Raw genomic sequence first — 144,179 nt, forward strand, 5'->3', positions numbered from 1 at the left:
CTAGCAATGCCCTAGCAACCACCTAAAACACCCTAGCAACTGCCTAGCATTAAAAACATTCATATCAACTGCCTGAACACAATAGCAACACCCTAGCAATGATTAGCACTTCTTATTAGCATGCTTAGATGGAAGACAGTGATCGAGACTCAATTCATGCTGTTCTTACAGGTATGACATGGTTGAGCCCAAACACCCCCATGTCAGACTCTGTGGTGTCTTCCACCTCCACCTGTTCCTCAACACCACACTGAGCTGCAGGTCGTACCAGCTCACCTCCTGCAGGGACACACACATACAGAAAGAAGAGAGTTGTTTTGAATTTTTACTCTTATCTCCTTATGTGCCTATTTCCTTGTGTGTCTGAATGACATTTGTTTAGATATTTAGATGCTTATTGATGTTTGTTTTAAAACTCTTACCTAAGCTTTGGTGTGTAACTCATGTTGTGTACTACGGAAAATTGAATACCACAAATCATGTCTTGTTAAAGAGAGGTGTGCTATTATGTTAAAGGATGATTTTTAAATGTAGATATTTTACATAGACCAGAATACAAAAAAAGGCTAGTAATCAGCACCAGCCAGAACAATTACAGCGCACTAAAAACACCCTTAGAAACTACTGTGAGTTCTACTTGCTTTGTCATCAGAAAATGTAAAAAGGTTCAATTAAAGTTATTATGGAATAAAGAAAGCAAGAAAGCAAAAAACAAGAAATCGCCTAACTCTAATGGGAAAGAAATTGTTTGTTATAAAATTAAGTTCTAATAGTTTGTGCTTTGTTTCTTCATTGTGTGTGTGAGCGAGTGAAATATTTCTGGCTGGGTCTGATCCTCTCAGTTTTGTACTCCAAAACCAGATGGGTGGAACAGATCTGAGCCAAAACGACACAGAACCCCCAGGGCAGAACAAATCCACACACATATCGCAATACAATAACACAATCACTAACCGAACCGCTTGAGACCCACAAACACTCAAATAAACAGTCAGTCAGTCAGTCGGTACATTTGTATCTCTCTCATTATTCAGTGTTTTGGAAAAAATCTGTGAATATAAGTGTGTGCATGTATGAGAAGAGTGGGTTAAAACTGTGGGGTGGCTGAGTTCAGTTGTATCAACGCAGACACGCAAGACGCAAAACCAATGACCTGAAAATCGCATAAGGTCAAATATCCTTCATTCTGTGTGTATAATTCTACATTGAAAGGCGCATGATCTACGACTTCCCAATCTGCAATAAATCTATCTGAAAGGATCCAGAGGTAGCTGGGAAATTTTCCCTTTTTCTGTTCTTATCCTGGGGTGATGAATTAATATTTCCGATAAAATATTTGTTAGATATTTGCTGATGTTTTTTGCAATCGTATTTGGTGCAACTAGTAAATTTCACACTTCTTCAATTAGTTTATTGTCCAGTAATTTATGGTCCCATGGTCATATGCTAACTTTCATTTGAATAATTAAAATCATGGCAAAGATAGATGGATTCTATATTTTGTATATTTTGTATGTGTCCAATTCACAGGAAAATAGACTATATTTTAGATATGTTTGGAAATCTAATCTAAAATTGTTCAGACCTAGTCATAAAAGATTTTTTTAACCAGTTTTTCTAAAGGCATAGTGAAAATTATCAAAATGTTGTTTCGTTCTGCAAAGGCATTGCCAACATATAATTTCAGCTTCAGTGCTTGGCCCCTAATTAGTACAGCAGACGAAGTACAAGGTTTAAGAAGTGTTTGACTGAACATACAACATTATCTCACAGAAATAATATTTACAAACTGTGAAAACTCTTTAACATGCATCTCACACACTGAGAATAATAAATACCACATGATGAGAATTCTTGACTTGATAAACACACTTCTAATGCTTTCAGAAAGTGTTCTTGTATACGTGGTTTATGAGGACACAAATGTGTATAATGACATGGGTATTACAACATAAACATGGTTTATGAGGACACTTCCTGTGTCCTCATAAACCATGATGGGTAGGTTTAGGGGTAGGGGTAGTGTAGGGGGATATAATATACAGTTTGTACAGTATAAAAACCATTACGCCTATGGAGAGTCCCTGTAAACCACATATACAAGTGTGTGTGTGTGTGTGTGTGTGTGTGTGTGCACACACACGCTTTCATGTTTTATGGGGACATTCCATAGATAATGATTTTTATATTGTACTGTAACTGTATATTTTATCCCCTACCCCTAAACCTACACATCATGGAAAACATGGAAAACATTTCAAAAAACATCACTTAGTATGATTTATAAGCTGTTTTCCTCATGGGGACAAAAAAGTTCCCACAAAGACAAGAATTTCAGATATTGCCATCTTTGTGGGGACGTTTTATCTCTATAACATAGGGTTTACCTGAACTACACACACAGAGAGAGACACAAAAACATTGAAAGAATGCATCACACACTATAAAAAGCACATTCCTCACACACTTAGATCACTTTAGCACACACATTGCACATGTAATGGGGAATACCATAGCACAAACACACATTTCACATAACACACATTTCTCACACAATATGGTCTTTGTTCTGCAACACACGTCACACACTAAGATTTGTTTTTAGATTTTGTTACACAAGCGCACACCACACTCAATTATACAAAAAAGCAAAACAAAAAAACATTACAATTTAACGATTAAAAGTTGCAAATACCACTGCATGTTCAATCCTAGTTATGAGTTGCCGTGTCTTTGAAGAGATTAAATATGAATGAACTAGTTAGTTTTGGTTGCCTTCTGAGCTCATAATTCAAAGGTTGAAGGTTTAATTGCATGTTTGGGTTCCCATGAGGTTGTGCTCAACCAGAACCATTTGACAGAATTAATTTACTGTATACTTCCATTCACTTGTTGTAATTATAAAGATGAATTTAGGAATGGTGGTATCCTGAGTGTTAAGGCGGTGTGTTGATTCTCTGTGAAAGACTGACCTACACACTGACATACTTTGAACATTTATGTGAGCCAACAAAAACAAGAGGAATCAAAATGTCAGTTACCTGCAAGACAAGCCGTCACGCTGTCATCTTTGACTTCAAATACCTCCCCCTGGAAAAAAAATTGAAGAGACAGTCCTTTTACTGCCAATGCTTCAAAAAGAGGTTATGGCATCTGGAAAAGCCTTGAAAAGAAAGTGTGTATGTGTGTGTAGGTCATTTAAAGTGCCTCCGTATCTCATTGGTAGTTCACTATAACTCAGAGCAATGTGACAGAAAACACATCCACAATCTTAAAAGCCCCTCAGAGGAGCATTTGTCATTGATATTTATTTTCCAGTGTGTTTTATTGAGCAGAATAATGCATGTTGGTTGAAATATTATTGGTGAGATCATGGGCATTCACATATAAGAATCTACTTTACAGCATTGAATGTGCAGCACAACACAAATTTAAAGGTTTAACATTCGCATCTTCATTTTCAAAATGCACCAACCTGCACATGTGCATCCATTGTTTAAATCCTTGTTCGCAGAAATCCAGTCTTAATCACTGAACAATGCCAGAGAAAGACAGATGTGTGTTTATGTGTGTTATAGTTTGGGATTGTTGAATTAAACATACAGGTACTGCCAAAAGAACATCTGAATGTTCCAGCCTGTGTTTCTCTTTCTCTTTCTATTGTGTATAATCAATGCTTTCAATCGTGTGAGTGTGTGCAATGTTCATATCCAGTTTGGTTCCCTTCAGCTTTATATATATTCATCATGAAGCTGAAGGTAAACAGTGGGAAGAAAAAACAAACAAACAAACAAACAAACAAAAAACATTGACAGAATGGAAAAAGATGGAACAATAGATAGATAGAACGATAGACAATGAACAAGATGGATGGAACAGATAGAACATAGATAGCTAAAATGATAGATAGATAGATAGATAGATAGATAGATAGATAATGAACAAGATATAGATTGATAGATAGATAATGAACAAGAAGATAGATAGATAGATAGATAGATAGATAGATAGATAGATAGATAGATAGACAGATAGATAGATAGATAGATAATGAACAAAAGGTAGACAGATAATGAACAAGAGATAGATCGATAGATAGATAGATAGATAGATAGATAGATAGATAGATAGATAGATAGATAATGAACAAGAGATAGATAGATAGATAGATAGATAGATAGATAGATAATGAACAAGAGATGATAGATAGATAGATAGATAGATAGATAGATAATGAACAAGAGATTAGATAGATAGATAGATAGATAGATAGATAATGAACAAGAGATAGATAGATAGATAGATAGATAGATAATGAACAAGAGATAGATAGATAGATAGATAGATAGATAGATAGATAGATAGATAGATAGATAGATAATGAACAAGAGATAGATAGATAATGAACAAAATATAGATAGATAGATAATGAACAGGAGATAGATAGATAGATAGATAGATAGATAGATAGATAGATAGATAGATAGATAGATAGATAATAAGCAAGAGATAGATAGATAGATAGATAGATAGATAGATAGATAGATAGACAGACAAGAGATAGATAGATAGATAATAAGCAAGAGATAGATAGATAGATAGATAGATAGATAGATAGATAGATAATGAACAAGAGATAGATAGATAGATAGATAGATAATAAGCAAGAGATAGATAGATAGACAGATAGATAGATAGATAATAAACAAGAGATAGATAGATAGATAGATAGATAGATAATGAGCAAGAGATAGATAGATACATAGATAGATAGATACATAGATAGATAGATAGATAGATAGATAGATGGATAGATAATGAACAAGAGATAGATAGATAGATAATGAGCAAGAGATAGATAGATAGATAGATAGATAGATAGATAGATAGATAATGAGCAAGAGATAGATAGATAGATAGATAGATAGATAGATAGATAGATAGATAGATAATGAGCAAGAGATAGATAGATAGATAGATAGATAGATAGATAGATAGATAGATGGATAGATAATGAACAAGATAGATAGATAGAATGATAGAATCGATTGATAGATTGAACAAGATGAATGGAACAGATAGCTAGAACGATAGAATGATAGATAGTTGAGGAAAACATAAGCCTGGCAATCCTGAATGAAACAGCCATCAATACTACAGTTTCCTGAAAAACAAGGAGTCACAGTCCCCCTCTGTGACTACATTTGGTTCAGATGATTTAAAATCAGCACTGTAAAATGGGCTAGTAGCATTTTAATCACTTGGCAAGGTTTACTGCGGTGGCATGGATGTTCATTAAGAACGTCTAATTCGGCGCACTTCAGACATCAGTTCCCTCGGGGCGTCCACTCTCCTAAAGAAAGCTGCTTTTAGCATCAGGAAACCAAACTTCTGACTCGTCTCTCATGCCTGCTGGAGAAACATTGTCTGTTATTAATCTGTTTTCACATATAAAGCGTTACATTGTGGTGAGGCCTTAATAGTTTCCAGTGTGTTTGCAGCTGAAGTCGTGGGGTTGTTAGTGGGTCGTAAAGATGAGTGAGATCATGTGGTTTTGGCATTAGTGATCTAGCACACGAACAGCCATGGTGACACAGAAACAGCTCAGCGCACTGAGTAAACTTCGAAAACCACATCGAACCACACCAGACCTTCTAGAGTTCAGCTTTACGTGATGGTCATTAGAGAACCTGGAACAAATCCTACAGGAAAAGGACGAACGTGAGGGAGACTGAGCTCTATCAGGTCCAGAGTTGGGTGATGAGGTGTTAAAACAATGAAATGTCATTTGGTTTGGCAGTGGGGTCTAAATGTCTGAGGTCATATTAAAAATCTGAAAACAAACATTTTAAAAATGTTTACATTTAAAACAAATACAAGATATGATGTAAAAGAAGAATGTGAACTATTTATAATTCACAAATCAAATATCTCTGTATAGGCAGCCAGATATTCTTGCCTCCACTGAAGCTCAAGATGCAGTTTTGTACATCTCAATTTAAGCTGGAGAATATGATCATTATGTCAAGTCATCTTCATTTATTAGCGTAATGACAAACAGAGACATAATTAATTAATAACATTAACAAGATGACTCGTTGAATTCATTTTGGGAGTGACGACTGAATGTATTTTTAGTCAAATGTCTGTATATAAGTGAAATATTGACAAAGTTCAGAGGCTGTCATATATGTGAATCAACTTACTTTGTTGTGTATTTTCAATATGAAAAATAACTTTTATATTGATGGATTAAATGCATTTTGAAAAAAATAAAAAACATGTCATGGATTTATTGCATTTTGGGGAAAAAATAATCCATTTTTATAATAAACCTTTGAAAATCAAAATTTAGATTTGAATTTTTAATGTTTTTATAACCAAACAATGCTATGTGAAAGTTTGAAACAGAAAATAGTAGTTTTCATCTTGCCACTTTCTTGGTAAAGAAAACACATTTTTACTCAAATTAATCAAAATGGATTTATTGCATTTTTGGAACCAAACTCTTCATTTGCACTAACTGTTAAAAACTAATACTGTATGTAACAAACACCGCTGTTTACAATTTTTGTTAAGTATGGCAAAAATATTTTAGTGATGAAATTTGAAGTAAATGAGAAATAATGAAAAGGAAAGTAAATTTTCAGAAATTTTGCGCTTTCTTTGTGCTTGAATGTTAAAATGGCCCTCCTATGAGGTGTCAATCACAGCAACGGCCCCCAGCCAATTTGAGTTTGAGACCCCTGGCTTAAAGAATTAGTTCACTTTAAAATGAAAATTAGCCCAATCTTTACTCACCCTCAAGCCATCCTATATGACTTTTTTCTTTCTGATGAACACAATCGGAGGTATATTAATACATTTTGGGACCAATGAGCATGAAGTTCAAGAAAGTGCATCCATCCATCATAAACACACTCCACACGGCTCCACAAGACCGCCTTCCATATTCAACTTATGAAATTTTTTTTTGTAAGATGAATAGGGAAGGCGTTAGGATATAGCGTAAGCTTTTTGAACTGTGAGAGGCATTACATTTTCTGCGTAAGTTGAATACAAAAGGATACGTTTTGAAAATGCCAGTCACAATTGACTTAACTCTTTCCCCGCCAGTTTTTATACTGTATATACAACAGTGAAAACATGGATTACCAGAAAATTCCATCAATGGCGGGGAAGCGTTGTGTCACAAATAGGCTGACTAGACGTCCCATTTTCCCTTGGACAGTCCCGTATTTTTACAGTCCCGTATTTTTAGTGTCCCGACTTATTATAAAAAAATCATGTTTTGTCCCGTATTTCTTCTTTCCTAAATTGTTTTTGCTAGGTGATCATAAAAGCAAGTAGCAGTCTTCTGTCACATGAGAATGGTCTAATCAAAGGTAACAAATCTCATCATAGTTTATTTTGGAGAACAAGTTTACCATCCAATCACAATTTGTTATCAATTAACTTGCAGTAAGTGAAGGCAGGATATTAGATAGTGCGGAGGAGATCAAGTCAGATGCAAAGATGGTGCATATAACGAGAATCTTCAAAAAGAGTTTATCAAGTTATTATGCACACAAAAGAACTCGATGTGTTATCGCGCTGAATGACACCAGAAGCGCTCTCTGAGACAGCAGGCGATCCCGGATTCAGTTCTCTTTATTTAGACACAGTTGTCAAAATGGTATCTCACACACTGTAAAAGGTAATATGCTGTATCTACTCAATAAAATTGTGGCAACAGATTACAAGCAATATTATTAATTAAATTCAACATATAAGAATTGAGTTAGAATTAACCAAATTAATTCCTTAAAAATCAACCATTTAAAATGTGTAAAATTAGCAAACACCATTATAAAAACCACAAACTGACATAAAAAGCAATGAGTCAAACTGCCCAACTAAATGAAACACTGATCACCATAATAGTGACCAAATATTTTCAATAAAATCAACATCAACATCTAAACCTCTGTTAATTCTTGTGTTTCTCTTTCCTTCAGTGATTCTACTTGCTATCATCAGGTGTCTTCAATGTTGACAAAATAAATAAATAAATAAATAAATAAATAAATAAAGAGTTCTTAATTTATCTTTGACGTCTGTCTGTTATTCAGATATTTTTGTTTAAATTTTACTTAAATTTTACTTGTTTTAAATGGTTGACATTTAAGGAATTAATTTGATTAATTCTAACTCAATTCTATTTGTTGAATTTAATTAATAATATTGCTTGTAATTAGTTGCCATAGTAGATATAGCGTATTACTTTTTACAGTGCATGAATACAATCAATTATGGCTTCAGTGAACGTAAAAACCTCGGTGACAACCGTATATGAGTCTGTATCTAAACATTCGGTCTTAAAATGACAGTAGCCTAAAATACCAGTCTGTGGAAATCAGGTGGAAATGACAGGGAAAAAAATTTAAAGTCATCTCTGCATATTATGTTGACATATGAATATTTTTTTATTTTAAATACAAAATTAGCAATTTTTACCAGTGGGGCTAATGCTTTTGGACTCCACTGTATGTCTGCAAGACAGAAACAAGCAGAAAGAGCAAGAGAAAGAGCATTAACTTACACAAATTCATCAAATACAAAATGTCCTCCAGCAGCTTCTTCTCTTTCTTTACAGTCCATCATGTCTCTTCACTGACAAACATAATGGGGAGGAATCTGTCATACTTTCATTCTGTCTTTGATCTCGCTCTTTTCTTCTGCTTCACCCCTACTGGTTTCATTCTTTACATTATCTGCGTGTCCAATGTGATCCAGGCCGTAGTGTGCTTGTGTGTAACTGAACTTGATTAACATGAGTAGACTAAAGTCACGTGAAAACTCCCTGACATACTCCTTCACCTCCCCCACACCTTCAGATCCATGCTGAACTTCTCCATCATCCTGAAAGATGTTAAAATGCATTTGCGTTATTCTCGTGATATGACAATACAATCAAGCACTCTGATGTAGACTCACCTCTGTTATTGGATCACTGGAAAACTTGAAAGGACAAAGTGAAGTGAAACCACAAACCAGCTGATTTTTTTGGCTGAACTTCGTAAGAACATTCTATGAAATTGAAGTCATTTTATGAGCTTTGTACTTTATGATTTCAGCGTATAAAAGGAGCAATTTTGGAAATTATTTGCACAGGCCTACCTGTGGAGCTCAAACATGCTCCAAAATTAACATTCAGCAAGTGGAATTGGCTTTGCCGAGTATAAATAAATTGGCCTTTACTTTTAAAAACTTAAGTAGCTTAAGTCTAATTACAGCGTTTACTTCAGTAAAAAACTTTAGTACCATTATATATTATCTATGATACCAAATGTTTCTTTTCTCTAGAAATTAATGTGGTGACATTTTGTAGAAAACTCCTCACATTAAGCCACCAAAATGAAAATAAGGTGCCTTAAAGGGTTCACCCACAAATGAAATTTCTGTCATTAATTGCTCACCCTCATGTCATTCCACACCCGTAAGACCTTCATTCATCTTCAGAAAACAAATTAAGATATTTTTGATGAAATCCGAGAGGTATATGACTCCTCCATAGACACTGTTAAAACAGTTGACGTGACTACAGTGGTTCAACCTTAATGTTATGAAACGACAAGAATTTTGTTTTGTTTTTGCACACAAAAAGAGATAACGACTTTATTCAACAATATCTTTTCTTCTGAAGATGATGATACACGGGAAAACTTTTTAAAGCAAAGTTGCTTGGGCACTTTCCCATTGAGAATGAGCAACAAAATTCGTTCTGGATACTTTAGATTGGCCGTGGGCAATTTTTTGAGATCCTACAATCAGAATGCTAGCAGCCGATCACGTGACCAGCTTGGAGATTTCAGAAACAATTCTAACAAGATGGCAGCCTATCAGGCAGTGGAGTGAAGAAAAGGAGCATGAACTTATATCTTTTTACGCTGGTAAGTTGTCATGTGTCAACCCAAAACAGGGAATTTACCTAATTTAATGCTTAAAATACCAACAGATGTCCAATTTAATGTACCTAGGCTGTAATTTAGCCATTGAATATTTTCAGTTAAAAGCTAAAAAGATGTGTTCCCCATAACATCTGCAGTGGCGTAGGCCGTAGGGCGTGTGAAATAGCTTCTGATGCGATTGACCCGGGTTTGAATCTGCCTTTTGCCAAACTTGCTCTTCTCCCTTTTCCCATCACAAATCAGATCGGAAAGGAATTAATATTTAATAAAAATGAAGAAAATGTTTGAAACCATGAAATAAAGTGCCTAACAAGTGTTTAATAGTAAAGTATTTATTGGGTTGGCAATAGATTTGCTCCTCTCTGATTGATTGCTGCCAACTGTCCATTGCCCTAATTAGTTGCCCTGTATCTCACCAGGTTGCCCGTTGACGGCAACATTGCCCAGCAGCATTGTTCAAAAAGTTGCCTGTGTATCATCACCTTGAGTCATTCTCCTACGCTGTTTACGTACAGCACTTCCAGGTTCTACGTCAGAATGCCGGTTCAGTATTGGCCGATGGTGTTCATGTGACCAATAATGTTAGAGAAGATATTGTTGAATAAAGTCTTTTTTTTTTTTTGCACACAAAAAGTATTCTCGTCACTTTATAAAATTAAGGTTGAACCACTGCAGTCACATGGACTATTTTAACAATGTTTTTACTACTTTTCTGAACCTTGAAAGTGGTGGTTAAATTGCTGTCTATGGAGGAGTCAAAGAGCTCTCGGATTTCATCAAAAATATCTTAATTTGCGTTACGAAGATGAACGAAGGTCTTACGGATGTGGAACAACATGAGGGTGAGTAATTAATGACAGAATTTTCATTTTTGGGTGAACTAACCCTTTAATCTTCATGTTTTTGTGCAGTTTCACAGAGAAATGGAGACTGGCTAATCTCATTTATGATGCTGTGACAATGTCACAAAATGCAAGAAAAAAAAAAAACATGAATAACCTTATTGTCATAAGGATTAAAATATTTTTTTAATAAAAAGTGGTTTAACGGTCAGTAAACATCTCTCTTCAGCTCTCCTGTAACAAGGTCTGTTTAGAGTATAATCAGTGATGTTGGACAGTATGAAAAATGAAGAACACTTTGTCAGAGTGTTAGGTGACACAGATACACACACATACAGATGACCTTTGACCTCCAGCTGTGATCCACTATCAACAGGAAACTGCAAAGGTCTTGGCTCTTAAATGAGGTCTTTCATCAGACGGCAGTATTCACGTGTCTGAAGCAGTTGAACTTTTGAATTGAGGAAGATGGTGTGGATTTTTCATGAGCTTGCATCTTGCTTTGTTTCTGCATTCAATTTCACTGCATCTGCAACGGAGAACATGTCAGTTATGCTTGTTAATTATCTGCATCTTGTAAGACAGATGATCACAGGGAAAATGAAAAAAGTTACATATGAAATCTGGAGTAAAAATTTGTGTGTGAACAAGAGAAAAGGGGTACATGTGGTCGTCTCATTTGAGACTGAGCCAAATGGTTTTCGTTAATTGGCCGTGCAATATCACACAGCTGGGACTGATTAAAACTCTATACCGTGAAGAAAGAGAGAAATTAGGAGAGGAAAGAAAGAGTGAGAGAGATGAGGAGAAGAAAGAGCCAGAGAGGGTCCCGACATGTGCTACGCTTGTGTACATACTGTACTACGGGATGAGTGAGTTTAGTTGATCGCTGGCCTTAATATTTATATCAACGAAAGCTACAGAATCAAAAAATGATGTTTCAAATGTCAGAATGAATATTATAAAAACATGTACAGGCCACATTTCAAACCCAAAATCAAAAGAAAAAAAATGCTTACAGAAAATTAAGCCTGTTTTAGAGACATCAATACTTTTTTTTTTTTTGCAATGTGATATTTTCATGGCATTTCCCCCATTTAATTGTCATTATTTACATTATTCTCATTACTAAAAATACAGTAAAAATAATACATTACAGTACAATGATTTTTAAAATTTAAATCCACATAACTTTTTGTACTTAAATGAGCATAGCATTTTTGTCGGTTACAGTAATGAGCATTGGAAGGAATAATGTGCTTAATTGTTATTAAAATTAAATCAAATTGTTAAACAACTCTTAATGGTCCTAGAAATAGCTTTCATAACTTTAAGCAAAACAATAATTCCTTCTTTTAAATTTGGGGTGAAATATGTTCCAGACACGCAGACTCGTCATGCCAGAAACTGACCAATTTATTTTAAAGTGTTTCATTTGTAGTTTTATTCAGGGTCTGATCAAGAACTTTGACACTGATCAAAGCATTTTGAGCAGTCTTACCAAAAAAGGCAACAAGGATTCTGAACAGCTGGTTCATATAATAGTCCATATTTGTGTTGCATTTGGTGCTAAATATCTTCCCTGTGTCCTGCTACGCTGCCCTCAAGCGGTCACACAACTCACAGAGATCTGCTGTGGTCACCGGCGCTCTCGCGTCCTGCAACCTGACGGCTCTTACGCTAAATGTCAAATCTCTACTGCGCAATAACTGACCACACTTTTTCGTGCAATAGCAAAAATACCAAGGGAAATTCCCTGGATCTATTCTCTGTCTTCCCATCTCAGTCTGCTTCTGGAATGTGATGGTCCTTCTTCCTAAATCCTTCCCTCTCATGTCATTTACATACTACTCCTTAATCTTCCCAAATCCCTCTCTCACGAAAGGCAGTCGGGAATTTTTCCAGAAGGAGGAGGAAAAGCTGTCTCGACTGATATTTTATTACTCTGAGGGAATTATGGAGGGATTAGAGAGGAAATTGATGAGGAACACCACTCTGCAATGTCTTTCTCTCACTCTCACACTCTCTGGAAGTACACCAGTGGTTTGTGTTCATAGATATTTTGATTACGTGGACATGAAAATATGTTTTGAAGACATTTAAGAAGGCTGAGGAATTCATAAACAGTCAATATTCATAAGCAGACCCAGCTGTGCTTATCTATTCACATCTAGCCAGACAACCAGCATTAGAACCGCCCATTTCGATATCATGTAAAGTCACTGACCAGAAGTTTATACTTATTTATACTTATTTATAAGTATTACTATTCTAAAAATATATTTATAAAGACTCATTAAGACCTATACTGCATTATAAGAACAGTTAAAATTACATTTATATTATTTTCAGAATTACTTATAAGCCATGCATTTGCTTTTTCATGTGCATGTTCACAATCCATTATACACTGATTTATAAATGATCAAATATAAAACAGTTCCAGATACACTTGTTTGCTGTACCAGTTAGTTATTAATAATTATGTCTTTAACAGCTAATGTTTGCATGGTAATTTTGGTTTGTTAAAATCTATATCTCCTCAGCCATATGGTATTTTGGAATTATACTTTAAAAATATATTGTCGCAGTGTTTTCCTAGTATGTAACATTAAAAAAAGATTTATTTTCAGCTGATTGTATTGATTTCTGTTTTTTCCCCCCATTATTTTATTACAAAAATTATTGTTTATTAGTTACACTTAAAAATAAACAACTTAAAATGTATAATGAGCACATCTTCATGATTTCTTAACATTTTCTTTAGGAAAATTGCATCCTGTGTTTTCACTTTACTTAAAGCCATCAATGATGCATTTCTAGAGATTAGTAACTGTATTATTACTCATAATAAGCATTTATAAGAACACAACACGGCTATTAATAACAATATATTCAATTATTTGACAGAAATAAATCTGAAGTACTAAAAAGTCATTGTAACTATAACATAATAACATTATAGCAATGCAAGTTGCATTTTTATGAATACATTCATGGAACCATACGACTGACTAATTAATACTTATAAATTACTATATAACGGATTATGAACATGCGCATTAAAAAAGAAAATGTATGACTTATAAGTACTTATAAAAATAATATAAATGTAACTATAACTGTTCTCATAATGCATTATAGGTCTTAATGAGTGTTTATAAATAAGTTTATGAAATAATACTTAATTATAAATAAGTATAAATGGTGCTATAATTCATTATAAGCATGGTCTTCATAGAAAGTGTTACCGTCTTTCTTTCTTCAGTCGAAAATAAATGAAGGTTTTTGAGGAAAACATTCCAGGATTTTTTTTCCATATAGTGGACTTCACTGGGGTTCAACGGGTTGAAGGTCCAAATTGCAGTTTCAGTGCAGCTTCAAAGGACTCTACACGATCCCAGACGAGGAATAAGGGTTTTATCTAGTGAAATGATCTGTCATTTTCTAAAAAAAAAAAAAAAATTTAACCACAAATGCTCATCTTGCACTGTGATGCGACGCACCACGCATGTTGGAAAGGTCACGCGTGACGTAGGCAGAAGTATCGATCCAGTGTCTACAAAGCGAACGTGCAAAAACTAAGCCAAATGCCCTTTACAAAAAAAAGGTAAAACAACGATGTCGGACGATTTTGAAGTTGGAGGAGAGGAGTTTTTTCCGTCATGAGTGACCTTTCTAACGTAATGCTCGGCGGATCGCAGAGCAGTGCAAGATGAGTATTTGTGGTTAAAAAGTATAATTTTTTTTTTTTTTTTAGAAAATGACCAATCGTTTCACTAGATAAGACCCTTATTCCTCGCCTGGGATTGTGTATAGTCCTTTGAAGCTGCACTGAAACTGCAATTTGGACCTTCAACCCGTTGAACCCCAGTGAAGTCCACTATATGGAGAAAAATCCTGGAATGTTTTCCTCAAAAACCTTAATTTCTTTTCAACTGAAGAAAGAAAGATATAAACATCTTGGATGACATGGGGGTGAGTAAATTATCAGGAAATTTTAATTCTGAAGTAAACTATTCCTTTAAGTGTCTAAATACACCTTAAGCTTTGGTACAATGGTACAAACTTTTGATTAAACCATCAACGAGCTCTCCCTTGATGTAATTGAAGCGCTCTAGTACCGTTTAAAACCAATTGAAAAGTGCACTTCAACTTTCGGAAAATAGGTAAGGCTCCAATCATTTTTTGGAACTCATGGTTATGGGAGAACTCTTGCCATTTTTGTGTTGCACCAGACACTCAATGGGTTTGCCGTCTGAGGCTTCTAGTACTTACCTGGCTGTGACATAAAAGATGAAAAGAACATTCACCATACAGACAGGATGTTTTCCTCTTCACATTAAGTTCTTACACTTAAAAGTTTCTTTGGAATGTCAAAGGTCAGTCTGCTCACTCGGTCAGGACCGAGACTGAGATATTTGAGGAGAGAGATTATAAGAGCCAGAACCAGAAATAAAGTAACCGAATTCTGTTGAAAGTTGGAGTGAACAACATATGTGCCAAGAACTCAAAATAGAGAGATGATCACAGCTGTCTCCACTGAGATTAAATCGAGTCCAGCTCTGAAACAGTGATTCAGTTTTTCACAATAAAGCCAAAGACAACACAGAGTAGTGTGTATCACAGTGGTATATCTGGCATTCTCCTCTCTTCTCTAATCAACACATTTTGCATGTGACCACTGAAAGCCAGCAGGTTGTACAGGACACAACAGAGCAGACAAGTTGTGTGTGTGTGTGTGTGTTTAAAAACAATGCACATCTATATCTACAGTAGAGTTTGCCTATATGCCTTCCACAAAATCAGAAAAACATGTTTCTGCTCTTAATGTGGATGATTCCCCATTCAATCCATTTCTGATGGATAAAATCACAAAACATCCTGTTTTGCTCAGAAAAATGTCAACGGAAGTAAAATGAGCTGCAAATGCTGTTTAATGTTGACTATAAAGTCACAAGGCCTACAGAATGAACAGCAACAAAAGGTCATCAATCCTATAAATCCCACCATTACAAAGATTAATTCAAGATCATTTCCTGTTCTGGCAGTGAAGATGCTCGTTTATTTGTTATTTGTCTATGGATTGTTTGGTGTTACAAAAGTTGAACTGACATTCTGCTGGAGTAAATGTGGAAAAAATACAGCTCTTAGCCAGCACACACTAACAGTGGACGGCAGTATATCAGCTCACACATACACAAATACAGTCACTCATTTTGGCTGCACTCTTTATTTGTAATGAATGCACCCGCTGTTCCTCGCATTTATGGATTATGCAAATGTTTATCAAACTGACTGTTTTAAAAAACAGAAAAATCAAATACTCAACCACCTGATCTCTCCTTGTCACGGCACATTCCAGTACGCCTGGCTGCTCGTTGGTTCTAACAGGATTATGGTTCTGCAGGGGAGAACCGCAGGGCGCTGCAGTGACCTGTGGAGAGATGAAATATGAGTGTGACGTGTTTCAGGAGGATGTCTCAAAGTGCACAAATGTTTCTTCTTAATTTGGGTTTTGAAAGAGGTTTATAAATTATACTTTAAGGACGAAGCCTGAAGCTATCATTTAAGACACATTTTATAGCTGTATAAATATTTGCTTAAAATCCTAATAAAATATTATAAATGGCTGTAATTGAATTATGAAAAATATAACTGTAAATGAATTTTTTTTTTTTTTTTTTGCGCAGTGAAAACATTTGTTACCCTTATCTGGAAATCTACATATTCATGACACCCTTGCCTTACTAGAAGCTTATTTGCATTAAAATGCGGGAAATTCTGAGAGAATTATTACATCATTGAGATGATCTCATGCCTTTGTCACCAAGATGATGAATATGGACATCTGAAGAAAACAGCGCAATAAACATCTTTATGAGCCCCAACTGATGTGTAAAATTCAAATGAGCATCATAGTCAAATAACCAGAAAATTGAATTACTGTAATTGTCTGTAATTCATAAAACTAGACAGAATGGAAAATACAACAGACATATGCATACTGTAAAGGTGATACATAAACAGTCAAAAACACATGTTTGAAGCTTGGGAGAGAGCCCATTCAGCCGATCTCTGGGTCTGGCGGTACCACCTTTAGCATAGCTTAGCATAGTTCATTGAATCTGATTAGACCGTTAGCATCTCGCTTAAAAATGACCAAAGAGTTTCGATATTTTTCCTATTTAAAACTTGACTCTTCTGTAGTTACATTGTGTACTAAGACCGACGGAAAATGAAAAGTTGCGTTTTTCTAGGCCGATATGGCTAGGAACTATACTCTCATTCCGGCGTAATAATCAAGGAACTTTGCTGCCATACCTTGGCTGCAGCAGGCGCAATGATATTACGCAGCGCCTGTGACCCCCTGCTTGCACAGGGAGCGTACCTTGCAACCATGGAGACATTTGTGAGAGACGCTGCGCAATATCATTTGCAGCAAAGTTCCTTGATTATTACGCCGGAATGAGAGTATAGTTCCTAGCCATATCGGCCTAGAAAATCGCAACTTTTCATTTTCTGTCGGTCTTAGTACACAATGTAACTTCAGTAGAGTCAAGTTTTAAATAGGAAAAATATCGAAACTCTTTGGTCATTTTTGAGCGAGATGCTAATGGTCTAATCAGATTCAATGAACTATGCTAAGCTATGCTAAAAGTGGTACCGCCAGACCCGGAGATCGGCTGAATGGATTTGAAAACGGTAAAACTAAACTATTTAACTCTAGGGGAGTTGGAAAATGAGCCTATTTTCAAAAAAAGTGGAGTGTTCCTTTAACAATCATTATCATTATCAAACAAGTAACGTTAGCCTATTACATCAACATATTCAAAACATATTTTCCCCAGTTTTATTACAACAGTATCGAGATATAATGAGTTTAAACTTATTTGTTAACGATGTAAAAGTATGTGTGTTTATGTAGTCTACGTTTCATACAAAGACCATAGTCTTCGGTTTCATACCTGAACAAACAGCTGTAATGGCTTCAAACGTGTTTATGGAGTTCGAAACTTTCTGAGGTAAAATCTACTAAAGAGTTTCATACATGAAAGCAGCTTCCTCAAGAGCAACAGTACTATGAATTATGAAGGATTTTTTTAAGCGAAACACTGCTGTGCAATAACTATCACAACAACAAATGCCTTATCGGACATTAGCGTCATTAAAGGTGGAAATCCACTGTTTTGGAAGTTAGTCGGCCGATACCAACAAAAAACATATAACCAATCAGCATTAGGGGGAGTATGATGGTCAAGGAGAGAGAATGAGCGAGATTTGAAAATAACAAAAAAACTGCAGAACGAGAAATGGGACACAATACAAAAGAGCTCAAAAGAATATTACTGGAATGAAGGTTTGTGACTGCGCTAAACACTTTAGGACCCGCGATTATATTAGAAAAGCTTTCCAGTGCTGGAGAGAGCTAAGTGGGAAGGCCTGAAAACAGACGCAGAGGCTGCTTTGATCCCGCTATTCATGTGAGTACACTGGGTTTGAATGTCTGGAGCTGCTGTGCTGTTTGCGACTAACAACGAACACTTTGTATTTACTCTTGTGTACTATACGTTCATTTTTTGTGCTTCCTTGTCATTCGTTCATCAACTGTGCTTTATTTTTCGTGAAGCATTTTGTTGCGTGTCAGCAGTACACAAGAGTAAATACAAAGTGTTCGTTGTTGTTAGTCACAAACACTTTTACATTGCATGTCAAGTCAAGTCAAGTCACCTTTATTTATATAGCGCTTTTTACAATGTAGATTGTGTCAAAGCAGCTTTACATTGATAACTGGTACATTGTTTGGCTGCACAGCAGCTCTTAAAGAATAGTGTCAATGCAGGCAGATCAAAGCACTGTTGAAATCAAATGTCAAGTCAAGTGTCCCCAACTAAGCAAGCCAGAGGCGACAGCGGCAAGGAACCCAAACTCCATCAGGTGACATGTGTAACAGTGGCCAGATAGTGAGAGTTTTGCAGTTAAACTACTGGTGTTTAGCGTCATTGTTAGTGCATTCGCCTTGCATGCCAGCAGCGATCAGGCTGGGGATCGAGACTGACTCGGAGCAGGGTGGTTAGGATTGGAGTGTGAGTTTTGGAGGCGGAGCAATGAAGAGAGGGGTGGGTTTGTTTGGGTTTATTTCAAATATCAACAATGTCCAATAGCATAGTTCAAGATCTACTTACAGCACCTTTAATATGGTAAACTCCAGTGAAGAGTTTTGCGCACCACAAACATCCTGCAAACGCAACACAGCACCACCAGTGCTCGCAGGTGGAATTTCGACACAATATTTACACAAGATTAAAAAGATCAAAACATTTATCAAATTTATCAAAACAACACACAGTGACTAAGCAGTGTCTGAAAATTCACATTATAAGTATTCACCCTTTATCTAGATCTTAAAGTACTCTTATTGAAGTGTGGCTGATTATCTTTTGATGATATAAAATCTGTCTAGAGTTTCATGAGCAAATTTGTTTTTCTGTCTAAGCTTTGTTTGTAAAACAATGAATGTTCAGACAAAATAATACAACTTTTCAACATTCAAAATAGCTCATGAACCCTCCTCTCTCCGGTTTAAGAGGGCTGAATCACAAACCTGTCAGTTTCATAGAAGATTTAGCTCCACATTCACAAAGCAGGTAAGCAGTGAGAAAACAGAAAACATAATCATTCTGTAGTTTCATGAGACATTGAGTGAAATCCAGAGCACAAACTGCACAATCTGAGAGAAGGACATTTGATAGATTACATTAGACAGGATCAATCCTTTTGAGTTAAAGATTAGCCTAAAGACTGAAATACATTTGACACTATCTAATTTGAATTTTTTCAGTTATATTATTTTTTAGAATATATTTGAAAGTTTAAGTGTTATAAAAAGCAAAGTCTAAGCTTCCACTGCAATTACATATTAATTTATCATCACAAAATGTGGGTATTTATGTTTAGTCAGCCGAAGAGTCAAGTCCTTGCACAGCCTCAAAGTATGTGAAATATATAACTAAACCAGGAAGTATACTTTAACCACAACTTATAATCTAGCCATAACTAATAAAGCCATTGGCCCTCTTAATATATTCTGAGTGAAAGCGATATTGAATTACTTTGAACCGTGAAGATTGTGTTGTTGACAGTGTTCAGCAGGAGAGATCACAATCACCTGATCCCAGTGTTTGGTCCCTGAAAAGTGACAAGTGGATGAAAATGCCAATTCAGTTCAAAGATGGAGATTTTCTATTTTATCAAAGGTAAATCTATTTATCTGTATGTTTGCACATGGCATAGCTGTGTCTGTTTGATCAAAGGTACAGTATATGTTTTATGTGACATAACACACATTACCTATGGTTTCGGAGCTATTGTGAAGTAGACAAAACTAAAAAATTGCTTGCAAATGATTTTTCTTAATAAATATTGATGGCATTGAGATGTTTGCTAGAAATAATTATCATTTTAAACTATGGTGAAATGGAATATTTTTTCCCCCAGTTCTGACAAAAGATCACATTCACCCGATCCCAGTGTTTTGTCCCTGAAAAGTGACAAGCCGATGAAAATGCCAATTCAGTTCAAAGATGGAGATTTTCTGTTTGATCAAAGGTAAATCTATTTAACTGTATGTTTGCACATGGCATAGCTGTGATAATTGTGTCCATATATCAATAAATAACACTTTGTTGAAGTTTTTCCTCAAATTTATTACACAGTAATTCAAAGTTCAAAGTTGGAGATTGTCTATTTGATCAAATGTACAGTATATGTTTTATGTGACATAACATACATTACCTGTGGTTTTGGTGCTATTGTGAAGTAAACAAAACTAAAAAAAAAAATTGCTTGCAAATGATTTTTCTTAATAAATCTTGATGGCATTAAGACGTTTGCTAGAAATAATTATCATTTTAAACTATGGTGAATTGGAGTATTTTTTTCCCCCCAGTTCTGACAAAAGTTCACATTCACCTGATCCCAGTGTTTTGTCCCTGAAAAGTGACAAGTCGATGAAAATGCCAATTCAGTTCAAAGATGGAGATTTTCTGTTAAGGTAAATCTATTTACCTGTATGTTTGCACATGGCATAGCTGTGATAATTGTGTCCATATAGCAATGAATAACATTTTGTTGAAGTTTTTCCTCAATTTATTACACACTAGAACTGATTCTATGGATCTCAAACCAGTACTTCAGATTTTAAAGACACATTTCAAAACTACATATTCTTCACCATGTTTTTTTATTCCTTCTGCAGAACTCCACACAGACATTTATTCATTAAGCACAGGTTTAACCACATTCTCTTCCAGGAAAAAAATAGCACACTGTATATGAACATAACAACATGAACTCAAATAACACATTATCCACTAAGTAGCAAAACTATTTTGTGAAAATCAGGCCTAAGTTTGGTTTTGATAGAAGAAAATGTTTTTGAGTGAAGCACTTGGTTTTGACTTGTTTTTATTGTTTACAAAATGGTGTACTTTTGAGAATGTGTTTATCATTTTGAGTGATGGAGTGTAAATTGCAATAAATCTGAGGATTTGTTTTGTCTTTTTCAGTTCCCTGGAGAAATCACATTCATCTGATCCCAGTGCAATACAAATCCCAATTCATTCGAGAGATGAAACAAATCTACCACACCAAAGGTCTGGTTTCACAGCACATCAGTTCACCTGTTAGTGTTGAGAAGTTTACTTACTGTGCTTCCTAGTTCAGAGAGGGGAATCTTGTGACTCACCATGTCAATCGCAGTGAATAAAGATGATTGCAGATGATTTGCTGTTAACTCACAGCTGCAGGGTTTCAGAAATGAAAGCATTGAAAGCAAGTCGGAGAAGAAGAGCAACTTCCTCAATGTTCAGAAACAAGTTGCCTTCATGCTGATTTTCAGAAACTGAGAAATAACATAAAAAACAACAGTGAAAACTGGAAAAAAAGTTAATCCAAATCTTTTGAATATATTTGTCTAAGGAACAAACTAAAATTTAGGTTAATATTCAATTAATATAATGTCTATGACATTCATCTTAATTTTCAATGTAACTTGAAATATATGTTGTAACAAATACACTGTGACAAAATATAGTTCAATTCAATTCAATTCACATTTATTTGTATAGCGCTTTTCACGATACATATCGTTTCAAAGCAGCTTTACAGAGAATGCATGTCAACATTACAATTTGGAGACTGCAGTTAGCTAATAATGTAATAATTTAGGCGATTAACATACAATCACTGTTAGCAATGTAATTGGAGGTAGAAGCAAAGAGCTCCTGGAAAAATGAATTACATATTAACAATAATTAGGATTTATAGAATGTGAATGTGCGTGTTGATCCAGATGTTGCATCTTCTGAAGTCATCGCAGGAGTTGGCGCCGTCTCTTCCAAAGTTTTAGTCATCTGAGGTCTTCTTAAGAGGCTGGATCCAAACTGAAACTGATGTACTCTCTAGTCACCTCGGGACGGGCGTCCCGAGGTAAAACAGAAAAGCAAATGGAGAATAATTAGCATAGCTGCTGTTCATAACATTAAGCAAAGATAGTCATGTGCAATTGATCTGATATGAGATGGATTATGTGAATGCTTGGCTGAAGAGATGTGTCTTTAATCTAGATTTAAACTGGGTGAGCGAGTCTGAGCCCCGAACATTATCAGGAAGGCTATTCCAGAGTTTAGGAGCCAAATGTGAAAACGCTCTCCCTCCTTTAGAGGACTTAGCTATCCTAGGTACAACCAGAAGTCCAGAGTTTTGTGATCTTAAAGAGCGTGAAGGATTGTAGGGCGATAAAAGGTCGGTTAAGTACACAGGAGCTAAACCACTTAGAGCCTTATAGGTCATTAGCAGTACTTTATAATCGATACGGAACTTAATAGGTAACCAGTGAAGAGATGATAAAATTGGTGTTATATGATCATATTTTCTTGACCTGGTAAGAACTCTAGCAGCTGCATTTTGTACTAATTGTAGCTTGTTTATTGAGGAAGCAGGACAACCAGCTAGTAATGCATTACAGTAATCTAGTCTAGACGTCATGAAAGCATGAACTAACTTTTCTGCATCTGAAACAGATAACATATTCCGTATCTTAGCAATGTTTCTGAGGTGGAAGAAGGCTGTTTTTGTAACATATGAAATATGATTTTCAAAGGACAAGTTGCTGTCTAATATAACACCCAGGTCTTTAACTGTCGAGGATGGAGTAACAGTACATCCTTCTAAATGCAAATTGTAGTCTGAGAGATTCTGTGTACAGGTTTTTGGCCCAATAAGTAATACTTCAGTCTTATCTGAATTTAATAGAAGAAAATTACTAGTCATCCAATGTTTTACTTCTTTAACACACTCTGTCAGATTGGATAATTTAGAGTTTTCATCTGGTTGTGTTGAAATATATAATCATAATAATATCATCGGCATAGCAGTGGAAACTAATTCCATGTCTTCTTATAATATTACCAAGTGGCAGCATGTATATTGAAAATAGCAGAGGGCCTAACACAGATCCTTGAGGCACTCCATAATTTACTATTGTTATCTTAGATTTTTCCCCGTTTAAATAAACAAAATTGTGACGGTCTGATAGATACGACCTAAACCACCGTAATGCCTGTCCCTGGATACCAATGTAATTCTGTAGTCGATCTAGGAGTATTTTATGATCTATAGTGTCGAACGCAGCACTGAGATCAAGTAACACTAGTATTGAGATACAGCCTTGGTCAGAAGCTAGAAGTAAGTCATTTGTAATTTTAACGAGCGCAGTTTCTGTGCTATGATGAGACCTGAATCCTGACTGAAAATTTTTCATAGATAGCATTTTTTTGCAGGAAGGAGCACAATTGGACCGACACCACTTTTTCTAATATTTTCGATATAAATGGAAGATTTGAAATGGGTCTGTAATTTGCCAATACATTTGGATCTAATTGTGGTTTCTTAATGAGAGGCTTAATAACTGCTAACTTGAACGGTCTTGGAACGTGACCTAGAGATAAAGACGAGTTAATAATATTGAGAAGAGGCTCTTCTGCTACAGGTAACAATTCTTTCAGTAGTTTAGTGGGTATTGGATCTAATAAACATGTTGTTGGTTTAGACGCTGTGATAAGTTTATTTAGCTCTTCCTGTCCTATAGTTGTAAAGCACTGCAACTGTTCTTGAGGGACGATAATTGAGGCTGAATCATAAAACTCTGTCAAGGGTTGTACATTTACAACCGTATTTCTGATGCTTTCGATTTTTTCAGTAAAGAAATTCATAAAGTCATCGCTACTAAACTGTAATGAAATGTTTTGTTCTGGTGATGTCTGTTTTTGTGTTATTCTAGCCACTGTACTAAATAAGAACCTTGGATTGTTTTGGTTATTTTCTATGAGTTTGCGGAGATGCTCGGCCCTGGCTGCTTTTAGAGTCTTTCTATAACGGGACGAGCTGTCTTTCCACGCGATTCTAAAGACCTCTAAACGAGTTTGTCTCCATTTGCGTTCTAGATTACGAGTTTCTCTTTTGATAGCGTGAGTAATATTGTTGTACCATGGTACAGTATTTTTCTCTCTAACCTTTTTTAATCTCATCAGTGCAACAGTATCTAATGTACTAGTGAAAGTGGTGCACATACTGCTAGTAATTTTCTCAAGATCATTTGTGTGTTTGGGTACAATGAGCAGGTGAGACAGATCAGGCAGTTTATTTGTGAATTTATCTTTAGTTGTCGGAAGAATTGTTCTACCTAGTCGATATCGTGGCGCAATTTGACAAATATCCGCAGTATGCAGTACGCATGTTACAAGGTAATGATCAGTGATATCATCACTTTGCGGTAGAATTTCTATATCAGTAGGATTGATTCCATGTGATATAATTAAATCTAGTGTATGATTAAGACGGTGAGTGGGTCCAGTGACGTTTTGTTTGACCCCAAACGAGTTTAGTAAATCTGTAAACGCAGCCCCTAACGCATCATTTGTATTATCTACATGAATGTTAAAATCTCCAACAATCAGCGCTTTATCAACGTTGACCAATAGGTCTGAGAGAAAGTCTGCAAACTCTTTTAGGAAATCAACATAAGGCCCTGGAGGTCTATAAACAGTAGCCAAAGCAAGAGATAGTAGCGACTTTTTATTTATATCTGAGAGTGTAACGTCTAGCACGAGAATTTCAAATGAGTTAAACCTGTAGTTTGTTTTCTGGGTAACGTTAAGAATCTCTCTATAGATTGTTGCAACACCACCGCCACGGCCAACCGGACGGCATTTATTTTTATAACAGTAGCCAGGTGGACAAGACTCATTAAGACCGAAATAATCATTTGGTTTAAGCCATGTTTCAGTAAGGCAAATTACATCAAGACTATTATCTGTGATCATTTCATTTATAATAACCGCCTTAGGTGTCAGTGATCTAATGTTTAGTAGCCCTAGCTTTAGAAATTGTTTTTGTTCGGTAATTTTGCGAATTTCTGGTTTGATCACGATCAGATTTTTTCTAGATCCTTTATTTTTATAGTTGAACCTCACTATTCGGGGAATAGACAGTTTCTATAGACTGTATTACACTCACATTTCTATCAATTAAGTGGGTAGAACACAGACTGTGATTTGAGGTTTGACTTACTAGTCATACGGTGCGAAGCGTCTTGGAGATGTTCTCCGACAGAAGATCAGCTCCGATTTTGCTGGGGTGCAGGCCATCAGCACGGAAGAGCCTAGGTCGCTCCCAGAAAAGATTCCAATTATTTATAAAGAGCAGCTTCTGTTCAGTACACCAAGACATTAACCATTCATTTAAAGCAAATAATCTACTGAACCTTTCATGTCCACGTCGGTACGTCGGAAGCGGTCCGGACACGATGATCCTCGTCGCGGGCGATGTGGCTCGTACCGTCTCGATCAGGCTCCTGAAGTCCTGCTTCAGCACCTCCGTCTGCCGCAGCCTGGTGTCGTTCACCCCCGCGTGCAGAACAACAGCTCCGATGCTCTCAGCGCCATTCAGGATCGCGGGAACCTGCGCAGAGACATCGAGGACACGAGCACCAGGAAAACAGTGACTGCGCACCTTACCTTTGGTTGTGGTAGCGTGGACGTGACGGACGATGGAGTCTCCGATGACCACGGCGTCTCGTTCTGCCTCGCGAAGAGGGGAGAAGCGGTTCCTCGTCGAGACCTCGAAGACCGGGGGCGGCGGAGGGGGAGAGGTCCTGGTCCGAGGCCTGGCTCGCGCCTTCCGTTGCTGAAGAACCCAAGGTCCCTGGTGTGACGGCGCCGGAGTGAACGAGGGCTGGGATGAACGCGTTCTGGGTTCTCGGGCCCTGTGCAGAGAAGTACACGGCGTAGAGGAAGCAGGAATGTTAATATCGCGCTGCAAACTTACCGAGGATTGGTGAGCGTTAGCACGGGATGTTTCCAGCGCTGTTCGCCGCTCCCGTAGCTCGGCCTGTTTCTCCAGAAGGGTCCGGATCTGTCGTTCCACGGCCTCCAGCTCCAACTGCACCGCATGCAGCTCGAACGTGTCCTCACCTGCACTCAAAGATAGAGACACATTCGGTACGCCCGCCATTAGTATTGATGAACAATAATATTGTGAGTGAGAAGAGTACAAACGCTAGTGTGACCACGCCGCTATTGCTAACGGGCTAAAGCTAGTAGCGAATGTTCGAGAAGTCGGATAAAACTAGCGATATCAAGGCAATCCGAGTGTTTTTTATATAAAATAGTGTCGGGGATGTGTTCCCCCGCCGTAAAAGAGAGAATGGTAGGTTATAAATTTGATTTTAAGAAAAAAACAAGCAATTAGGAATCAACTCGACGGAGCTCTAACTCAAACAGCGCGGCAGCAACAAACAAGAAGTGACGATATGTGGCTTGGAATTAGCCCGCTCACATATCTCACAGCTATGTCTGTTGTGCTTTCCAAATGAAATCAACAAAGTCATAAAATAAACTGAGGAGTTTTGAGTCTCTTCTTGTTTTTGCGTATCCATATAGCCACAGCCTTCATTATTTGATAAGCAATAAATAACTCAATATTCCTTAAATATAAGCGTCAAGTTTACACTTAACTATATACAGAACACATGCATTGTCTAACAATGAAAAAGTCTTTGTGATTTTATTATTTGCTTATGAAAAGATTTTATCTTTACAGACATGACCCGCAAACACATGATCCAGAGATCCACCAAAGATTAAAATCTTACATTAAAATGAAGCATCAGTATGTTTTTGAGGGATTGGGAAAGCAGATAAACCCAACACTCCTGAATGAGATCTACACAGACCTCTACATCATAGAGGGAGAAACTGGGGAGATCAGTAATAAACATGAGCTTACAAGGATAGAAAAAACATTAAAGACTACAGCAGAAGTAACAATACCAATCAAATGCAATGACATCTTTAGACCTTTACCTGGACAAGACAAACCCATCAGAACTGTGCTGACAAAGGGAGTCGCTGGCATTGGAAAAACAGTCTCTGTGCAGAAGTTCATCCTGGACTGGGCTGAAGGGAAAGAGAATCAGGACGTCCATTTCATATTTCCACTTCCTTTCAGAGAGATCAATTTGATGAAGGACAAAACACTCAGTCTTTCAGATCTTCTTCATGTCTTTTTCCCTGAAACAAAAGAAATGGAAATATCCAGTGACACATATAAAGTGTTGTTCATCTTTGATGGTCTGGACGAGTGTCGTCTGTCTCTGGATTTTCAGAGTGATGTGAGGTTGTGTGATGTAAGTGAATCAGCCTCAGTGGACGTGCTGCTGACAAACCTCATTGTGGGGAATCTGCTTCCCTCTGCTCTCATCTGGATCACCTCCAGACCAGCAGCAGCTGATCTCGTCCCCTCTGAGTGTGTCCATCGAGTGACAGAGGTACGAGGCTTCAATGAGCCACAGAAGGAGGAATACTTCAGGAAGAGAATCAGTGATCAGAGTCTGGCCAATACAATCATCTCACACCTGAAGTCATCAAGGAGCCTCTACATCATGTGCCACATCCCAGTGTTCTGCTGGATCTCAGCTACTGTTCTAGAGAAGATGTTGAGCGAAGCAGAGAGTGGAGAGATTCCCAAGACTCTCACTCAAATGTATACACACTTCCTGATGGCACAGATTAGCATCAAAAACACAAAGTATACTGAGAAGGAGGACAAAGATAAAGAAATTATTTTCAAACTAGGGAAACTGGCATACGAGCAACTGGAAAGAGGCAATGTGATCTTCTATGAGGAAGACCTGAGAGAGTGTGGCATTGATGTGACAGAAGCATCAGTGTACTCAGGATTGTGCACTCAGATCTTCAGAGAGGAGTTTGGTTGGTATCAGGGGAAAGTCTTCTGCTTTGTTCATCTGAGCATTCAGGAACATCTAGCAGCTCTATATGTGCATCTCTCCTTCCACAACAGTGGCAAAAATGTGCTTGAAGAACATCAATCTGGAACGAAAGAGACAATGTTCAGCTTACACAAGTGTGATGTCAAAAAAGCCTTAGAGAGTAGGAATGGACATCTCGATCTTTTCCTTCACTTCCTCATGGGACTTTCATTAGAGTCAAATCACAGACTTCTAGAAGGGCTTTTTTTTTTTTTAAAAAGATGGACAGCTCTCTGGAAAGAGAGAAATCTATTGAGTATCTTAAGCAAGAAACCAAAAAACAGTTTTGTCCAAACGATTGTTTTGTTCTGTTCCACTGTTTAAATGAACTTAATGATCATTCTCTGATTAATGAAATCCAAAGCTACATGACCTGTGGAAAACAAAACATGCCCCCAGATCTCTGGCCAGCTCTGACGTATATTTTAGTGACATCAGATGAAAGAACTGAAGAATTCACACTTCAGAAATATGGCAGATCAGATGACACCATAGAACGACTGCATCCTGTGATCAAGTTATCCACTAAGGCCAGGTGAGCACTTTTTGGAATTTTATTGAATGTATGCCTGTACAGAATTATTCATATACAAGGAAACAAACAAACAAACAATGTATATATATATATTTGTATTTTGACAGGTTGAATGACTGTAATATCACAGATAAAGGTTGTGCACTTCTGACTGCAGTTCTTACATCACAATCCAATGTGAGAGAGATGGACCTGAGAAACAACAGTCTGCAGGACTCAGGAGTAGAAATTCTCTGCCTTGGAGTTAACAGAGCACCCCAAGGACTATCACTGTAGGCTTAGGTTAATTAAAGGGAAATATTGTAACATTATTACCTTACAAGTTTTACTGTGTTTACATTATTTAATCAATTGTTTCTCATATCAGAATAAAGGAAATTGAAAGAAAGAAGCACAAGACAGTTTTAGCACCAAGATTTGGTTCACATAGCCTGCATAAACATGGGAACAAAGAATATGACTTTCATTTGACTCACAGAACTGCTGGACTACAGGACACAGAGTGCAGCCTGGAATCTCTGAAGTAAGTTCTCTGTGGCCGGTTGTATAATGCTTAGACTAGTCTTACAAGTAGACTAAGGCATCTTTTTTTTTTTTCTTCTTTATAGATTTTTTCATAATATTTTTATAGCAGTTACATAAAAATGTAGATCAGTTCTAATTTGAAAAGGCTATCGCTTGGCTAACTGCTTGTTAGTCAGTACTGTAGAAATTAAAATCCACAATTTTTATTTTTTCATGGAATATTGCAGTATTTATTATAAATGATTTATCCATACACATCATTATTTCATTAAAAATCATATGCCCTCATAATCTTCAATTAAAATAACTCCCCCTCCCTCTTGTAACGACATCTCTTCTCTTCTCTGATGATGTGTTTACTGGTGTGAGGGTGGTTCAGCCTGTCACTCACATGAGATTGACCAATAGCAAACCACAACCATCCAAAATATCCAGTAAATTTCCAATGGACAAAACTAAGTCCTGTCCTACATTCTGATTCAAAGATAAATATTCACAACATATTTTTTTTATGATGTTTGCGTCTGAAAACTGGCAGCTGACTTATTGCCTTGCTGCCTTATCAGGCAATGACTTTGTAGGCAGAGTTTGAGCATTAGAGTGAGCTTTGGTAATACCTAAGCGAACATTTAATTACTATAATAGTAATTTCAAGCTAGAAATGACATCAGAAGTGGAAAACGTTGGTCAAAAACATAAATTTACACAAAAATGCCATCTTATTTTTTGTGGGAAGGATTGTGGATTGTGGTATATTAAAGGCAGCTAAGCTTTTTTCAATCCGGCATTAATTTTTTTTTACAAAGCAGAGTGACATTTATATTTACAATAAAAAATATTACAACTAAGCTTCCTAGTAATTTTTTTTTTTAGTCTGGAGACCCGTCAGATTTGTTCTTGCAAATTTACAAATGAAAAATAAAAGTAAATTGTATGTGTAATGTCTTGAGGCATCAAATGTATTACCTCTCTTCTCACCATAGTCTGAAGAACTGTGGTGTAACAGAAGCAGGCTGTGTTTTCCTGAGCTCAGCTCTGAGTTTAAATCCTTCTCATCTGAAAGTGCTGGACCTGAGCTGGAACAACATAGGAGATTCAGGAGTGAAACATCTCTGTGATTCTCTGGAGAAAGTTCAATGTACACTGGAAATACTGAAGTGAGTTATAACACAATTTTTATCTAAACAGTTCATAGCATGTGTCATCCAAATGGCATTGTCTGGAATATAGTCAATATAAAACATGCAATTATATTTAAAAACATTTTCAATTTAAATTTTCAATTTTGTTACTCTCAGGTTGGACAAATGTGGAATGAAAGAGAAAAGTTGCGCTGCTCTGGCTTCAGCTCTCACCTCAAAGACCTCCAATCTGACAGATCTGGATCTGAGTATTAATGATCTACAAGACTCAGGTGTGAAGAAACTCTGCGTTGGACTGCAGAATCCTCACTGTAAACTAGAGAAGCTGAGGTAAAAGTCAAATTCAAACCTGACTCAATCAACTGTTAAACTAAAACATAATAGCAAACTACCTGACCTGTGCTTACAAATCCACGCTACTCTCTTCAGGTTGTCCAACTGTAATGTTACACATAAAGATGTGACGTCACTGACTGAAGCTCTGAAATCAATTCCATCCCACCTGAAAGAGCTTGATCTGCTTGAGAATGATCTGGAAGAGTCAGACTTGAATGTGCTTTCCATGAGTCATCATAAGTCATCATAAAAACAGAAGAAAAAAAAAACACTAACACAAATATTTAAGACACCTCTAGAAAGCACATTTAAGCTTTGATAGTTTGGATAAGTTGCATTCTGAATTATATACACATGGTAAATAAATTTTTTTTTTTTTTTAATAAACATGAAATATACCACAAACCATTAGTTAAATTTTATGATCTAGATACAAAAGACACCTAAAGGGGTAGTAGAAACTGTGAAGAAAAAAATAACTCATTTACCTGTTTTTATGTGCTGCTACTTACAACGGAAAAGAGATTGACAGATCTGACTGGACTGCTCTCAATAGGGTTTTCACACTAGGTTAACTAGGTAAACCTAGGTTAAACCTGACACTATGTGGACTCGTCCTTGTGGAACCCGGTTTTTGAGGCATGTGTACAAACACGCCACATAATGCCTGACGCAGTGCATCGACATCATGCCCCAGCGTATAAGAAGGGTACCTCAGAACATGTAATCAGATTCTTTGTCTTCAGGAAGCCACTTGTTTGAGCACTGTGTGAAGATAGTGTGTAAACGAAATATAGAAGGTAAGCAGGATAATGGCGAGCAGACAATTCAAGCACTGTGTTCCTCCTTGCCTGCATTTCTTAATGGCTGGCGATGGTCACAAGCTGTGTGCTATTTGTATAGGAGCATGCACGTTCAGCACAGAAGGGGGCTGGATGCATTCATTGTGATGAATTCTCATTGAGAAAACTCCGCTCCGGACTGGCTGAGCCCCACAGCTTTAGCTCTGCATTTGCGGAGGCAGCGCACACGCTATTATCTATTAATAGAGGAGCGTGAGGGAGTTCCCCTTACCTCTCCCACTGGCTCTGTTGTCTTTGTACCAAAAGCAGAAGCCCATCAGTGGTTTCTTCCATGGAAAGTGAGGACTCATTGCTCAGTTGTGATTCTGATATAATAAACTGGTGAAACTTATGACTCGTGCCACAGCCAGACTGAGTTTATTCTGATCCAGCTCAAAGCTCGTGTGGAAGGTTGTTTAGATGAAGAATATCTCCGGAGACAGTGTGCAGCTTTGGTGAGCCTTCTCTTTCTCTCAGACCTGCACACTGAAGTGTCAGGTGCATGGAGATGTCCGTACTCTGCTTGCGTGTTCCATTCGGCTTCGAGTTATTTGAATGTAGAGGCACTGAGTGAGCAGGTTTATGGGTAGATGCCTCAGGTGGAAAGGAATGTAGCGAATTACCTTTCCCCGGGCACAACCTCATCACTGGCATTGAGGTTGGTGGGCAGAGCATATACTGTGGCTGGGCAGACTGGTGGAGCTCTGCACACTATGGCAGTACTGCAAGCTTGCCAGGCATATCTACTCAAAGACCTGGATCAGGGGGAGGGTTTATCTAATGAGGCGGACTCTGAACTGCGTATGGCTACAGATCTAGCTCTCCGTGCCACCAAGCAGGTGGCCTGCTTTATAGGCCAGTCCATGGCTCCTATGGTAGTGACAGAGAAACATCTCTGGCTTAACTTGTCAGGGATCAAGGTGTCAGACAAATGACTTGTGGCTGCCGCTTGGCACAGGGCTGTTTGGCACTGCCGTTGAGACAGTGGTGGACAGGTTAAAGAGGGGCAAGAAAGCAGTCGGCTGCCTTTGGGATGTATATCCCTCACCGGGTTCAGTTCCCTCCTAAGTCATTTCTGTACTTTCCAGGAACGAGTTTCTGGGGAGAAGAGCAGAAGACGAGTACAGCTGCCCAGCCTCCCCCTCCAAGGAGTGGGGGGCAAAGGCGGTGCAGTAGGAGAAAGCCGTACACAGATTGGGGAGCTGTGGATATGGCGAAGAAAGGGGAAAATGGTTTAGCATTTTAGGTTTCAGCTCCACATAAATCATCGGTGCCCTTTCCAGGATTGATTGGCTGAAGCTAACTCTCCTTCTGAGGAACAGGGGGCAAAGCGAAACTGTATTTAAAAAACACACATCTGGGTGCTTGTAAAAAAAAGAAAAAGAAAAAGGGAGTGATCGATTGGGGCCACTGCTGAAGCTCTACTAAAACTAGCTCTCTTTCTGAGGAATTAGGGTTGAAGTGAATCTAGTCACACACAGATGTGGGTGCTGAAAAAAAAAGAAGAGGGTGACCGAGCAGGGACGCAGTCTGAGGGCCGTTTACAGAAGAACACATTTTTCCAATCCAATGCGGTACTTTTCCATTGTTTTTCTATGTAAACATTGCGCGCACGTCTTGCATCTTTTGCAGCATCTTGCGCATGACACAGTGTTCTAAAAATGTGCCGCTCAAGTTAAAATCAGTTCAGCTTTTAAAAAACGTGTCTTGAGGCCTTGCATTTTCTCCTCATTCTATTGTCCGTGTCTAGCGTTTTTCAAAGCAAAAACATGTTCTATGTGAACGAGCCCTAAGCCTGCCCCTTTTTCATTCTTTTCCTTCTTTCTTTCTTCTAGTCCCCAACCCCTCCTCTTCCTCCCCCTCTGAGGATAGTATTGGGGTGCAAAAGGTAGGCTCTTGTGGTTATTAGTAGGACTGGGGTGGTCTAAACTAAGGTAAGGCCCACTCCTCACCTGAAGAGTGAGCTATAATGCTTACTGTAGGCCAAGAAAGCCTGCTATGTTTGCAAGGCTGAGGTCTCTGAGTTTTGGTACTTAGATTGTTAGTTCGAGAACAACAAGCAGGCATTGGTCAGAAAGCCGTATTTGGTATGGCATCCCCATAGCTTCAGCAGTGTAGAAGTTCCAGTGAAAGGGAATGTCTATGGTTATGTATGTAACCCCGGTTTCCTGAGAAAAGAAACGAAATGCTGCGTTGTGCTGCCATGCTTTGAGCATTCCCGAGTGTCTTCTTTCAGACAACACAAATCTGATGACGTGTTCTCAAGTGCCCTTCTTATACGATCGGGTACACCTTGCAACGTCATCACACTGCATCAGTCATTGTATGGCATGTTTGTACACATGCCTCGGAGACCTGGGCCCGTATGTATAAAACTTCTCAGAAATGCTCTTAAGAATAGTCTTAAGTTTTGACTTAAGTGTCAAAAAATTCTTAGTAAAGAGTAGGACTTTTCTAAGAGCAGGAGGCTTTTATAAAGAAGCTAAAAGCAACTTTTAGTAAAGTGTAAGACTTTTTCTTTAATGCTGACTAAGGTGACACTTAAGTGTTGTGAACTAAGGACTACAATAATGTCAACGCAAAATGGCCGCCCTCAACCTCCGAATCAGCCAATAGTGAGCCTGCAAGGGTGACGTCACAGCAGCATGACACAGTTCATTCATGATTTAAATAAGACATTACAATTATTTTAATATTTAAATTTGAGAAATAATTTTTGCATTGTGTGCAAAAATATTACAAGTAAGTACTTTTATTCTGCACAGTTTTAATTATGAGTTTCAACACATTAATTAAATGGACAAATGTGATGCCATTTAAGTAATTAAGCTGATGAATCGCATCATTATAAATTGCTTTCACAGTTGTATATAAAGGAAAGACCAAAGTTGCAAACTGTTAAAAATGGATTCAAAAAGAAAGCCAAACTGGTCCAAGGAAGAAAATGTTCTTCTTGTGCAGTCAGTCCTTAAATGGAATGAGGTAATAAGAGGGAAATCCAGTCCAACTTTAACTAGTAAGGACAAAAAAAAAAAAAAAAACAGATTGCAATGACTATAAATGCAGCATTTTCTTGTACAAGACGATCAGCAGAGGATTGTGAGAAAAGGTGGTACAATATTTTGCCAACAGCACGCAAGGAAATTGCAGCATACAAAGAGAGCATGCGAGCCACTGGTACATTTTATTTTATATTAATATTTATGTTAATACTTTTATATTAAATGATTGTTTCAGTGTGGTCAGCAGCTGAGTTGTTGTCAAATAGGTGGAGGTCCTCCATGTAAACCTCTGACTGAGATAGCCGAGATAGTAGAGGAGATATTTGGAATGGCCAATCCTTCCATTTGTGGTATCGCAGAATCCCCAGACCCTGCTCTAGTCAAATTGAAGGAGTTACAAAGATGGTAAGAAGAAAATGATACGTGTAATAATGTGTTTGCCTTTTTTTTATAAATTTGTATTAGTTACTTATGAAAAAAAAAACAAAAAAAACAAACCACAACACATCGGATTGAATAAACATGTTTGCATTGTTTAATATTTTCTGCATGTGAATGTAGTGTGGATGATGCTGGAGCTGGTCCATCTGATGCACCTTCTCCTGTATCTCAGGACATCTCACTGTGTCCTCCAGATGAGCCTGCCTCACAAGACACAGGGTTCACACAGGGACCAGCCCCTGAGGATGACATTTAGTCTCTTAAAAGAAAAAAGCTCAAATTAGAAATTAAGTTGCTGGAAATTCAAAATGAATATTATGCGTTAAAACTGAAAAGATTAAAGAATACTCAATGATTGTACATATGCTTTGTGCAAATAAAATTGTGTGATGACAGATCTGTTGTTACTTATTGTTTACAAGTTTTGCTTACCCAAAATGTAAGTTAGCAAAGCAGTCCCTTATTGATGCTCTCCCTGAAATGTTTTGTAATGTGTGGTCAGTGGTATTGTCATCATTCTCATCATAATCATGATCACTGTTGTCGTCATCATGATCATTATCGGCTTCATCGGCAGCATCATCATCATCAAGCAGTGGGAGGTTCTGAGCTTTGCAAATATTGTGCAAAATGCCACAAGCCATAATAATGCGACTAGCACGCTCAGGGCACTGTCGAATTTCTCAATGAAAGACATGGAATCTCCTTTTCAGCTGTCCAATTCCTCTCTCGACCACAGCTCTTGTTACTTTGTGTGCTCTTCATGGCGCAAAAACAATAAAAGAACATAGCTCAGATAAATCAAGAATGCACTCATTGAACAAAATTGGTATCTTGTCTACAGTTCAGTCCAGTACACCTGTTATAATTGAGCTGCTGTTCCCCTTGTGGTCTTCTGTAAGAGGTGAGAAGCCAGCATTTTAAAGGGTAACCCAAGTCACCTAGCAAATGACATCCAGGGCGAACATAATTTTGTTCGAATAACAATAACAGGCCACTCTGGGAAAGAACCCGAGCATCATGTGTTGACCCTGGCCATTTTGGCACGAGATCGAGAATCTTGTAATTGGCATCAAATACAACTTGAACATTGATGCTGTGGAATCCTTTTCGGTTGACGTATGTTTCCCCATTTACAATTGGAGCAATGATGTGAACATGGGTGACATTGATGGCTCCAACAACTCCAGGGAAGCCCGCAATCCTCATAAAATCTGCTTGCTTTTGCCGTATAGTTTGAAGGTCAGTTGGGAAGTCAATGAACTGCCTTACTATGTCTGGTGTGGTTAGTGCTACAACAGTGGTATTTAAGACCCTGCTAACTGTGGACTGTGATGGCCCCAAGTCATCACTGGTGCATTGCTGCATTTTTCCAGTCGCCAAGAAACGCAGAGTCATTATTACTTTCATTTCTCCAGTTAAAGCATTGTTTCGTAGAGTGGGAGAAGTTATTGAATTTCTGACTAAGTCAGTAACAAAAACAATACCTTGACGATCAAGCCAGTTTCGTTTTATCAACTCCCTATCATCATATAATTCCAATACATTTCTTCGTCGTTGGAAAGTGCGCGGCCGCCTCCTCTCTGCTGCCATCTTGTTACTCTTAACTAGGTTAAGAGACCTCTTCAGCTCTCTTAAATAATTTGGGAGCTGAGACCTAGTCTTAACACTTAGGAACTTTTATGAATCATACTTATTCTTAAGTCTAAGAATTAGAGTAAAATTACGTCATTAGAATTTTGACACACTTAAGACTAAAATTTTACTCTGAGCGGCTTTATACATGCGGGCCCAGGTTCTTTCTCTCTGGTTTAGAGGGCAGGAAATGGGATGAAAGGTATCAAGTCATTAAAATTACACAAACACAGTAAAAATAAATCTGTTTTCAAATTAAGAGAACAAACAAATCAAAAACATCAAAAACATTTAAAAAATAAATCAAAAACCAAAAGCATTTAAAAAATAAATCAAATAGAATCATCAATTCAATTCACACTTATTTGCATAGCGCTCTTCACAATACACATCGTTTCAAAGCAGCTTTACAGAAAATTGGTGAATGTTGATACATAGTTTGCATCATCTGAGGTCCTCGCAGGAGTTGACGTCATCTCTTCACAGGTGTTGGGGCATCTGGAATCTTTGTAAAAGGCTGGATCCAATGTACTCTCAAGTTACCTTGGGATGGGCATCCTGAGATAAAAACAGAAAAGCAAATGGAAAACAATAAGCGTAGCTGCTGTTCATAACATTAAGCAAAGATAATCATTAATTTGATCTGATATAACTGGAGTACAAGGATAAAGAGGGTAAAGAGATCTGTGAAAAAGCTGTCCCTCCTTTGGTGGACTTAACCTTTTGAGCGGTACGATCCCACATATGGGATTATTATTTCTGTGCTCCTGAGAGTACAGTCCAACATATGAGATTGTTCAGTGACGTCACATAACTGCCAGATTCAAACTTTGGCTGTGAGACAGACGTGCTCAGCTCTTGTCATATATCACAACTATGCAGTGTTTTCAGCCACATAATGTTTTTTTTAAGGTTTCAGACATTTAAATACACATAAGCTCCAGTAAAACAAATCATTTAGAGTTTGTAATATACAGGTGCTGGTCATATAATTAGAATATCATCAAAAAGTTGATTTATTTCACTAATTCCATTCAAAAAGTGAAACTTGTATATTATATTCATTCATTACACACAGACTGATATATTTCAAATGTTTATTTCTTTTAATTTTGATGATTAACTGACAACTAAGGAAAATCCCAAATTCATTATCTCAGAAAATTAGAATATTACTTAAGATACAAAGAAAGGATTTTTAGAAATCTTGGCCAACTGAAAAGTATGAACATGAAAAGTATGAGCATGTACAGCACTTAATACTTAGTTGGGGCTCCTTTTGCCTGAATTACTGCAGCAATGCGGCGTGGCATGGAGTCGATCAGTCTGTGGCACTGCTCAGGTGTTATAAGAGCCCAGGTTGCTCTGATAGTGGCCTTCAGCTCTTCTGCATTGTTGGGTCTGGCATATCGCATCTTCCTCTTCACAATACCCCATAGATTTTCTATGGGGTTAAGGTCAGGCGAGTTTGCTGGCCAATTAAGAACAGGGATCCCATGGTCCTTAAACCAGGTACTGGTAGCTTTGGCACTTTGTGCAGGTGCCAAGTCCTATTGGAAAATGAAATCTGCATCTCCATAAAGTTGGTCAGCAGCAGGAAGCATGAAGTGCTCTAAAACTTCCTGGTATACGGCTGCGTAGACCTTGGACCTCAGAAAACACAGTGGACCAACACCAGCAGATGACATGGCACCCCAAACCATCACTGACTGTGGAAACTTTACACTGGACCTCAAGCAACGTGGATTGTGTGCCTCTCCTCTCTTCCTCCAGACTCTGGGACCCTGATTTCCAAAGGAAATGCAAAATTTACTTTCATCGGAGAACATAACTTTGGACCACTCAGCAGCAGTCCAGTCCTTTTTGTCTTTAGCCCAGGCGAGACGCTTCTGACGCTGTCTGTTGTTCAAGAGTGGCTTGACACAAGGAATGCGACAGCTGAAACCCATGTCTTGCATACGTCTGTGCGTAGTGGTTCTTGAAGCACTGACTCCAGCTGCAGTCCACTCTTTGTGAATCTCCCACACTTTTTTGAATGGGTTTTGTTTCACAATCCTCTCCAGGGTGCGGTTATCCCTATTGCTTGTACACTTTTTTCTACCACATCTTTTCCTTCCCTTCGCCTCTCTATTAATGTGCTTGGACACAGAGCCTCTTTTGCAATGACCTTTTGTGTCTTGCCCTCCTTGTGCAAGGTGTCAATGGTCGTCTTTTGGACAACTGTCAAGTCAGCAGTCTTCCCCATGATTGTGTAGCCTAACTAGACTGAGAGACCATTTAAAGGCCTTTGCAGGTGTTTTGAGTTAATTAGCTGATTAGGCACCAGGTGTCTTCAATATTGAACATTTTCACAATATTCAATTCAATTCAATTCACATTTATTTGTATAGCGCTTTTCACAATACATATCGTTTCAAAGCAGCTTTACAGAGAGTGCATGTCAACATTACAATTTGGAGAATGCAGTTAGCTAACAATGTAATAGTTTAGGCAATTAATATACAATCACTGTTAGCAATTTAATTGAAGGTAGAAGCAAAGAGCTCCTGGAAAAATGAATTACATATTAACAATAATTAGGATATATAGAAATTTGCGAATGTGCGTGTTGATCCAAATGTTGCATCTTCTGAAGTCCTCGCAGGAGTTGGCGCCGTCTCTTCCAAAGTTTTAGTCATCTGAGGTCTTCCTAAGAGGCTGGATCCAAACTGAAACTGATGTACTCTAAACGGGCGTCCCGAGGTAAAACGGAAAAGCAAATGGAGAATAATTAGCATAGCTGCTGTTCATAACATTAAGCAAAGATAGTCATGTGCAATTGATCTGATATGAGATTCATTATGTGAACGCCTGGCTAAAGAGATGTGTCTTTAATCTAGATTTAAACTGGGTGAGCGAGTCTGAGCCCCGAACATTATCAGGAAGGCTATTCCAGAGTTTAGGAGCCAAATGTGAAAACGCTCTCCCTCCTTTAGAGGACTTAGCTATCCAAGGTACAACCAGAAGTCCAGAGTTTTGTGATCTTAAAGAGCGTGAAGGATTGTAGGGCGATAGAAGATCGGTTAAGTACACAGGAGCTAAACCATTTAGAGCCTTATAGGTCATTAGCAGTACTTTATAATCGATACGGAACTTAATAGGTAACCAGTGTAGAGATGATAAAACTGGTGTTATATGATCATATTTTCTTGACCTGGTAAGAACTCTAGCAGCTGCATTTTGTACTAACTGTAGCTTGTTTATTGAGGAAGCAGGACAACCAGCTAGTAATGCATTACAGTAATCTAGTCTAGACATCATGAAAGCATGAACTAACTTTTCTGCATCAGAAACAGATAACATATTCCGTATCTTAGCAATGTTTCTGAGGTGGAAGAAGGCTGTTTTTGTAACATATGAAATATGATTTTCAAAGGACAAGTTGCTGTCTAATATAACACCCAGGTCTTTAACTGTCGAGGATGGAGTAACAGTACATCCTTCTAAATGCAGATTGTAGTCTGAGAGATTCTGTGTACAGGTTTTTGGCCCAATAAGTAATACTTCAGTCTTATCTGAATTTAATAGAAGAAAATTACTAGTCATCCAATGTTTTACTTCTTTAACACACTCTGTCAGATTGGATAATTTAGAGTTTTCATCTGGTTGTGTTGAAATATATAACTGAGTATCATCGGCATAGCAGTGGAAACTAATTCCATGTCTTCTTATAATATTACCAAGGGGCAGCATGTATATTGAAAATAGCAGAGGGCCTAACACAGATCCTTGAGGCACTCCATAATTTACTATCGTTATCTTAGATTTTTCCCCGTTTAAATAAACAAAATTGTGACGGTCTGATAGATACGACCTAAACCACCGTAATGCCTGTCCCTGGATACCAGTGTAATTCTGTAGTCGATCTAGAAGTATTTTATGATCTATAGTGTCGAACGCAGCACTGAGATCAAGTAACACTAGTATTGAGATACAGCCTTGGTCAGAAGCTAGAAGTAAGTCATTTGTAATTTTAACGAGCGCAGTTTCTGTGCTATGATGAGGCCTGAATCCTGACTGAAATTTTTCATAGATAGCATTTTTTTGCAAGAAGGAGCACAATTGGACCGACACCACTTTTTCTAGTATTTTAGATATAAATGAAAGATTTGAAATGGGTCTGTAATTTGCCAATACATTTGGATCTAATTGTGGTTTCTTAATGAGAGGCTTAATAACTGCTAACTTGAACGGTCTTGGAACATGACCTAGAGATAAAGACGAGTTAATAATATTGAGAAGAGGCTCTTCTGCTACAGGTAACAATTCTTTCAGTAGTTTAGTGGGTATTGGATCTAATAAACATGTTGTTGGTTTAGACGCAGTGATAAGTTTATTTAGCTCTTCCTGTCCTATAGTTGTAAAGCACTGCAACTGTTCTTGAGGGACGATAATTGAGGCTGAATCATAAAACTCTGTCAAGGGTTGTACATTTACAATTGTATTTCTGATGCTTTCGATTTTTTCAGTAAAGAAATTCATAAAGTCATCGCTACTAAACTGTAATGAAATGTTTTGTTCTGGTGATGTCTGTTTATTTGTTAATCTAGCCACTGTACTAAACAAGAACCTTGGATTGTTTTGGTTATTTTCTATGAGTATTTTCTATAATATTCTAATTTTCTGAGATACTGAATTTGGGATTTTCCTTAGTTGTCAGTTATAATCATCAAGATTAAAAGAAATAAACATTTGAAATATATCAGTCTGTGTGTAATGAATGAATATAATATACAAGTTTCACTTTTTGAATGGAATTAGTGAAATAAATCAACTTTTTGATGATATTCTAATTATATGACCAGCACCTGTACACAGTGATGTCAGGAATCAGTGGAAGCAGCAATAACAATCCAATCAAATATAATTTGCTGACGTTTATTCATATCAGACACATTAGTGGGCCTAAGAAACTATACAGTTTACTCTATTATTCTTCCAGTTCACCAGCCACTTGTATGTATTTCAGGAGAAACTGATGAATTCACGAGCTGTAAATCCGACTGACAGGACTTAAAGGGTTAAATATCCTAGGTACAACCAGAAGCCCAGAGTTTTGTGAACTTAAAGAGCATGATGGATTGTGGGCATTTAGGGCCTTATAGGTCAGTAGCAATACTTTATAATCAATATGGAACTTAATAGGTAGCCAGTGTAGAGATGATAAATTGGTGTTATATGATCATATTTCCTTGACCTGGTAGGAACTCTAACAGCTACATTTTGGACTAATTGTAGCTTGTTTATTGAGGATGCAGGACAACCAGTTAGTAATGCATTACAGTAATCTTTAGGTCATGAATGCATGAACTAACTTTTCTGCATCAGAAACAGATAGCATGTTCAGTAGCTTAGCGATGTTTCTGAGGTGGAAGAAGGCTGTTTTTGTATCATAGGAAAAATGATTTTCAAAAGACAAGTTGATTTAAAATATAACATTCTGGTATTTAACTGTAGACAATGAAGTAACAGTACATCCTTCCACATCAGTAGATGAACAACAAAAAACAAAAAAATCGCTTAATAAACTAATTTAATACTGCAGTCCCTACAGCATTATTGCTTTAATGTTTTATAGCAGTGGTTCTCAATCAAACTATATTTTGGTACATATTCATCTGTCACTTGGTAATGTGGTTCATATCTATACAGTTGCCCAGTATCTGCTTCATCTGTTAGGCTGATGAATCACAAACCTGTCAGTTTCATAGAAGATTTAGCTCCGCCTTCACAGAGCAGGTAAGCAGTGAGAAAAAGAAAACACAATCATTCTGTTGGTTCATGAGGAGACAGAGTGAAATCCAGAGCACACATGGTAAGTACAACTACACAGACTGAGAGAAGAATGTTGGATAGATTACATTAGGCAAGATAAATCATTTTGAGTTAAAGAGTAAAGACTAAAATACATTTGAAACTGTCTAATCTGAAGATTTTCAGTTATATTATTTGCAGAATGCATTCAAGTTTATGCATTACAAAAAGCACAAAATAAACACTATGCTTCCACTACAACAATCTAATTTTAATGATCACAAAATTTGTGTATTTATGTTTAGTCAGACATTGTGAAACAATCAAAGCCTTGCACAACCTGAACGTATGTGAACTATATAACTAAACCAGGAAATATCTTTACAGGCAACTCATAAACCTGTCAAACCGGATTCTGTTTTATTTGTGTCTCTCATTGCTTTTCTTCCTCATTCCCTGTCATTTGATTTCATAAAGTCTTTGAGAGAATAAAATAATGTTTGTTTATTTATTTATTTGTCTTTATTTGATTATGATGGACACAGACAGAATTAATTTGTTCAGCAGTTAGGAAAACACAAACACCATAATGAATGCTGAAGAAGACACTGATTATCACAACGCTTGCAATGGAGAGAAAAGGTGAGAGAAATGTTTTTTTTTTTGTCCATGTATCATATTTATATAGATATAAATCAAATATAAATTAATATTTTAAAGAAGCATATTCTTTATATTTATGTGTAAGTGACAGATCAAAGAAATTCAGTTCAAAACAACTCAGTTTAAAATTGGAGATTAAATCATACTGATATAACCTAGCACAGCTAATTATATTTTATTGCAAAATGCATTGACAATCTTAATATAATCTAAATGAAAGTGATGTTGAATTGCTCTGAACTATAAAGACTTGTGTTGTATCTGACAGTGTTCAGCGGGAAAGATCACATTCACCTGTCAGTGTTTTATCCATGAAGAGTGACAAATCAATGAAAATACCAATTCAGTTAAAAAATGGAGATTCTCTGTTTAAGCAAAGGTAAATCCAATACCATTTATGTTTACATATGGCTTAGCATACCTGTGTTGCTTTTCATCCTATAGCAAGATGAAAATAATGTTTTCTTTGCAAATAACCTTTCATTAATAAAGATTAATGAAACCAACTTTTTAAATTTACTTGGACAATCTTTAACTTTCGAGAAAAAGGTTGTTGTTTTTCAGGTCTCTGGAGAGATCAGATTCAGCTGTCCCCAGTGTTTTGTCCATGAAGAGTGACAAATCAATGAAAATACCAATTCAGTTAAAAAATGGAGATTCTCTGTTTGATCAGAGGTACAATTTTATGTGATGTAGCTTTGATGGTTTTGGCAATATTGTGAGAAAAAACTAACATTTTGCTTTCAAATGATACAGTATTGTCCTTAACAAATGTTGACGACATCAACTTTTACTTGGAAGCACATAATCGTTGTTGTTCAATGGTGAGATGGATTATGTTGCCTTTTGCAGTTCTTTGGAGAGATCACATTCATCTGATCCCAGTATTTGGTCCCTGAAAAGTGACAAATCAATGAAAATACCAATTCAGTTAAAGGATGGAGATCTAATAAATGATGGAAGGTGAATATAGTATAACTGTGTTTTAAATGATCTATGGTTTTGGTGTTATTGTGACATAGAAAAAACTAAAAGTTTGCTTGCAAATTCTATTTTTCTTAAAAATCTTTGACATTCTCTTTTATACGCTAGAAAGTAATAATTTTGAACTACGCTGAGATGGATTATGTTGTTTTTTCAGTTCTGAGAAAGTGTCACATTCATCTAAACCCAGTGTTTTGTCCCTGAAAAGTGACAAATCAATGAAAATACCAATTCAGTTAAAAAATGGATATTCTCTGTTTGACCAAAGGTAAATCTATTTATCTTTTATTAGCATGTAGTATATCTGTGATAATTGTAGTCCTAAATCTATAAATAACACTGTTTGTGAATGTTTAAAAAGTTTTTCTCAATCCCTTACACACTAAATTGTATTCTATTATTTTCAAACCATTCATTTATTTCTGAAATCAAAGATGCATTTCTCAATTCTATAAATATTTTTAACCTATTTTCACTAATTTTTCAAACTGCTAAATGTTCTGCAGAACTACACACAGAACTATCTTCATTAGGCACAGGTTTAACCACAGTCTCATTCAGGCTGAATAAGCAATGGATATAACAACCCAAACTCAAACAACACATTCTCCACAAACTAAGTAATTGTTCATTGGTTTCTGTGAAACTGAGGCCAAAGTTTTGATAGAACAGAATGTGTTTTTTTAAAACATTTTGAGAATGTTTTGAAATATATTTTGTGTGTATATATATATATATCAGTGGCGAGCGGTGATTTTTTTAACCGGGTATGCTAGGTGGTGCGTCATGTAAAAATAAAATGTGACCGATGCAGTTTGAATGGGTTTATAGATAATATGCGAGATGCTCGCATTCTCATGACAAATAGCAAAACAGTGAAAAGTATTTCTAATATGTTGGACCTTTTATTGAGAGTAGCCTATATTTACCTGAGATGTGCCTTCACAAGCAACCGTAAGAGCTTTTGTGATGTTTGAGTCGACGGAGGCGCAACATGCGAAAGGTGCGTTTGCAAAATATGCTGTATTTTTGTAATCCGCTACTGTCACACAAGCAACATACTTCACCTTTAAACGTATCAGTTTAACAAATAAAAAACACCATGGCGTCAATTTAAATGTATACCAGAAGTACTTTTTAAATGAATAGTTAAAAATAAGTATAACATAATTAGTATTAGCAGCCTATTATAAATAAAAAATAAAATGTAATTATAATAAATATAAGTAGGCTATAATAAATAAAAATATATGTATTTTTTAAAAATAAGTTGAAATTATGCAAACTGATGACTTTAACAAACGCAAAGACTATTGATTAACATCCTCTAAAAGGCCTAGTAGGACTGTTTTAAACAATTTATAAGTTTTCATTAAAAAAAAATCAGTATGGAGAAAATGAAATACTATGAAAATAGTTTTAGTTATGATTTTTCTCCCCATTTGGTTAAGTCTAGTTCGTTTTGTATCAAATACAATGTGATTTTCGGTGATCGAGATCTTGGCTCAGCTCATTTTTCCTCTTGGGCGAGCGACTCGATCACAGCTTATCCTGCCCATGAAATCCACCATAGGCCAGCAAACCAATGAAACACGGGACGATGACAACGTTTCATAACAAAAGCGCCAAGGCGCATAAGTTGCTGTAGATCAGCTTACCCGGAAGTCTCCGTAACTGGCAGATTTAAAGAAAATTACCGTCGTTTGGCAAATTAATAAATTACGGACAGTTACATATGCATTACCAATCATGTAGGCTTTATGGTACACCTCAAACAAGGGATTTAATAGTAAATTATAATGTTAATAGCCGAGGTCACGAATTGCTTGGGTATGCAGAGCATTCGCAGCTTATATGGACTGCACGCCACTGATTATATATATATATATATATATATATATATAGTTGTTCTGTCTATATTTTGAAATGCATCTAAGCAATGGAGAGAAAAATCAAATCAATCTGAATTTTATTTCTATTAATAGTTCATTCTTCAGTTCCCTAGAGATATCAAATTCACCGTATCACAGTGCAACACAAAAGACAAATTACTGGAGAGATGAAACAAATCTACCCCATCAGAGGTATTGTTTCATTCTTATAACCTGTTGATGTTCATTCACGCTAAAGGGTGCTCTTATGTGCTTCCCAGGTCAAAGAGTTTACCACAAGAGTTTCAGGGGGGTCTGATGACTCACCATGTCAATCGCAGTGAATAAGGATGAGTACAGATGATTTGCTGTTAACTCACAGCTGCAGGGTTTAAGAAATGAATAGCAGGGCATCTCTGACTTCCTCATTGTTCAGCTGCCATCATGCTGATCTCTCACATGATCTGTTTTTGAAAACTGAGAAATAACACATAGTTAAACAAAATTTAAGTCATTATTCAATTAATACTGTATCTCACTTATGAGAATCAACAATCTTGTATTTTTAGCAATTTGTTCAAATAGAGAAGTAATAATCTTCATTAGTAGAAAAAGCAATCTAATTAAATTAATCACAAAAAAGTATCGCAGATATTATAAAAGAGGAAATACTACATGATATTGTGTTTAAAATATTTATCTGCTATAAAACAATTGGTATTGTTTGAATATCATGAAAAAGGGTTTCAAGTTTACATAACTATATATGCAGCCTATACAGACAATATATATTTTTCTTATTTGATTCTGAAAAGATTATGTTTTTACAGACATGATGCTCCTCATCCTGAGATCCACCAAAAATTTAAATCTGACATGAAAATGAAGCATCGCTACATTTTTGAAGGCCTGGCAAAGCAGGGAAACCCAACACTCCTGAATGAGATCTACACCGATCTCTACATCACAGAGGGTGGGAATGCAGAGATCAGTAATGAACATGAAATTAAAAGGATTGAAAAAATATTAAAGACTGCAGCAGAAATAACAGTACCAATCAAATGCAACAACATCTTTAGGCCTTTACCTGAACAAGACAAACCCATCAGAACTGTGCTGACAAAGGGAGTCGCTGGCATTGGAAAAACAGTCTCTGTGCAGAAGTTCATCCTGGACTGGGCTGAAGGGAAAGAGAATCAGGATGTCCAGCTCATATTTCCACTTCCTTTCAGAGAGCTCAACTTGATGAAGGACAAAAGATTCAGTTTAGTTGGTCTTCTTCAAACCTTCTTTATGAGAGAGACAAGTTTACATCTGATTCAAAACTCCTCTGTCGTTTTCATCTTTGATGGTCTGGATGAGTGCCGTCTTCCCTTAAACTTTCACAGCAATGAGACTCTACGGGATGCGACTAAAGAGACATCAGTGGACGTGTTGCTGACGAACCTCATTGTGGGGAATCTGCTTCCCTCTGCTCTCATCTGGATCACCTCCAGACCAGCAGCAGCTGATCTCGTCCCCTCTGAGTGTGTCCATCGAGTGACAGAGGTACGAGGCTTCAATGAGCCACAGAAGGAGGAATACTTCAGGAAGAGAATCAGTGATCAGAGTCTGGCCAATACAATCATCTCACACCTGAAGTCATCAAGGAGCCTCTACATCATGTGCCACATCCCAGTGTTCTGCTGGATCTCAGCCACTGTTCTAGAGAAGATGTTGAGTGAAGCAGAGAGTGGAGAGATTCCCAAGACTCTCACTCAAATGTACACACACTTCCTGATGGCACAGATTAGCATCAAAGATACAAAGTATACTGAGGAGGAGGACAAAGATAAAGAGATGATTTTCAAACTGGGAAAACTGGCATACGAGCAACTGGAAAGAGGCAATGTGATCTTCTATGAGGAAGACCTGAGAGAGTGTGGCATTGATGTGACAGAAGCATCAGTGTACTCAGGATTGTGCACTCAGATCTTCAGAGAGGAGTTTGGCTGGTATCAGGGGAAAGTCTTCTGCTTTGTTCATCTGAGCATTCAGGAACATCTAGCAGCTCTATATGTGCATCTCTCCTTCCACAACACCGGCAAAAATGTGCTTGTAGAAGGCGAAGCAAAGGAATCAACAATTAATGTGACAGTGCCAATTATACTCAAATGTGCAGTTGATAAATCTTTAGAAAGTAAGAATGGACATCTCGATCTCTTTCTTCGCTTTCTCATGGGACTTTCAATGGAGTCAAATCGGGGCCTCCTAGAAAGGCATTTTAAGAAAAGAACAATCATCCCCCAGGACATTACTGAGATTACTGAGTATCTCAAGGAAAAGATAAAAACCTGTTGTCCAGAAACGGGTATCCTTATGTTCCACTGTCTAAATGAACTCAATGATCATTCTCTAATTAATGAAATCCAAAAGTACATAACCTCAGGAAAAGTTAAAGACATCCAGTCCCAAGAACTTGGTTTTGCTCTATTGTTCATTTTAATGACATCAGATGAGAAGTTTGATGAGTTTGAACTACGTCAATATGGTAGATCAGACGTATTCTTTAACTGGCTGGAACCTGTGATCAGGCTGTCTACAAAGGCCCGGTGAGAAATTTTTGTGAAAGGGCGAAAAAAACAAACAAACAAAAAAATCTTGACAATCTTTCTTACTCTTCTAGGTTGCATGACTGTAATATCACAGAAAGTGCCTGCGTAATGCTGACTAAAATTCTTTCATCACAATCCAATGTGAGAGAGCTGGATCTGAGCCACAACAACCTGCAGGATTCAGGAGTAGAAATACTCAGTGTTGGATTAAAGAAATCATGCTACGCCCCAGCAATGTACGCTTCTATAGAATAAAGTTAAATATGACAACATTATATTACTAATACACTATTTACATATGAAGATATTTAATGAAATGTTTCTGTGTCACTTCAGAATGATGGAATGGTTCAACAGTAGGCCAAATGTTCCAAACCAAAAGCTTTTGTATGAAGCTTTTATATCTGTCACTGCTGGACTACAGGACACAGAGTGCAGACTGGAATCTTTGAAGTAGGTTGTCATCTCTTAAAAAGACATGAATGAGTCCTTATCATGCAAATTGTGCAACATGGATTGTTGCCGTTAGATTGAGACTAAATATTAAAGATGCACTGATACTATTTTGCAATTTCTCCACCAATACAGATTATTCAGTGATATCTCCCGATAACGATACAAATAGTTTGGGGGTTCTGCCTTTATACCTTCTTTTAAATTAATGATAATTTCATTATAATTAATAATTTATCATTATATATTTAATTATTATATTTTGAAAGAAATGCAAATAAAAATTGTATTCTCTCCATTTCATCAACTTGTTTCAGAGTAACTGGTATCAGTTATAAACAAATACATAACGCATTAATATTAACACACATTAACTAGATTCTGGTGATTAAATGAACATTTTTTAACTTTCTGAATGTTATTAATTGACAATTACTATAAATATTGAACATCAAACTAGTTTCTTAGCATTTTCTTTACACAAAGCCCAAATGCAGTTCATTTTCCTGCCCTCTTTTGATTGACAGGATATATCGGCCCTGACTATGGGTTGTTTTTAAACTATCGGTCGATAGCCGACAGTGTGAAAATTTGCTTTTATTGGCCAATACCGATTATTGACCGATATATCAGTGCATCTCTACTAAATATATTTTCTTTTCTCTGTAGTCTAAAGAACTGTAAAGTAACAGAAGCAGGCTGTGTTTTCCTGAGCTCAGCTTTAAGTTTAAACCCTTCTCATCTGAGAGTGCTGGACCTGAGCTGGAACAACATAGGAGACTCTGGAGTGAAACATCTCTGTGCTTCTCTGGAGAAAGTTCAGTGTGCACTGGAAATACTGAAGTGAGTTATAGCACAACATAATATACTGAATTGTGAAATTATTTGAAATTAATAATGACTAAAGAGCCTTTAATTGCTTCATTAACAAATTAAATAAACATTATTTCATCCCATTAAAAACAATCTTTATTCATTTAAAAAGCAATATTTCCCACCAATAACAGAGCCCTACAGAGACATTGCAAGTATAACAAAAACCTGACTAAAAAATGATATACTGATAAAGACTGTGAGAGAAACGTACCTATGTTTGAACCACATTCCACTGAGGTCAGAATGATTTCTCAGGTTGGACAAATGTGGAATGACTGAGAAAAGTTGCAGTTCTCTGGCTTCAGCTCTCAGCTCAAAGACCTCCAGTCTGACAGATCTGGATCTGAGTATTAATGATCTACAAGACTCAGGTGTGACGAAGCTCTGTGTCGCACTGCAGAATCCTCACTGCAAACTAGAGAAGCTGAGGTAAATGTCTGGAAAAATCTTATGTAGTGCAATATTAGATCCAAAGCCATTCAAATCTGATTAAGCAACTGTTAAACTAAGTAGTAACAGCAAACCACTGACCTGTGCTTACAAATCCACTCTGCTCTCTTCAGGCTGTCCAACTGTAATGTTACACATGAAGGTGTGGCGGCACTGACCGAAGCTCTGAAATCAAATCCATCCCACCTGAAAGAGCTTGATCTGCTTGAGAATGATCTGGAAGAGTCAGACTTGAATGTGCTCTCCATGATCCTGGACAAGTCATCATAAAAACAGAAAAAACAACACTAACACAAATCTTTAGAAAGACACCTCTAGAAAGCAATATTTAATCTTTGATAGTCTGGATAGGTTGTTTTCGGAAATATATACACATGTATATACTGTATATATATATACAATTTGTTTAATAAACATCAAGTATACCACATACAAACCAGTTGTTAAAGTTTATTATCTAGATACAAAACACAATCATTTATGATCATACACAAATCACCAAAAGAAGTAATAGAAACTGTGAAAATGAAAGAACTCATTTACCTGTTTTATTGTTTTTTTATGTTCTACTGCTTACAATGAGACTGACGGATCTGAGTGGACCGCACTCAACAGGGCTTTTCACACTTGTAAAATTTAACCCTGGGTCATTCTGAACCCTAGGGTAAACAGTATCCTGGGTTATCTGCTTCACCTTTCACACCGCTCATAATTTACCCAGGGTTAAAAATTAATCATGATATTCATAAGCTGACATTTCACACTGAACATTCCTAAACCTTGGGTTAACGTACTTTGCGTGTTTGCAGTGTCAGTGTTATTGATTGGATGATTGCAGTATGCGTCATGTTTACAAAAAGGCTCTTACATTACCCATCTTCACATTATATATTGCCAACTGTACTATTAAGTTTATACTGAATGAATTTTATCAGACTATAAAGGTAAGAATGAAACGACTATGCTTACTGGTGATAACCTGGGGCAAATTGCATAGAATGTCAACGAAGGGACAGAAATTTGTGTTCCGAAGATGAATGAAAGTCTTACAGGTTTGGAACAACATGAAGATGAGTAAATTATGACAGAATTTTTATTTTTGGGTGAACTATCCCTTTAAGTGCAATGTGAAAAGCCCTAAGTTGCATCTAAAATCGAATACTTCCCTACTATACAGCATGCTGCGAAAAACAGTATGTGACAAAAGAAAGTACCCACAAAGAGTACCTGGATGACCTACTATTTCCGACGACATTCTGAAGTGTGCATACGATGGATACTTTACTATCCCATTTGGCCATGGGAGCGGATTATAGAATGGCAGATTACATGATAATGACAGCATTCATTTAGTAAATCCTGACAGTAGTTTTTTAATGCCAGAGGAGTGTTTGCGCTGGTGCAAGCTGTTAAATCTGGCCCTAAGAAAGTAAAATATATGCATGAAATTATCAACACAACACACTGTGCCTACAGTTTTCTCTGAAGATTCACTTGATAAGTATTCACAGAAGTCTACTTTTTATCTAGAATTTAAAAATACAAACAAGCAAGCCCAGCCCAGATGAGAAAACTAACGCAAAAGTAACATAACGCATTACTTCCACAAAAAGTAACTAATTAACACAATTAGTTACTTTTTTAGGGAGTAACACAATATTGTAACGCATTACTTTTAAAAGTAACTTTCCCCAACACTATTTACAGCAATGGTTTTCAATTAAACCTCACAGTATTTTCATCTGTCACTTGGTAATGTGGTTCATATTTATACTGTAGCCCAGTATTTATCTGTGCATCACAAACCTGTCAGTTTCATAGATTTAGATCCACCTTCACAGAGCAGGTAAGCAGTGAGAAAACAGAAAACACAATCATTCTGTTGTTTAATGAAGACAGTGAGTGGAATCCAGAGCACACATGGTAAGTACAACTACACAGACTGAGAGAAGAATGTTGGAGAGATTATATTAGGCAGGATATATCATTTTGAGTTAAAGAGTAAAGACTAAAATACATTTGACATTGTCTAATCTGAAGATTTTCAGTTATTTGCAGAATGCATTCAAGTTTAAGTGCTATAAAAATCACAAAATAAATGCTATGCTTCCACTACAACAACCTAATTTTATGATCACAAAATGTGTGTCTTTTTGTTTAATCAGACACTGTGAAACAATCAAAGCCTTACACAACATGAAAGTATGTGAACTATATAAATAAACCAGGAAAGAACTTTCCAGACAACTCATAAACCAGTCAAACCAGATTCTGTTTTTTTGTGTCTTTCATTGCTTTTCTTTCTCATTCCCATTCGTTTGATTTTATAAAGTCTTTGAGAGAGTAAACTGTTCATTCATTTATTTATTTTTTTTATTTGTCTTTATTTGATTATGATGGACACAGACAGAACTAATTTGTTCAGAAGTTAGGAAAACACAAACACCATAATGAATGCTGAAGAAGACACTGATTATCACATCGCTTGCAATGGAGAGAAAGGGTGAGAGAAATGTTTTTTTGTCAATGTATCATATTTATATAGATATAAATCAAATATAAATTAATATTTTAAAGAAGCATATTCTTTATATCTATGTATAAGTGACAGATCAAATAAATTCAGTTCAAACCAACTCAGTTTAAAATTGAAGATTAAATCATACTGATATAACCTAGCACAGCTAATTATATTTTATTACAAAAGGCATTGACAAACTTAATATAATCTAAATGAAAGTGATGTTGAATTGCTCTGAACTATGAAGATGTATTGTGTTGTATCTGACAGTGTTCAGCAGGAAAGATCACATTCACCTGTCAGTGTTTTATCCATGAAGAGTGACAAATCAATGAAAATACCAATTCAGTTAAAAAATGAAGATTCTGAGTTTAACCAAAGGTAAATCCAATTATATTTATGTTTGCATGTGGTGTAGTATACCTGTGTTGCTTTTGATCCTATTAGCAAGATGAAAATAATGTTTTCTTTGCAAATAACCTTTTATTAATTAATGAAACCAACTTTTTAATTTACTTGAACATAATATTCAACTTTAGAGAGATATAGATTAATGAAATGAAATATTTTGTTGACAAGAACATAATCTTTAACTTTCGAGAAAAAGATTGTTGTTTTTCAGGTCTCTGGAGAGATCAGATTCAGCTGTCCCCAGTGTTTTGTCCATGAAAAGTGACAAATCAATGAAAACACCAATTCAGTTAAAAAATAGAGATTCTCTGTTTGATCAGAGCTAAATAGAACTATTTTTATGTGACATAACTTTGATGGTTTTGGCAATATTGTGAGATAAAACTAACATTTTGCTTTCAAATGATACAGTATTGTCCTTAACAAATCTTGATGACATCAACTTTTACTTGGAAGCACATAATCGTTGTTGTTCAATGGTGAGATGGATTATGTTGCCTTTTGCAGTTCTTTGGAGAGATCACATTCATCTGATCCCAGTATTTGGTCCCTGAAAAGTGACAAATCAATGAAAACACCAATTCAGTTAAAGGATGGAGATCTTATAAATGATGGGAGGTGAATACAGTATAACTCCGTTTTAAATTACCTATAGTTTTGGTGCTATTGTGAGATAGACAAAGCTAAGTTTGCTTGCAAATATATCAATGAATGACACAGTTTTGGTGCTCATGGTGTGTGCATTAATGTGTGAAAAATACCTGCTAATTATGTTGCTTATTCCGATCACTTATAATGGACACTTTTTTTGCATTTAAATGGGCTTATTCTGACTGTTGACACTGAAAATGATGCATGTGTTTTTCTGACGGTATCGGGCAATTCTTGATTGCCGTTTTGACACAGTCTACCTGGACATTTTAAGTCATATTTGGTAATTCTCTTTAATGTATTTGCCCTGATTTGATTCATTTTCCTGGGAAACTGATCTTTTTTTTTTTTTTAATTATTATTATTTTGTCATCATTATTTTGTTTTAACAAGTTAAAAATGGTCCATATCAACCTTGATTGACATGGCAATAAAATTCTATCCCATTATTTTGACAGTTAAAGTTTTGGGCAGTTGGAGTTAGAGTGGGCGGGTTTTTGTGAGATTTTTGGGCTGGAAATCGTCCACCCAATCTGTCAGCCCTGGATGGGAGGAAAAAATATTTTTCAAAGCTTTTGCTTTCTCTTCAAAACTTGTTGTGAGCTCGGACAAACACTTCCTGTTTAATGTCCTTCTGGCAGTGTTTCAGACAGATCCATACATTAACAATGGAATGGTTCATAAAGTTTTATCTTGAACTTGGCCTTAAGTTTAAAGAAATATGGTTAGTGCTTAGTTCAAGGAGTTCAGTAAAGTCGGCAATATATTCACAGATTCAAACTTCCTGGATCAATAACTCATGAAATAAACGTTGTTAAAACACAAATAACACCTCTTTCCAAACATAGTAACGTAGACAATGAGCTGCAACCACATTTTCCACAAAATGAATTAACTTCATTAACTCATCCTCATCAACTTAAATGTTACACACTGTAGTGTCACCAAATTCAGTTTAAACATCAATGCTTTCTTGCTGGTTATTATACAACAATTAGTTTGATAAAATGTGCTTTTGCATCATTTTTTATGATTTTAATGATGAAAAAAGCACATAATTGTTGTTGTTCAATGGTGAGATGTATTATGTTGTCTTTTGCAGTTCTGAGGAAAGATCACATTCACCTGATCCCAGTGTTTTGTCCCTGAAAAGTGACAAATCAATGAAAACACCAATTCAGTTAAAAAATGGATATTCTCTGTTCAACCAAAGGTAAATCTATTTATCTTTTATTTGCTTGTGCTATAGCTGTGATAAGTGTATCTCTACAGCTATAAATGTCACAAATGTGCTTAAAAAGTTTTTCTTCAATCCCTTATACATACTAAATCTGATTCTATTATTTTCAAACTATTACTTTATTTCTGAAATCAAAGATACATTTCTCAAATCTATAAATATACTACACATATTTTAACTAATTTTCCAAATTGCCTAATGTTCCACTGAACTGTCTTTTTGAAGCACAGGTTTTATAACCCAAACTAAAATAACATTCTTCACATTTTTTTGAGAATGTTTATAGTTTTGACCAAATATTTTTTAAGAAATACATCTAAGCAATAAAGAGAAAATGCAAATCAATCTGAATTTAATTTCTTTTAATAATGTCTTTTTCAGTTCCCTAGAAATATCAAATTCACCTGATCCCAGTGCAATACAAATGAAAGATGAATCAAATATACCACACCAGAGGTATTGTTTCATTCTGATCACTTTTTTAAGTGTTCATTCAGTGTTCGCACTAGAAAGGTGCGCTTCCTGTGCTTCCAAGGTCAGAGAGGGTAAAATGGGGGTTGGATGACTCACCATGTCGAATGCAGGCAATAAGATTGAGTATAGATGATTTGCCGAACTCTTGCCAGCTGCAGGGTTTAAATGAACAGCAGGGCATCTCCAACTTCCTCACTGTTCAGTTGCCATCATGCTGATCTCTCACATGTTTTTGAAAAATGAGAAATAACACATAGTAAAACAAAATGTAAGTGATTATTCAATTAATACTGTATCTAGAATCAACACTTGCATTTTTAGCCATTTTCTAACAGTCTTTATTTGTAAAAAAGGCAATCTAATTAAATTGAATTTTACAAAAAATATTATACAAAAAATATTACAGATTATAAAATGGGAAATACATGATATAGTGCTATAAATCAATTAGTATTGTTTGAATATTATGAAAAAAAATGTTTTTTAAGTTTACACAACTATATATCCTACATATTATTTCATTCTGAAAAGATTATGTTTTTACAGACATGATGCTCCTCATCCAGAGATCCACCAAAATTTAAAATCTGACATGAAAATGAAGCATCAGCACATTTTTGAAGGCCTATCAAAGCAGGGAAACCCAACTCTCCTGAATGAGATCTACACCGATCTCTACATCACAGAGGGTGGGAATGCAGAGATCAGTAATGAGCATGAAATTAAAAGGATTGAAAAAATATTAAAGACTGCAGCAGAAATAACAGTACCAATCAAATGCAACGATATCTTTAGACCTTTACCTGAACAAGATAAACCCATCAGAACTGTGATGACAAAGGGAGTCGCTGGCATTGGAAAAACAGTCTCTGTGCAGAAGTTCATCCTGGACTGGGCTGAAGGGAAAGAGAATCAGGACGTCCAGCTTATATTTCCACTTCCTTTCAGAGAGCTCAATTTGATGAAGGACAAAACATTCAGTTTAGTTGGTCTTCTTCAAACCTTCTTTATGAGAGAGACAAGTTTACATCTGATTCAAAATTCCTCTGTCATTTTCATCTTTGATGGTCTGGATGAGTGCCGTCTTCCCTTAAACTTTCACAGCAATGATACTCTACGGGATGCAACTAAAGAGACATCAGTGGACGTGTTGCTGACAAACCTCATTGCGGGGAATCTGCTTCCCTCTGCTCTCATCTGGATCACCTCCAGACCAGCAGCAGCTGATCACGTCCCCTCTGAGTGTGTCCATCGAGTGACAGAGGTACGAGGCTTCAATGAGCCACAGAAGGAGGAATACTTCAGGAAGAGAATCAGTGATCAGAGTCTGGCCAATACAATCATCACACACCTGAAGTCATCAAGGAGCCTCTACATCATGTGCCACATCCCAGTGTTCTGCTGGATCTCAGCCACTGTTCTAGAGAAGATGTTGAGTGAAGCAGAGAGTGGAGAGATTCCCAAGACTCTCACTCAAATGTACACACACTTCCTGATGGCACAGATTAGCCTCAAAAACACTAAGTATATTGAGGAGGAGGACAAAGATAAAAATATGATTTTCAAACTGGGGAAACTGGCATACGAGCAACTAGAAAGAGGCAATGTGATCTTCTATGAGGAAGACCTGAGAGAGTGTGGCATTGATGTGACAGAAGCATCAGTGTACTCAGGACTGTGCACTCAGATCTTCAGAGAGGAGTTTGGCTGGTATCAGGGGAAAGTCTTCTGCTTTGTTCATCTGAGCATTCAGGAACATCTAGCAGCTCTATATGTGCATCTCTCCTTCACAACTCCGGCAAAAATGTGCTTGTAGAAGGCGAAGTAAAAGAATCAGAAATTAATGTGACAGTGCCAATGATACTCAAATGTGCAGTTAATAAATCTTTAGAAAGTAAGAATGGACATCTTGATCTCTTTCTTCGGTTTCTCATGGGACTTTCGATGGAGTCAAATCAGGCCCTCCTACAAAGAGTTTTTAAGAAAAGAACAATCATCCCCCAGGACATTACTGAGATTACTGAGTAAATCAAGGAAAAGATAAAAACCCGTTGTCCAGAAACGGGTCTCCTTATGCTCCACTGTCTAAATGAACTCAATGATCATTCCCTAAAAGATGAAATAGAAAAGTACATAACCTCGGGAAAAGTTAAAGACATCCAGTCCCAAGAACTTGGTTTTGCTCTAATGTTTATTTTAATGACATCAGATGAGAAGTTTGATGAGTTTGAATTAAGTAAATATGGTAGATCTGAAGTAATGCTTACCTGGCTAAATCCTGTGCTCAGGCTGTCTACAAAGGCCCGGTGAGCACTTTTCGTAACTTATTATATGTGTGAGTGCAACAAATTGTTCATATATAATAATAAAAAAAGCATGACAATCTTTCTTACTCTTCCAGGTTGCATGACTGTAATATCACAGAAATAGGCTGTATAAAGCTGTCTACACTTCTTTCATCACAATCCAATGTGAGAGAGCTGGATCTGAGCCACAACAACCTGCAGGATTCAGGGGTAGAAATACTCTGTGTCGGAGTAAAGAAATCATGCTATGCCCCGTTGATGTATGCTTCTAAATAGAGTAAAGTTAAATATTAAAACATTATACTAATGGGTCATTCCATGTCACATCAACCAAATTTGGGAAACTTCCCCAGCTCAAATTTTTGATTTTGTTAATTTTTTTTTTTTTCAAGAAAGAAAAAAATAAATAGTAATTAAAGCCAAAATATTAAATATCATGGATGCATTTTTACTGAGTAAGCCACTATTTTGTAGAGGGGGTCAAAAATACACTTGTTTTGTTTTTGTTTTTTTGCCCCAAGTTTGCAGGCCTGTATCTCAAGAAGTATTAAAGATATCTTATATTTTGGTTTTTAACAAACATTTTTTTTATCTTCATTTTAAAGGTTCTCTATGGTTCAGTCCCAGAGATATGGAGAGGTTAATGTTGCTTCATGAGTAAATTGGTCAATTGTACACATTTTCAGTGGTCAAAAACCAAATGTGGGTCACATTTTATACTTTTTTCATTTAAAGAGAAATTGAAACTAGAAATGTATCTCATTTTTTTTCTATCAACACAAATTCATAGAATATACCTGAGTGCCATAAATATTGTTTTTCAAGGCCCTGTATGGTTCAGTTCCATAGATATGGGGATCTCAATGCAGCTCAGTTCAGTTTGTTGTATATTACCCATTTTCAATAGTCAAAAACAAAATGTGGTTCACTTTGCACACAGCTGATACTTATTGCACTTAAAGGGGGATGTCTGAAGAATAAGTAATGTTGAAACTAAAAATGTATGTCATTTTTGACCATTTCAGTGGAATTTTAGCACTCAGAGAGGGATGTTGTATGCAATTATTTTGATAGAAGGGAACAAAATACAATTCTAGTTTCAGTATTATTTGTTCTTCAGACATTCCTCTTTAAACAAAATAAGTATCAGCTGTTTAAAAAGTTTCCTATATTTGGTTTTTGACCATTGAAAATGGATAAAATTCAACAATTTGAACATGGAGTTACATTGGGATCCCCAAATCTATGTGATTGAACCATATAGGACCTTAAAAATGAAGATAGCAAAAGAAATGTTTGCTAAGAACCAAAATCTAAAAAGATATTAAGGTATCCTTAATAATTCTTTAGTTACAGGTATGCAAACTTGGGGGAAAAAAAACACAAGTGCTTTTTCCCATTTTAAAACTTTCAATACTGGCATACAATGCAACAAAAATAGCTAAAGTCAACAGATTTTACTAAGAGACCTATCAATCTCTGTTTAAAAATAAAATAATGATGCCGCCATCTTTCTAAAGTCATTTTTACCCCCTGTAAATTGGCTCCAAATCTCAGTTGAAAATTGTCATTTTGATACAAAATAGTGGATTACTTAGTATACATTCATGACATGTAATATATTGGCCTTCTTCTTTTATGTATTTTTTTTTTTTTTCACCAGACAAAAAAATAATCAAAATTAAAAAAAATTTAGCCAGGGACCTCTGACTGAGTTGACACAGAATGACCCTAATACACTTTTTAGAAATGAAGATATTTAATAAAATGTTTCTGTGTTACTTCAGGATTCAGGAATGGTTCAACAGTAGGCCAAATAATCCAAACAATCAAATTCTTTATGATGCTTTTATACGGCTCACTGCTGGACTACAGGACACAGAGTGCAGACTGGAATCTTTGAAGTAGGTTGTTATATCTTAAAAAAGATATAAATGAGTCCTTATCAAGCAAAGTGTGCTACATGGATTTTTGCCAATAGATTGAGACAACACATGTATATTCTCTTCTCTGTAGTCTGAAGAACTGTGGAGTAACAGAACCAGGCTGTGTTTTCCTGAGCTCAGCTTTAAGTTTAAATCCTTCTCATCTGAGAGTGCTGGACCTGAGCTGGAATGACATAGGAGATTCAGGAGTGAAACATCTCTGTGCTTCTCTGGAGAAAGTTCAGTGTGCACTGGAAATACTGAAGTGAGTTATAGCACAACATAAGCACATATACTGAATTGTGAAGTGATTTGAAGTTAATAATGACTAAAGAGCCTTTAACTGCTTTATTAACAGGTTAAATAACTGTAATATAACACACAGAAGTTGTGCAGCATTGGCTTCAGTACTACAAACAGATTCAAACCTGAAAGAACTCTCTCTGAGCAAGAATGAGCTCCAGGACTCTGGTGTGATGTTGTTCTCTGTTGGACTGCATCATCCTCACTGTAAATTGGAGATCCTGAGGCAAGATGGTTCTCAATACTTGTAGATTCACCATTAATGAATATTGCTCCATGGGCAATTTGTGATTTGTCAATAAATTATAGCTTATGTAAAAATGTATAAATAACAGGGACATAAACTTCACAGAAATTTGAAAACAAGCAAACAAAAAACAAACAACACACAACTCATTACAAAACTGCTTTCCCTTGGAAGTTTCTTGGTGTGACTAAATTTACTGTTTACAGCCTTGTTGGACAATTAACACCTATATGATTGTATAAAGTCAATCAAATATACTGGAATTTCTAGAGTTAAGAATGTTTGTACTTTCTTTCAATAGGCTTTCATGTTGCAAATTTAAAACAGAAGGCTGTGGATCGCTTACTTCAGCTCTGAGATCAAATGCTCATCTGAGAGAACTAGACCTGGGCAACAACAGACCTGGAGATCAGGGAGTGGAGCTGCTGTCTGCAGCTCTTCGTGATCCAAACAGCAGACTGAAAACACTGAGGTTAAGATATAGAAATCAGTGAACATATTTATATTTGATTAAGTTGGAACAGTGTATATTAAAATAAATTTCTTTCTCAGGTTGGACAAATGTGGAATGACAGAGAAAAGTTGTACTTCTCTAGCTTCAGCTTTTAGCTCAAAGACCTCCAGTCTGACAGATCTGGATCTGAGTATTAATGATCTACAAGACTCGGGTGTGAAGAAGCTCTGTGTTGGACTGCAGAATCCTGACTGTAAACTAGAGAAGCTGAGGTAAATATCTGGAAAAATCGTATTTAGTGCAATATCAAATCCAAAGCCATTCAAATCTGGTTAAGCAACTGTTAAACTAAGAAGTAACAGCAAACCACTGACCTGTGTTAACAAATCCACTCTGCTCTCTTCAGGCTGTCCAACTGTAATGTTACACATGAAGGTATGGTGGCACTGACCGAAGCTCTGAAATCAAATCCATCCCACCTGAAAGAGCTTGATCTGCTTGAGAATGATCTGGAAGAGTCAGACCTGAATGTTTTCTCCGTGATCCTGGACAAGTCATAATAAAAAAAAAAAAAAAAAAAAAAAAAATCCTTAAGATAACTCTAGAAATAAGCACGTAAGGTTTGAACATTGAGTAGTAATCACACTATTTTTTTTTTAAAATATCAAATGTACTATATATTGAAAAAATGTATTAAGAAGGTTTTGCAAATCAAATCATGATATAATCTAACTTAAGGTAAAGAGACAAATCACATTTTGTATGAACTAAAAGTGGATAGTATGGTTTTATATTCTGTATTTAAAGTACATATTTCCAGTAACAATTTACAATAAGGTTTCAATTGTTAAAATTAGTTAACATAAACTAACAATGTTAATTGCAACATTTATTAATAGATTATTAAAATCAATAGTTGTATCTGTTAATATTATTTAATGGACCTGAGCAAACATGAACTAAGAATGAACAGTTGTATTTTTAATAACTAATTACAAAGATTAATAATACTATAACAAAATAGCTCATTGTTAGTTAATGCATTAACTAATTGTAACGGGTTACCACTTTTGTAAAGGTTTATACATATACTGTATGCAATAAATATAATAATTGTACAGTATACACACATAAACCTTTATTCTTCATGTCTGAGAATTTTACCCTTGCTGTGAAAAGTACATTTAGGAACTCACAAGGTTGGTGATTCAAGAGTAGAGGTCTGAAAGACAAGGGGTCAAGAGAAAATCTGATACTGTAATCAAAAGGCAGAAAGTCAAAGCCAGGAAGAGAAATACAATTAGAAAGAATACAAATAAACCAGACTAGAAGAGAAAGCTACATCTAGGGCATGCAGGTTCACTGAACCAACTACAGCCCCCAATCAGGTTTAAGGTGACATGACGTTGAGTAGATGATGGCAATATATATATATATATATATATATATATATATGATAAATAGATAGATAGATAGATAGATATTATGTGTGTGTGTGTGTTGAACTGTTTTAAGTATTGAGATATGTATATAATAATGGTGGGTTCAAATAATGGTAATTCACAGAATATCCTTCAAAGATTTGAGTAACTAACCTTTCAAAGTTTGCCAAATCCACTAATTATTTCATCCTCAAAAGATGGTACCTTGTAATCATGACTGCGCAAAACCAGCCAGTTAGATTAGAAATTGTTATATTGAGAAGCTGCTTGTGCTTTCCATTTTTACGTGCAATTAGCATCAGGCAGTTAGTGGGAGTAACACCCAAGACTGAGACTATAGGCCGTTCCAACTTCCTTGATGCCACAACATGGTTGTATGTGGAAGAGCAGGTTATTCATGACACAACAAAAAAACATCATTCAGTTCGACTGATTCACGAGGACCAGCAGGTTGTATTCAGAAGATACTGTACATGGTAAGTACCACTGCAGCATTTGATAGATCACAGGCAACATGAATCATTTTGAGTTAGAGCTAAAATACGCCTGATACGCCTCACAAACTATATTTGTATACATATGTTTAGGCAAATATTGTCAGGTAACTGACCTATGTTACACTTCAGACTCAACTGCATGAAAAAAAGCAAAACAAGTAAAACCAGTTCTTAAAAGACTGCTTGCATGCATAACAAATGTTTCTTTCACTTTTCCAGCATTCTATGTTGAAAAAACTTTAAACATAAAAAGCCTTCTTTTCTCCCGATTATGTTATAAAAAAACAAACGTGAGACATACGGACAAACAGCATGTCTCTAATAAATGCTAAAGATGGCACTGATTCCTGCACATCTTTCAGTGGATTGAATAGGTGAGAAAAACATATTTACTTACTTCGTTTTTGCACATGTATGAATTTGTATGTTCAGAGAAATATGATAGTGACGGATCAATGTTCAAGTTTGGTTAAAAGAAGAGAGGATTATTATGAGGAGAGATTGTACGGTTATCATATGTCTAGATACTAGCTGTGATTAAATTCTAAATGATTTAATAATTACATTTAATTCTAATTACACTGACACCTAATCTTTTTTTTTTTTTTTTTTTTTGAAAATGAAGTTTTTATTGGTTTTCTTTATACATAACAAAACATACCAGTACAAAATAAATAAATAAATACATTGTATACAAAACAAAACAAACAAAAGTAATTATAATAAATAATAATAATAATTATTATTATTATTATAGAAATGACACTTAAATGCACAACAGGGTAAGAAAGTCACTTCAAAGGATAACCGATACATGCCTGAAGTAACAATCTGAATAAAATTCTCCCACATGATAACATCCATGTGTTTTATTCCAACTAAGGTATTTTTTGTTATTATATTTTATCATTTTAAGTTTTGTAATCACCATTACAGTGTCAGTAAATATTTGAACCAAATGAAAAAAAACACACACACTTTCTGTATACTTGTGTACTAAAATAATGTACTATTAAGAAATGCTGAAATGTAAGAAACGTCAAAGGTTATTGACTCTACTTAACTTTATATCAATGGATCACTTAAAAGCAGAAAAGTGAAGTTTTCTTCAGTAAAATGTGCTTGCTATTTGAGCTGTAATGTCACATGAAGCCTGATAACATTAACCTTAAAGGTGCCATAGAATAAAAAATTTTATTTAACTTGGCACAGTTGAATAATAAGAGTTCTGTACATGGAAATGACATGTGAGCCTCAAACACCATTGTTTCCTCCTTTATATGTAAATCTTTTGCGTGAAAAAGACCACGGAAAAAAAGGGTGAATCCCAACATAACACCGGCTATGTCAGGATCATTATTATTTACTCCCCCAAAATTTGCATATGCCAGCCCATGTTCTAGGCAAGGCATTAATGTCGTGGAGCTGCACAGCCAAATCATCAGACGTTCTGCAGGTATTGTGAAGCAAGCAAGCAAGGACAATAGCGAAAATGGCAAATGGATCGATAATAACTGTTTATGATCCATGATATCATGATATATTTAGTGATATTTGTAAATTGTCTTTCTAAATGTTTCGTTAGCATGTTGCTAATGTACTATTAAATGTGGTTAAAGTTACGATTGTTTCTCACTGTATTCACGGAGATCAGAGCCATGCCATTATTTTCATTTTTAACCCGAAAACGCTTGCAGTCTGTGTAATTCATAAACACATCTTCATTCTTATTGAGTTTCTCCAACAGTGTGTAGCTTTAGCCCCGTTAGCCGTGCAGCACACTATCAAACTAATTCATAATGTAATGTTAGCAAACATCCACAAAATACCTGCCATACTTACGTGATCTGATACAGTATGCTGCATCAAGAACAGTTTGTAAAGATCCATTTTGAGAGTTATATTTGCTTTGTGAACTTCTGTATTATTTATGCAATGTTTATTGGAGTCGCAAGCACAAGCGTTTAAAGGTGTACACACACCAAATCAGCACATTTTTCCTCCCATCCCAAAATAGGCAGTTAAAACATGGTATAATAAAAAATCTATGGGGTATTTTAAGCTGAAACTTCACAGACACATTCTGGGGACACCTTAGATTTATATTACATCTTGTGAAATGGACATTCTATGGCACCTTTAAGTGAAAGTGAAAGTCAAGTATGGTATCCCATACTCAGAATTAGTCCTCTACATTTTAACCCATCCAAGTTAGTGCACACATATTAGGAGAAGTGAGTAGTAAACACACACACACACACACACACACACACACACTGCAAACTGTGGACACCCGGAGCAGTGGGCAGTCATTTTTGCTGCAGCACACATGGAGTGATTGGGGGTTAGGTGCCTTGCTCAAGGGCACCTCAGTCATTTCCTGCCGGTATTGAGACAGGAACCCGCAACCTTCAGGCCACCAGTCTTACTCTCTAACCATTAGGCCAAAACTGCCCCCAAATGCTATATTTATATAATATAGTTATGCTATATTTACATAATAAAACATAACAATTTTGTGTTCCCTGCTGCAGTTTGATGGAGAGATCAGACTCTTCTGGCCCTAGTGTTTTGTCCATGAAGAGTGACCGATCCATGCAAATACCAATTCAACTGAAAAATGGATCAGCTCCAATGGAAAAAAGGTAAGGACAATTTATGCTAAAGATTTATTTATTTATTTATTTTTACCTCATTTCAAGTTTTATAAATCACCATTTAATGAATATTTGAACCAAATAATGAAACACACAGACATTTTCTGTTTACCCGTGTACTATAATAATGTGCTATTTAGAAGTGCTGAAATGCAAGAAATGTTAAGGGTTATTGACCCTACTCAACTTTATATCAATGGATTACTTAAAATCAGAAAAGTAAAGTTTTCTTTAGTAAAATGTGCTTACTATTTGAGCTGTAATGTCACTTGAAGCCTGATAACAGTAACCTTAAGTGAGAAATTCAAGTATGGTAACCCATACTCAGAATTAGTCCTCTGCATTTAACCCATCCAAGTTAGTGCACACACATTAGGAGAAGTGAATAGTGAACACACACACACACACTGCAAACCATGGACACCCAGAGCAGTGGGCAGCCATTTTTGCTGCAGCGCACGGGAAGTGATTGGGGTTATGTGCCTTGCTCAAGGCCACCTCAGTCATTTCCTGCAGGTATTGAGACTCAAACCCGCAACCTTCAAGCCACCAGTCTTACTTTCTAACCATTAGGCCACAACTGACCCCAAATGCTGTATTTATATAATATAGTTATGCTATATTTTCATAATATAACAATTTTGTGTTCCCTGCTGCAGTTTGATAGAGAGATCAGACACTTCTGGCCCTAGTGTTTTGTCCATGAAGAGTGACCGATCCATGCAAATACCAATTCAACTGAAAAATGGATCAGCTCCAATGGAAAAAAAGTAAGGACAATTTATGCTAAATTTTTTTTTAATTTTTTTAATTTATTTATTTTTTTACCTCATTTCAAGTTTAATAAATCACCATTTAATGAATATTTGAACCAAATAATGAAACACGCAGACATTTTCTGTTTACTCGTGTACTATAAAAATGTAGAAGTGCTGAAATGCAAGAAATGTTAAGGGTTATTGACCCTACTCAACTTTATATCAATGGAGACAGCATATGTGGCATGTAAACAAAATTTTAAAAAGTAATAGTTTATTGCTTAGGCAAGAGGATGGATTACTTAAAAGCAAAAAAAGTGCATTTTTCTTTAGTAAATTGTGCTTGCTATTTGAGCTGTGATGTCACTTGATAACATTAACCTTAATTTACATAATATAGCATAACATAATCTTGTTTACTGCTGCAGTTTGATGGAGAGATCAGACACTTCTGGCCCTAGTGTTTTGTCCATGAAGAGTGACCGATCAATGCAAATACCAATTCAACTGAAAATTGGATCAGCTCCAATGGAAACAAGGTAATGACGATTTATGCTAAAGATTTATGCTAAACAGTGCTGTGGTAGAAGGTACATTCATAAGGAAGACGGAGTTTATAATAATTTTCTGATCACTTCTTCTTCTTAATGATTTGTTGTTAAAGGATTAGTTCACCCAAAAATTTAAATTTTGTCATTAATTACTCACCCTTATGTCGTTTCACACCTGTAAGACTTTCGTTCATCTTCGGAACACAAATTAAGATATTTTTGATGAAATCCGAGAGGTATCTGACTTGTCCATAGACAGCAATTTAACAGTCTATGAATCGAGAAAGAGCTATCAATCTGTCAATCCTTTCCGTGTCCAGGCCGGGTGAGGTTTCCCGTGTCCATAGACAGCAGGTAACAGTCTATGATAAGGACTCATTTATTTTACTTCACCAAAGTGAATGGTATATCGCACACAAAGTCTCTATAATTCTCAGATGGACAAATACTTAAAGCATGGTAAGAATAAGAAAGCATCAGAGTACTTTATGCTGACTTGACAGAACAAAACAAACAAAAAAACAAGCAAACAAACAAACAAACAAACAAAAAATAAATAAAAATAAGAGAATGAGTAAGACAAGATAATATGGTCTCCTCTGAAAGCTGGTAATGTATGAAAGAGTTAGGATTGGCACCATTTCTAGTAAATTCAGTGAAGATAAAACAGTGAAGATAAGTGACTGATATTAAACTTTTTTTTGTCTATATTAAGGGACTTACACAGAAAATCAAGTCAAGACACTGAGAAGAATGACAGCCTTCCTGGAAGATGCATGGGAAATCAGTAGGTTAAATGTATCAAGACTCATTTATAGTGTCTGAATTTGTGCATAGTGGTTGCTACTAACCTATATATTTTCAACAGACATGATTCAGAAACACATCAAATCAAGATTCAAAGGTTAAAATCACACATAAAAAAGAAGCATTGGTACATTTTTGAAGGATTTGCAAAGCAGGAAAACCCAACACTCCTGAATGAGATCTACACAGAGCTCTACATCACAGAGGGTGGGAATGGAGAGATCAGTAATGAACATGAAATTAAAAGGATTGAAAAATCATTGAAGGCAGCAGAAGGAGCAACAATACCAATCAAATGCAACAACATCTTTAGACCTTTACCTGGACAAGACAAACCCATCAGAACTGTGCTGACAAAGGGAGTTGCTGGCATTGGAAAAACAGTCTCTGTGCAGAAGTTCATCCTGGACTGGGCTGAAGGGAAAGAGAATCAGGACGTCCAGCTCATATTTCCACTTCCTTTCAGAGAGATCAATTTGATGAAGGACAAAACCCTCAGCCTTTCTGATCTTCTTCATGTCTTTTTCCCTGAAACAAAAGAAATGGAAATATCCAGTGACAAATATAAAGTGTTGTTCATCTTTGATGGTCTGGACGAGTGTCGTCTGTCTCTGGATTTTCAGAGCGATGTGAGGTTGTGTGATGTAAGTGAATCAGCCTCAGTGGACGTGCTGCTGATGAACCTCATTGCGGGGAATCTGCTTCCCTCTGCTCTCATCTGGATCACCTCCAGACCAGCAGCAGCTGATCTCGTCCCCTCTGAGTGTGTCCATCGAGTGACAGAGGTACGAGGCTTCAATGAGCCACAGAAGGAGGAATACTTCAGGAAGAGAATCAGTGATCAGAGTCTGGCCAATACAATCATCTCACACCTGAAGTCATCAAGGAGCCTCTACATCATGTGCCACATCCCAGTGTTCTGCTGGATCTCAGCCGCTGTTCTAGAGAAGATGTTGAGTGAAGCAGAGAGTGGAGAGATTCCCAAGACTCTCACTCAAATGTACACACACTTCCTGATGGCACAGATTAGCATCAAAGATACAAAGTATACTGAGGAGGAGGACAAAGATAAAGAGATGATTTTCAAACTAGGGAAACTGGCATACGAGCAACTGGAAAGAGGCAATGTGATCTTCTATGAGGAAGACCTGAGAGAGTGTGGCATTGATGTGACAGAAGCATCAGTGTACTCAGGATTGTGCACTCAGATCTTCAGAGAGGAGTTTGGCTGGTATCAGGGGAAAGTCTTCTGCTTTGTTCATCTGAGCGTTCAGGAACATCTAGCGGCTCTATATGTGCACCTCTCCTTCCACAACAGTGGCAAAAATGTGCTTGAAGCATGTGAATCTGAAGCGCCTGTGACAATGTTGAGTTTACACAAATGTGCAGTTAAAAAATCTTTAGAAATTATGAATGGACATCTCGACCTTTTCCTTCGCTTCCTCATGGGACTTTCACTGGAGTCGAATCACAACCTCCTAAAAAGGCTTTTGGTGAAAAAGACAGGAAGTTCCCTGGAAAGAAAGAAAACTATTGAGCATCTCAAGCAAACGATAAAAACAATCCCTTGCTCAGAAATGACTATTGTTTTGTTTCACTGTCTGAATGAACTCAATGATCATTCCCTCATTACTGAAATCCAAAGCTACCTGACCTCTGGAAAAATAAACAGCGATACTCTTTCCCCAGATCTCTGGTCAGCTCTGGTGTACATCTTAATGACATCAAATGAGAAGTTCAATGAGTTTGAACTTCGTAAATACGGAAGATCGGACACGGCTGTATTCTGGTTGCTTCCTGTGATCAAGTTGTCAAAAAAAATCTGGTGAGAACATTTAGTTGCTTGCTTGAATAAAGTCAATGATATGAAGTGAAATAAAAAAAATATCAGATTATAACTTTATTACAAATAGCACATAACTTCTATTTTTTGTAAACCACTATTTCAAGATGCTATTTCATGCCATTTATACTTGATGCAACAGTATCTACCATTATATACACAGTAAATAGCATCTACCTTAGTCTAAACAGCTAATGCTATTAATATATTTGTACTGGCAGGATGCATGACTGTAATATCACAGAAAAAGGCTGTGCGGTGCTTTCTGCTGTTCTTCCATCAATATCTAATCTCAGAGAGCTGGACTTGAGCCACAACAACCTGCAGGACTCTGGAGTGGAAATACTCTGCATTGGAGTGAAAAGATCACACTACGACTTAAAAAAATTAATGTATGAGTTTTGAGTTAACCAAAACACAAAAACAATATATCTATACAAGCCATCTTTACATTTAAAGATTTTAATCAAACATATAAATCCATTGTCAGGAGGAGTCTGGGTTCTGATGAGTGTGATCCCAATCTTAATTTTGTCGTTCTTCCTACTGCTGGACTACAGGATACAAAGTGTAGGATGGAATCACTCAAGTAGGTTTGCTCTCTAAGGTCCATATATAGTACATTTATCAAATGCATAGATAGTATTTGCATACTTTAAATGATTTCTTCTCATTGAGAATGATAATGAAGACTGAAATGAGACTCTTTTCTTTTCTATCTGTAGTCTGAAGAACTGTAAAGTAACAGAAGCAGGCTGTGTTTTCCTGAGCTCAGCTTTCAGTTTAAATCCTTCTCATCTGAAGGTGCTGGACCTGAGCTGGAACAACATAGGAGACTCTGGAGTGAAACATCTCTGTGCTGCTCTGGAGAAAGTTCAGTGCGCATTGGAAACACTAAAGTGAGTTACAACAAACTTAATTACGTTTGTTGTACGTTTTTAGTAGTACGTTTATCTGAATTACTGATTGATTTAAAAATTGTTATGCAATATAAACAGTCAATGCAGAGAAGACATGCCCTAAAGCTACTGTTGCAACACTTCCATTTGTCACATTGAAAATCAACATAAAACAATTTTCTACTGAATCAGGCTATTCATCAATGGGAAAAGTAAGGTTGGACTTTATTTTATTCATTGGAAATTCATTAGAAGGCAAAAAAGGGGTTCAAAAATAAAAATAAGGCTTTGGTGATGTCAGTTTAAAGGGAAGTTGTTTAAGAGGTGGAGAAAGTTATTATGAGGGGAAATTCTTGGTAATGATATACCAGTAAAATTCATGTTAACTTTTAAATAACCCCAAAATTTAAATTACTCACCATCATTAGGATGCAGATTTATTTTTTCAGCGAAATCAAAAAGGAGATTTCATTAGGCAGCGTTTTCATAAAATGACAGTTGGTGATTATTTTAATTGTCACGCTCAAAAAAGACCAAAATATTTCATAAAAGCACCCCATATGACTGGTAGGCAATATTTCAAGTCTTCTAAAGCCATTAGATAACTTTATCTGAAGAACGACGTGAAATTAAAGTCATTATTGATTCTTTACCCTCTTGCTGTCACACATACTCTGTGATCGTGTCAGTTAAAATGGCGCCTTTGGACGCACTTATGTAGAATTGACGTCATTGACGCTATCAAAATGTGGTTGCGATTTCGAAATGTATTAAAAAGCAACAACAGACTCACTAAATACTGACTTAAACTTTCTGTTATGTTTAACATTACTATCAGTTAAATGTTATCAATGTGGTCTACTTTTGATACTACTGTTTTGAGGTTCATTTAAATATTATATTTAGATATTATTATTTTGGGTGAACTATTCATTTAAAGTAATATTTTGTACTATAATTTGTATAACTGATAACTTTTTGACTTTCTTGTTATAGACTTTCAACTTGCAAAATCAACGCGGAAGGTTTTGAATCTCTGTCCTCAGCTCTGAGGTCAAACACTCATCTGAGAGAGCTGGACCTGGGCAACAACAGACCTGGAGATCAGGGAGTGGAGCTGCTGTCTGCAGTTCTTCATGATCAAAACTGTAGACTAAAAACACTGAGGTTAATATATAGAAATCAGTGCATGGATTTTGATAAAGTTGGAAAACCTGGCATATGTTACAATGAATTTCTTTCTCAGGTTGGACAAATGTGGAATCACAGAGAAAAGCTGCACTGCTCTGGCTTCAGCTCTCAGCTCAAAGACCTCCAGTCTGACTGATCTGGATCTGAGTATTAATGATCTACAAGACTCAGGTGTGAAGAAGCTCTGTGTCGGACTGCAGAATCCTCACTGTAAACTAGAGAAGCTGAGGTAAAAGATGTGAAATTTCCACAACTAAACCATTTATACCATTATTGTGTAACTTTTCCACTGTCTGAAAGTCCACTCTGTTCTCTTCAGGCTGTCCAACTGTAATGTTACACATGAAGGTGTGGCGGCACTGACCGAAGCTCTGAAATCAAAGCCATCCCACCTGAAAGAGCTTGATCTGCTTGAGAATGATCTGGAAGAGACAGACTTGAATGTGCTCTCCATGATAGTGGACAAGTCATCATAAAAACAGAAGAACACAACGTTTAAGATAACCCTTTAAAAAAAGAGTGGGATAACTCATAAAATGCATTAATACTAATATCATTGCAAAATGTACTTACAGTACGAAGAGTAACAACATGAACTTAATGGAAAGGGTTATGTGGACATATGTGGATGCTGGATAATGAATATGCATTTTCATTCTGGATACATATAGAGTGCCAACTACAAACAATTTCTTTGAAATTTTATTTTATGAACTAGATACAAAAAGGTAATAAATAAAGCTCATAAGTTAGGTGCACCTAAAGGTGGAAATACAGAAAATGTGAAATTAAGATTCCTTAACCTGTTACCAAACCGTTCTTCAATGTACTGCTGTTTTACAATGTTAAATTTACTGCAACATGAATATTATGCTCACTGTGAAAATTAAATACAGCCGTTAACATATTTTTGAAAATGTCATGGAAAAAAAAGGAAGAAAATGTTGGAACTCAGAATCTGTACATGGAAACGACTGCTGGTATTATGTACATAATAAAGAAAAACAATTAAAAACTATCATATGTACATACAAAATCCTAGATTATGTACAGTGAAAAAAGATTCAAAAAATAGATCTGTGACTATGAAATTCTTGCAATGATTTAATTCAGCAGTTTCGAACATTTTATCAAATTACACAGATTTAATTATTTGCGGTTGTAGATTCAATGGTACTCAAAAGCTAGAGACATGGAAGTAAAATGAAACTGAAAAGAGGGGGAAAAAAAACAAGAGTGAAGGATTGACAGAAAGAATCCAGGAAGAGCCATCAGATTAAGTCATTTACTTTACTACTTAAAAATGCAAAGACTGGATACACGGAACATGAGTAACTCGAGACTAAATCTTATCTGGATCTATCTTCTCATTCCCTTTATTTATTTATTTTATTTTTATTTTTTTTCAACAAATAAAGCAATATAATTTTCCATTCAGCAATGCCTCTGAAAGCTCCATCTGGCCTTCATAAAACAAACACACACCGTCCAAAAGGACTGTTAGATTAGTTTACAATGGCTCAAAATCTCCCCAGGCAAAAGATCCGTTTGAATATAATGTTCAAATCTGATCCACAGGAAACAATTCCTTCCTGCCGATGACGAGCGGCCATCCTGAAAAGATCCTGAGGAGAAAAGCGTCGTAGTCTGTTTGCACTTAGTTTAAATGGTTCTTTCCACTTACACAAGGAGGACACTTCCCGAACTTTCTCCTGTCAAAAAACACTGCCTCGCTGCCTGGATCAAGATGGCAGAAACATCTCATCCGGAGAGACGCATTAAGTCATTTTAATTGTCGGCAAAAGGCCAGTTTAAAAATCCTTAGACATCATGAAGACAATCGGGAAGAAAATTCCTCGAAAAGTGCAGTTTAGCTCATTCATTCTGATCTTCATACCATTCATATTCCATTAAAGTGCAAGAGTGATGTGAAATATTCCGTCCCTCTTGTAATTCATGCTAACCAACATGATGCATTGTTTTTTCCCCTTCGTCACAGATCAGACAGGGATCTTTTTGTCTTGTCTCTGATGCAATCCAGACAATAAATCCTGCACGCTGCTCAGGATCTTCCTCTGATGTGCGCTGCATGAGATTCCCATTTTGGCCAGATCCCTGTAAAAGAGCAGCACAGGGGATTTTTGGTCAGCTAAAGTCATCTTCAAGCTCATCAGGATGTGTGTGTAATGTGTTGTGGTGCTCACTCATGACTCATGGGTATGACGCTCTCTAAGCTGCAGTATCCTGCTGTGATGAAGTTTTCTCTGTATTGCTCCAGTCCAATGATTTTCAGCCATTCGTCCACAGAACCTAAAGAGGGGGCGGAGCCTTCAGAGGGGGCATGGTGAAGCATGGATGGATGGGGCCTGAGGGCGACAACATTAAATAATATATTTTATTGCAGAGAACATGAACTTGCCACAATTTATGTGTTTATATATGTGCCGTTATGTGTGTTTGCATGAGTTTGCATGTTTTGCTACTGTCATAGAGATTACATGTCTAAAAATGCCCATTAGAAGAACAGCAAAAGTTGATCAAACTTTATACATCAAAATTTTTATATGCAAATGGCAAAAAAAAAAAAAAAACACATTTTAGGGTTAAGCCAGAAACATACACTACTGTTCAGAAGTTTATGGTCATTAAGAGTCTCATTTATGCTCATTTATTTGATTAAAAAAATGAAATAATATTACAAATTTAAAATAACTCTTTTCTATTTGAATATATGTTAAAATGTAATTTATTCCTGTGATCAAAGCTGAATTTTCAGCATCATTACTCCAGTCTTCAGTGTCACACGATCCTTCAGAAATCATTCTAATATGATGATTTGCTGCTCATTTCTGATTATTATCAATGTTGAAAACAGTTGTGCTGCTTCATAATTTTTGTGTAAAATGATTCTTTGATGAACAAAGTTAAAAAAAAAAAAAAAAAGCATTTATTTGAAATGAAATGTCTTTACTGTCAACTTTGATCAATTTAATGCATCTTTTCTGAATAAAAGTTTTAATTTCCAAACATTTGTATTGCTAAAATGTGGTCCCATTACATACTGCTAACCAGGTTCTCTTTAAATTGTTGCTCATGATAGGATTTAACTATAAGTTAAATAAAATGCATTTTCTGAATCATTTTAGAAGGCAATGGCACATGAAATTGAGCATTTTTGCAAAGTGAGTATTTTGCAGTCCTTGGGTTAGTGTACAGCAATTATAAGTAGCTTCCTGTTGAGATCAAATTTATGTCCCCAGATGAATAGAAGAACCTAATAAATGTTCATTAGGGAATTTTTCTTAAGTATCTATAAATGCCAAACACATATTTTAAGATTTGTACCAAAATATACCCAAAATAGCAAAACCCCGAACCACCAGGGGGCCCCTTGCTCTCAATTTAATGCCTAGGGCTGTGCGAATAATAGAATTTTACTTTCGTTTGTGATTTTGGCTTCCAACGATTATGAAAACACAATGGCGCATTCTGTTCCTTTCCTTTAAAGCAGTACGCTGTCGCCCTTCCTACATAACAGTCAAATCATTTTACTGTCGTAATATACATTCTCTTGCCCGAGTTGCTCAATACATGTGTATCTGTGCATTCGGTCTTAAAGTGACAGCAGCCTAATAAACCTGCTGTTGTCTATCATTTAATGCTAATCAAACGAAAGAAAATGCGAGTCATTCACTGCTCTTAACTGAATAACTTTAGTAAATTTAAAAAGAATCAATGTATATTTAATTCATACAGTGAAGACTAAAGTTTTATTTTTACATTTGATTATTCAATTTCTGAATAATAGGCTATTATTAAATTGTTTATTTCATTTGTCTCTTTTTTCTATTGTTTTTGTCCCTGTTGTTTGTAATATTCTTTTTTATTGTATTATTATTTCAACTCACTGTTTGTTTGTTGACAGTGAAACTGCTATGAAAGAGCAGACTAAGGGGTTAGGGATCATTTCGGGGTTTTTATGAACGCACTGATAGGGGCCCCTTAAAAGTTTTGCTTAGGGCTCCCAGAAGTCTAGGACCGGCACTGTCTGTAAGTGTTGATGTGCACCTGCTGGCGTCTCCTGCAGTCCTCTTGAGCGTGGCAGGATTGCGTATGAGTTTGTCCAGCATGTTGACTATCTGGCTGAATTTGGGTCTGTCTGCACGTTCCCTCATCCAGCACTCCAGCATGAGCTGATGCAGGGCCAGTGGACACTCCATGGGCGGCGGCAACCGGTAGCCTTCCTCTATTGCCTTTATCACCTAGGAAACAGGGGAGAGGAAATGAGTGCTGAACTACTGCATTCAGTTGGTTGTATAACTTGGCATGGCACACAATAGCATGATAAAGCCAAGTATTAATACTTTGCAAAGTGTACCATGGGAACGCCAGCGCTGAAGGCATGACAAGCTCTTGTAATTAATTAGATTTGTGGTGCAGTGCCACTTACATCTTGGTTGCTCATGTCCCAATATGGCCGTTCACCATATGACATCACTTCCCACATGACGACGCCGTAACTCCACACATCACTGGCTGAGGTGAACTTCCTGTATGTGATGGCTTCAGGAGCTGTCCATCGGATGGGAATCTTCCCTCCCTGTGATTGACAGGTTCATGTTATTTGCAATGCTAAAATCTAATTCTGAACAGAATTGAGGACCGTTCTAACAATAATGATAACGATATTAGTTAACTAATATCGTTACCGTTATTGTTCTTGTTCTTGGTGTAAACGGGCCTCAATTCTGTTCAGAATTAGATTTTAGCATTGTTATTGTTATTGTTCTTTAAAGCAGGATGGATTCTGATTGGCTGATTGAAATGTAAACATTCTTACCCTGGTAGTATACGCTCCTTCTGGTTCATCTTCAAGCACTCTGGACATCCCAAAATCAGAGACTTTGCACACCAGGTTGCTGTTAACTAGGATGTTCCGTGCTGCGAGGTCCCTGTGAACGTAACTCATGTCGGATAGATATTTCATACCGGACGCGATTCCTCTCAGGATGCCCACCAGCTGAATAACTGTGAAGCGGCCGTCATTCTTCTGAAAGAGGAAGGAACATATCAGACCTGAATAGTGACACCCTGACTAGTTTCTAGTCCTGACTGTTCTTATCATTTAGGAATGGGGAGAAACTCCAAGTTTGGGATTACACTATTTTATTTACCAAGCACAAAATGTCCTGCATCAATTTTTTATTTATTTATTTTTCACACTGAAAGGTAAATGTTCTGGCAAGTGACCAAATCAGTTGCTTGTGAAGTTTGACTAGTTAGCATGGGTCAGTTAAGCACCTGCTGGTAGCTGCCGTAACAATGCAGACATTTCAGAAGTAGAATTTTATCATCTTCTAATATATATATATATATATATATTAGAGTATGTGTGTGTGTGTCTGTGTCTATCTATCATATCTATCTATAAATAGAATATATATACAATGGATGTATAGATAGATAGATAGATAGATAGATAGATAGATTAGATAGATACATACATACATACTGTAGATAGATAGATAGATAGATAGATAAATAGAGAGATAGATCATCACAATCTTACTCTGAGAAACATGTCCAGTGAACCGTTCTCCATATACTCGGTGATAATCATAACTGGCTTGCCTGCAATTGAAGAGAGAGACAAAAAGAGAACAATTAAACTTCACAAATTATAATAAATTCCTGTTTCTGTAAAAAAAAAAAAAAAAAATGCAACAAATCTAGCCTGAACAATGGTGGAGTTTTGTAATATATCATGTTTATGCCTTATTAGGATTAATCATTTTTTGGTATTCCTTATTTGTAAGTTGCTTTGAATAAAGGCGTCTGCTAATTGAATTCATGTAAATCTATTAATCTGTAACAAGCACGAAAACTTTCCCCCTGACAGTATTTGAATGCCAGAGATGCATTGGGTGTATGCAACACCGTTTCTTGAAACTTCTCATACATCGCATAAAACTCAGTGTCAACCAACCAGATGTAAACACTGGGCACAGAACATGAATATCAGTTATTCAAACAGAATCAACACACACAATCACAGGCCGGTTGATTGACACGCAGCCAATGCTCCTTTCCTATAGAGGAAGTGCGGTAAATAAAGCTCGACCAGACACATTGTCGGCCATCTTTGTTGGGCTGGCCTTTTTGATGACCTTGAGGCGAGTTTGACTGACAGCTCCTCCAGAGGGCCCGAGGAGCAGGTGACCTCTGACCCCTCCCACTCAGTGTCTGAGTTTCCCAGCCCCGCCCCTTTCCACCCACCCTATTAGAATGCTAATAAAGTATTTACTGACTTTGTCAAGTTTCACGTGTATGGTTGTGCCAACATTTATGTGTACATTTGACAATGAACTCTGCAAGACATGGGTTAGAATCTCCATCAAAACATAAATATTTTACTCATTATTGCAAAAAACAAAAACACTGAAAATACTAACTTGCATATTAAACATGAGTTCCCGAAGTCATATGTCAAATAATCTCAAAGAAATGCTGTTGAATCATTGATGAGAGATACAGAGAGGCCCAGAGATCCCACACTGCCATATTTACATATTTAGATTCACTTCATACTCATTTACATTATGCAAATGAAGTATTCAACTCTATTAGCTCTGCTGTAACAAAAAGCAGGAGATTTTATAGCAAGACGGCTTTATAGTTTGGAGTATGGAGACATTTTATGAGGTAAAATTAAATTAAACATTGACAGAGCTGGCTGGTATCCACTCTTAGAAGTGTCTTCCACCAATTTAATTTACTAAGGAATTATAAATCAACGGTTTTGATGTCACCTGCTGCTCAAGACATGAAGTTTCTTTCAGCATGTACAGCCGAGTGTGGGAAATAAACACATACATCATTTCAATAACAATACAAACAAAACTGTTATATAAAACTACAAAAAATAAAAATACATAAATAACTTATAATTATATACACAATTATGTGTGTGTGTGTGTATAGTGTATAGTTATTATAATCAACATATACATATACAAACAAATATATTCTAAAATATTTTTTAAATTTCTTTAAAAATGAATACATTAAAAATAATAATAAAATTTTTACAATTTTAATTTTTAAAAATATTTTAATATGTAAAACATTTAAAACATTTTAATATCTATATTTTTATATATTTTAATTTACACTATATATATATATATATATAATATTAAAAAACATTTAAATAAATCAACTAAAAATCTAAATTTATGTTATGACATTGTGTTTCTGACATTGTGAAAAGGAATGTTTTAATTCAACCCACAAAAATATTATATATATATATATATATATATATATATATATATATATATATATATATTAGTGCTGTCAAACAATTAATCGCGATTAATATCACATCCAAAATAAAAGTTTGTGTTTACATAATGTATGTGTACTGTGTATATTTATTATGTATATATAAATACACAGACATGTATTTATTTAAGAAATATTTACATGTATACATGTATATTTATATATTTATATTTAATTTATATTATATATAAATATATATATTTTATATATAAATATAATATCATTTTTTGTTTATAATTTTTTATAAAATAATTTTTGTTAAGTACACAGTACACACATTTTTGTAAACACAAGCTTTTATTTTGGATGCGATTAATCGTTTGATGCCACTAATTTAAATATATTACATTCTAAAACTACTGCTGGTTTGCTAAACATGAGATGACAGTTAGAAAATTAAGTAAAATATAAAAAAAAGAGAAGGAAAGGCCAGATGAATAAGAAGCTAAATGTATAGTGTGTGAAGTCTAACTTTCTCTCTTTCACACACACACAGCAGAGGCTGTAGGTTAGAGATATAGGGTGACACTCTAACCCTCAAACACATTTAGGTCTGACGACGTGATTAATGAGTCTGCTGTGCTTTTTAGCTCACATTAGCCCTTCTGAGTGGCCCACTCCATCTGGAGACCACAAGGGTGTGTGTGTGTGCATCACACAGCAGTTTTTGTCAGGACACGCTCAGCAAGCAAACACACTGATAAGCTGGACATGCATACATAAACACACACAACCATTAGCACATCAAAAGGAAAACGACATCACCAGCCTGTTTCTTTAGGGGGTTTAAGCCTACTTAATACCCAGACTTTTGACCATGTAATGTTCGGGATAGGGTTGCACCAGCCATTTGTACGTTCTTAAATTGGAACGTAAAGTCCAAACTAGAGGCTTAGTAACTACTAGCTAGTTTTTAACTAACTCTGTACTTTATTTGGTTGCACCATTTGTTTGGTTGCAGAAAGTAGTTAGAAGGTCTCAAGGTTGTAATGTAGTAGTTTAAAATGATGTTTACCCTCAATGATCAAATAGCAGACTTCGAATACTTGAGCAGATGTTGTGTTTAAAAGCTGTGAATTTCAGTTAAACTTTGATTCTAACCTTTTTGCCTCACGTAACAAATGGTAAAAATAAGTTTCCATTAAATACAATACTCCTTAAAGGGGTCATGAAATGAGAAATCAAAATTTCCTTTATCATTCGACATATAGGAGGTCATTACTATAAAAATATCCTTTAAGTTTCAGACCTCAAAACTTCTTTGTTAGTCCAAAAACAGCTATTATTAAAGGGTTTCTGTCATTAATCACTCTCCCTCATGTCGTCCCAAACCCATACGACCTTCGTTCTTCTTCAGAACACAAACAGATATTTTTGATGAAATCCATGGGTTTCTGAACCACACATAGGCAGCAACATCATTGCACCTTTTGAGGTCCAGAAAGGTACTAAAATAGCGTTAAAATAGTCAACGTGACTACAGTGGTTCAAACTTAATGTTATGAAATGACGAGAATACTTTTTGTGAGCAAAAACAAAACAAAAATAACAACTAATAACGGGTAATTAATGACAGAAATTTCATTTTTGGGTGAACTAACCCTTTAAAACCAAGCTGCCCAAATGGCTAATTTCAGATTTTGTCTCAGTATGACATCATAGTGCATCAAAAGACCGCCTCTGCAGCGCCTATACATCATTGCCTCTCTAGCTCCACCCACCGATTTGAGCAGTAGCGGGTTAGCTAATCCATAACGGTAATGACGGTATCCATGACGGTAATCCAAAAGACCCCAGTGGATAAATCCATGTCTTCTGAAGCAAACAATAGGTGTGTGTGAGAACATCACTAATATTTTTAACTTTTTTAACTATAAATCATCGCTTTTGATCTACTGTCATAAGAAAAACCGCACACAATCGCTGGTTTTTAAGCGTCAACCAAGCAGCACCCATTCACTTGCATTATATGGACTTGCAGAGATTGAAAAATTTCCGTTTGTGTTTATCTGAAGAAAGAAAGTCATACACATCGGGGATGGCATGAGGGTGAGTAAATGATGAGAGAATTTTCATTTCTGGATGAACTATCCCTTTAAGGCAAGTCAAACCTCAAATAAAAGCCCTTGATGTCAACTTTGACTTACATTTGGTGACCACGCCCTCCAGGTGAATGATATTGGGATGGTCAAACTGGCCAATGACACTGGCCTCACTCAAGAAGTCCAGCCTCTGCTGCTCGGTAAACCCCGCCTTCAGCGTCTTGATGGCCACACAGATCTCCCGCTTTCCAGGAAGTTTCAGACGACCGCTGCACACCTCGCCAAACTCACCTACAGAGACAAGAAGTGACCTTTACAAGCATCTCTCATCAATAGATGACATGCTAAAGACATAAAAGGTTTGTTAACGTACCGATGCCGATCACCTTCTCGATCTTGATACAGGAGGTGTTGATTTCCTTAGCGAACTCCCTGATGGCCTGGTTGGGGTCTTCGTAAGTGAAAGGATCCACATATATCCTCACCCCTGCCGGCACATTAACAGAAGGCTTGAGAATGGAAAATTTTCATTTTTTGTTCCAGCTGTGGACTAATGAAAGCTGTTTGCTTACCTGGCTGCAGGTTTTTCTCCTCGGCCTGTTTAGTTTTGCTGTATTTGCTCCTCCTGTGATTAAAATATTTAAAATGATTCAGTATTAGTAATTATTTAAGTTTAAGTTTAGTATCTTTTTTTATCTAACATTCACTCATATTTTATTTTATTGCAGCTTTATTTCAGTTCATTTTTAATAGTTGTAGTTACAATAACAATATCAACACTGGTCTATCATCATGGAAAAACTACCAGATGTTCTGTCACCTTTTGGTGATAATGAAGGTAATGATGAGGATGAGGAGGAGAACAACAACACATCCGGCCACCAGCAGCAGCAGCAGGGCAGAGCTCATGACTCCTCCTACAACAGGAGCTGCGACTGAGAGAGACACAAACACTGCAATCATATACACTCTTTAAAAAAGTGACAGGAAGAATGCTCTTCCATGACGCTTTAAGCTTGACGTCGACTAGTCGCTGATCATGGCCTATAGAAGGTGCAACAGGATAAGAAGTACTTGAAGTCCACTTTTACACTCAGTTTCCAACAGCTAAAATGACATATAAATGCATACTCGGAGAACAATCTGCAAGATATGTTTAATTACACCATCAGGATGCTCAATATTCATCAGGTGAATGCATGTTTTAAACAGCTTATTGTGCACGCAAGTTAAAGGATTAGATCACTTCAGAATTCAAATTTCCTGATAATTTACTCACCCCCATGTCATCCAAGATGTTCATGTCTTTCTTTCTTCAGTCGAAAAGAAATTAAGGTTTTTGAGTAAAACATTCCAGGATTTCCAGTGGACTTCACCAGGGTACAAAAGGTTGAAGGTCCAAATTGCAGTTTCAGGGTGTACTCACACTAGGCACGGTTGCCTTGAACCGAGACGGAGCGTGATTGTCCCCCCTCCCCACTCCCCCGCTGGCCTGTACTCACACTGCACAACGTTCCGGGCCGAAGCACGCTTACGTCATATACGATGCAACTTTTTGAATGGAAGAAAACAGGAAGAAATGCACTTTCGCTAATACACTGCATATATTTATCATATATTTATGACGTTAATGGAGGAATTTGCAGCTTTACTCGCAAACTACAATTCCTGTTCATCAATAAGGTGAGAATCAGACCCGTTATAAACCCAAATACACTTGAATTAATTACATGAATTGATTAGTGTACTATCAGAGTAGTAATAAAGATGTTTGCCGTCGTAATGATGACAGTAGCGCACACAAAAGTAGTAGCTGTTCTGTGCTCTAACCATGTTGGAAAGGTCACGCGTGACGTAGGTGGAAGTACCGCGGTAGGGTGAAAAACTCCAAATTTTCTCCTTCAACTTCAAAATCGTCCGACATCGTTGTTTTACCTTTTAAAGTTACCTTTACCTTGTAAAGGCTGTTTGACTTAGTCTTTGCACGTTCGCTTTGTAGACACTGGATCGGTACTTTTGCCTATGAAACGTGACCTTTCCAACGTGATTACGTAATGTGTGGTACAGCAGAGCAGTGCAAGACAAGCATTTGTGGTTAAAAAGTATATCATTTTTATTTATTTATTTTTTTTAAATGACCGATTGTTTCACTAAGTAAGACCCTTATTCCTCGTCTGGGATCGTGTAGAGCTCTTTGAAGCTGCACTGAAACTGCAATTTGGACCTTCAACCCGTTGTACCCCACTGAAGTCCACTATATGGAAAAAAATCCTGGAATGTTTTCCTCAAAAACCTAAATTTCTTTTCAACTGAAGAAAGACATAAACATCTTGGATGACATGGGGATGAGTAAATTATCAGGAAATTTGAATTGTGAAGTAATCTTTTAATTGCCGTTCTAAACTAATGTGATGCTGCATTGTAACACACACACACACATACAGACAGCAGCTCGCATGTCACATTCGAGTCTCAGCTCGAGGTTCAGGCTTATTTGTTCATTAATGATATCATTAGCGATTAGTCAACATCAACTCGACTTTAATCACATAATGTCGACTTAAAAACTGAAGTCATTCATCCCTAGGGGTACGATTTCTCAGTATGAAAAACTGTTTAAAGAACCTTTGTCACTACAAAGAATCTTTTGAACCACAAAGGTTCTAAATGGAACCATAATGCCAATAAAGAACCTAGTGCTGCACGATTAATCAAAATAAAACCGAAGTCGTGATATGGCTTAGTGCAATTTATAATTTTACAGTTGCATTTTAAAATAAATTTAATATTATTATATTATTATTTTCTTAAATTCTCAAGTTGTTATTTAACAGTGAAATATTGCAATAGTAATATTTTTTGTTTTGTTTAATATTTTATTTAGTAATAATAATAAAAGTAATTACAAAACTGTTAATAATAATAATAATTATTATTATTTTATATTAATACTGATATATAATCAAACATTTCTGGCCAAATTGTGCAGCCCTACAAACAAGCCTTTTTAAAAAAAAAAAAAAAAAACTGCATTCTAAAATGCAATTACAATTCTTATCAGAAAGATTCGATTTCCCCCCAAATCATGCAGCCCATTTTAAGAGTGTATGTCTTTTTTTAAATGTCAGGCCAAAAATATTTGATATTTTTCACCAGTTTAGTCAGCCAGTGACTAGCAACTAAACAGATTTAGAATATATTTTTTTTTATTAATTTTATTTGTGTAGTATAAATACATCTGATTCTAGATCATCCCAACTCAATTAAACACACTGTTGAACATGAGCTCTACACCCACCAGTGTTGGTGCTGAACTCGAAGGGGGCACTGAACTCTCCGTAGCCCGCGGCGGTGCGAGCGCGCACGTGAAACACGTAGGAGGTCAGCGGGGTCAGATCTTTAATATCAGCATTACGAGACGTCGTCTTTACGATGCGATAACTCCTCTCATTCTGATCCTGAGATTTATAAATAGAGAGAGACAGAGAACGGAAGACAAAAGGAAGGTAAGAGGTCAATAGGGGGACATTTGAGGGCTATTTTGTCTCCAATAAAACTTCACTTCCTGTTTATCCAGACAGCAAGTGTCCATAGTGCTATACATTATCTTAAAGGAACAGTGCACCTTAAATTAAAATTCTGTCATCATAAGGGCTTTAAAATATGACAAAAGAAAATATGTTTCCCATAATTCACCTTCTCGTAGTATTTGACCTCATATTCCAGTATGACACCATTGGGCTTCTCGGGTTCTTTCCAGAACAGAGAGAGCGTGTGGCGGGTGATGTCCTTACTCTCAACAGTCATGACCGTAGAGGGAGCTGAGGAGAGACAGAAAGAGTTAATATATTTATAAAAGGTTTATGTTTACTAAATTGTACATTTGTCAGGTTTTCCTGAGACATCTGTCTTTCTTTTATCACATCAGAGACAAACAGAGAGGGAAAGGATAAACCCAGAGGACAAGGAGACCTTTTCTTCTTCTTGGAGTTAAGACCGCTATTGTCTGTTTGTTTTTTTCCCCCCCTGAATCTGTTTTTGTTGAGGGTGAGAAAGTCAAACAGACAGAATCAGAGATGTGCGTCGTCTTCTCCGCTTTTCCAAAGACACATCACACAGAGTCAAAGACACAATAAAGAAAAAGAAGAAAAAAAAAAACAGCAAAAGAAAATGGAAACTGAGGGATGTGAAAGAAGAAGAAGAAAAAAAATCTCCATGTATTAGTTTCCTCTACCGAACAGAACAACTCTAGATATCAAAACCACAGAAAGCTTGCCAAATTTCCACAGAATTCAAATGCTGTTTTTGGCCAAGTCCTACACATCCCCTTCTGTGTATTTTGGCTAATTAAGGCTGTTTGTTAAGTCAAGCAGGACTATTACTATTGCTCATATTTGGCATTGAACAAACTTCTAACTCTTAAACCACAATATTTCAGAAAACGTGAAGTTTTGGCTTCACATCCACGTTTTATTTAGGTGACTGAAAATGGAAAAAAGTGCCAACAAACTAGCATGACAATGCCTTAAGCTAGCAGTAAAGTAAACTATTAGCTCTATTTAACACATTTTACCATATATTGTACGGCTGCATGAACTTGTGAAAAATCGAATTGTGATTCTTCTGAAGTTTTAGCTCAAAATACCCCACAGATCATTTATTATAGCTTGTCAAATTTGCCCCTATTTGGGTGTGATCAAAAACAAGCCTTTTTTTGTGCGTGTCCCTTTAAATGCAAATGAGCTGCTGCTCATTGAGCTTTAACCGCTCACGCTTCGGTTGCTTAACAACAACAAAGCTGGAGAATCTCACGCAGCCAAAATGACGATTGTCAGTAACGGTGTTCAGCCTTACATTGTTCAAACCGGAGTCGGACACTGATGGAGAGACTCAGGAAGAAGTTACAACATTTAGAATGAAACTGGATGTTTCTGAATGGTTAGTGGATAAATGTATGTAGTTGCTGTGGAGTTGATTCAACTCATCAACTAGCATGTGCCGTCATGTTAATCTTTTGTACAAATCCAGCGCTGAATTGACCCTCGTTTGTGAAGCAGTCCGGTGTAAAATGACGGCATGGCAACAACACTCTACTACAACAACTCTTTCTCTTCTCTAAAGCAGGGAAGATGTTTGACACATGTTGTGTTTTCAAATGCATGTTATAAACAACCCAAACTCAGAGATGAGTTTGTGGACCAGCATTTATTGTAAACCGAGATGTCCTGAGACGCTGAAAACACCGGATCATGAGATGCATGCATGTAAATGAACACAGTGCCATGCTTCACTCTAAAACATGCTGTGCATATATTTAATTAAATTGCAGCCTTTGCGATTTGATAATCACGCTAAGCCATATCACGTTTCCAGTTTTACTTCATTTAATCATGCAGCCCTAATATCTAGACCACAATCAGCATAGAAAATGTACATAAATTGCACAGTTGGCCTATCTAAGCATCCTAAATTCAAGTGCTAAAGCTAGAGTTTCGTGCATTAGCGTGTGTGGGACTGTTAAACAATTCGATCCCCTGCCAGCTGTAGCAGCAGCTCGATGGCGGCCCTCTTCCATCTCACAGATCCGTCTTCTTCTGCCAGTCCCGACAGACTAAACGTGATTTAGGGGAGTCCCATGGGGGGACTCGGAGACGACCCCCTCCAGCCAAAAACACAGGGGTCACTGCCCCCCTTCAAGCACCTAACACACTCATCTCTAACACACATCCATCATGCCGTCTGCTCTGACAGATATGGGCCGTAATGGAGTTGTGGGTGTGTGTTTGTCTGGCTGAGATAACGTTAAAAGGAAAGATGAGAATCTGCGCTTGTTCGTCGTTAACAGGCAAGCTTTAAGATTTAGTTAAAGCCTTTACTGCATGCTGGGATAGTCAGAATTTACACATTATTTATTTATTTTCATAATATTGTTTTATAGAAACACAAAAGCTGGGAAATGCAGTGTATGAAATTTAAAACACCCAGCAGACAGGCAATATGTCTTCATTGCTCAAATACAAATTTCACAAAGTTTTATAATAATATTTGATTACTGATCAGACTTAGAAAATAGGCGTTTTTGATTGTAAAGGTTTCTTCAAAATAAACGTAAAGACTTTTAAGGTTTTTTTACTTTTTATACAAAATAATTGTTTGTTTTTACTATTATTAGAGGTGTATGAATGATTTATTAAGTAAACATTTGTTTCTTTTATCATATTGATGAATAAAGCAACAAACACAAGTAATTTTTACCACGGTTAAGGAGGTTTTACACAGCTTCCCTTTCCTTGAAACTTCTTTATCTGACTTTGTCTTTTTTCACTACGACAGCAGGAATATATAGTTTTGTCTATTATAAAACGTATGTCAGTAGCATCTACATTAAGAAGTATATGTTAATTATTCTAAATATACACACATGACCGCCCACTGCACAACTAAGTAGGACACATGGTCCTCTGTTCTATAGCCAAAGGCACGTCAATGCATGACAAAACCCCACCCTTCCACACTACGCCCTACACCCTACACTCTAAACTCCACACTCCGACCCCTCAGGCTGATTTACAGGCTTGGGTTGTCACAGAAAGTTCCGGATCTCCAGCTAACACTCTATTCCGACGGAAACCCAAGACACCATCAAGAGCACAGACCGCATATCACAAGTCGGCAATTACACACACACACACAGTCATGAATCAAAATAGAGTGTATTTGACGCTCTACATGTGTGTGTGTTTGTAATGGAGCAGAGAGGTCATACAGAAGTTCTCCGTAGGTGATTAGGCGAGTGAAATTGAACTGCGTGAAATGTTTTCACTGAAGATTAAATGAGAAATATAGTACACTACCAGTTGAAAGTTTGAAATAATTACGATTTTTTAAAAATGTTTTTGAAAGAAGTCTCTAATGCTCACCAAGGCTGCTTTTATTTGAGCTAAAATACAGTAAAACAGTAATATTGTGAAATATTATTACAATTTAAAACTGTTTTCTATTTGAATATATTTTAAAACGTAATTTATTCCTGTGATACAAAGCTAAATTTTCAGCATCATTACTCCAGTCTTCAGTGTCACATGATCAAACACCATGTAATTAGAGAGGCATAAAACTTGTTAGCGCCACCTAGCAGCCGATTTCTTTCAAAATTTTCACAGCCCTTTAGGGCCGTGAGTAAAATAGGCCCAGCAAGTTTCGTCTTAACGTTGTCTGATAGTTGCTCAAACTTCATTGGCCGATGACAGACATGTTTTTTGAGATACGTCAATGTCCTCATAGACGGACAAAGACATTGCATGCCAATTTTCAAGTCGATTGGAATAACAGTGAAGTAGTTATAGCCATTTTCATGTTTTTTTTTTCGCTGTTAAAGCGCCACCAAGTGGCCAGTCCCTACAACCTTTTTTCATGCGACCACAGAATGCGTTTAGTTTAGTAAAAATATTTTGTTCCATTCACAAGTTATAGCCATTTTAGTAAAAGTGGCTCCACCCTCTTCAAATGTTTTGGCAGCCCCTAGGGACCATGAATCAAAATTTAAACTTTTTTGATACTTATTAACAATCAGACTCCGAAGAATCTCGCTGCACCGGTTTGGTTCCAATCGGGCAAAAAACCTAGAACTAGTTCGCAAAAGTAGGTTTTTCAAAAAATCCAAAATACCCGAACATTTTGACAAAAAACTTGAGCCTACGCCTAATGGTTCAGGAGTTATGAGCCATTTCATACTTTTCACTGCTGTAGCGGCCCCGTCAGGCTGATCGGGGTGAGCCTTGGTGATGTTGTAGACAGTGTGAGTCTACCAGCCCTCAAAGTTTGGTCTGCCCGTTTTAGGGGAGAACGCTGATCCTTGAAAAATTTAACAATTCTACACGCTTGAACCCCTAAAAATATTTATTATTCTAAACTTTTGGCCAGCAATGTGTCACATGCAAACATAACACCTGATTAAGTTTAAAGATGTTTGGACACACAAACTTACCAGCCTGGTTGGTGGTGAGCGTGACGGACACGGCCTGCTCCAGGCTAGGATTGTGTTTGGACACCCCGTTGACGGCCCAGATCTGGAAGGTGTAGTTGGTGTGTGCCTGCAGCTGGTGAACGGACACCCGCGTGGAGCGCAGACTCAGCCGCTGCGGAGAATATCGCACGTCGTCCCCGCACAGCGTGCATCTCTGTGTGTCTCGCACACACTGCTTACACACCACGTTATAGGTGAGATCCTGACGGCCTCCGGAGGAGAGCGGCGGACTCCATTCCAACAGCACCGACGTCTCGTTGACATTAGATATCAGATTGTGTGGAGCGGATGGAGGGCCTGCGATAAACACAGAGAGAAAGAAAGCTTTAGATATCCCTCACATAAAAATAGGCTGCTATTTCATTTTGCTAGAGATATAATGGAAAAGTGGTTTATTTTTAAATAACAATGTTGCATATATGTATTTTTCCACAAAAATATGAAACAGCACAACTGTTTATCATCACTGATAATAATCAGAAATGTTTCTTAAGCAGCAAATCATCATATTAGAATGATCTCTGAAGGATCATGTGACACTGAAGACTGGAGTAATGATGCTGAAAATTCAGCTTTGATCACAGGAATAAATTACATTTTAACATATATTGCAATAGAAAACATTATTTTAATCTGTAATAATATTTTACAATAATGCTAATTTTACTGTATTTTTGATCAAATAAATGCAACCTTGGTGAACATAAGAGATCAGAATTTAAATATTACGTATATATTTTATTTTAAATATTTACTGTAAAACAATCAGAATTATGGAAATTCTGATTGTATATGCTCCTTTTTTTTTTTTTTTACCAAGGTTCAGTTTTGTTAGTTTGTGTGTGTGTGTGTGTGTGTGTGTGTATTTACGCAAGTACCGTATTGTGTACTCTAAAACTTTCAATAAGAGAGAAAGAGACAGAAGAAATGAGAGAGAGAACAAGAACAGAAGGAGAGGACAAACAGCGTCTGTTCTACAAAGAGACAGAGCTGGTCATTAGTATGGAAGAGAGAGAGAGAAGGAGGACAGACAGACAGCTGGTAGAGTGAGACTGATACTGTCTCATTTAAATTCATTTATTTGATGTGAAGAACATCTGCTGCACATAAAAGGATGTAAACAGAACTAATCACATGCCCATGCACAACATACATTAGAATTTCTGCTTTCAATTAGTTATTTCTGTATAGCCTATTTTAATTTTTCAGACAATATGTTTCAGCTCATTTTTAATTTTAAAGACATTTTGTAAGTCATTTAAATTAAATTTTTAAATTAAATTTAGTGCTGTCAAAATTAGCGCGTTAACACATGCGATTAATTTTTTCAGTTAAATCGCGTTAAAAATATTTAACGCAATTAATGCAGCATCCGTTTTTTCCATCATAATTTGGCTAGAGTTACATTATATGATCATGCTCTTATTCACGCAAATGCTTTTAAACCATCCAAGTGCCACAAGACGAACGAGAACGTGCTGTCTGTGAATGTCATGTGTGACTCGTGTGCACAGAAAGACGCGCGCCAGTATCAAGTTCTCTTTCACCCTTGAACAAACAATAACACACAGAATTACGCCAAAATGCCCATTTTGTCGAGTATCCTCATAAGAGCAGTCTTAAATGAGTTAAATAATGTCTTAAATGAACTTAAAGTGTTGTGAGGAAATGAGATGTGCGTCAGATCCGTGTCATGTTCAGCACTGGCAGCTCTTAAAGTGACAGCAGCCTAATAAACCAGTTGCTGTGATGTAAAGAACAAAGGTAAGAGAGAAAATTGTAGCTTTAATAAGGATTAAACTATATTAAATTTATAATTTATGCAGTGAAGAAGTGTAAACTGTAAATTGTTTGATAACTTTATTCAATTTCTGTATATTTCCTGTCTGTTAGATAGGCACCAAGTAAATATGACATTTATTATAATGGGTTTATGTGAAGATTGTTTTAAGTTCACTTAAATTAAAAGTTATTTTTTAAAACATAATAAATGTTGAAATTGACAGCTTTTAGTTATACTGTAATATTGAATGTCTATAATAATGTTTTAAAAAAATCAATTTCCTAGAGACATCAGTTCCAGTATTAGTATCAGTGATACTGACCTTCATTCATAAAAAGATGCCATTAAACAAATATTTAATATATTGTCTTTAAGTTGTTTCTACATTAATTTGGAGAGTAACTGTGGAATTATTACAATATAAATATATTAAAAACTCCAATGTTTTTAATCGTGATTAATTACAGAAAAAATGTGCGATTTATTAGTTGTTGTTGTTTTTTTTATCAATTGAAAGCACTAATTAAATTACATTATGCAGCTATAGATTGCTCAAGAGGGAACATCTGGCTTTTAAAAAATATATTTGTATTTTTTTATTAATAAAGATGCTTATTAAATGGAAACTGTATTATCTGACCCAATTAAGTAAAATATTCATATAATTTTTAAAGTAAAATCTTGAAAAAGTCACTCAAATACCCATTTACATGGTACTCCAAGGTCCATGTAAAACACCATCATAGTAGTTTCCAAAAAACATGGTACACCCACTTCAAACTGGTGCGTGTGTTTGCGTTTGACTCACGTGTGCAAGGCATGGCAGCGGGATCAGTCTCCGATCTGTAATATCCTTTGTCACAATCACAGGAAGTGGCTCCTTCTTTCGTGGAGTAACTGTGCAGTGGACATTTACGACAGCCGGCGTCCGAAGAAAGAGACCTGTAGTAGCCCACCTTACACACTATGAGAGAAAGGAGATACAGGATGATGTTAATTCTGTGTAAATATATGCTACCCAGATAACAAAGTACCTGGCGTATGTATCAGATTATTATAAAACATTAATAAATGATTCAATTGAGATGATTATAAAGTATATAAGATGGAACATGAAAAGCCGCCAGTTTTCCATACACAAAACAATGATGCATTTATGATGGAGAGAGAAGCCAGGAAAGGGAGGTGAAGTCAAGAGAGCGAGAGACAGACCAGAAGATGATGAATGAGGAATTCTAGGTGTGTTCCCAGCATGCACCAGTCACCTTTAATTCTCCCATCCATATATTTGAGTAAAACATGTTTTGACATCATAAATAAAGAATGCATGATGTTTAAATAATCTAGCATGTCGTGTCCTCCTACTCCTCCTGCCTGAAAAACATCACCGTTTTTCATCGTCCTTATCACTCATTTACGTGCAAACACACACATCGCTCTGTGTTTAGACGTCTGTGTACATATGGATGAAAACTAGGAGGATGAAAGATGCCTTAGACTCCGGCACACTACTATAAACGTCTATCCGACTCCAGAGACCAAACAAACGATGGGAACATGAGGTCAAGGTTTGGCTGGTTAGCATGACCGTGTTATCTCCAGCTGCTAGATGTGGTAACTACAACATATGATAGCAAAAAACATTATTTTGCATTAATAACCATTCAAAAAGTAGCCATGAATGGGAATGCAAACAGATCAATTTCATAAATGTCAAATAAATGACTTCCAGCCACCCAGAAGTCATTTATTTTAGGCTACGTTTACAATGTACTAAAAATGGAAAAGTTTTTCCTTTGCATTTTTCACATATAGATGACAACATTGTCAAAACAATCCCCATTCACATGCATCCACAAAAATGACTAAAGACTCTGCTGCCAGGCCAGTAGATGGCAATGTCACTTTGTAAAGAAACCCTACGCTCCTATAGACTAAACACGCAGTGTTGGGAAGATTACTTTGGAAATGTAATAGGTTACAGATTACACTGAAATGTAATAGGTTACAGATTACATTGAAATGTAATAAGTAGTAACTGATTACAGTTTCATTTATTTTGTAATTAAATTATGTAACTCTGTTACATGTAAGTAGTTACTCCCCAACACTGAACACATAATGCACATGCACATGACGTCACCATTTTCACAAATTCATGTTTTTGTAGTTTACACGGAGACATTAATGGTATCGTTTTCGAAAACTTTGAAACCTATTTTTTAAAGTTTGCGTTTTCAGGCCCCCCCAAAAAGGCCCCCCGTTGTCATGTAAATGAATGGCCAAAACGTATAAAATTTTTTCAGTTTTTAGTTGAAAACTGTGTTGTGTAAACACCCCCTTAATTACTTATTTCAGTCATTAATGCAATTTTTTTTTATTTATTTATTTGAATTTAACAATATTACATTTAATACGAACACAGCGGAAGTCATTCATGCATACTTATCCCTGTAAAGCCTGACACATGAAATTAAAATTTAATTGTTTAAAAATGGAACAGTTTATTGAACCTTCGGCAAAAATACGCAATTTGGTGCAGATGCTGTTATTTATATGGTCAACAAGTAAGATGAAATTCTGATCTTACACGCATAAAATGCATATCAGTTGTTACTCTATATTTGTCAATAATCTTAGTATGATGATATTTAAATGATTAATTTTATGAACAAAGCTCAGTAATTGTTATTTTGGGAGCAAAACATAATGCAATGCAATACAATGATGATTGAGAGACATTTTAACAAGATTTTTCAAAACAAAACAAAAAATAATTTAAATCCAGTAAATGATCATCTTAAAATATGAATTACAATGTAAAAGTTATTCTTACATTTACTATATAAAAATTTGATTTCACAGCAAAAAGATGCATGTACCATGACTTGAAGATGGACATTTTTAGAATTGTACTAAAATGCCTTTTACTTGATAAGAACATATATATATATATATATATAGACAGACAGAAACTCGAAGGAAAAAATAAACACCACAAGGATCTCCTAAGGCTCTTAGATGTTCCTCTGCTAATCCTAAAGAAGGGAACAGACCTCACGACAGATTATCACTATCAGTCCAGACTCTAATCCTTGTTTAAGATTGATCCAGAGGTTCAGGAGACACCAAAGGAAGAGGAAATCATCTCTCATTCTCTCTTCCCACTGAACTTAATCTTTACTGAACTGAATGAGCTTTTCTGTAGAAAAAAAAAAAATCCTTCCCAGACATCCAAACACACACAATATGACATACCCCTCTGAGATAAGGGGACAAAGAAAAGTGTCTTCTGGTTTCCAACACACATTCAAGCATTCCCTGACATGAAAAGCAGATATATCAGTCACATTTCTGAGCCCTCAAATCAACGTCTTTCCATTAGTGAGACGCTGAGAGACGGACGAGTCACGATGAGAGACGGACTGCATCAGTGGGTGAACTGAAAACCGCTGCTCAAAATCCTCAAACACACACACAGAAGACACTTCAAGAGCATCTCGTACTTTTATTTAACAACATCCTGAACATCTCTTCTCTTGTTATTTCCTTTTAATCTACTCTAAAAGATCCTTTTTAGATGAACTATCCCTTTAACAATAACAGAAGTCAATGGGAAGTCTCAATTTAGAAAGCTAGATAAGCTTGTGTGTGTGTGTGTGTGTGTGTGTGTGTGTGTGTGTTAATGATGGTCTGCAGAGCACTAGGATTTTTTTTAGACAAAAACATCAAGATCAGGTTCCTCTCCTGAGGCCATGGAAGATCTCTCTAACACACACACACACACACACACACACACACACACACGTGAAAGAAACATCAATTGGCTTCTTGTCTCATGGTCTGGCATCTGTTGTTCTACATGGTTTAGTCACTAATTAACAATTACCTCTGACCCCCCCCACCCCCACGGACGGGTCCATCAGTGTGATTGATGACAAACATGTGGAGGGCGGGTGGATCACATTGATTGATGACTCACTCGCTCCACATGTTGACCTTGACCCCACCCTGAGGCCTACAACACTAACCGATTCATACAAGCCCGGCTTCACCTTAACAAACTCTTTTCTCATTACCAGAGGAAGTCGTCCATCTCCTGATGCCTCCTACGAGCTATAGTAATAATATTAACCTGAACAAAAGCAAATCTCATTAAACTCTTGAGTAGATATCGATGGTCAAGTTGAGTTTTTGATACTGGTCCTCATCTGGCATCTTAACTACCCAGACAGAGAAAAACATCAAATGAGATCTTAATAATATCTCAACTGTTTCTCCGAGAAAGCAATGAGATTAAATGGAGAGCAAATGGAGCAAATAAAGTCTCTCAGTTTCTCACATGCATCTCCTGTAGCATTTCAAAAGAGACTTAATTTTTGCTCAGATTTAGCAAGATGTCAACATAAACTCAGATATTTCTCTTCAAATTCACCGAATGATCAGAGCTGCTATTCCCATTTATTTTACAGCTCTAAAATCTTACTATTTGGTCAAGAATCATCTTAGACAAACTTGGTACTTAAATGAAACATAATCAGGAACTCCGTTAATTTTGCTGAGCTATAAAAACAACCTCAGAGCAATAAAAATCTTCTCTGGGTGGAGTAACCAACCAATTTACTTGGTAAATCAGAAGTTAGTTACACAGGAAAATTTCTTATATATATGTTTTTAAAGCTAAATAGAAATATTAAATAACTAATAAAAATGACAAAAGCACAAAAAATTACTAAAAACCTAAAATTATATATAAAAAGGCTAATTTAAAATATTAACAAATACTATAATTCTGGATAAATTGAGAATCACAATTTTTTGTTTCAAACAGAGATCACGATTCTCCTACGTCTCTGAATAGACAACTAAACAAAATAACATGCCATTTACTAGAGGTTCTAACAAAATGTTAATTGCTGCAGTCTGTTTAAAATGTTTGATTAATTTGAATGAGTTATTTGAAAAAAAAAAAAAAAAAAATCTTGAATGAATGATTCAATGACTTTTCACTCTTCAATACTTCACTTGTTTCATTAGTGGATGAATCAGCATTTCTGAACGAATCTCTTGAATGAATGATTCAATGATAAATACATTAGTTTAACAGTCACTTGTTGCCACCTACTGGTGTAACAATGCTATCGATGCAATAATTATTTGAAGCGCCAAAGGTGATTTACTCTACTTTGATTGCTTCCATAGACATCAGTGTTTATATCCAAACTATAAACTTTTATCCCAGTACTTCTGTGATAATCTGAATATTTGGAACACAGAAATAACAATACTGTGTGGTTGAAAAGACTGTTTGTGAAGCTGTTTCATACAAAGATAGCCTTACTGCTTTCTGTGGGACGGCAGCAGCACAAACGCAGATTTGAATGTTCCGCTTGGCGAATCGTTGTCATGTAGGAATAAGATTTTGTAGGTGTTTGAATCGAGATTGTGATCTTTTAATGATTAATGAGCTCTACTATAATAGTATATAAATAACACTAAAATAACACTGTTTTGGAAGGGAAGTACAAACATTTACAAATCTGAATAAATTCCTCACCTGAAAGATTTTCAGTGAATAACAACATTTTGGTCTGTTCCTCACACAAAGCTAATTTACTGAATATATTTTGGGTGAATTATGACTCTAAAGGAATCTTTACAAAGCTGAGTTAAGGCTGCTCTGTGCCTGCTCAATTCTGTGTAAAGATGCAATGCTGCATAAAAGCCGGACTAATGGGTCTGCTCTGACCCATTTCGGCCCCTAGTATAACAATATGCAGTTAAAATTGTTGTGTAAATTCATTTATACCACCTCTGAGCAGCATTAAACAGTCTGTGTAAACATACCTAATTGTCACTTCAGAAGTGCTTCTGTGCCACCTTTGCAGTGTAATTTGGCATATGTCACCTGAGCTTGACCTCTCCTCAACAACACTCAACATGAACACACAATTTATTTCATCAAAGGTGTGGCTGAATTATTTATTAATATACATTATTGTTGTTGGTATTATTGTGTCAAAGCATGTTGTTTTAATATAACAGATTTGGCAGGTTTTTGAAGGTATTGATGCAAGACTTCCTGAAATGACCTGAACTTCATGCTCCCTTTGAACACGTACACCAACTTCCAGCATTCAGAGAGAGGAATTTCCCAAAATTTACCGTGCGTTTATCGGTGGTAGAATCGCGTACACCCTGTAGGGCTGCAGGGGTCTTTAAAATCCGTATGCAATTAATAAATCCACAGGGTTTTAATAGCAACAACCATGAAAAGAAAATAATGGAGAGATTAGAGAGAGATGAGTGTGTGTCTGGCAAGGTCTGCACATATTGTTAAACATGAAAAGTTTTCAAATGCAGGAAGTTTTGGCACAGGAGGATATGCAAATGAATTCCTCACACACACACACGCGCGCGCGCGCACACACACACACACACACACACACACACACACACACACACACACACACACACACGCGCGCGCACACGCACACACACACACACACACACACACACACACACACTTATTTCATGATAGATTGCGTTCGTAGTGACACACACACAAAGTTCAGGTGAATCTATAAATACTCTTCATGCACAACCTTTTCTGACACTCCCTACAAAAACGTGTCACAAGTTTACAGCATGATACATCATGGGATGAGTTTTCTGTTTTGATAACGTGTGTATGTGACTTATAGGGTCAGGGTAAAAAAAAACAAGGGTTTGTATTTTTAGTTTGTTTATCTAAAACTCTGGAAATGCGGGACGACAGACTGTCTGGAGCTGCAACACCTTCCATTGTGCATGTGTGTGTGTTTATGGGAAGTGGGAGAACAACAGAGAACTGGGTACGTTTCTATCGATTTGTTGGGAAAACAAATACACACACCTACAGTACAAACACATAATGATGATGTGGCGGTGCAACATGATGAATATGGCAGCAGTGACATGACAAACTCTCTTATTTTGACCTTTAACATTTGAAACTTTCTCTTGACCTTTAGGAATGAGGTCACAGAGACACGTGGTCAGTTCTCTCAATCAATACGTTTGTGTGTGTACTATGTGGATGTCCTCAAAGGTAAAAATCATACATAATATATAGGGCTGCACAATTATGACAAAAATCATGACAAAATGTCGATTATTCCCTTGAAATTGTAATTGTGATTATTAATTACGATTATCACAATTTACATTGAATGATGTATTGAATAGCTTTATACCATTGTTTGAAGCAACTGCATGCCATATTTTTGTATAAAAAAAAAAAAAAAACCAATCTGAAAACACATTTTTTTATTGTTTTTCTATAGCATTAAACCTCAAATGTCAACTATATATTGGGTTGGTTTCTTCTTTAAATAATAATAATAATAAATAAAAAAAGTCAACATATGCATGGTATAATAATAGGGGCTTTTGCCACCAGTGTGGTTCCCCGAGAACTAATGTTTCCCTAGGGCCTGAAGTGACGTAAACTGCGCTTGTTTTTGTTACTTTTATTTTGATGGTGCTGAGAACGGTTCAGACAGATCCTGAGCACACAGTGTTCGCATTCTCCATCTTCATTAGTTTATGATCTGTTTAACAGTTCTGTCTAATACGTTATTAGATAGAACTGTTATACAAAGAAAGTAGACAGTATACTGTATGAAACAGCATTAGCTTTTGCCATGCCCATGTGGTTGATGCCCAATGTCTTTAGCTTAGCAGAAATACATAATCATGTTTCGCTTGGTCTGCTCAAAGTCGCCCTGGATTTTCTCCTTAGCGTAAGGTTGAGAGGTCCATCTATCACTGTTTTCCATGTGTGTAGAGTTAGTTTGTGGAGTAAATATATAGGCTGTGTATGGCTTTCGGCATATCAGCGTACACCTACATCACTGGTAGCTCCTTTTTTGCTGGGTTAGATGTTTTACATTCTGAAGTAGACATGACTTGCCTCTCACAACGTGACATGCTCATAACACACCTCTTAAACACGCAGAATAACGTAAGTGGATATTTTTCCTTGTAATCGCGCCTTTGAACGATTACAAAATCGTGGCATCTGTAATCGTAATCGCGATTAGAAATTCGGAAGAAATTGTGCACCCCTATAAATATAGTAAAAAATATTTCAGTAATTCTAAACATTTTTATTGAGTTGAGAAGTTGATTCATTTCTGTGGATCGGTTCAAACTGTTCATTTCAATTAATTGATTCAAACTCTATTTTAATTATTTGACTGCATCATAACTTAGAAATATCAAGTCGCTGAGTCTTATATATAAATATATATGTAAATAATACAATATATGTTTTATTTCTGTGATCAAAGCTGAATTTTCAGCATCATTACTCCAGTCTTCAGTGTCACATGATCCTTCAGAAATCATTCTAATATGCTGATTTGCTGCTCAAGAAACATTTCTGATTATTATTAATGTTGAAACAGTTTTTTTTTTTCAGGATTCCTTGATGAATAGAAAGTTCAAAAGAACAGCATTTATCTGAAATACAAAGCTTTTGTAACATTATACACATTATACACTAGTTTGAGGTCAACTTTTGAAAAGAAATGAAAGAAATTAATACTTTTATTCAGCAAGGATGCATTAAATCGATCAAAAGTGACAGTAAAGACATTTATAATGTTCCAAAAGATTATATTTCAAATAAATGCTGTTCTTTTGAACTTTCTATTCATCAAAAAATCCTGAAAAAAAAATATTGTACACAAATATTTTGTACAATTGTACACAACAAATGTTTCTTGAGCAGCAGATCAGCATATTAGAATGATTTTTGAAGGATCATGTGACACTGAAGATTGGAGTAATGATGCTGAAAATTCAGCTTTGATCACAGGAATAAATTATAAATTACATAATATATATGTATAAAAAGTTATTATATTCTATATATAAATATTATATATTATTATAATTATAAGATTAAAATATTTTATTATATTATACAAAGGGATATACGATATAATCGGCCACCATATCGGTATCGGCTAATATATGTTATTTTTTTTATGTTATCGTTATCGGCCAGATAAGAAAATTTGGCCGATATATTAAAGCCAATAAATAATGGATTATTTTCTTTCAGCTGAGACCCTTCCGATGCGCACTGTTCACCGTGATGGTTTTGAATCGCTTGAAATATGATTGGAGTTACTTCAAAAAGGAAAATACAGTTAAGTACAATATACAGCGCAAGTCTGTCATATAGACTACATAATATTATAATGAGAAAATTAGAATTGTGTTCTTAGGAGATGGCTTTTATTGGTGAAACATTTGTTTTTGTAATCAGGCTCTCAAAAATTATATAAAAATTTGGATTTAGATTTATCGGCCAATATATCGACTTTCAAATATAAAGAATTATCGGTTATCAGTATCGGCCAAAATGTTCATATCGGTGCATCTCTAATTATATATAAACAGTGTGCAAAGTACAAAATAATAGATGTCTAGTGTACAATTTTTATTATATTTAACTTCTTGCATAAATAATAATAATAAATTATATATATATACATATACATATACACAGTAGTCAACATTTGAAATGGATCAAATTTCATCAAAGTTGTTCTAAAACCTTCTTCTTGGGACAACTTTGATGACATTTTTGATCCACTTCAAATGTTGACTACTGTATATATGCACACATATAGCCACACTTTGGCTCAATTTATGCTGATACTATAAATAATTGTCCGACATATTGAAACACACATATTGAACATCTTTGTGCCTGAAGCTTCAGTGGGTCAATTCAATGCTTAACCGCTGATGTCTGTTTGTTACAAATTAGTATGGATCTGTTTCAAAACCTAGTGAGCTACCTACCTAGAAAGCATTTTAGGACATCATAGACATAATCTGGATCTCTGCTCCAAAAGATAGCCAGCCCCATATGCTGTATTATAAATTCAAAAATGTAAATGCATGCTTTGCATAGAAGACAGTTTATGCAATATTCCGAAAAGAACAAATAAATTAGTTCAATGATATAGTTCAAAAATATTTCTGTGTACACTATATTTTTATGCTTACTGGAGAATTGCATTGTTTCTGTTCCAGTTACGACACTGTCTTAGAAGAACAGCAAGGGAGTTCACTAGGTTTTCTCACTGTATTAAAATGAGTATCTGTCTAACGTGTTTTTTACACATCTTTACATCCATCATTCCATCACAAAGAGGACTAAAACTGAGAAAAGACCACCTACACACCTCCTACAGTTTGACGAGCTTAAGATTACAACTCAAAACCTCGCAATCACAGCCCATTGTTACAGGAGAGCGAAGAGAGGAACAGAGAGAGAGAAAGAGAAAGAGACAGCGTCTGTCATCACATCAAAGGGATGTTTAAAGGGAACGTGAAGTGAATGATGAGGAAAAGAAATCAAAGACCACCTAAAAACCTCTCTCTTTCTCTAGACATCAGCTCCTTTTCATTCTCTCATCTTTTCCAGTCTGAGAGGAGGGCGCTGACCTTCCCTGTGTGCTGACAAATCTGTTTTTCTCTGCGATCACCTCCTTTATTCTCGCTGTCTTTCTGTCTTTTGTTGTTTCCCCTTCCTCTTACTGCATGTCTATCTCTCCCTCTGTCTTTTTTAACCCCCTCTTGACAGAAAATAAAAGACAAATTCAAAGGCAGAAGGAAAGTGAGTGAGAGAAAACAATACGGAACTTCCAGCAAGATACCAAACTCAACACTGATGGTTAAAACACTACAACTAGTCTTAACGTCAAACCACATTATCGGAAATGACTAAAGCAGCAACAAAGTTTTCAAGCAAGAACAGCACATATGAGTTTCATTGCTCCAAGATTTTTTTTTTTTTAAATCCTCTCTTTTGCATCCAAGGACAATGAATGGAGGCTAAAAAGTTAAAAAAAAAAAAAAAAAAAATGGTGCCAGAGTACAGAAAAAGCCAGTATGACTCATGCACAATATATCAAATTTGCTGAATTCATATGACAACTTTGGGCAAGAAACTAAAATATAAGTCACTATTCACTATGGTTTAAAAAAATGGTAATAAAATATGACAAGATCTCAGAGTTAAACTGTGTCAGAAAAAAAAAAAAATCTTAATTATGTCAGATAACACTTAAGCAAAACACGGTCAGGTCAAAGTGTCTGAATAATTTTTGGTTCCAAATTTTACTGGTAGTCCACTGTATGAAGAATTTTTGGGTATAATATGTCACAGTTTACTTTCTTTTGCTATCCTCACTTACATAAATGAACCATAGTGTCCTGTACCCACTAGCAAAAATATATCAAAAATGTCTGAATAATTTTTGGTTTGACTGTATGTGTATATATATATATATATATGTAACCCCTCTACCCAGCTCCTACTCACCCCGCTCTGCGTGGGCCTCAAACCTGGGTCTCCGGCGTGGGAGTCGGACTAAAGGCTGCAAATTATCAGAGGAGTGAGGTTTACTCACACAGCGACTACTAGCTGGCCTCCGTTACACACACACACACACACACACACACACACACACAGACAGACAGAGATATATATATATACTGTAATAAGGGTAGGTGTAATAAGCCATGGCTTCAGCCTACACCTTTTCGGTTGATTCTGTTTGTATTTTTGTGTAAGTGAATTATGCATTCATGTGTTATGCAACCGAAATAAACATTTTTTCATTCATTCATATATATATATATATATATAGAGAGAGAGAGAGAGAGAGAGAGTTGTGAAGAGTTCAGATGCAAAAGCCGATAAACACTGCCTCCGTCAAAAATGAGATAATGATATTGAGCGAATGCTTTCTGCACATAGTATACGTTCATCAAATACTTTCGCTTCAAATCCGGTTCGTTGGCAGAAATCGCTAAACGCCACTTCCCTTTGTCAGCAAAAGCCTCTAAGTCCACAAGAGAAACAATCGGAAGACGCAAATCGAATCATATGATTTCAAGATGAATGACGGCGTGCATATGAGCCGCTTTCAATTGCCGAGCTGCAAGTTATCATCATGTTTTGCCCACCGTTACAGTGGCAATGACAGGATTTTGCGAGTAGCAAGTAAACACAACAGTGTTCCTTTCACTGCTGTAAAACTGACAGAAACGGACGTTTTACTATGTCTTGTTTTCCAAATAGGTGCACTTAGAGGTTTTTGCAAAAAAATGCACACATGGACTGTTGGTTTTGCAGCAAAAGACAGTTAAATTTGTTAAATACCAATTAATTGACTAAAGTGACATTTTGAGAATAAGGCATTTCAATAACTGACTAACAACCTTTTCCTTACATATTTTAATTGAATAATTGATTAAGGATTGTTCAGTTATTCAATTAAAATACGTAAGGATTATTCAATTAAATCTAAAGGAATTTTACTATTAATTAAATTGCAAAAATCTTTAAAAAATAATAAAATTAATTAATTAATTAAATTTTGAGTGTATTTTGAGCAACATGAGGGTGAGTAAGTGATGTTTGGGTGCACTTTAGCTTTAAGAGAGCTGAATCAGAGCTGAATTTGACTGAAACGAGAGAGGGAAATTCAGGTCAGCCGAGGCCACACGTCTCCTGTCGTTCCCTTGTAAGACTTCCAGAGAGTCCATTAAGTCTGGTTAATATAAGGGACTGTCAGCGAGCTGCAACATTATATCAATGTTACGGTGGTGCCGTCCCTCTCGCTTCTGTCACGCTCCTTTTAGAGGGGGGAGAGTCGGCGTTGAGAGAGACAGTCAGAGATAAAGAACTGAGGGAACAGAACACCATCCAGACCAGAAACAGCTCTCAACACCTCGATAATGATGTTCGACTCACACACACAAGACTCTTTCTATCTCTGTTTCCTTTGGTGAGGAACTGGGTTGGGTTGTCCCGATCTCTTCAGGCAGAGGTAAACTCTGACCTGCTCCTTTTAGCCTGGTGTGTGGTTAAACCACTCAGGCATGCCGGAGAAAAAGAGGCCAAAAAAGCTGGAACACGAAACAGTTCTTTCCCTCAGCACAAATAAATGGCACAAGAAAAAAGGAGGAAAGTGATGAAGAAAAGGTGAGAGAGATTGATTCCTTCTGCTTCTGTCCTTTCCTTCATTACCCAGAGGAAATTTTATGGCTCAGAGATTGCTCATTCATAGCTCAGATTAGATCAAACAAAAATGTGTACTTTCAAACTTTAGCCATAATAGCCATATCAACTTTTTTATAACGCTATTGCGGTACTTTTGTAAATAAATAAATAATTTAGGAGTTTTGTGCAAGGTTTATTTTGGCACAATCTGTTTGATGTAGGGTGTCATGGTGATTTGTAAACGACAATGGAAGTCGGCATGCAAGAATCGATCGATTTATCTCATATAGTATGTCAGTGGACAACAACCGATGCAGGGTCTGTGACACTTCAATTGAGATTTTAAAGAGATCGTATTTGCAAGTGTAAACCTCCAAGCCAAAAGTAGTGCAAATGTTCTAGAAGAGACAGAACCAACTGACAGACAAAGAATATATTGCATAATTTTCATAAATAATAAATAATAATAATAATAAAAAAATTTTTTTTATTATTTATCCTTTATTTAAATTTAGTTGCATTTAAAAATCTAATTGGCAGTCTACTAACTCCGACGTATGTAAGATTAAGCCGAAGAAATAAGCATAAATCCCTATTTGTTCTCCCTTGAATATAATTTCTGTCTAAAAACAATTGAGACTGTAAAGGTCTTGTGGGTGTTGTTGATCATGCAACAGGCTGCTTTAAATCACACAGAACAAACAGCAGCTTCTCTCTTGCCGTCCCCCATCGGGCCTATATAGAGACCAGGAGCCGAGATCATAGCTCCCGAGTCTCCATGGCATCCTGTGGAACCCCAGCTGTCAAGAGTTTTGATGTCTTAATAAATTTCTCCTCTCCAGCTGTCAGCCAAGCGTCAGAGATGGATGAAAGAGTCAGTGACCTTTGACCTGCCCGAGACCTCTTCTTCAGCTCCCCCCGGTGAACCCCCAAAACTCTCACAGAACCCCGAGACTCTATTGCTACTGCAGATTCCTTTCAGCACAACGTCAACCCTGAAGAAGCCCAACAATAGTGTCGACCGCATCCTAAAGATAGTTTCACATGCAATGCAACTTTACAGAAGAAACAATAAAGTAACACATTGCTGTTTTTCACACTGTACTGTATAACTGAGGTAACTTTTTCAAGTAACATGCATTCATTTTTTATTTACTTTGTTTTTTAGCAACAAATTTCCTCATGCAGACCTATAAAATGTCTGAGATGTTTTGTTAGACATGGCTACATGGTGTGCAAAAAGTCTTTCACCATTTGTAGTTTTTGCTTCATTTTAAAGTAACTGAAAGGCGCAGTGATATAATGGTGGAGAAAAAAACTTTATCCACAATGAAACCAACAAACTACACTATGAATTAAAAAAACAAAACAAAAAAAAAAAAAACACATGCAAGTCATATATTAAAGGTGTAACGGTATACGTATTCGCCCCCGATCCGTCAAGGTACGGACATCACAGTTTGGTGTAGAGGTCGGGACCCGATAAGATTTCTTGCTTCGCGGGATTAAATTTTGAATGAAAGGCAGATTGCGGTCGGTAACTTTAGTGTACTTTAGGCGGGAGTGGGTGGTCTGACAATAACCTGGTCGCTCCTGAGATGCTTTGACATCAGTGCATCTGTGCTTGAACTTGAAGTGAACAAAACTTTCTGCAGTGGTGGCGTTCACACAGTCCCCAGTTCCCTGTCCCAAGAAAGCTGGCAAGATATGTTCTTTGCATTAGAGGTCTGTGCGAGTGCACCTTCAGAGAACATTCAACCTTTGTGATCGGATTTTGGAGGAGAGACGTTCTGAAACGGTCGTCAGTCAGCGTCATTCTGTTCTTGCGTGGATGTTAAAAAAGATTTCATTTTGCAGTATAGCTAGTAAGCCAACAGTTTTCGTTTATGTATTTTTGGCTTAGCCTATAGTTTTGAGGGACATGTTGTATGCTATTTAATTTAGCCTATTTTTCTCTGTGATATTTAGCCTATTATTCTTTGTGACATTTTTTTTTCTGACATTTTTAGGGTGTTGACAGCATCATAAGACAAATAACAAATAAAAATCTTGTATATGCTATGCAACATTTTATATTTGTTATCCCCAATCACTCTCTTTCTTTAGGGGAAGTTTAAACGCGAGATTCTGGAAATTTAGCGGGACTCATCGCACCGGGAAGAAAATCACTATATGCGGATAGCGGGTGAGCACAGAGTGAATTTTAGGCGGGAGCGGGTGCGTGCGGAAGAGAACCTTGCGGGAGCGGGACGAAAAAAACAGTCCCACGCAGACCTCTAGTTTGGTGCATACAGTCAGACGACGAATTCAGTCACAGGCGATCCACACTCCAATCCAGAAGGGGGTGCAACACTGTTTGCTAACCGCCAAAACAGGAAAAAGTGCAGAAGAAGAACAGAAGACGATCTATGCATAGATATGTTTATCTCTCAACTAGTTTTTTAACCACGGAAAGATATCAATAAAACAGCTTGAGAATAATATCTCACTTAGCGTTACATTTACCTCAGGCAAGTCATTTAGTGTCCACAGCATGTTAGTTCGCTAGAGAAATGAACTCTAGAGGGGAGTGTTTCCTTAAAAATATGCACTATGTTAGCTTATATATTCATTATTTTTACTTTACCTGTTAGTAATGTTTATTTTATTTGAGAGTTGATCATTATATATAAAAATACACAGCCACTGAATGTAATAGTTTGGGCTGTTGTTAATTGTAACCTTTAATATTATAGTAATGTGCAAGAAAGGGCTCTCTGTATATAGTTTCAAACATTTCCTGAGATAGACTTTTTTTTTAAAGTTAAGAAAATGTTAATTATAATTGAATTTATGTAAAGAGAGATACAATTTGTTCAATAAATCACTGTTTAATAAAAAAGAAGAAAAAAGAAGCAATTTTGTTTAATTTTCTCCCCCTGCGGTACGAACCCGTACCGAACAGTGACTTCAGTACTGAGGTACGTACCAAACCGTCATGTTTGTGTACCGTTACTCCCCTAATATATATGTTCATATTCTTGAAATGTCACAAAAATGTCTATGCAAAGTGTGAAAGCAATCCATAAGATGTTGCTATTTATAGTTTTCAATTTTTAGAATTATTAATGTGGATTCAAATGCCATCAATACTCATGAAAACTATTCATCTAAAAAACTAATAATCAGCTTGTAACATAATTCCAAAAATTCAACTCATTGTGGACTTGACGCACACTTAAGGAAACCTGAAACAGCTCCAGATGACTGCACTTGTGGTCTGAGCGAGAACGTAACCTCTGATCTGTGACCTCTCGGGGCAAAGGTCAAGGGTGGCGCCGGCTTTCCCTCATCATCGCTATGGAAACCACGCAAAAGTGTTTGCAGTGCGTCTTTGCGGCACATCTACAAATAGCAGCACATGTCTAAAAGTCATTAAGCACAAGAGAGGTCCTACTTTCTCTTTTCTCTGTCAACACTGTGTGATGTGTATTTATTATTGTCACAGGCTCTTATTTGGCTTGATCTATGGCAGAATGAAATGTCACTTTTAAAGATAATTACATTTTTTCTCCTCCACAGATCCATTCATCACACTCACAGCCCTCTGCCATTTTTAGATTCTTGATAACATGCCTCAACTCATTCCATCTTTCTCCCGCGATCCCTCTCTCTCTCACGCACACATCCACAGTGAGTCACATCCTATTATGTGGCATGAAGTTGCCAAAAATCTGTTAATTACAAAGTTCTGAGCCTAACTAGTATGATTATAATGAACTTAGTTCCGTGAGAACGCTTGGTTGAGGACAGCACTCTCCTCTCTTCTACTCTGTGTTTGTAATCAGCATCTCTTGTTCTCATATAACGGTCTCATGGGAGGAGTGATCTCAGTCCTCCTTATTACACAATCACAAACGCTGATAAACCAATCAGAAGTGCTATTATTACCACCTGATGACAGACGCTTGTTTGAGAGGAGAAGGAAAAGACAGGGATGGATGGATGGATGGATGGATGGATGATGGAAGTGTTGTGCACCATTCAGAAGTGAATTTGAACTGAATTTGAAATGACAAATAACAAATAGGATGATACAGAATTGCAATTTGCATGTAAGGAAGTAGTATTAAAATGAATTAAAAACTGCAATGTTTAAATAGAAAAGCTTTGAAAAAAAGTTTAAATAGATGTTTGAAACTTTATAGAATGCAACAGTCACCACCACCCACTTTTTCAGCAGCCTTGGTTCTGGAAGCATTTTCCCCAATCTTCTTTAAAGAGTTACTGTATAAGCCATGAACCAAGCTAACCAGCTCTGAGGTGAATTAAAACATTACAAACTTTGATTTGAAGCAAAAGAGTATTTGAAAATCAGACAAAAAGACATAAGGCACACAAGACTGTGTACTTAAAGGGTTATTGTTACGGCGAAAGGAAGAAAGAAGAAAGTCATATACACCTCGAATGGCTTAAGGGGCGAGTAAATCATTGGAAAATTAATTTAATTTTTGGGTGAATTCAGTGAGGGAAGGAGATACAATCCCATGAAGCACTACAAACAACATAATCAAATTAAAAATTATGGATAAATCTAAAAATATTGATTCAAATATTATACAGATACAATATATTTTACATCTTAAAAAAAGACAAATATGTAAGTAATTTGATTACATAGGGAAACTGACTCTACATCATTTGCAGTGCTTCATGGGAGTGGGCGAGCGGTACGAGTTTTTTTAAAAGAGATTTACTTGTCGTGATTTTCTGATTGGTAGAGACTTCTTTGCAGAATCATGGGTAATGTATTTTATCATCAATAATGCAGGCTGATGGCTTCAACAAAAGCAAATACCATCAATTGATTAACAACCTTGTAGCTCACAGTACAGTAGGTAATTATTAAAAATCTATTCCACTATGGAGAAAATAAATGGGATTTTTTCCTTCCGGAACCTGACAGTTGCACTCTATAGGCTTTATGCCGAACATCACATGAACAGACCAGGAAACTGGTTTCACTGCTTGACGGAGAAAGTGTTAACGGCAACATGAACTGACGGTGATAGCTATGGACTTTAATATGTCAAAAAAAACTTTTATATGTCAACCTGCATATGCGATGGACATTGGTTTTGCTCATCTTTGGTAGGTAAAGCATATTGAGAAAAACAGCTCCATATTTAGCGTAGCATTTTCAAAAGACCTGAACTGGAAGCGATTCAACTTGTTTTACAGAATACGGATGTTTGTTGTGCATAACCTGCATAGGCCTTACGGAGAGAGAAAATGACAGAACAATCAACTTCCTGTGGGTGTGGACAATTCAATTCAAAAATCCAACTCAAGAACTGAAACATTCTAAAATTTGCCCCAGATTGGTTGCACTAGTTTGACTAACATCAGAAGTGTCTTACCCTGACATTGCTCATTCCGCTCCTCATATCCAGGGTTACACAGGCAATTCCCGATGGGCACCAGCCACTCTCCATCTGCGCCGCAGTACATTTTGGGAACCTCCTGCTCTTCCGAATGATTCACACAGGAGCCGCGCACCTCCACCAGGGACGACGTGTCCGCCCCAGTTACTGTGTCAGGAAACTGCGCTAAGTTCCTCACAGCTAATGGACACTTTTTGTAAAACACACGAACGGAAACCAGCGCAATGCAGGCCCCTACATCCTGAAAGGCCAGATAGAAGCCCGTGTGGCTCAGAATGCCGACATCCCGAACCTCAGTGTTCAGCTTCATGATGCGATCACCAATATCCACCTGTGTGAAGCTCTCGTCCGCCGCAACTGTGTCAATCTTATCAAATCGGCTCTCGTGAGCGTACCGCTCATTATCAGAGTCGGACTCAAGGTAGTAGAGGTTGAAAGTCTCTTTGCAGGTGCCGATGACGCCGGGCAGGCTGTTACAGTCACGCAAGGTGAATTTAATCTCAATGTAGATACGCTGGGCCGGGCCACGCCGTATCCAGTGAGTCCTTAACCAGTTGTTCTGACTGGGCTCCATTACATTACACACCTGGTATGTTCTGATGGGGATGTTCTTCTCGTCCATGATGCTCACCTCTTCCCACTGCATGAGACAGCACAAGAACAGTGTTAGAAATGAGCTGAAAATCATTATAAGACCTTCTCAATATCAAACTTAAATCTTTTAAATTGCAAGGACAAAACACTCAAACAAATTTTTGCATTTTTTCTGACTAAAATATATATGCATATATATTTGCATTTCTGTCATGACAACTCTCTGAGTGTTTGTCATGGTAATGGATATGACAATGTTGTTTGGTTTTGGCAGAGATGCTGTGCTGCACAATATAGCATACAAGAATTACCCGTAGCAGATCTATACAGTTGGAGTTGGGGAAGGTGGAGGGTTTCTAAAAGCGCGCTGCACTGCTACAGAAAATGCTGACCAAGTATTTGAAGGTTGAGCAGCGAGCTCATTGGCTACTGATACAGTAGGAACCAATCAGCTGTGCCCTATAGAGAATGATGTGATTGCAAGCAGATTGAGTTAAGCACCTATCAGCCTGTGCCATCTAGAGTTTTATGACAGAACTTTGTATTTCTCTTTTCTTTTTATCAATCCATTCATTTCTTGACATTATCTGTTCCGTTTTAAAAATACTGACAATGCAATACTGAATTATAGTGCTTAATGTCATGAGATCCTTGCACCATTACTGTATAATCTTTAAGGGAAAAAATGCAAAATAAATTAAATTGAACTGAACTGACTTTACAAAACCAGATATAATGATTGATTGGCTGCTGATTGACATGAACTTATAACTCACATAAACAAATAACATTTTGATGAACTTCAGCATCATTTGCGTGTCATAACTATGAAAAACAGTTTGACTGTTTTTGACCTATAGGGACAAAGGTACAACCACCACAGAAAACACACAATCCTGTGGGAAACACTGTATGATAGTGTTTTCAAAATACAAATCTTATTCTCTTAATATTAAAATACCTAAAATACGTACTTGTAAAAGTGTTTTTTTCTGCCGTGATCAGGATTTTACCACCACCGCCTCATTTTAAGCCAGGAAAAACCCTGTATGTATATATATATATACTGTATATATATATATATATATCTATCTTTTAGTAGTCTTTAATCTATCTTTTAGTAGTCTTTAAAAATTATCTTTAAAAAAAGATCTGATTTTGTTGGATTTAGTTGATAAATATTATGTATTAGGCTAATAATCTGTTAATACCCCTGTGTAATTCTGTACACATTGATATGGCTATTTTCGTGTTTAAAAGGTTATTCTTTTTTCTTTTGAGCATGTGCAGATATTTTATTAGTTTTTATTTAATTTAGGCTTTTTTCTATACTTCTCTCCATCCAATTTTCATTTTCATGCCCCTGTGATAATGCTGAATACAAACGCAAAGTTTCTCTTACATTGACATATAATTATTATTATTATTTTTTTTTTTTAAATTTACTGCTTTTAAGTTTAAACTTTTTAAATGTAAACTTTTAAAGGTGGCACAGAAGCACTTCCAAAATGGCATTTTTGTGTCTTTACACAGGCTGTTTAATGCTGCTCAGAGGTGGCATAATTGGTCCAAAAATGCTTAAAAACATTTACTTTCAACAGCCTTTAACCAGGTATAAATGTACTGTTTGTACTGTCTTTCCATTTTGTTTGACTTTATGCATACTGTATTGTATTTATATTTTGTTCGACTTTATGTGAATTGCATTTATATTTTGGTTACATGTATTGTATAGCACTTTGGGTCCACCATGAGTTGTGTTAGAGGTGCTTTATAAATAAATAAAAGAAGATGAATGCATTTACACAGCAATTGTAACTGTATACTTTGATACTTGGGACTGAAGTGGGCCAGAGCAGGCATAATTTAGTCTGGCTTTTGTGCAGCATTGCATCTTTACACTGAATTTTGAGCAGGCACAGAGCAGCCTTAACTTAGCTGTGTAAAGATGCCTCAAGAAGTGTGTTGAAACAAAAAAAATGTCCATTCAGAACAGCTTGGGTGAACATCAAATACACTTTTTAAGACTCGACCACTAAGAAAGACAATGAGTGAAATAATAATTTAAACTGTGATTTATAAATGAAACATCTTTTTAAACAACCCAAAGAAAACACAACCACCTGTTCAGTCCTCACGCATGTGCTGCTATTATACCTCCACTTCCCAACTCTTCCCTCACACAAGACTGTATTTCCTCACAAAAATATTCTTACCTGATTTTTAAGCTTACGGTCGGAATGAAATAGAGTGAGATAAGAAAGCTTAGGCTACGTCCTTATTTATACTAATATGTTTTGTGTAAGTGAACTTGTTTTTATTAGGTCAATAGAAAATGTTTGTTTTAAAATTGTTTTAAAATTACCAATAGATTTTGGCTGATTTAGATGAAATGAAAACAGTGATCAATCCCAATCGGAGCATATGAAAAACTGGTTGACAGCGTAAAGTATGATACTCATCAGACTCCCAAGAAACAGAAAACAACCGATCATTTAACTAAACAAACATGAGGCCATCCAGAGTGAAAACGGAACTGAACCTTGGGAAGCTGTAGAGTAAATGTAGATCTAAAACATAACATCTGTTTCACTTTTCCAAGCTTGAGTATAAGTTTGCCTGAACTAACCTCAGAAAATCACTATTCTTCTTCTTCTACTAGCCTCAGATACAATAACAACTCTAGACAGTCATTAATGTTGTACAGCCCAACACTTCTCAGCGTCTACTAAACCAGAATTACAGCCACTGATTGGACTCATTGAGTTTTCATCATCTAATCAGCAGTAATGCAAAGCAAATGAACACCATCTAAACACATGCTTATACCCAAGAGTCTGAATGGGTATCACATATTAACCTACATTACCAGATAAAAGTCTGGAATAATTAACATTTTTTATTGTTTCTGAAAGACGTATCTTATGCTCACCATGGCTGCATTTACTTCACTAAAAAAATGTAAAAACAGCAATATTGTGAAATATTTTTAACATTTAAAAGAATTGTTTTCTATTTTATATGGAAGCTTGTTTCTGCCACTAAATAAAATATAAAAAAGGTAATTGCGACTTTTTATCTCACAATTCTGACTTTTTTTCTTAGAATTGTGAGATTTAAACTCCCAATTGTGAGAAATAAAGTCAGATGCATGTTATAAAGTCACAATTCTGACTTTTTCCTCGCAATTGCAAGTTTTTTTTCACGTAATGCGTAATTGCGACTTTATATCTCACAATCCTGACTTTATAACTCTCAATTCTGACTTTATATCATGCAATGGACTTTTTATCTCACAATTCTGACTTTTTTTCTCAGAATTGGGAGATTTAAACTCGCAATTGCGAGTTATAAAGTCAGAATTGCGTGATATAAAGTCAGGATTGTGAGATATAAAGTCGCAATTCTGACTTTTTCTCGCAATTGTGAGAGTTTATCACACAATTCTGACATTATAACTCACAATTCTGACGTTTTTTCTCAGAATTGTGAGATATAAATGCACAATTGTGAGTTATAAAGTCAGAATTGCATGATATAAACTCACAATTCTGACTTTTTTTCTCAGAATTGTGAGATATAAATGCACAATTGTGAGTTATAAAGTCAGAATTGCATGATATAAACTCACAATTCTGACTTTTTTTCTCAGAATTGTGAGATATAAATGCACAATTGTGAGTTATAAAGTCAGAATTGCATGATATAAACTTGCAATTCTGACTTTTTTCCTCAGAATTGTTTATATCTCGCAATTCTGACTTTATAACATGCAATTGCTATTTATAAAGCCTGAATTGTGAGATATAAAAAAAAAAATGTCAGTCTTTTTTCCCTAACAATTGGACATTATAACACGCAATTTTGAGTTTATATCTCGCAATTCTGACTTTTTGTGAGATAATTTGCAATTACCTTTTTTATTTTTTATTTCATGGGGGAAACAAGCTTCCATAATTGTAATATATTTCAAAATATAATTTATTCCTGTGACCAAAGCTGAATTTTCAGCATCATTACTCCAGTCTTCAATGTCACATGATCATTCAGAAATCATTCTAATATGCTGATTAATTAAAAAAAAAAAAAAATTACAAAAAATCGTAATAATTTAAACTTTTGACGCTAGTGTATGTGCATTAATAATTTGCCCTTTGACCTTGAACCACGTACATTTATTGATTCAGCAGACGATTTTATCCAAAGTTAGTTATAAATGTGCACATCTCAGTTAATAGGTACAGACTGATTTACAAGTGATAGGCAATTTTTAGAAAGCAAAAAACAATGTATTTCATCAAATATGCATTGTGTAGTAAGTGATGTCCACTGAATGTATATGCACAATACCAATGTATGTAATATTTTTAATTTCTACTTTGTGATATCAGCAGCCACAGTACCACAAATACCATCCTGGCGGCCCTTAATAATCTCCAGGAATTATTCACCGTGCGCTAAAACTAATTGAGCGTTTGTGAGATAATAAGACTGACAGCAATCTGGCGTCCGTCAGGGACCGTGATTGTCTTCGTTCGGCTCGTCCCTTCATCATTGTAACTACGGAGGCCCAGTGGAGCAGCGCAGAGATAAGAACCCGGCTCTGCCGATAGCAAGACGAGAGGAGAAAAGAGCTAATTGGCCGTATTAAAGTCTGAATACCCGCCCACCGTCCGTGCCAAAGGCCTGTCCATCACGGAGAAGATCACAGAGGGAGAGGAACTCAGGAGCTCAATGAAACTTGGATCGATGCGAAAGGAAGCCGAGCTGCTCTGCAATGAAAGGGAATTCTGTGTGTTTTATTGAATCGCTGATGTGGTAATTTAGATGCACCTGATCTGAAGATGTTAAACGGCTAATTGGTGATGAGGGGCTCCGAACAGTGCAGAGATCCCGGGAAGCATACATTATCGGACAGAACCCGCTGACCCCCTCAATCTGAAATCTCACACACACACACACTCAAACAGACCTTTTCTCTGCCTCTGGGTTGCCAAGTCTCTCCCCCCTACCTCTTTTGAGAGAAAAGGGATAGAGTTTCCTAACAAAGGGCATTTCTGTCTCCCTCCACTATTTAGGAAATTTGACGCCCGTCGCTGTAACCTAGCTTTCCAAATTTACATCCGAGAGAAGTGGAGAGGGCCGGCTGATCTCATTCGCATTTGGAGGTATTCATACGTGACATGAACATTTTTGGACACTGAAACGTAGAATATCAACAGCATCAAAAACTTAAATGCTTATACATACAATATATAAAGGTCTTTATAAATCCTTTGAAAACTGGTTAGAACCGAAGTTTAATACTCAAACACAATCCCAAGTAAACAATGAGAAACTGCCTGAAAAGACATTATTAATGGCAAATGTACTTATAAAAGAAGTCCAGATAAAAATAAAGTCATCTGCACTCTTTGAAACTGGATTATTGGAGTATGTTTTACCAGGAAATACTGTTTCAGTCTTTCTACTTAAAAATTTCTCATTTAATTCAATGTGTTTCTTGTCATTATTTAAGACATTTAGTAGCAATTTCTGAGTGAAAGTGTTTCAAAGTAAATCCTACACTAATGTAGTGTAGTTTAATTATCATCAAAACAGAAAATACTTAAACTAATATTAAATTAAGTACATCTGTAACCACATTAAATAAATTTGATGGTGTTAAGCATCTTTAATTAATCTCATTTAATAATAATGCAAAGCAATTAACCTCTGAATTTCATTTTCTATGAACCTCAAATGATTTGTAAACATTTGTACGTCCTTTTAAAGGTTTTACAATTTAGACGCTTTCAGTACATTGTTATTGTATCAGTAAAATAAAGGTTCAAAAGGGGGGTTTTGCAGTGATGCCATAGAAGAACCATTTTGGGAATTTTTTCTTAGTGTGAAGAACGCTTTAATAATCTTTTTCCACTCTAAAGGAACCATAAAGAATCATTATTTTTAGGAGTGTTTCCATCTTACATTGATATTGTATTGTATCTAACTAAACTTATGGAAATGTGCTAGAACTACACATATGAATACTAAAGAGGTCAGGTTGGAGAGGGAGATGGAGAAAGATGGATCAAGAGATGGGTTTTTTGACTCACCCCTCCTTCCGTCGGGCTGGCGACCCATGCCAGTTCTCCCTGCACTGATCTGGAATCCAGCAGCGGGACTGAAGGAGAAAAACACAGAGAAAGGGCTTGAGAATGAGATCGCCAAAGCTTGTGCGTCTAGTGGAGAAAACTGATGATAGGATGAAGTTTGAAGGCATAAATCTGAGATAAATAATGACAAAAGCTGCAAAGGTGGCCAAAAAGTGACAGACAAGTGTGCAAGGGTTTGATCTGTGAGCGCTGACTTAAGTAGGAAAATGGTTCATCGTTAAAACATAGTAATTGACAAAGGAATGATCAGATTTCCAATGAAGAGATCAAAATATAAAGAAAATTATTTTTGTTTTTCTACAAAATTACTAAAAAAAATTACAGTTCAACAAAAAGCACACCAGACCACACAAGAGACCCTATAACAATTATAAAGCAACAGCTATAATTATGTTGTGTGATATTATATGTAGAATAATGTTTATATTTACAAAATCAAATTATTACTATTTTATTCTTGTGACTGCAAGACAAAAAGGGCCCAGATTATCTTCAAGGTAAAACTAAAAATATATGATATGGCATTATGTATATTAATTAGGGGAAGGATAAAGAGAATAGTGAATGATTAAAGATCTAAAAATAGATCTAAAATTAAAAATGTGAATAATAAATCTGTGGCATTTCTCCATGTATGAACAGTATTTTGTTTTTAATCTGTTAACATGTCAATTGTCCTGCTGTGTATCTAGTACATTATATTTCCAGACATCAGTTGCAACAAATTCCTTGAAAACTCCTTAAAATTTTAAGTAGGCCTACTTTTTTTCTTGACTTTAGGGGTTTGTTACCTGTCTACATATCGTTACTGTTTAACTTTTCCGCCTGAGTTTCACTTGCGCCCTAAACTTTTCCTCTTTATTCCATCCCCTCTTACCTTCATTCGCCGGATGATTCCTTGGAGCGGACAGACCTGCACAAATCCCCAGGAAAAGCGAGCTGACCGCGTAAATAATCCCGGCCATGAGCGCCATTCGTCCTGTACGTTAACTGTCCGTTATTCCTGTTTATTCCTCGTGCTGCTCCGCGCGACTGATCTTGAGGCGCACGAGACGCTCACTCAGCGAGCTCTGCTGGAGGGGGCGTGGCATTCTGTAGTGACGTACCTATCAATCAAAACAGAACGAAAGAAGTGGTCATTTATTTCAATTATATATTGTCTAAAATAGTACTACTGCTACAACTAATAATAACAATAATAATAATGTAAAAATATATGTATATACCTATGTTATGCTTGTAGGCAGCCTACATATAGCCTGTATGTGTATATGTAATATTTTATTATTTAATTATAATTATAATGCCATTGTAATCTTCATTTTAAACATTTAATACTTGTAATTATTGTTTTAATTTTTAATTAGTATTATTAAAATAGTACATTGCTTAAAATATTTATTGAACAATAATAATATAAGGAATTAAAATAATATAAAATAAAATGATAATATCAATAATACAAATAATATTAGGCTATTTAAACTATTTTAATAGCATTATTATAATGAATAGGCTAAAGTGGTAGAACATTTTGAGGGGCGGAGAGAGGATTCTTCGGGTCGATGAATTGTGCACTGATCTTATATCGCCATCTAGCGTCCATTTCCCGACACAACAGGCTTAATAAACAGTGTAATGCCTTTCCTCGCGCGCACACCAGCGCCAAATGAACCGTGACGTGGGCTGTTCTTTCATTTCTTTCTTCACTCGAGTGAGTGACATGCCACATTCAAGACACAATAAAAGAAACCCAATGTGTCGATTTTACACTGTTTGTGTGGTGAAAAGACATTCTTCGGGCATCTGTTTGGACTCAAAACAGTATCCTGCGGGTTTACAGCAGGGACCCTCGGCATTTTATTATTCATCTCATTTTTTCCCGTTTTATAGGCTACTCATCTCACTGTAAGTAAAATGCTCATATTGATTGAATTCCACCTGACACCTGGTTCCTCTCGTGCATCCAGACGCACATAGTTTCTCTCCTCAGGGTAATATGCTGTGGGAGATGTTTCATCTCCAGCTGATAGTTTCCATGAGTGGATCCTGATCTCCATCGAGAGGGTCAGAAGCTGATCTCTGTGGGCAGAGAGAGAAGACGAGACCCCGGGGAACCTGTGGAGCCTGTGGGTGTGGATGAGGAGCAGCTGTATCTTCCTCCACTGACTAAATGTGTGTGTTCAGGTTTGATTGACAGGCTCATCCTGGATGAAATACATTCTGCAGCACCACTGACAGTTCCACCAGCACACTGAGAGGTGAATATATTTTACTACTGTGATAGAAGTGGCCTGCAAGACATGTATTCTTGTCAAGTCTGAACTCATGTGATTCATATTTGTTATAACAGCCTTGTTTAATGTCATGGAAATGTATTTTTTTGAATATGTTGAAGGATTTTTATGTGCTATTATGCACTGTTTGTAATTTTCTGTCTTATTATCTTAAGAAGTTGTACTATAAAAACTGTGGAGTGTGTTTTAGACATTTGCATCCATTCATAACTTGTTTTGAGAAAAATGTGGGATCACATTTAGAGTGGCCTCTTTTTGCATTATTGTAGACCAACAATACTTAGAATATTACATTCTTTTGTTATTATTTTTTATTTGTTATTATTATTATTATTATTATTATTATTGATAAAAAGTAGCAACAAATAGGTAATATTTAACCCAGCAAGAGAGTTAATTTCACCCACTGGTTGGGTCAAATGAACAATCCAAAATTCTTGGTTAAATGCCGTGTTCTGTCCCATTGTTAATTTTGCGTGGGACCATTATATGGTACTCTTGCATCCTTTCTTTGAGCTTGAAAAGAGGGTCACCATTACTGCCATCACAGTATGATCAAGCGCAAGCAAGACCATTTTTAAAAATGTCTACTTTTGTGTTTAGAAAAAAAAGGTCAAACAGCTTTAGAAAAAACACCAAACTGAGTAAATAATGACAGAATTTCGATTTTTGAGAAAACAATCCCTTTTAAAAACAACTGTGAGGTTTGGCTTCTCATATATCTCAGATAGTATTAAATTATTTGGTTTTGCATTTTTTACAGAAATAAGTTTAACAATTTTTCATGAATTCTATTCTTTTAACCCTCAAAACAGCGAGAGCTTGGACCCTATAGGAGCTTTGAGCCCTAGGCAAAGATTTCAGCAGAACAGCAGTAATGAACAGGACAGAAAGTGGTGCATAGAAATGTATTTATTTTCCCAAGCAGTATTTATGAAACCACTAAAAATATTGTTACCCAAGCATAAACAAATCATAATGCCAGATGTTGCTGAATACAAAGGCTTTCATTTACTGGTACTTTTCCTTTATCGAGGCTTTCAGAATTTTCAATTTGATATAAGCTCCTACTCATGAGTCACTCATAAAACAGTCATTTCTTTAATCCGATGAAAGGTGAACATTTACTCTTGCCTGTAAGAATTTACTCATTTGTAAGAGTTGTGCTTTTTGAAAGAAAAAGCAAAAGGCAGCATATGAAAGGTTATATGAAAAGTCTCAGCAGATAACTATCAGTTAATCATCAAACAAGAAACTCAACATTAGTGAGAAAGTGAGAACTAATTTGTTAAACATTCGTAATTCACTAATGTGTTTGACCCTGGTTCTCCACAAAGGATACAGCCCTTATGGTTACAGCGGTAAAGCGGCACACGATCAGTAATATGTATGTTTTGGTCAGGTTTATAGACATATGTGTAAACAAAGGCTTTAATTCCCTCGTGTCCCTTTAATTCATCAAGACCTGGTATAATAGCATCGTTAAGACATATGTCTATACAGGGAGAGATTAAGGTGTAGAAAACCACACATCCATGCCTGTTTGTATTCATCAAGTCTGTCAAAGGAGAATGATTTGGAGGATTCATTAGTAAAGACTCTGAATGTGCATCTTTATGGACCCCTGCAGCGATGAGTTGATGGCCTCTGTAGACATTCACGTTAGGTACTGTGTGAAGTTTAACTTTTTCTGATAGGTCATGTATCAGAAAGTTGTCTTTTGATGGTGTGAAATCTTTCTGACACTGCTGCTGTGGGACATTGATGGCTACTGCATACTGGCCATTCTCACTTTGATAACTGGTTAAAAAAAAAGAAAATAATTATCACCATTTACATATGCAAAGAGAAAATCAACTGAGAAATCAAACATTCATGCTGGGACTGTGTGAAACAACAGTACAAACTTTAATAGTAGGGCAAACTCATCGTGGGTCATTGTGTTGATCTGTATGTTTTGTGTGTCTGTGCAATCATACAAACATGTATTTGTGCTATAGGAACACACTTTAGTTATGATTACCTATGAATATAGTGAGATCACATTGTCATTGTTAGCTAATGCATATACTGATGTTAACAAATACAAACTTATTGTACAGTGTTACCTCTTAATTTCATACAGCAACATGAAAACGTACCTGTAATGGAAAAATCTTGGAATCTTGGAAAGGGTATCAATGTCCACATTTTGATTCACCACACTTTGAATACAGGAAAGCAAAACAATCCCGAGAAGAAGGACCCTCAAACGCACAGTGAAAACCTAAAAAGAACAAAAATATAAAATAATCAACAGTCATACTTATACCATAATGGCTAAAGTCTGCATAATATAATAATATAGCATAAAACAATAAATATATGACAACAAAAAAACAATAAAACTGATAAAATGACACTGCATCATTGATTAAAAGCAATGGCAAACAGATAAGACGTAAGTTTTGATTTAAAATAATCTACAGTTGTGGCAATTATTAACCTGCAGACTATTCTACAGTTTTGGCGCCACTACTGCGAAAGCCGGGTCACCTCTAAGTTTTAATTTTGTCCTTGGAATTATGATAAACACAGTAACATAATAGTTACCGTAATTATAATCACAGTAACTATTTTTTACTGTGTTTATCATTACAGTATTATTACTGTATAATAATAAACACAGTAACAAAACAGTTACCGTGATTAAATTTACAGTAAGCATACTGTGGAATAGAACACAGCAACTTGCTTGCTAATTGCTGCCAGCAAGTTACCGTACATTTTACAGTGCTCTATTATTATTACTGCTGTATTTTTTTTTTTTTTTTATCACAGCAGATATACGATTACTGTAAACTGCTTTCATTTTGAACACTTTTCACTGAACAGAAAATGCAGGCAAAGGTACAACTTAAGTAGTAAATACAAATGAGACTAATTAATCAAACACAGCTGAAACCACATGAACTAATGACAGTTACTCTAGAAACAAATGAGAAGCGGGAAATTAAACAAAGAAAAACAGGAACTAATGAAATACATTCTAAAAGTCTGTGCATGACGAAACCAACTAAACATAATTGTGACAACTATATTATATTCCCCACAATGTAGATAGGCTACCTTGTGTCTGTGGCAACATTTGAAATTTTTTTGAAGAAATACAAAAAATACTGTTAATGCGTGTACAATGGCGTGTATGTATTATGCTTCCAGGAGGCGGGAATTCACTTAAAAAGGCATGCATCTATTCTATGTAGGTGCTGTAGTTTGCCAGGCAAAGAAGCTCAGAAAAACATGATTCTGTAAAAAATGTAGTGCTGTTTAAAATTCTTACCGGTTGCTGCATTTTCTTTCATTTCAGCCCGCTTCGATATTTGATTGATCATGCCGTAGCTAGAAAAACAGCGAGAAACAGCTAGCACACTTTGCTAACACACATGCACATGCATGTACATGGAGTTCCAGTTTACTTTTATCCAACAATGGTACTCCACCAAACTAATGACGTTATCAAATATTGACAGATAAAATCTATCAAATTTATGTGAGTAAACAGTTCTCTTTGTAATGATATGGCTTATAGTGCCGCTCTTTGCATCTCTCTCCTGGCACACTCCTAAACACAGGTACATTTACATGAGGAAACATGGCAAAATATGAGCAACATTACCTTGCTGAAGTCAAATCCTAGAGAAAGTGTGGAATCTCCTCTGTTTCTGCTGCTGAAAATGTCCTGCTCAAAATTTCTTCATTGTGATTCACAGTAAAAAATATATTTACTGTCGAATTTACCCGCCATTGAAATTTAACCATGAGGCTTTGCAGATTTACAGCAACATGATGTATACAGGTTCTACAATAAGGATTTGTTAATTTTACAGTAAAAATGCTGTGAAAACTACAGAAATTTGTTACAGTGTTGATACTCAACATGACCGTGAACACTGCCTACTAGCGGTCTGCATTTTGCACTTCAACGCAGACAATGACGCAGAAGTATAAATGAAAACCGACGCATAGCCTACAGTGCAAAGGCTCCGGCATAGGTCAGACGCAGAGGTATAAATCAGCCTTTATGATGAAGTAGTATGTCCCAAAGCTTGCATACTCTTCTGCTACACACTCAAAAGTATGTATTTTTTCTTCACAAAAACAGTACATAGCCTATTTTTAGGGCATAGTAGACAAATTGGGACACAACATAAGACTTGTTTCAAAAACAGAATTACTGGCAAGCAGGGCGGGGCCGAGAGCCGTGGGAACGGGTGGTGCGAGTGCTAAAGAGCCACACCGGTCTCGGGTCTCTCATGGAGGAGCTCCGGAAGGATAAAAGGAGGAGTGACGACAGTGAAGGAAGAAAGAGGACCAGGTCTGGACTTTACGTTGTGTTTTGTTTTGTTTATGTTTGTGCGGCAGTCATCCGTGAGGGACTGCCGTTTGTTTATTTTTGGTTTTGTGTTTGTTTATTTTTGGATTAAAGCTGCAGACCTTAAGTTTTGCCTCTTTGTCGCCATCTCTGTATGAAATGTGCAACTGCAGTTATTTGCGAAATTATCATCTTTATGTGGGTTGTGCATCAGCGTGGCTCCTCAGCGCGGATGAATTTAATGTTTTGAGGAGTATGTGTGGGCTGTGAGTCACCGCACCGGTGTGGACACTCACTGTACTTCGATACTGTACTACAGATACTATGACTTGCAAGTTTGTCCAATATAATGTTTCACCAAAAAAATCTCATCTGAACAAGTAACATGCCTGCCACTTTTGTTCTGACCAAAAAGTTTTCAAAAAAAGATTTAGTGTGTATTAGTATTATCTACCCAATAAACCATTAAAATGTCTTACCTGTCCAGCAGAAAAAAAGCAATCTCTGCATCCATTTTAAACCCTTTCAGAGTTCACGCCACCTTCAAAAGTCCTGCCGATATTTATTCTTGTTTTCACACGGGCCTGGTCGCATTTCCTTTTTTGCTGTAGTCTGAAGTCTTTTGCTTTTTATTACTGGTGATTTACCTGTTGTCAATGATGATTGTGGTCGTTTTTACCTTTCTTGATTACAATCCGCCATCAAAATGACATGTTTAATTATTCCAGCTACTGCAAAAAGAGACTATAAATGATCAACCACCTGCAGCGTCCAGGACTCCTTCTTTATGTATACAGAAATGATGCAAACTCGTATTTCCCGTGGAAACCTACCAGTACCACTCAAATTAAAAAACATTATTACAAGCTTACCGTTGTGAAGGTAAGGAGATAGTTTTGAACACTGGCTGGTTATGTACTTGCTCAATAATTGATTCTGGATCATTTTTAACCAAAAGAAAGTTACAGACTGCAGCTTTAAAGTTTTATGTTAAACGATCGCCGTTTCCCGCCTCCTTCTTCCCCTGAGCCTTTAACTTTGCTACATGCACATTCACCATTAAAACATTACACTTATTTTTACTGTAGATTTGTGCAAATATTGACTTACTTGTCATCAAAATACTGGATAATTTTAGCAAGAACATTGGTATTCACTGGCATCTGATCACATTGAATACACAGATGAAGCAGGCAGAAGATGAACACCCTCAGTGCCACAGATGCCTAAAGTTAAAACGACAAACCTGATAAACGAAAGAACAAAAGCAACAAAACAAAAAAGCCATGATGAAAATGCTTACCATGACGAATTATAGAGAAGAAGGGAGACGCTTCTGAGCTCTTCAGAGAAGATGTGTTGGGTCCCGTCCGACTGAGAGAATATTTATTCTGGAATCAGCCATATGCAAATAAACTACTTTAACAGAGAAGTGTCACAGTCTGTTTAGTTTCAGTTTCAATTTATGGACTTTCTATTTGTTTTCCATGATCACATGTTCTGTTTCCCGCCTTCATTATTAGTTCATTAGTATTACCTGTGTCTTATTAATCATCCTTGTTATGTTTGCTATTTAGTTTCCCCCTGTTCACTCAGTCTTTGTCCGTTCACCGTTTGAGCAAGTTGTGTTGGATCTCTATGCCTGTTACCCTGTGGATAACGTCATTAAACTAGTATTTGGATTTTTCTCCTCGTCTGTGCTCCTTCCTGCAACCAACCGTAACAGATGAACGGACTGCCCTACTTTGATGAAAGGGCTAAGTTCATCACCGTGGCCCGGGAAAGCCACGATTTTTTTTTCATTTGCCACAAACTTTTGTTTTTTGGCCAGACAGTGTTCATTGGAGGATGAAACCCTCAACAACCTGTTCTGGATCGGGGCCAACTTCTACCATGCCACCCACCTTCCAGATACCACCGGACTTAGTTGGAGGGAAGCCGTTTTTAGGTGTCTGGAATGCGTGCAGTCCCGATCCAGAACCCGGCCAGACCCAGAGCCCAGCTCGTCACCACCGCGATCGACGACGCCTGAGCCCCCCGCAGACTGGAAGCTTCCGCCTGCCGCGACGCTAGAGCCTACACCTGAGGACGAAGGGGTGGAGCTCAACATCGCTCCGGAGCCGAAGCACCGCCATGAGACTGACCAGGGGTGTGAGCTAACGTCATCGTCCATCGCCGTGGGAGTCCTCGTGGAGTTCAAGAGGATGGATGCGAGCCCCGCCCAAACCCCCGCCACTGAGAGCAAGCACAAGATGGACTTATTGGACAGTTTTATTGAGTGTGGTGAGATAAATACTTTGTGTCCCTGCAATTCTTATGAATCTGAGTCTTCGACAGTTCTGTCATCCCCACCCAACCTCCCTCTCCCACCACCTCAAATTACTGCTATTAAGGACACTTTATCTTTGGTTTCCTGTGCCATTCTTCACGACCAGATCATCGCCAAGCCTGTCAACCAGCCATCGTCACCTCTCATCAGTCCCGTCGATTCACCTCATCCTCCTCTCAGTGGCAAGGCTTCATCGTGGTCCTGCTGGGAGCCTACTCTTCCTGGGCGTCAGGAGTCCGTGGCTTCGCCTCCTGCCTCATCGTGCTCTGTCCTGCCTCGACCCGTCGACCTGGCTCCTGCGCTTATACTCCTCCTCCCCTCGACTCTGGCTTCGACCATCGAGCATTCAGACTCGCCGGGCTCCCTCGGAACATCGGCTCCCCCTGGGTCGGACGTCACCAAGCCTCCGCTGCGGACTTGCGGGCCGTACGCTGCTCTCCGGCCCTCCACCCCTTCAGCTTCAGCAAGCTCCGCCCTCCCTCAGGCTCCACTTCCACCCTCGGGTGCACCAGCTCGTCCTCTGCCCTCCGGATCTCCACCTCCGCCTCGAAGAGTCGTCGCTGCGGCTTTGTCGCGGTCGCCTAGGTCATCGGCATTCCATCACCGCCTCGGACTTCCGTCGGCGCGGTGGACTCCACCTTGGATCATCGCCTTGGCTGAGCTCTGAGTCACATCCACCTGGCCACTCCTACCTCCTCCAATCCCGCCCTGGTCGTCGTCCTCCATCCATCTGCCTGCCTCTGGTTTCTACCCCTGGCCACACCCTCGTCCTCGTCCCAAGCCGCCTCCATTCTCCTTCCACGGCATGAGGACACGCCTTTTCGGAGGGGGGGCGTAATGTCACAGTCTGTTTAGTTTCAGTTTCAGTTTATGGACTTGGACTTTGTTTTCCATGATCACATGTTCTGTTTCCCGCCTTCATTATTAGTTCTTTAGTATCACCTGTGTCTTATTAATCATCCTTATGTTTGCTATTTAGTTTCCCCCTGTTCACTCAGTCTTTGTCCGTTCACCATTTGAGCAAGTTGTGTTGGATCTCTATGCCTGTTACCCTGTGGATAACGTCATTAAACTAGTATTTGGATTTTTCTCCTCATCTGTGCTCCTTCCTGCAACCAACCATAACAAGAAGACTGTATGAATGTTCAACACACTGTTTGACATTTGCATATAATTCAGCCCATATCAGTTATAGTTTGCAAATATAGAACTCAAATATTCATAACAATGAATTTCGTCTCTACTGCAGTCCTGCAGTGAAATGGTCCGTCAATAAGTCCAACACTATTGGATTAGTAAATATACAAGGAATACTTCTGGATTGCTTCAAGACAGAAAGATACAGAAAATGCTAATTGTAGCTAATTTAAAGGCACACTATGTAAATTTTTGCTGCTAGAGGTTGCTTACTCAAGACAAAGGCGTAGCTTGATGATTTTGCGGAATCATGGGAGGTGTTGTCTTCACGTCTACAGCCAGTGGAAAAAGAATCGGGATGGGACATGTTCATGAATAAGATTATTAACGTTACTGTAGTATGAAGCAGGGTGTGGCTGAAAGCCGTTGGAGTGGAACGAGGCCGCTGGAGCGTTTGATAATGAGAGACGAGTGTGACACACGGCTCGAGAGCAGTGGAGCTTTTATTATACCACAGTCGCCACTTCCGCTTCTTCCGGTCATGAGTATGTGGGGTAACGCAGTGCTGTTTTATCATTTTAGATACATTTATGTGTTGAAAGTTGTTATAATGCTACTCTGCGTTCGCTCGGAGGCTATGAGACACTAGTTGTACACTGCAGTAAGCTAGATCGATATTAGGCATGGCAAAACATGGTACTCAAACATGGTAAATCAAGAAAACGAGATTTAAACAATAAGAATACTGTGCTGAGCTATATAACATGATTAGTTTTCTGTCAATGAATGTATCCAAACAGTTGCTCATCTGTCTAATAAAACACATATTATGCACGGACATGGTACGTGTCCTGGTTAAAATGGCTTGTTTCTCTGGATTTAAACATTCTTGGAAAAATCTGGGATAATGTAAGTACACAAGTCAACAAAATATAATATTGTTCTAGTCCGTAGACCTTTAAACTGAAATTAAAAAGTGACAGTTTTACCCTTTATTCAAATATTAGTAAAAATGTGTTAGTTGTGATTGGAGTCAATTGTTTTATTTGTGAAAAAGCAATGAAACATGCCAAAATGTGCAGATACTTATTATTTTTGTTTTAAGTTTTTGTAAGTTTAGGTTTTTCATCATTTCATCAGTATTTAGATTTTATTTTATTTCAGCTTTATTTCAGTTACTGAAAATTATTTTTAATAGATTTAGTTTGAGTTTCCGTTAACAATAGCTATGTTTCCATCTAAAGTTGTGAATTTAACTTCTGCACAAAAAATGGAATATCGCATAAAACATTTACGGATAAAGCAGCGTTTCCATCCCATGTGTTCAAGAGAACAAAATCGTCACTTCCTGGGAAATTGGTGCAAAATATCTGTAATAAAAATGGAAGTCGGGGGAAGAAACTGGCACGAAATCATGTGAGACACATCTGGAAGGTAATTAAGCCAAATCTTTTTAATGACAGACTTTGACTCAGGCATTTCAGAATGATCAAACCAACTTTTGAGATGCTGTGATGCGATTGGTCCGCTGGTTAGTCCAGTTATCCAGTCACATCCTCTGTTGAGGAAAAGTCACATAAGTTTTTTGTTGCGTATCATGGGATTTATTCGGTAAATGTGTTTCCATCGTAGTTTATGCACATGTCTTATTGGATAAAAAATGTATCCGCCTCAATTCAAAGCATGTTTTTTATGTGAATTTTTAGAATTTATGCGCATATTGCCATTTCCACCCAGTGTTTTTCATGCGATATCGCACAATAGGTGGATGGAAACCGCTATTAACAAGACTGTTTAATATCTCTGTTTCTTTTGGACAGTGATGGGATTAAATGCAGAACAAATGGAGAACTTTTTCTTCTGAAAAAAAAAAAAGAAAAAAAAAAAAAAACCTTCAGGACATGTGTCTTATAGAGCAGACGTCACAAATTTATTCTAAATTTCCTTATCTACCGATTTTTATAAACCTATTAAAACTGTGACTATGTCAGGGTGTGTTTATCAGGAATAGAGAATGGTTGGTTGAATTTTATTTTGTGATTTTACTGGAACGTAGCATGATTGTGCTCCACAGATTTGATGGCTGAGTTAAATGTGTATTTTAGGGGCTTGAAATGAAAAACAGCAACTGCAACACATTTAAATAAAAATGTTCAGGCTGACAGTCACAATACCTCAAGAAGTGTTAAATCCCAAATGCTCAAAATAGTCTCTCAAAGACTGCAGCTTTAGAAATAATACTGAACTGACTTTAAAGGAAAAAAGGATATTTGGTTTTTCATTTTAGTAGACAGTAGATATCAAAATATCCATAAAAACAAAATTGTATAAAATACTAAGGTTGTAGAATAGAGTTGATTCATTCATTTCCACTGGCCAAATAGTATTTTAATTGTTTTAAACAATTCGAATCAAATGTATGCAGTTTTACTGATAATGTGAACATATCTTTTAGGATGTTTGTATTCTATTTTTAATGGAAACAGATTGGTCTACTTATTTATTGCAGTGTAAATATACGATTGTCTGACTCGGTGCGTCACTGACAAAGTATTTTAAAAAGGAAACGTGCAAATCTTAACGTTTTCCTCAAATTACATCCTTCAGATACAGTGGTATTTTTCATAATTGTTTGAAGATGTCTTCACACAACATCAACACCTCCTGCAGCTGCGGTTGTACAGTAAGATATTATCAATGGACCCATTCAAACTGGACAATGGACCGTTCGACCACCGAATCCAGCAGTTTCTGCCATAATACTGAAGTAAGTGTGCATCGATCATCACTCTCGCTGAAATATTTTGTCATAACATCTGCAGTTTAAAGAGGAATTATTGTGCTCCTATCACTCCTCGCTGTCATTAAAACAGCGTGTCACAGGAAAAGTGATCAAAAGTAGCACATCTACTATCTAAATTCATATCATTTTTAACTTCTGCGTAATGTAATTCCAGTGCTTATATCACCATTAGTGAAAGTGTAATATTAATGTAAATGTATATCAAAATAAAAACGTGAGTTTCCACACGAGTTTAAAATCATTCTTTTATTTATTTAAACTGTTATTGCGAACATGCACTGTATTTATGATTCTGACTGAGAATTTAAAGTGGTTTTCCTTCATCTGCCGTCAGTCCCTCAGCTCACCATCGGTGTCACCAAGCTGCTTTGTCTCCAAAATGTTCGTACGCATGGGTCAGAGCTTGCGTGGAAGTGCGCAAATTTTCCCGTCAAGTTTGTTTTTATAAATCACAATTTATGCGTAACCGGCGTACGCCTCTTTCAGGGCCTGTTTTGTGCGTACGCAACGGTTATAAATGAGGCCCAAGGTATTTTATTGAACAGGTAAAATGCCATATGCAGCTCTCTAACAGAGTTCACTGTAAAGCATTATTGTGAAGGGTCATTTCATTATGTGCTGGAATTTATTTTCAATGAAGAACTGTCTATTAATGGGTAAAGCTAACATCAGCTAGTCATATTGAGATCCTTTTCATCTAAACAGGTTATATCTCTTAAGCCTAGTAATGAATGTTTTATGAACAGTATGATTACCATATTCATCTGCACAGTCAGAGCTGAAGCACAACTAAAACAATGTTATTCCACAAAATGCATGTTTTGTTTTTAACCACTAGAGGGCCTTATGTACCTTTAAAAATATTTGCATGATAATAATGATGAAGCTTCTCAGCGTGTGTACAGGGGAGAACCTACGACAAACACATCACACACACAAACATACACAAACAAAACACAAAGAAATTTAAAATAGCATTCTGTCTGTTAGGAGTTAGTGTAACGGAGGCCAGCTAGTAGTCGCTGTGCGAGTAAACCTCACTCCTCTGATCTCAAGAGATGCTCTAGCGACTGACACTAGAGGTCGCAGCCTTTAGCCTCCTTGCTAGAGCGTCCGACTCCAACGCCGCAGAGCAGGGCGAGTAGGACCTGGGTAGAGGGGTTACATTAGGTATTGTTGAGATGTTATTGAATGCACAGTGTTTACTATTATATTATAAGCTACTTTTCATCATCAGTGAAAAACAGGTGCATTCAGCATACTGTGCTGCTTAAGGAAGGATTTGATACATACAGTATCTGTCCATGTCTAATGCATCAAGTTCTTAATGTGGAGCACTGAGAAAATCTGTAGAATTGTTCATAAGCTGTGGATGTGAAAATAATCTAAAGTTGAATTTTGAGCTAAACAAATTCAAGCCACTTACCATAAGGAATGAACTGTAAACAAAGTGCATTTTTTAAGAGATGTTCAGATGAACCTTCTCTGGGGTCATGAAAATTTGATGCTATTCCAGAACCAACAACCACATATCATGCGACTGTAGGACTCAAACCACAACCAAGCAAAGTGGATAACAGATATTATGTAATTCCCGTGGCTATTGCACTGTTATGGTAACTAACTAATAGGCTTTGAAATATTTATACTACTTCATAGAATTGTCAATCGGTTGTTGTGGCAACCTAACATTTTTTTTTTTTTTCAAAAGGCCACTGTCAAACATAGGATAACACTGTTCAATTTTAACATCTACTACACTAGTAACACAGGATGAGTTTGGCCATGTGCTAGCAGAATTTGTGTCAAGTCTTGCAATGTGTTGCAGGGCCTTGCAGTCTGTTTGACACTCAGTTTGGTACGTGTGAATGATCTGACAGTTTTTATCAGTTTCTACAGTACTGTGAGGCCACAGGATGAGACAGAGACAGTGGAAAAACAAAATATCTTTGGGGCTGTTTACATGACACCATTTTTTACTACGTTTTGGCTGTTCGTTTACACAACATCGTTTTAGACTCCCATGAAATGTAGTGATATAGACTTTGCCTTTTTCTACCAAGCTTATCAAAACTTCTCTTTCTGCAGCACTTGATTAAAAGCACACCTACAGGTGCTGGTCATATAATTAGAATATCATCAAAAAGTTGATTTATTTCACTGATTCCATTCAAAAAGTGAAACTTGTATATTATATTCATTCATTACACACAGACTGATATATTTCAAATGTTTATTTCTTTTAATTTTGATGATTATAACTGACAACTAAGGAAAATCCCAAATTCAGTATCTCAGAAAATTAGAATATTGTGAAAAGATTCAATATTGAAGACACCTGGTGCCACACTCTAATCAGCTAATTAACTCAAAACACCTGCAAAGGCCTTTAAATGGTCTCTCAGTCTAGTTCTGTAGGCTACACAATCATGGGGAAGACTGCTGACTTGACAGTTGTCCAAAAGACGACCATTGACACCTTGCACAAGGAGGGCAAGACACAAAAGGTCATTGCAAAAGAGGCTGGCTGTTCACAGAGCTCTGTGTCCAAGCGCATTAATAGAGGGGAAGGGAAGGAAAAGATGTGGTAGAAAAAACTGTACAAGCAATAGGGATAACTGCACCCTGGAGAGGATTGTGAAACAAAACCCATTCAAAAATGTGGGGGAGATTCACAAAGAGTGGACTGCAGCTGGAGTCAGTGCTTCAAGAACCACTACGCACAGACGTATGCAAGACATGGGTTCCAGCTGTCGCATTCCTTGTGTCAAGCCACTCTTGAACAACAGACAGCGTCAGAAGCGTCTCGCCTGGGCTAAAGACAAAAAGGACTGGACTGCTGCTGAGTGGTCCAAAGTTATGTTCTCTGATAAAAGTAAGTTTTGCATTTCCTTTGGAAATCAGGGTCCCAGAGTCTGGAGGAAGAGAGGAAAGGCACACAATCCACATTGCTTGAGGTCCAGTGTAAAGTTTCCACAGTCAGTGATGGTTTGGGGTACCATGTCGTCTGCTGGTGTTGGTACACTGTGTTTTCTGAGGTCCAAGGTCAACGCAGCCGTATACCAGGAAATTTTAGAGCACTTCATGCTTCCTGCTGCTGACCAACTTTATGGAGATGCAGATTTCATTTTCCAACAGGACTTGGCACCTGCACACAGTGCCAAAGCTACCAGTACCTGGTTTAAGGACCATGGTATCCCTGTTCTTAATTGGCCAGCAAACTCGCCTGACCTTAACCCCATAGAAAATCTATGGGGTATTGTGAAGAGGAAGATGCGATATGCCAGACCCAACAATGCAGAAGAGCTGAAGGCCACTATCAGAGCAACCTGGGCTCTTATAACACCTGAGCAGTGCCACAGACTGATCGACTCCATGCCACGCCGCATTGCTGCAGTAATTCAGGCAAAAGGAGCCCCAACTAAGTATTGAGTGCTGTACATGCTCATACTTTTCATGTTCATACTTTTCAGTTGGCCAAGATTTCTAAAAATCCTTTCTTTGTATTGGTCTTAAGTAATATTCTAATTTTCTGAGATACTGAATTTGGGATTTTCCTTAGTTGTCAGTTATAATCATCAAAATTAAAAGAAATAAACATTTGAAATATATCAGTCTGTGTGTAATAAATGAATATAATATACAAGTTTCACTTTTTGAATGGAATTAGTGAAATAAATCAACTTTTTGATGATATTCTAATTATATGACCAGCACCTGTATTTTGTTTCTCCATTTTAATCTCCAGTGTTTACTTCAGCTGCTTGGGCATCTTTGGATGTTTGGTAACAGACCCGACAGTTGATTACTGAACTTGATGGAGTGGTTTAAGGGCCAAAAACTTAAACTGACTTTTTGCCTCACTGCTTTATCAGGCAATGACTTTACAGGCAACGTTTGCACACAAAGGCACCTCACGAAACTGATTTCGGACAGACTTCTGAGGCTGCATAACAGTTTGATGATCTACATCAAAATAGCGCGAGCTTTGGTGATAACTAAGTGAATATTTAATTACTACAATAGTAATTTCTCGCTAGAAATTACATCATAAGTGGAAAACAATTGTCAAAAACATACATTTACACACAAACTGACCACAAAACCCCAACTTTCAGACGCCATTTTTATTTTTTAGTTTAACTGTCACAGAATGGAAAGCACGGGATTGTGGGATATCAAAGGCAGCAAAGGATACATCTATGCCTCCTTCAAAAATCAATCGGATGAAGGAATCTCATGATACAGCCAATATTTCCTAAATACAGATGAGAAGATAGGATAAGAATCCTAAATCAACTTAAGGTTTGTTTTTGTAATACAAATTTGTGAAAAATCCTGAATTAACATATCTTAAGTTAAGACCTAAGATAAAAAGTTTCTGTAATGCGCCCCCCTGGAAAACCCAAACTTTTGAAAACATGTTTCAACAGGTTTTAACATTACAAAGTGATGTTGGTTCAATATCACTTTTGCACATACTTTTGTCCAATCTATAGTCACATTTTCAAAACTCTAAACACATTTAGCAGAACATCCGTTTTCACACAAAATGCAGTCAATAAACACATTTCCAAAATTCTTAAATTTTCTTTTCATACAAGCTTACCCAATACCAAAATCATGGATCTTTCTGATCTTACAGTTTTTATCCAATCTGTAGTCACATTTTCAAAACTCTAGCAGAACATCCGTCTGTTGTGGCCATACCATTACAGTTTTTTACAGATGCTAGGACACATTTCTCAATACTTAGGTCACTTTTGCAAAACTCTTCACACAGTGAGCACAACAGAAGTCTATGTGGGCTAAACTGAGGATCAATTATCATTGCTTTGGCACAAAATGCATTCAATGACTTCATCTCTCAAATTTCATGAATTCTTTTCTCACTCAGACACAACAACTGCCAAAACTCTTTGTACGTACAGGCCAATTTGCACATGCTTACATACTGTTTTCAAAACTGTTAAACTTAAGTTCAAAACAATAACATAATACAAAACTGAATAAGACAGAAATTTGCTACATTTCTACAGTAATATAGTTATGAAATATATTCTGAATCTAAAAAATCAAATACTATCAAAACAATTAGATGAAACCTGAACACCTACACAAGCATTAGTCTTTCAATTTCATTACCATCAATTTTCATAAGGGGAAACTTAGGAATAATTTTGTTCTGTAATGTAAACATGGACCATGTAACATAAACTGCAGTGAATTATAAGCAGTAGAGAGTGTCATTCTTGTTTTGTAAAGAAATTTAAAAAAAGAAAACATTGTATAATGCTAACTGATGTTAGTGTTTTTAGGTCGATGTTTTATGAGTGACAAAGTGTGTTTGCTCAGTGAAAACCTTTGCTAGTGTTCTGGAAGAATGAGTTGATTTGAGACATGAATGAAGTGTTTTGGTAGATTTGGTGCATTTTGAATGTGAAGTTAACCTCTGTGCCAAGATGAAAGTTGGTTAGGAGAACTGTGTGAAGAGTTTTGAAAAAGTGACCTAAGTATTGAGAAATGTGTCCTAACGATTGTAAAAAACTGTAACACAATTCATGTCGTTTTCACACAAAATATTGTGTTAACACGTTTCTAAATGCTTAAATTTTCTTTTCATACAAGCTTACCCCATACCAAAATCATGGATCTTTCTCATCTTATTTGCAAATGCTTAAACACGGCAAGTCAAAAGTGAAACAATTGATAATTAGCAGATCACTGAAATATTGAGAAATAGTAGATTCCAATCTCAGTTGGACCAAAAATGTAGAATGGCTTACTTGTAAGGAAACTGAATTATAAAAACTATGAATTTCATATTTTCTGCAGGTAGAACTGAAACATGACAAGTAATGCAGTTTTCATAATGCCATCAACTGTTATCAACTGTATTTTGACAGTCATTGCGCTTTGATTGACAATATGTTCATGTTGGATAGAAAACTAGTGCGAGTGTTTTGACAGAATGACTCGATTTAAATCAGGTTTGCTGTGTTTTGATAGAGTTAGTATGTGTTGAAAAAGGTTTTTAGCATTTTGAAATATAGAGTTTGTGTTTATTTAACAAAATATGTTTTTGGGCAGAAAATTAACTGTTTGGCTAATTGTGTGATGTAGGCGTGTTGCTGTGTTAAGAGTTTAGAAAAAGTATTTTAAGTATTTTAAGTGGTAAACGCTTGTTAGCAATTGTAAAAAACTGTAATATATTATCAACAATGCATTATAGCACGTGTCTGAGAAACTATCATGTTAGCTTTCCGACATACAGTACTGTTTCTTCAAGAGATGTTTCTGCAGTTCTACTTTATTTAGTCTGTATCAGTTTTTTTCTGTTTCTTCATGTAATCACAGACAGAATCGATGTGTTCTCTAGTGGTTAAGTATGAAAGTGCAATTAAAGGGATAGACTTTCCTACATTGCCGTCCCCAAATTTAGTATCTAAATTTGCAATTAGTTAGGAAAGTTATTATATTCTTACACATGTTCCGATGATGGCAGCTTAACCAAACATTCCACAGGCGGAAGATAAGTTCACCCTTTCATTTGCACTTCTGTGGTGCATATGCGATTATGTTAAATTCATTCAGAGGATGGTCTGAAGCAGTAGTTCTTAATCTCACCCCAATTTTAACATTCAATATGAAACATGGCCCCTATCAACCACCAAGAGCAACAGTTAAGGCTAAATAATAAATTACATTTCCATTTGATTTTCACCAAACCCTATATCTTATGCCTACAGATCACTCCGAATATACGGCACAAGTCGAATACGACCATTTTAAGATACTTTTGCATCTTTTTTAAAGCTTGAACAGAGGGTCATACTGCCATTAAATTATAAGATCAAGTGTGAGCAGGACCATTAAAAAAATTTTCTCAGTTTGTGTTCAGAAAAAAAGGTAATGATATTTATTTAAGTTAAACAAAAAGCAATGGTTATTATAGAGGATACTTCTCACCCCTTACATTCTAAATTTCAGTTGTTACCATCAAGGAGATGTTTTTAGACAGCCTCGGGTGAGTAAAAAATGTGTAGATGTCATTTGTATGAATTTTAAATGTTGAGACATGAATATGAGCAGGGGTGGATATGTATGCATATATTGTATATATACACAAGGGAATGTCATTGTTTTAATTGTTTTATATCTTTTTTATGTATATTATGTTGTGTTGGTGTATGGTGTATACTGAAGCCAAAGACAAATTTCCACGTGTTGATAATAAAGGATCTAAACTAAAAACAATATATATCTCAAATATTATTAAAAACTTCAAAATGGCTCTATTTGGTTTTGCATTTTTTCAGAAATAATTTTAATTTTTCATGTATTACATTTTTCTAATTTGATTTTAATCCCACCTGTACAGCCAGTAGTTGTGTATTGTGTACCACTGTGTGTGTAAAATGTAAAATTAAACAATAGAACAGAAGGTGATGCGTAGAAATTTATTTATTTCCCCAAGCAGCGTTTATGAAACTATTAAAAATGCATAAGCATAAACAAACAAGCATTTTAATAAAAAAAAAACTAAACAAAACAAAAAAACATTGTGATTCACAAAGCATTAAACCCATCTGGTCATAATGCCAGATGTTTCTGAATACAAAAGCTTTAATTTACTAGTATTTTTTTCCTTTATCAAGGCTTTCAAATGTCCAGTTGTTGCTGAATTTGAGATGTTCCTATATGATTACAATCACTCATAAAGCAATAATTTCTTTAAATGAAAAGTAAACATTTACTCTCCCCTGCCATAGTTTACTAATTTGTAAAGATTGTGCTTTTTGAAAGAAAAAGAAAAAAGCTGCATGTGAAAGGCTATTTAAGCCTTGAAATAAAAGTCTCAGCAGATAACTAGCTCATCGGTTAATCTAAAGCATCGCTGTCAAACAAGAAACTCAACACCAGTGAGCAAGTGAGACCTATTTTATTAAACATTGATCTATCACCTGTATGTTTGAACCTGGTCTTCCACAAAGGATACAACTACCACGGTCACAGCGGTAAAGCGGCACACGATTAGCAATCTGCTGTAGTCCATTTCTAAGACCTCGACTATTTTGGTCATATGTGTAGATACTTGTGTAAACAAAGGCTTTAATTCCATTGTACGCGTTTAATTCAACAAGACTTTGTAAAATATTGTTTATGTTATTGTTATTGAGACAACGGTTTAAACAGGGACTATTTAAGGTGTAGAAAACCACACATCCATCTCTGTTTGTATTCATCAAGTTTGTCAAAGGAGAATTATTTGTAGGATTCATCAGTAAATGCTCTGAATGTGCATTTGTATGAAACCCTGCAGCGATGACTTGACGGCCTCTGTAGACATTCATGCTGTTAGGTACTGTGTTAAGTCTAACTGTTGCTGATGGGTCATGTGTCAGAAAGTTGAATCTTGTAGGGGAGAATCCTCTTTGACACTGCTGCTGTGGGACATTGATGGCTACTGCATACTGACCGTTGTTATAAAAACTGGTTAAAAAGGGAAAGAATTATCACCATATGCAAAGTAACTGAGAAATCAAACATTCATGCTGGGACTGTGTGTAACAACAGTACAAACTTTAACAGTAGGGCAAACTCATCGTGTGTCATTGTGTTGATCTGTATGTTTTATGTGTCTATATGCAATCATACAAAAATGTATTTGTAGGAACACACTTTAGTTATGATTACCTATGAATATAGTGAGATCACATTGTCATTGTGAGCTACATTATGCATATAATGTTAACAAATACAACCTTATTGTACAGTGTTACCCCTAAATTTCATACAGCAACACAAAAACATACTTGTTACGAAAATATCCTTGAATCCTGGAAAGAGTTTCCCTGTCCACATTTTGATTCACCACACTCTGAATACAGGAAAGCAAAACAATCCCGAGAAGAAGGACCCTCAAAGGCACATTGAAAACCTAAAAAGAGCAAAAATATAAAATAATCAACACTCAACAGTCATAGTTTTCCTCCATGTAGTTATTACCATAATGGCTAAAGTCTGATCTGAGTCATATCCCGTTCCCACTCTCCTCTCTGTCACTCCTGTCCTGTCAGCTGGAAGTTTGACATTAAAAAAGATCTTCAGACTGAGTTTAAACAGATTGTGGCTCATGTTCTGCTGTGTGTGAGAATCAGTGTTGCTTGTAAAGCAGAAGGAAACACTGTCTTAGACTCTCATAACCCTAGCCTGCTGTCTCCAAATGACACATTTTTAATCTTTCAGATTAAAATCTTAAATATTCTGCTGATGTATCAAAGGCAATTTCAATTTATTTGGCTTTTCAATGAGCTGAAAATATTAATCTTTCTTTATACAGTTGCAAGAAAAAGTATGTGAACCACTTGCAGACTCTGTGAAAATGTTAATAATTTTAACACAATAAGGGAGATAATACAAAATGCATGTTATTTTTTATTTAGTACTGTCCTGAGTGAGATATTTTACATAAAAGATGTTTACATATAATCCACAAGACAAAAAAATAGCTGAATTTATTAAAATAACCCCATTCATAAGTATGTGAACCGTTGATTCTTAATACTGTGTGTGGTTACCTGGATGATCTACGACTGTTTTTTTGTTGTGTGATGGTTGTTCATGAGTCCCTTGTTTGTTCTGAGCAGTTAAACTGAGCTCTGTTCTTCAGAAAAAAACATGATGCAGTAATAGATGTGGGGTGAAAACATTTGGAATTTGAAGATCAAGCTAAATTGTATTTAATTTGTCTTCCGGGAAACATGCAAGTATCTTCTGTTGCTTCCGAAGGGCAGTACTAAATGAAAAAAAAATGATATTCAAGCGAAATAAGAAAAATTTGGACCTCTTCATCCTGTTCAAAAGTTTTCACCCCCCGACTCTTAATGCATCGTGTTTCTTTCTGGAGCATCAGTGAATGTTTGAACCTTTTTTAATAGTTGTGTTTGAGTCCCTCAGTTGTCCTCAGTGTAAAAAGATGGATCTCAAAATCATACAGTCACTGCTGGAAAGGGTTCAAATATGCAAAAGATGGTGGAAAACTGAAGAATTTTTGGGACCTGGAGATTTTTTCTGAAGAACAGAGCTCAGTTTAACTGCTCACAACAAACAAGGGACTCATGAACAACCATCACACAACAAAAAAAAAAAACAGTCGTAGATCATCCAGGTAACCACACACAGTATTAAGAATCAAGGGTTCACAAACTTTTGAACTGGGTCATTTTAATAAATTCAGCTATTTTTTTGTCTTGTGGATTATATGTAAACATCTTTTATGTAAAATATCTTACTCAGGACAGTACTAAATAAAAAATAACATGCATTTTGTATGATCTCTCTTATTTTGTTAAAATTATTAACATTTTCACAGATTCTGCAAGTGGTTCACATACTTTTTCTTGCAACTGTGATTGCAAATTCTAAAAGTATTGTTACTATATTTACATCACATTACACAAGACTTTTAATCAAGTAACATAGTTGTGAAATGTCATGATTTTTGTATTCAGTTGTTTCTCTCATAACTTTGTACGGTATATTGCTAAATTAAACTTTTACTTGTCAATGTGCAAAAAAATGTCTCATTATACACACTTGCTATTATTACTATTTTTGAGAGAAAAAAAACTATATGCATTAAGTAGTAAATGAGTAAAAATAAAAAAATAGTAATAAAAATTTAAAGTAAAGTGGCTTGTGCATTAAATTTTCAGAACAGCGTAACATTAACCCTTACAATCCAGAACGTATTTTTCTGTAACTTTTGTTGCTGTTTTGGTCTGGCCTATAGAATTAAAAAAAATATATATATTGTAGTATATTGTTTAAAAATATTTAATAATAATAATAATAATAATAATAATTTCTTGACACAACAGACTTAACAGCACAACACCTTGGTGACTTTAATATCAAATTTTCCTGTTAGCATTAAAGCAACTTCCTCTTTCTCAAAGGCTTTTGCGTGTCCACACTCATGTTTTTTCTCTCAGAGTACAAAGAGGATCACATTGTAGGAACATCCTTTAACATCTACTACTTCCAAACAGATGCACAGAGAGAGTTAATGTATGATCCTGCAGCTCTATTTATCAGCATGATCTGTTTGGTCTTGTGCAAACATCAATTGTGATCAATATTGCAATGTGTTGCAGCACCTTGTGCTCTGTTTGATATTTATCTTTGTGCATGTGAATGATCTGACAGTTTTTATCAGCTGTTAGAACTGTGTGAGGTCACATGAGGAGCTTTAGCACTGATGATGGCATAAAGTGATGAAGAAGTATGAATATGACTTACCATTTTATCTGTTGCTCAAGTCAGGAGGTTCAGAGATGCTGTGTGAGTCTGCAGTGAAGCAGGAGTGATGAGGAAGAGGAAGTAGATGGTTTTTATTCTGACACTCGACCAGCCCTCTTCTTCAACACCATGAAAACACCAATTAAAATGTCTGAGCATCTTTGTGTGTCTCACTATGTATGGTAATGTTGGACTTCCTCAAAATGGTCAATAAGAAATAGAACAATAATTCCTCCAAGGATAACTGTTACGACCGCTAGGGGTCAGCCGTAACAGAAAGGAAGCGAGTTTAAATCCTAGAGAGATATAGAATACTACAAAATTTTATTTACAATGAAAATAAGGGTTTAGCGTCAGGGGAAGACGCAGCCAAAACAACAAACAAAATCTTCTTTTAGAAACTAAATTACCTCAACGAAAATAAAGAAAAAAAAAAATACAACTTAACTTACCTACCTCCCTTAACCATAAACAAATAAATTGGTGTCAAACCCCCTACCTCCCTTAAAGTGAAACAGTATTTACAAGAATTTTTTACAACAGTATTTACAGAGTCTTTGGCAAAACAAATCAGATTCGGAATTCAAGTCGTAGTCAAACGGGCAAAGATCAAATAAACCGGGGAATCAGAAAAAACAATAACAATAAACAAACACTCACAATTTCACTAAACATTCACAATCTCTCTGGCACGACACTCTCAATCAAACGATGACGAAACGAACAATATCGAAGCAAAAGTCAATGAAGGCGAAGTACGATGGCATAAAGCACAAAGTCAACAAGGCACGAGGCAGGTCACTTGGCATTGAACTTGGCATTAGTGGAACTGAAGGCGTGACAAACACGAAACACATGTGATCGTTGTCATGCGGTGAATCCGGCCAATCGTTGAACAGCTGTGTCGTCATCAGAGCTCATGCAGCTCTCCGGTCACATGGCGTCGGCACTGTCTCAAGTCGGACAAAATTTCTTACCAGCATGCACTGCTTCAAGTCAGCCGCAGGTCGGTCTGTGCGGCGCTGCATCAAGTCGAACAAGCTATTTGAAGTTTAGGAACACTTATGATGTAACCAAGCCTTGTTTACAGAAATCATGTGACTTTTGCAATTTGATACACTCTCCAAACCACTGATTTGAAACAAAAGATTCATGAAGCAGTGTTTTGAAATTGCCCATCACTAGATATTGTTGAATAAAGTCGTTATTTTGTTATTGTTTTGTCAAAAATTATTCAAATATTGCTTCATAACATTTAGGTTGAACCACTGTAGTCACATAAACTGTTTTAAATATATCTTTAGTAACTTTCTAGGCATTTTAAAGTGTTAATTTTCTTGCTGGCAATGAAGGCCTCACTGAGCCATCAGATTTTATCAAAAATATCTTAATTTGTGTTCTGAAGATGAACGAAGGTCTTACGGGTGTAGAACGACATGAGGGTGAGTAATTAATGACTGTATTTTGGGTGAACTAACCCTTTAAGAGTTTAGAAAAAGTACTTTATGTATTACTAAATGCTTGTTAGCATAAAACACTGGGTTAAAGACAACCCAGTTTGTTAGAACAGAGTCTACTGAAGAAAGACAAAAATGATATATATTTTTTCTACTGAAGAAAGACAAAAAAAGCTATATTTTTTCACACATTTGACCTTTTGACACTGAAGCTGAGTGTGACTAAATAATGCATGTCTCATCCCATTGCTCTTAACAACTGATCAAATCTGCCAGATCATTCATGTGTACAAAGATAAGCAGATTGTAAGGTGCTGCAACACATTGCAATACTGATCACAACTGCTGCTTGCACAAGGCCAAACAGATCATGCTGATAAATTTTACTGCTCAAACATTATTATTATTTCAGCCCTGGAATTTCAGAATTTTTTTACAAGTAAATTACTATATGCAACAAGATATAGAAAAAACACATTGCAGCACTTCTGATTCATTCTTGTTACGACTGCTGTAGTACAGTCAGTAAAATGAAAAGATGTTATTCTTATTCTAGAATGAAATATTGATTTATGTGAAAAGTCCTTCAGTCTTATAAAATAAAAGTTGATCATTTATGTAATGCTCCCTGTTGTTTTTAGGTCAGTGTGTTATGATGACACTCTTTCTGAGTGAGATTTGTTGCTTGTGTTATGCTGGAAAGAGCTTATTTTGAGACTTACAGTTTTTCTCAATCAATTTGACATGTTTCTCCAAACTCGGATCACTGTTCTCAAAACAGTTAACACAGTGATCTGAACACTTTGTAGTTGTCCTAAACAGATTGTACATTTTCATTCATTTCACACAAATTGCAAATCATGTGAATCCTTTTCTCAAAACACTATACGCACAAAACTCTCAAATGTTTTCATAATAGATAATACATCCAACCAAAACTTTACAGTTTTTCTCGATTGCTTAAACACATTCCTTGAAACTATGCCTCATATTCTCAAAACAGTAAACACAAATCCATAACGTCTCACACAATTACCCAAACATCCTATTTTCAGGTCAAAATGAAGCTCTATACTCAAAACCATTCACTCTTGCTGAAAAACCAAACTTTGCCCTCAGACATCACACACAAGCCCTCAAAAACACACACACTACAACACAGTCTTACACACTGGTGAGATAAATTCAAAGCAATACTACAAAAACCAAAAAACAGTAATAAGATGTGTTGCTTGTGGTTCTTCCCCTCACTGAACTTTTCACATTATGAACACGTCTATACATTTGCACATTTTTCATTCCTTAATGTACTGTACAGTACAATACACCAAACAACAACAAAAAATATTCTGGCCCAGCATCACATCTTTGGTCTGGGACAGGCCAGAGAATCCCATCAACATCACAGGCTGTACTGGCCCTATCCAGTGGTGGACAGTAACGAAGTATTTTTACTAAACTGTACTTAAGTACATTTTTCAAGTACCTGTAGTTTTATTTTGAGTAACTTTTACCTCACTACATTCTAAAGCATAAAATTGTACTTTTTACTCCACTACATTTCATAAAACATATCGTTACTCCTGATTTTGAAATTAAGAAATCATCACGTGCTAGGGGATGCAAAAGCAGTGTCCGATTCATGAACGAACTGATTCTTTTCATTTAGATTAAATCGGTTCGCAAATCGTACCAAACATTTCATTCGCGAATTAGACTGATCCGATTGCAGCTTCTCTCGAGTCAACTCACTGATTAAAATGATCCGTTCAGAGCGAGTCTCCAGTGAACTGAATTCACAAGTCCGACAGAACCGGCGGATCCTTTGAGTGCGTGCACGGCTAATTCCGCGAAAAATAAATTACTAATGTCGAATTTTAGGATTAATAATTGTAACTGAAAATTGTATTTATGTCACAACTGCCAGCTGTTTTTGAACTAAGTCTGCTGTAAAGGGCGATCTGTTTAAGCCCGTTGAAATGCTTGAATCCGGACACGTCCACATCATTGTCTCTACAGTGTAGGTTTTAGGTCAAAAAATCTGTTTTCTCTCAGGTACATCGCCAATGTAGCCTAAGCTTCATAGTGAATACTTACACATGCACTCTTGTCAATGTAGTCCGACAACAAAAATCTTCACTCCATATAGTGGTTATTTCGGGAAAATCCCAGGTATTTTGAGCAAAAAATATAATATAAAATTAAATTATATAAGTAGTCTATTTAAAAATCACAAAATAAACATTCATCAGTCAGTACTTTTAACTTAAGTACATCAAAAATCAAGTACTTTTGTACTTTCACTCTCAAGTAAAATTGAAAAGGAGTACTTCATACTTTTACTGGAGTAATATTTTATTATACGTATCTGTACTTTTACTCAAGTACTTGATTTCTGTACTTAGTCCACCACTGGCCAAAACTTTACAGATGACTTTTATCATGTTTATTGTACTTCACACAAAATAAGAAGCGTCCATTTTCACTCTAGAAAATCACTGTAAGAGCTTCATAAAACACAGTGCAAGTGTGCATTAAAATATTATCCATAAA

At 36.4% G+C, this 144,179-nt stretch overlaps 6 protein-coding genes and 2 long non-coding RNA genes across 9 annotated transcripts in view; 4 read left to right on the forward strand and 4 right to left on the reverse strand.

The window, feature by feature from the left end:
* Positions 1-21,892: 21,892 nt before the first annotated feature.
* LOC127495923 (uncharacterized) lies at positions 21,893-26,605 on the reverse strand. Its single transcript, XM_051863388.1, has 2 exons — positions 25,424-26,605; positions 21,893-22,254 (listed from the first exon to the last, which is right to left on the reverse strand). Exon 1 carries the CDS (start codon positions 26,363-26,365, stop codon positions 25,427-25,429), a length of 939 nt encoding a protein of 312 aa, XP_051719348.1. The 5' UTR covers positions 26,366-26,605; the 3' UTR covers positions 21,893-22,254; positions 25,424-25,426.
* Positions 26,606-26,730: 125 nt separating this feature from the next.
* Positions 26,731-30,972, forward strand: LOC127495903 (NACHT, LRR and PYD domains-containing protein 3). Its single transcript, XM_051863343.1, is given in 7 exon segments — positions 26,731-28,385; positions 28,388-28,716; positions 28,824-28,988; positions 29,084-29,239; positions 30,225-30,398; positions 30,540-30,713; positions 30,813-30,972. Coding segments are annotated over 7 exon segments (2,610 nt in total). The 5' UTR covers positions 26,731-26,930; the 3' UTR covers positions 30,970-30,972.
* On the reverse strand, positions 28,094-30,874 carry LOC127495939 (uncharacterized). 2 transcript variants are annotated; one of them, XR_007925215.1, is made up of 3 exons: positions 30,597-30,874; positions 30,208-30,317; positions 28,094-28,242 (listed from the first exon to the last, which is right to left on the reverse strand). It is a non-coding gene; the product is annotated as an uncharacterized LOC127495939 (long non-coding RNA). The 2 variants fall into 2 exon arrangements; XR_007925214.1 differs by having other exon boundaries at positions 28,118-28,242; positions 30,220-30,317.
* A 3,077-nt stretch (positions 30,973-34,049) lies between the features above and the next one.
* Positions 34,050-35,389, forward strand: LOC127495940 (uncharacterized). Its single transcript, XR_007925216.1, has 3 exons — positions 34,050-34,738; positions 34,830-34,968; positions 35,125-35,389. It is a non-coding gene; the product is annotated as an uncharacterized LOC127495940 (long non-coding RNA).
* Positions 35,390-42,448: 7,059 nt separating this feature from the next.
* On the forward strand, positions 42,449-72,518 carry LOC127495604 (uncharacterized). The gene is given in 32 exon segments (XM_051862544.1): positions 42,449-42,493; positions 42,978-43,074; positions 43,364-43,474; positions 43,645-43,770; positions 43,948-44,058; positions 44,237-44,347; positions 46,065-46,163; positions 46,781-48,541; positions 48,616-48,780; positions 48,881-48,997; positions 49,667-49,840; positions 50,129-50,302; positions 50,437-50,589; positions 56,833-57,013; positions 57,242-57,426; positions 59,943-60,116; positions 60,237-60,380; positions 60,703-60,873; positions 60,954-61,127; positions 61,262-61,372; positions 63,106-63,168; positions 65,329-65,439; positions 66,111-66,221; positions 66,638-66,748; positions 67,476-67,547; positions 67,629-69,392; positions 69,632-69,873; positions 69,876-69,999; positions 70,136-70,309; positions 71,306-71,476; positions 71,556-71,729; positions 71,820-72,518. Coding segments are annotated over 31 exon segments (7,569 nt in total). The 5' UTR covers positions 42,449-42,493; positions 42,978-43,021; the 3' UTR covers positions 71,977-72,518.
* On the forward strand, positions 57,963-60,428 carry LOC127495932 (ribonuclease inhibitor-like). The gene is made up of 4 exons (XM_051863399.1): positions 57,963-58,186; positions 59,714-59,830; positions 59,943-60,116; positions 60,210-60,428. Coding segments are annotated over exons 1-4 (489 nt in total). The 5' UTR covers positions 57,963-58,184; the 3' UTR covers positions 60,406-60,428.
* On the reverse strand, positions 72,190-117,024 carry epha4l (eph receptor A4, like). The gene is made up of 17 exons (XM_051863334.1): positions 116,823-117,024; positions 115,886-115,953; positions 109,170-109,833; positions 91,504-91,659; positions 88,874-89,209; positions 84,583-84,707; positions 84,185-84,344; positions 81,707-81,821; positions 81,459-81,511; positions 81,260-81,373; positions 80,992-81,177; positions 77,070-77,131; positions 76,341-76,550; positions 75,951-76,100; positions 75,569-75,762; positions 73,705-73,866; positions 72,190-73,615 (listed from the first exon to the last, which is right to left on the reverse strand). Exons 1-17 carry the CDS (start codon positions 116,917-116,919, stop codon positions 73,501-73,503), a joined length of 2,967 nt encoding a protein of 988 aa, XP_051719294.1. The 5' UTR covers positions 116,920-117,024; the 3' UTR covers positions 72,190-73,500.
* Positions 117,025-136,311: 19,287 nt separating this feature from the next.
* si:dkey-96g2.1 (uncharacterized protein LOC795315 homolog) overlaps positions 136,312-144,179 on the reverse strand; it is a 16,478-nt gene continuing 8,610 nt past the window's right edge. The window contains exons 2-3 of the mRNA XM_051863393.1: positions 137,682-137,806; positions 136,312-137,358 (exon numbers count right to left, since the gene is read on the reverse strand). Of these exons, the coding sequence (XP_051719353.1) occupies positions 136,803-137,358; positions 137,682-137,806 (681 nt within the window). The 3' untranslated portion in view covers positions 136,312-136,802. The remainder of the gene's footprint in view (positions 137,359-137,681; positions 137,807-144,179) is intronic.

The sequence above is a fragment of the Ctenopharyngodon idella genome, chromosome 15 (genome assembly GCF_019924925.1).
Source record: "Ctenopharyngodon idella isolate HZGC_01 chromosome 15, HZGC01, whole genome shotgun sequence".
Lineage (NCBI taxonomy): Eukaryota > Metazoa > Chordata > Actinopteri > Cypriniformes > Xenocyprididae > Ctenopharyngodon > Ctenopharyngodon idella.

Bases quoted from the DNA above. Each gene is read 5' to 3' on its own strand.
- LOC127495923 (XM_051863388.1), bottom strand. From the start codon at position 26,365: ATGGCGGGCGTACCGAATGTGTCTCTATCTTTGAGTGCAGGTGAGGAC.
- LOC127495932 (XM_051863399.1), top strand. The intron at 59,831-59,942 runs GTAGGTTGTTAT...TCTTCTCTGTAG, and splicing joins TGCAGACTGGAATCTTTGAA to TCTGAAGAACTGTGGAGTAA. The intron at 60,117-60,209 runs GTGAGTTATAGC...CTTTATTAACAG, and splicing joins TGTGCACTGGAAATACTGAA to GTTAAATAACTGTAATATAA.
- epha4l (XM_051863334.1), bottom strand. From the start codon at position 116,919: ATGGCGCTCATGGCCGGGATTATTTACGCGGTCAGCTCGCTTTTCCTG. The intron at 77,132-80,991 runs GTAAGTCAAAGT...CTTCAATTGCAG, and splicing joins GGAGGGCGTGGTCACCAAAT to GCAAGCCAGTTATGATTATC. The intron at 75,763-75,950 runs GTAAGTGGCACT...CCTGTTTCCTAG, and splicing joins GGGACATGAGCAACCAAGAT to GTGATAAAGGCAATAGAGGA.